The 141,797-nt window shown below is 52.3% G+C and overlaps 3 protein-coding genes across 3 annotated transcripts; 1 reads left to right on the top strand and 2 right to left on the bottom strand.

Annotated features, from left to right (window-relative positions):
• Positions 1 to 83,332: 83,332 nt before the first annotated feature.
• On the bottom strand, positions 83,333 to 102,599 carry LOC144246552 (uncharacterized). Its single transcript, XM_077784462.1, has 5 exons — positions 102,588 to 102,599; positions 101,629 to 102,173; positions 101,443 to 101,544; positions 85,484 to 85,486; positions 83,333 to 84,416 (listed from the first exon to the last, which is right to left on the bottom strand). The coding sequence occupies exons 1-5, from the start codon at positions 102,597 to 102,599 to the stop codon at positions 83,408 to 83,410; spliced, it is 1,671 nt and encodes a 556-aa protein (XP_077640588.1). The 3' UTR covers positions 83,333 to 83,407.
• Positions 91,958 to 95,114, top strand: LOC144246407 (uncharacterized). The gene is given in 4 exon segments (XM_077783805.1): positions 91,958 to 91,969; positions 92,671 to 92,891; positions 92,973 to 93,342; positions 93,402 to 95,114. Coding segments are annotated over 4 exon segments (2,316 nt in total).
• Positions 102,600 to 119,317: 16,718 nt separating the features above from the next.
• Positions 119,318 to 135,968, bottom strand: LOC144246551 (olfactory receptor 14J1-like). Its single transcript, XM_077784461.1, has 3 exons — positions 135,075 to 135,968; positions 129,185 to 129,287; positions 119,318 to 119,388 (listed from the first exon to the last, which is right to left on the bottom strand). The coding sequence occupies exons 1-3, from the start codon at positions 135,966 to 135,968 to the stop codon at positions 119,318 to 119,320; spliced, it is 1,068 nt and encodes a 355-aa protein (XP_077640587.1).
• Positions 135,969 to 141,797: the final 5,829 nt, after the last annotated feature.

The raw sequence follows: 141,797 nt of genomic DNA, 5'->3' as shown, positions 1-141,797 counted from the left end.
TGATAGTATAGGAAAATTAAGTATTAAACCCTTTAAAGTAACTATTAAGAACCCGGAGATACCTGTCAGAATTAGACAATATCCAATATCTAAGGAGGGGAGGCAAGGACTGAAACCAAAAATAGAAAGGCTTTAAAAAAAAAAAAAAAAAAACAAAACAAAACAAAAAAAACCAAGCTTACAGGCGATAGTAGCCACTGCTCTCCTAGTAGAGGAAGCTGAGAAAATAACCTTTAGAAGTAAGCTAAAAATCTTATCTCCCTATAACATTCATGGAGTTTTGCAACAGCAGGCCGACAAATAGATAAGGGATGCCAGATTCTAAAGTATGAAGGCATCCTAGTCTCCTCTCCTAAGTTAAGAAACAATAGGCCTGAAAAACCCAGCCCAGTTTTTTTTTTATATAAAGAACCAATTACAGAACTAACACATGATTACCTCCAACAAATAAAAGAACAAACAAAAATAAAGCCAGATCTTGAAGAAGAAAAACTAAAAGAAGGGACTCAATTATATGTAGACAAGTTCTCTCAAGTTCTGAGAAAAAAAAAAAAAAAAAAAAAAAAAAATCCGGGTATGCTACAATAGATGAGAAAAACATTTAAGACAGTAGAATCTAGTCCCCTTAGCCCCAGCTGGTCGGCCCAAGCATGCAAATTATATGCTGTGCTTAAAGCTCTAAATTTATTGAAAGGAAAAAGTGAGACTATTTTTACTAATTCTAAATATGCCCATAAAGTAGTTCATACTTTTAGTAAAATTTGAGAAGAAAAGAAGACTACAAAAACTGCAATACAGATGGCCAAAAAAGAGTGGACGCAAGCCAGTCGAGTTAAAAGTCCAGCCACCACGGATGACCAGTGGAAAGTAGACAGCCAGCCTGGGAATTTAAAGGTTACCATTAAGAAAAATCGATGAACTCTGTGTACATCATTTAAGTCGATCGCAAAGGAGAACAAAAAGGAATATAATTACCTACTTATTAGTAATTATTTAGTAGTTTATAATAAGGTAAATTATAATTATTATCCTTTTATATGTGTTAGTAATTATTTTAATGATCATTTAATAATTTGTGATAAAGTAAATTGTAATTGTTGTCCTTTTAAGTGCTTTACATGTAAAATTTGCCAAGAACGGTGGCAGGTCCATTGCCAAGGGGGGAAGCCACCAACTGGGGTCTGAACAGAAATTGTGGTAAAATCAAGAAAATTGAAAAATCAGTAGATTTGTTTGGAGTCTGAGGACTGGTAAAAAAAAAAAAAAAAAAAAAAAATATATATATATATATATATATATATATATATATATATATATATATACACACCACAGGAGTGCATCAGGAAACTTTTGTTTCCATATTAACAAACCTACTCCATTTGTTGCCCAAATTCTAAAAAGGTATTGTCAGAGGGAACTAAAGGGGGTCCCATGCCACCCACCCCCGGTCAAAGATAAAAATAGGGAACAGTACAAAGTTAGGCAGGAGCAGGGGAAGGGACACCCAGGCGAGTACCACTGCTGCCGAGAAGATAATTTACCTCGCGGCTCGAAGCAACCAGGTCGGCGAGCGAGGCAGAGGGGAAAAAGCCATGTGCCCCCCCCATGGAATAATGCTGAAATGCTCCAACTATTGCTAACTGAGTACTAAGCTCCCCCAGATGACCGGTCTGATTGCCTCTGAAACACCAGAAAAGCAACAAACCCAAAAAGGGAAAACAGGATGTTATGCCACAAAAACAAGGTCAGGACCCCACCCTTATTGGCAAATTATAAGTATTTTAATGCTTTATATCATACATAAGGGGGAGAGTTCCCCGGCTCTGCACCAGCCCTTTAAGTGGACGCTAACCGGAATAGATAGCAGGGTAATTCAGAGTCAGATAACATCCGGACCCCCTAGTTTTACCCCACAGTTATGTGAACTAGCCCCTGTAGAGCCCTATTTTAATACCGCAAGATTTTACATGTGTCCAGCATCGAACCGAAGAAAGGGGTATTGCAATTACCCTAGAGAATATTTCTGTGGGTACTGGGGGTGTGAAACAATAGCCTCAGACTGGCAAGCAGCAGGAGATAAATTTCTTAAAGTATCATGGGGACCCTATGGGTGTATCCCTCCACAAAAGGATTCTAATGGCGCCTTCTTGGGCGGGTGGAAAGGGAGTTGCCAATTTGTGCATTTAAACATAACTGAGCCCACAGACCCAGGATGGATAGTGGGAAGATCATGGGGCTTTCAGTATTAGGAACCTGGAAAAGACAGAGGGAGCGTATTTACCATAAAGAAAGGGCCTGTACCAGCAGACACACAAGCAGTAGGCCCTAATCCTGTAATAGTTAGGGATTTAACAGCTAGAATCTATCACCCCAACGAATATAGGTATAATGTACAAAACATCACAGAACACCACATACAAAAACGAGAGCCTTTAACCGCACTTACAGTGGCAGTTTTAATGCTTGCAGGGGGAGCAGGTATTAGTACGGGAGTAGCCTCCCTAGTAAAGCAAACAAAGGAGTTTAATTCCCTGAAGATTGCTGTAGACGAAGATTTAGAACGTATAGAACAATCAATATCAGCATTAAAAAAGTCAGTAAGGTCCTTATTAGAAGTAGTTCTGCAGAATAGAAGAGGACTAGATCTTCTATTCTTACAACAGGGAGGACTGTGTGCAGCTCTCCGAGAAAAATGTCGTGTATGCAGATCACACTGGGGTCGTACGAGACACTATGACAAAACTGAAAGCAAGACTTAAGAAAAGGAAAAGGGAAAGAGAGGCCCAGCAAAGCTGGTATGAGACCTGGTTTAATCACTCCCCTTGGTTAACTACCTTGCTATCTACAATTGCGGGTCCTTTAATATTATTAGTGTTAGGATTAACATTTGGCCCATGTATATTCAACAAGGTAATTGAAATAGTAAAACAAAGATTAGAAGCAGCACACCTGATGCTAATCAATGCCAAATATAAAACTCTCCCTAGAGATCCTGAAGTAAAAGAGACTTTAATTCTAGCCCACCAAGAAATAAAACGATTTGATGAACAAAATGATAAAATATGAAATGGGGAACTGTGAGAAACTGCATTGACTTGTTTGTTCATCAAAAGTATGAAATTAGGATAAAAGGGGGGGAAGTCGGGACATGGAATTTGCAAGCTTGACTGGTAACCACAAACAAAGATTGTAAAAGATTTTGCAGGACTGGCTAGAACTGATAACCGCAGTGGAAACCCATGGATAAACTGAAGTAGAAGGAGACACACCACCCCACTTGTGAAATCCTTTGTTTTTAGGACTGATAACCACGGTGGAACGAGACTCACCACCCCCACTCATGCAAGATAAAAAGGGACTGAAGAAAAAGAAAGGTTGTCAGCTTTTGGCGGAGCCAGGCTCCCAGCTGAACCCAGCGCTGTTTTGCTTGCTATCGCTTGCTGTAATTAATAAAATTATTAATTGATCTTAAAAGGCTGAATCAAATTATTCGCCTCAACTTATAACATAGAATATTCTAGGAAAACTGAAACAGCTTTTAAGAAATGAAATGAAAATGGAAAGAAAAAATCCAAGATGTTTTTCTCTGTTTATTTTTATGCTATCCTTTTCTATCTTTCACTACTTCTCCTTCCCACTAATTGCAAATGGATCTCACTTTTATAATCCACGACGTGGCAAGTTTTAGACAAGTTTTGAGGTTGGTTTTTTTTTTTTTTTTTGGAGATCAGTGCTGGGGACTAAGTGCAGTTCTTGGGTCAGGTACAAATTCAGCATTCAGGGAATGTGCTCCAAGAGTGTTTGACCCTCAGCAGGGACAATGCACAGCAGTGACCGAGGGGATTCCTGTGCCCCTGGGCAGGAGTCCAGGCTCTGGGTCTGGGCTGGACACGGCAAAGTTCCCATGTTTGGACAGGCTCAGGAGCTGCCCCGGGGAGCGCAGGGCTGGGCACGGGGGCGAGCGGGCAGCGGACACACGGACACGGGACACACGGACACGGGACAGATGGATACAGGGACACACGGACACGAGGACACACAGACACGGGGACACACAGACACGGGGACACACGGACACGGGGACACACGGACACGGGGACACACGGACATGGGGACACATGGACATGGACACACGGACACGGGGACACAGGGACATCGAGCTTAAGCTGCAGCTGCAGCAGTGGCAGCGAAAGCAGCGAAAGCAGCGAAAGCAGCGAAAGCATCTGGCACTGGGACGAGCTGGTGATGAGCGGGGCCAGCGGCAGAAGCCGGGCCGTGCCGGGCGGGGCTGAGCCGGGGCCCGGCAGGGTGGGAGCTGCCAGGACGCCTGGAGGGAGAGCGGGCGTGGGGCCAGCGCAGGGCGCAGAGCATCCCGGGCTGGCCGAGGGGTTCCCGACCCCCGGCACGGCATCAGCCCCACTGACGGCATCGTGCTCCTCCCGCAGCCCCACGGCACCAGCGCAGCCCTGGAGATCGCGCTGCTGGACAAGGTCTCCTCTGGCTGTGCTGGTGTCATTCAGCTCCTGCAGTGGCTTCAGCTCCCCGACAGCTTTGTGCTGGTGCTGGAGCATCCGGAGCGGTGCCAGGACCTGTCGGGTTTCCTGGCGGAGCGGGGGTTCCTGCGGAGGAGGAGGCGCGGGGGCTGCTCCTCCAGGTGCTGGAGGCCGTGCGGCGCTGCCCCAGCTGCGGGGTCCTGCACAGGGACATCAAACCAGGGAACATCCTGCTCGACCTGGCCACCGGGCAGCTGACACTGATCGACTTTGGCTGTGGCACTCTCCTCCAAGACACAGCCTACACCCAGTTTGCAGGTGATCCCTGCCAGGGGATGCTCCTGGGGGTTTCATGGCCCAGCCGAGGTGCAGCACCGGGGCTTCCCCTATTGCAGCCAGGATGGGATTAATGCTGGAGCCAGGTTGATTTGTGTGGGGTGTGAGGGGGCCAACTCCCATCCCTGCCGACAGCCTTCAGCACCCACTGTGCCCTGGGCTGGGGCTGGAGCTGGGGCAGCCAGCCCGACAAAAACCCCCATGGGGGTAGCAGAGAGGGGGTCTGACCCCATGCCCCAGACAGTTTGGTGTGCAGGCAAGGAAGGGCTTGGACTGCTTTGCTCCCCTTGTTTGCCTTGGCTTATTAACATTTTGTGGGGCCATGCAAGCAGGGAGGAGAGGGGGTTTTCTCCACCACTGGGTGAGTTTCTTTTGTGTGTCATGGTTGTGCCTTCCCAGGGCTTCTACTGCCCTCTTCCAGCACCAGTGGCTTCTTTTCCAGGCCTGAGTCTGTACACAAGTCCCAGGTGCTGGCGAGAGGGCAGCAGTCACACCGTGTGCCACTGGGGCAGCCCCCACATGCCCAGGGGTACTGGGGCCAGGCTCTGGGAGCAGCAGCATCCCCCTGATGAATGTGTCTGTGCTCCACAGGAACCCTCTCCTACAGCCCACCAGAGTGGATCCACCACCAACACTACCATAGCGAGGCAGCGACAATCTGGTCCCTGGGCCTCCTGCTGCACCATGTGGTCATGGGGAAGCTCCCGTTCAGGAGGGGCCAGGAGATATCTGGGGGCAGATCTTGTTCCCAGAATGGCTCTCTCAAGGTGGATCCTCATCTCTGGGCACAGGGGCAAAGCCAGGGTGGGGAGACAGCAGCAGCTCATGCGCATCCTGCTCTGGCAGCTGCTGAGGAGGTGGCACATGTCCTGTTCTCCTGCTCTCCTCCAAACAGAGAATCCATGGGGAAGTTTAGGCCCAGCTCTGGGCACACCCAGCATGGCCTGGGCATGGGAACAGGGGGCAACTTCTCCAAATGACTGGTGATTTCTGGTTTCTCTCCCCAGAGTGCCAGGATGTCATTAAGAGGGGTTTGTCCATGCAGCCCTTGAACATGCCATCCTTAGAAGAGCTTTTCCATGATCCTTGGGTGCAGGGTGTTCCTCTGCCCTAGAAGATGGGAGAGATCCAAGTGCACAGTTGGATCCAGGGGCCTGGCAGGTAACAGCTCCACACATCTCTTGGCACTCAGTGGCAAAGACAACCAGACAGATTTTGTCCTGCCTGTAGCTCTGAGCAGGGGTCAGCAGAAGGGAAGACGCAGCTCATGGGCTGGAGCTGAGCTGGAGACCTGGTGTGGCAAGCACTGTGGGCCCACCATCCCCCCATGGTTTTGCTTGCCATGGTTCATGGATGGCTGGGGCCCTGGGCAGAGCCCTGACAGCCTGGTCTGGCCCAGGGAAGGAGAAGGAGCCCCTCGAGAAGCTGTTCCAGGTGGGGCTGCTGCTGCTGGGGACAGCGAGGATGAAGTCAAGGATGACAACCTCTTGCTCCACCTGGTGTCTGTCAGGCTGAAGATGGTGGACTTTGATTCTGACACCTTCTCCAAAGCCAGGTCCACAGGGAATTTGCAGATGAGTCCACACACAGAGGGATGCTCCCAGATTTGGGCATTGCGCAGCCTGTCTGGGAACCAAAGGTTCCCCCTTTGCTGGGGCGGATGCAGCTGATCCTTCAGTCGGCTGCCAGGCTGCTTTTGGCAGGGCTGGGGACATGGGCTGGGGTGGGTACGAAATGGGAGTGGGCTCCTGGCCCTGCCAACAGCCCCCAGCACCCACCGTGCCCCGGGCTGGGGCTGGGCTGGGGCAGCCAGCCTGACACAAACAAACCCCCATGGTGGGAGCAGAGGTGGGACTCCAGACCCTGTGCAGGGGCTGCTTTGCTTTGCAGGCAAAGGAGGGCTTGGGCTGCTCCACTGCCCTTGTTTGCTTTGGAATCACCATGGGGGCCGTGCAAGGGAAGGGAGAAAGCCTGGGATTCCCTCACCCATGGTGGGTTTTTCCCTGGCACGCAGGGGTTGGGCCTTCCTTAAGGCCCTGACAGAGGTAAGATTTTTGACCTTTTTTCTTGTTCCCCTTTCTGTCTGTAACCTATTTTCCATAATTTGATATTTGTTTTTCTAGAGGAAGTGTTCCAGGTGGGGCCCAGTCTGGATCAGGACGTGCTTGGGAGCAGCTGCGGCGTGGATGGGCCGTGCCCTTGGAGAAGGCTGAGGGCATCGTTTGGGAGCAGCTTTTCTTCCAGCGGGGGATGGCGTGAGGTGGGTCCTGTCTGCTGGGGATGGTGGGATCAGAGCTCTGGGGAGATGGCAGCGAGCACAGGAGCGTCCTGCTCTGGGCAGCTGCTGAGGGCTGGAGGTGCCGTGGCTGGCTGCAGGCTGGGCACATGTCCTGCCCTCCTGCTCTGCTCCCAAAGGCAGCAGTGATGGGCAGCTCTGGGCACAGCTCTGGCACGGCCAGCATGGCCTGGGCACCACAGGCGGCTGGGGCAAGGGGACAGGAGCCTTCAGCTGACGGGGCTTTCTGGTTTCTCTCCTTGCAGCCGGGCTCTGTGGGTGCTGAGGCTGCTCTGGGCTCTGCCAGGGCCCTGCTGGAGCTCAGCACTGGGCTGCAATCAGCCAAAGGAGAAATGGGGTGCCCTGCAGCACAGACTGGCTTGAGTATTTCAGCAACACAGCTCAAGAAAACATGCAGCCACCCAAAAAATAAACTTGTTCAATAACTTCTGAAATGAAATCAATCTGGGATGACCCCAAATGACTTTTTGCAGCTTGCTCAAGCAGTACCTCAGCCCTTCTCTGAACTCTTCTCTCCCCCACCTGCCTTTTACTTCCCAGTTGCTCCTTCTTTTTCCCCAGTGAGTTCCCAGCCCATTCCAGTCTCCATCACACTGTTGCGTTCCTTGTTGCCCCTCACCATGAGGAAGGCTGAGCCCCAGGCTTAGGAACTCATCCTGTCACTGGCTGAGGAGCAGCAATGTCTCAAAAGGTCTGGTGGGATTTTAGTGTCATTCAGAGCTGCTCTCAAGCCCCCAGCTCTCCTCACTGCTGAGTTCCCGCTCCCTTTTCCTCGTCCTTGCAGCAGGATGAGCTCTGTGAATCCCCTTGAGCCTCCCCAATCTTCCCAGCCCATGCACCCACCTCAGTTAGGCTGAAGCAGCAGCTTCTCTGTCTCCTCTGGCACACCAGTGCAGTCCCCTGTGCAGGGAGCCCCAGCCCCAGAGCACAGCACTCAGCAGTGCAGTCGGGGCTGGAGCAGCTGCCCTGCAGCCCTGCCTTGGCTCTTTGTGGCAGGGAATGCTCCCTGTTTGCAGCTGTCCCTGCAGGATGGCCCCAGGGCAGAGCCCAGCCGGGCTCCCACTGCAGCCCCTGAAGCTTGGGGCAGACAGTGGTCCCAGAGCTGAGGTTTACGGGGAGCTCCCTGAGCTGTGCCTCGCACTCTGTTGCCGTGTGTCACCGTGCAGGCTGGCTTGTACGGGGTGAATGTACCAGCCCTGGTTTGACTGACAGGGGCCGGGCCCATCACATCTCTCCCAAGGCTGCAGGCATTGCCCAGGCCAGAATCTGAAGGGGCACAGAGATCAGACCAGTGAAATCATCCAGACTGGGTTTTCAAAGGCCCTTTAGGAGGAAGGGCTTGAGAATAAACTGTGCTCTGTTTGCCACACAAACATCAGGGTGAGTGGTCTCTTTGGCTCCAACCCACTTTCCTCCCCGAGCCAACGTTACCCTCTCCCTCACACGTCCCCCTCGTGCCTTCCCACTGCTTTGTCCTGTCAGGGCTCCCGCAGCCCCTCATCCCTTTGTGGCCCCGTCCCCTCAGGGTCTCCCCAGCCCGGCCAACCTGCCCGGCAGCAGCGCCGCAGCCCCACAGGAGCTCCAGAGGAGCCCCACCAAGAGGCACCTGGGAGCCCTCAGCAATCCAGCCAGCAACACACGGGCAGGAGGACACGGATGGCGCTTCCTGCCTGGGACAGGGCTTGTGGCCATCTCCAGGCACCGCTCTCACAGAGATCCCCACAGCTCCAGCCCCTGCCCATCTGCTCTGTGGGCAGCACAGAGGCTTCGGCAGAACCACCAAAGGCCAAGGGGCTTCTGGCCATTTTCCCTGCAACCCTGCAAGCCTTGGCAGCTTGCTGAGCCCAGGAACCCTTTTCTCCCTCTTCCCCTCAGCCCTGCAGAGCCTGGGCAGCCAAAGAAAGATCCTGGGATTCTGTCTATAGCAACACATCCTATATTAACATGCTAAAGAAAAACAAAAAGAAAGAAAAGAACAATCTTAAAGAAACAAAACATTCCTGCTGGCTCAGGTGTCCCCAGCAGACAGAGCCTCTGGAATTAGCTCTGTGCAGAGCTCCAGCAGCGCAGCCAGCCGAGCCCCGACAGACGAGGCCGTCTCCCCCATGCCCTGCAGAGCCGATCACGCAGGTTGTCAAAGATGGAATATGGAGCTCTCTCTGCTTCCTGGACGATGTACGGTGTTTGAACTGCCAGGCTTCCGACGGCGTCACTGATGTCATTGGTCAGGCCTTCAAGGGCTGAAAGAGAGAGGAACAGAGCCATGGTCAGTTCCCACATCTGAGGGGACCTGAGGGGACTCTGTGCCAGGGCCATCCCAGCCGGCTCTGGCCATGGCCAGCAGGGAGCAGGGACCAGCCGGATCAGCCCGAAGCTGCTGGCCACGAATCCCCCAGGTGCCCTGAAAGCTCTGTGTGCTCTGCCCACGCCGGCCCTGGTCCGCACAGGGAGCAGAGCCCTCCGCAGCCGGGGCAGGGCTCGCAGCTCCCCCGGCAGCCCCCGCTGGCAGCCCGCTGCCCTCACTCACCCTCAGAGAGGAGCTGGAGCTCTTCCTTCCTCCCCCTCAGGTACCGCCCGGCCGTCCCTGGGAACACAGAGCCTGTCAGGCCCAGGGCACAGCTCCCTGCCAGCGGCGCCGCCAGCCCTGTGCCCACACGCCCTCCTGGCCCGGCTCGTGGCTCACCCATGAACCTGACGGCCGCCTCTCGCAGGGGCTCCTGTGGGCTCTGCAGGTAGGGCAGGGCCCGGCGCAGGTGCTCGGCCGCGCTGCTGCTGTCCTCTGCCAGCTGGAGAGAGAGGCAGGAGGGAAGGGTTGGCCCCGCAGCCCCCCGGGCCGGGGCTCCATGGGCACCCGGCTGGGGCCGCAGGAGCCTGGAGCAGAGCCCGCGCGACCTCGGGCTGCAGCAGCGGGCAGGGGCACAGCTGCCAGCCCGCACACCGAGCACCGCGCTCAGGGGCTGCTCCAGGCTGGGGCTGCGGCTTCCCGGCCCTCCTTACCAGGCACTCGGGGAACTGCCACAGCTTCTGGTTTCTCACCAGCTGTCCAAGGTCCCTCCTCTTGAGGAACTCAGCTGCAGCAAGCAGCGTTTCCTGAGAAGCCTGGAGAGCAGCAGAGATGCGGAGATGGCCCCACAGCCCAGGGCGCAGGACCCCGTCCCTGTGCCAAGGCCAGCAGGAGCTGCAGCCTGCGAGGCGCCAGGGCAGGGCCAGCCCAGCCCCTGCCAGGGGCCAGCGGCAGCTGCCGAGTCCTCACCTCTGCCACTCGCTGGTTCTCATCATGGCAGTGCATGGAGAGTGGCAGCAGGCTCTGGCGCACGTGTGCATTCAGGGTCTTCTTTTCCTCTTCTGGAAAAAAATCCAGCATCTCCTTGAAGATAAACATGGAGCACAACTGCACCTGGCTGTCCTCCTGTAGGAAAGGAAGGAAGAAAAGCCTCAGCATCAGCTGCTTCAGGCCCACCTGGGCACAGCCTGTGAGTGCACAGGGCACAAAGTGTGCGGGCAGCACCCGCTGGCCGTGGCTGGAGGCGCAGAGCCTTACGTTGTCAAAGAGTGGCAGGAGCGCCTCAGCCAGCTGCAGGGCGAGGGCGCTGGTTATTGGGGCACCATTGCAGAAAAATAAAGCTCTGAGGAGAACTGTGGTCATCCTGAGGATGACACTGTCATCTTCCTTCAGGAGCTCCACGAGTCTTTCATGCAGGCTCCACATCCTTATGGCCATCTATTTGTGGAACATAAGTATGTGAAACACCATCCTGCTGCCACAGGGCCCAGGGGCCAAAGGCCTGTGCCAAAGCCCTGGGGCAGCTGCAGCAGGAGGCAGGAGAGCTGGCAGCAGCTGCCCCAGTGCCCCAAGGCCAGCCAAGCCCCAGGGACTGCCTTCCCCAGCCCCACGCTGGCAGCACGGCTTCAGCCCCTGCGCTCTTCTCACCGAGACACTGGTGGTGCCGAGCGCCACGAGGCCTCGGAGTGCCAAGCGACGCCTCCCCCTGCACTCGCTCTGCAGGTGCTTGGACAGGAACTGCAGGACGCTGTCCCGGCACTCACTCAAGTTCAGGTGCTCCAGGATCTGAAAGGCACAGGCCGGTGATGGGGGAGCGGCCGGCGGGAGCCCAGAACTGCCCAGGGCCGGGCCCAGGCAGCAGCACAGGGCGCGGGCACCGTCCCAGGCACTGCGGCCAAGAGAGGGCAGAGAGCCGGGAGGCAGCTCAGCGAGGCAGCGCCGGCCTTCAGGCTCACCTCCACAAGGAACGCCAGGGCAGCCAAATCCCGGCACGGAGTGTCCTTGCTGAGCAGCCCGAGCAGGTGGAATGCAATCCTGGAACACGTGGCTTCGGATGCACGGAGCATTTCTCTGACAGGAGGAAACACGAGTCAAAGCCCTCAGCCAGCAGCGGCAAACCTCTCCCAGGACTGCCCCACAGAGCTCTGGCCTTTCTCCACCACCCTGCAAGGGGCAGCTGAGCCCTCTGGGAGGTTGCTGCTCCTGGGCACACTCCTCTCCCAGCCTTTTGCAGCCTCCTTGGCCATCCCTTGGTGACAAGGCCTTCTGGCCCACAGCCACGGTGACTGTGTGGGGCACCTCGGGCACAGGGCACACATGCTGGGGACAGCTGGGGAGCAGGGGGTCTCACCTGGCCAGCACACCCACAGCACAGTGGTGGGTGTCAGCACAGAGCAGTGTGTCCCAGCCACGCTTGTCTTCCATGGCCACCACCACATCCTCATAGTGAAGTTGGCAGAGCAGGGCCTTGAGGGTCTGCTCTGCAAAGCTGTGCACAGAGCAAAGCTGAGGTTACACTGGGAGCACTGGCCCCTGCCCTGGGCACATGGCAGGGACAGGAGGACTGGCATGGAGCACCTGCTGGGGCTGGTGGCAAGACCGTGTTGCTGCTGGCATCCCTTCCAGAAGGTATTGACCTCCTCTGGCACATCCAGAGTGCTGAAGAGCACTTGGAAGAGCAGATGCACAAAGAGGCCGGGGAAATGCACGGTGACTACATGTGGCACACAGGGCAGCTGGAGGATCTTCCACATCACCACGGTTGCCTGCAAAGGACAGAGCAGCCCGAGACAGCGCTCAGTGCCGAGGTGTCCGTGTGGCAGGGCCCGAGCACGGGAGGGAGATGCCCGGAGAGACACAGGGGGAGCACCGGGCCTGGTGGCCCTGGAGCTGCCCCGAGGCCAGGTTTCAGCCCAGCGCCTGAGGCAGGGAGACGCCGTGGGAGAGGGAGGATGGAGAGCTGCTGGAGAGGTGGCCTTGGGGCCAGCAAAGGCAGAAACTCACAGCCAGGGCAAGGACAGCCGTGTGGTCCCCATCGGAGGTGCACGTGCTGTGCTCTGGCCAGCTCCCCAGCACATCGAGGAGCACGAGCATGGCCGGCTCTGCAGTCCTCAGCGAGCACATGATGTTCTTTCACATGGCCAGAGCAGCTCTGTGGGGTCAGAGCTCTGTCTCAGAGGAGTCTGGGACACAGCAGCGTGGCCTGGGCGGCAGCAGGAAACTGAGCTGCTCTGCCAGCCCTGCCTCTGCCCACTGCCCCTCACTGGCAGCACGCAGGCAGCCCAGCCCTGTGGGGACTGGCCCCTGAGGGGCAGGGGGGAAGCATGGCAGCACGCTGGGGGGCTGGCAGGGGCCAGGGCTGGCAAAGGGAGCAGCCAGAGGGCCCTGGAATTCTCTGTGTCAGACACCTGGGACAGGCTGCACAGGGGGAAGGGCTGCTGAGCCCTGAGCCCTCTGGGCAGGTGGGCCCCGTACCTGTCACACAATGGGGCCACACGCAGGAGAGCCATCACCACGTCAGAGGGCTGTGCCTCTGTCAGATCCAGAAGGGGCCTGTACAGATTGTACTCAGGAAACTCATTGGCCATGAGCCACTGGTGGATGAACCTCACCATGGCGGGCACCTGGAGAAGGCACAGGGAGACTTGGAAAGCTGCAGGAGGAAGGAATGTGCCCAGCTGCCCCAGAGAAGTGCTTCCCTTGCCTCCACACTGCCATAGCCTCAAAGGCTCCCAGGGAGCTGCAGGCGTGGCTTGGGAGGCCAAGCAATTGCTGGGAGAAGAATAGCCAGGCCACAGGCTGCTTACTTGCTTTGGGCTGGAAGGACCCTCCTCCACAAGCATATCCAGCAGGGCAGCGCTGCTCTTGGTTTTGAAGATGGGAGAGTAGACTCTGAACACGGTGCCCATGGCGCTGCTCTCTTCCTCCCGAATCCTCTTCATGAATTTGCAAACCATCTGCAGCAGAGAGGCAAGTAGCCTGGGATGCTGCATGGAGTGCTCCAAGCACAGTGCTGGGCTGAGCAGTGCCAGCAGGCCCAGCCCAGGTGGGGATGGCTGCAGGTACCTGCGCTGTTCTGCGGAAGCGGCCACGGGTGCGTTCCTGCTCTCGTGTGTGCTGCACGGCTGCACCTGGCAAAGAGCGAGCGCAGCCCGAGCTGAGGGGCTGCGGGAGAGGCCGGAGAACACAGCCCAGCCCTGTGCTGCCCAGGCAGGGACAGCCCCGCGACGGCCCAGGGCACGGAGCACGGCTGTGGGGTGTCTGCCCGGCCCCTATTCCATCCTGTCCATGGGCATGGCCCCAGGGGATGGAATGGGATGGGATGGGATGGGATGGGATGGGATGGGATGGGATGGGATGGGATGGGATGGGATGGGATGGCATGGCATGGCATGGCATGGCATGGCATGGCATGGCATGGGGCCAAGCTGGCTGCAGGTACCAGCCCTGTGGCCCAGCTCTGCCACTCACCCTTCTGCCGTGGCTGGAACTGCTCCACCTCTTCAGGCTGCTGTGCTGGGGCAGCTCCAGGGCCTTCTTTCTCCTCCTTCCCCCAGGCCAGCTTGGGCACGTTCGCAGGTCTGTGCTCTATGACACTGCCTGGATTCATGGCTGCTTGCAGAAGGTGAAAAGGAAAAGGTTACAGGACAGCAAGTCCTGCACTCACCTCTTGGGGCTCCAGCCACAAGGACAGGAGACTCCCGTCAAGGACGGTGCACAGCAAATGCCACGGTCTGCCCTCGAGGGCATCTGCAGAAGAGATGCCTCGGGAAGGCCAGGGGTCACCAAGTGCTCTGGTCTGGCCACGAGCTCACCTGCAGGAGTAATACCTCGGGAAAGCTCTGGGTCAGCAAGGAACGAGTGGCTGTGCGAGGGCTCCTCGCAGCACCGCTCTCTCGCGTCCTCTCTCGTCGTGTGCACCGAGCACTGTGGAGTGTAACTGTAACTTGTAACTGCCAACACCTCTGCCAGAGCGTGTCACCAAGGGCCCTTGGAATCCCTGTCCCGTTCCATTCCACGGTGACCATGCTGCACCGTGTCACCAAGGGCCCTTGGAATCCCTGTCCCGTTCCATTCCATGGTGACCATGCTGCACCGTGTCACCAAGGGCCCTTGGATCCCCTGTCCCGTTCCATTCCACGGTGACCATGCTGCACCGTGTCACCAAGGGCCCTTGGAATCCCTGTCCCGTTCCATTCCACGGTGACCATGCTGCACCGTGTCACCAAGGGCCCTTGCACGCACTGCCACCTGCCCTGGGGCCACCCCCAGCCCCCCAGAGTGGCCCAGGGTGGAAGGAATGCCTTGCCCCAGGTGTGTCAGACAGCCCAACAGGATCTTTAGGAAGGGCTCAGCCCATCAGCAAACGCTGCCCTGCTCTGCGGGCTCAGAGCAGCAGGAGCCCCCGCAGCTGCCGACGCAGCCGCGCTGGGAAGGGCACGGGGCCTCCACAGAAGCTGGCACGGCCTCCTCGGGACACGTCCCACATGGTGGCCATTCTGAGCACGGCCGTGGGACACAGACCAGGAACGTGTGGGCCAGGGCAGGAATGCTGCTCTGAGCCCTGGGGCCCGGGCAGCGCTGACAGCAGCAGGTGAGGCACAGTCCCCGCCCAAGCAGAGTTCCCCCGAGCCCTGGCAGCACCGGTGCCCGTCTCCTGCCCCAGAAACCTGTGCCTCAAAAGGGCTTCTCTGCCCGAGGGCAGCCAAAGCTGGTGTGCACTGGGGGCTGTGCTCCATCCTACAGGGTCTGTGGGGAGCAGCACTTGGAGCAACTGGGGGCAACATTTGGTGCGTGTCAGATGTTGTTGCTCCTTCTCAGAATGATTTTTTCATGGAAGGGATTAGCAGCAGCACAGAAACACCAACAGCTACTGAACTTCACAGGACAAAGAAACTCCACCAAAACACTGCCGTGTTTCCTTGTGCTTTTGTGTCTTTCTTGCACTCTGAAAGTAAAAGAATTGGCCCAAGCCCTGCTATTCAAATCTCCAGCTGCTGTGTGTCTTCCTGTGGCAGCTCACTGCAAACACAACTGGCTGCCTGCTCAGCTGGGCAATGGACGGCCACAAACAGGGAGGGCCCTGGTGAACATCTCTTTGGTCTCGTGGGGCAGCGAGGGCACAGGAGACAAAGACTGCTCCTCCCGAATTCATGGGGCAACAGAGAGATTTTATTTCCCAAGCCCCCCCTTACACAGGGCATTTGAAAGACCAGGCCTGGAAGCTCTCATTGGTTTGAGCTCCACGCCCCTTCAGGTTCTGGCCCGTGAGGTGCCTGCAGTTTTGGGAGATATTTGATTGGTCAAGACCCCTGTCAATCATGGGAACACCTCACCCTCCTTTTCTTTATAAAATTCTGTGTATTGTTCTCTGTCACCCATCTGCAAGGGCCCTTTGCAAACATGGGGACAGAGGAGAGCGTGCATCTAATTTACACTGGAGCTGCAGCATTCCCCTCCAAGAACTGTTAGGGGAGAACTCAGGCCACAGGCATAATGCTTCTTTGTTACAAATTGAACTTATCTCTAAAAGCAGAAAGCTATTTAACCCTGAGCCCATTTAACACTTGGAGAAAAACCCAATTTTAAAAAACAACCTTTAAGCACTTGATCCCTTGGGGAAAAACCAAACTTCCAGAAAACAATGTGTAAACAGAAAAACTGTTTGCAAACTTGAGAAATAATTTGTAAACAAATCAAATCCATCTATGAACTGTCCATGAGGGAGGTGATCATTTGTAATGCTGTCTGTGGTTTCCAGTGTCCATATTTTAGGCAGCTGTATTGTACTGTTGTAGGATTTATTGTAAAACATGAGAACAGACTCAGAGGGGAGGAGGGTGTACCCTCAATCCAACCCCTTTCCCCTTTTTCTTTGTATAAAAATAATAATAGGAACAGAACATAGATTTTGAATACTATTAACTTATGCAACGTTTCATCCACATTTACTGATAATATTTGTCTTTATCAGCCAGGTTCAGGGCGAAGAACTTGATTGGGAGATGTTTTGATCAGGGCAAGGAACTTGGTTGGGAGACATTTTCTGTATTTATATTTTATCTAGTGCAAACCATATACTTTTTTCCCTTTGTTAGAAGTTAGAAATTTTGTTGTTGACTTTAATAGCTGACTTTTCACTTTTAAAATGATGACAAGTGGCAGAATGTCAGTGAAAATATCTGCAACTGCAATTTGCTTATGATAAATCGATGTTCTATGTGTACCTCAGTGGATATTCTTTGAATCATACCAGTTTATCTTGAAACAATGCAACAATAATTATTAGAATATTAAGAAAAGGCATGTTAATGCACATACTAGGACTTCTTTAGGACAATGATTTACTAAAATATGAATATCAATCTAATATCGATATCCAACTGAGATGGACAAAAACTCTCTACGGGTTTAAAGTTAGAAAGTGTATGTTTATTGAGACAGCCAGGCAGTACCTGGGATAATTCCCTAATGCACACTGCAAAAATCACAGGTATTACAAAGCTTTTATATTTACAGAAGTCTTGAATACACAAAATATGAATGCATATTCATATCCCTGTCACTTCCTCTGATCCGCTTCATGTGGTAATTGGCAAAAAGGCAATTAAGCATGTGTAGTTCTGTTCCCTGAAATGAGTCAGGGGTCCTTTTTGGGGAGGGGTCTCCAAAATGAGGAAGTAAAATAAGTCTTCCTCGTTCTGACCTTTCTGCCTTTCCCATGCATACGTGACAAATGAATCCTTGCCGTTTTCCTGTGCTTAATGGATTCCTAAAGTATGGGAAGTCTGCAACTGTTTTTGTGTCCCTGAAATCTGTTTATCACATTCTGTTTCACATGATAAGCACAGCTACCCAAGCATAAAGCTGGCAAGCAATGAGTTAATAGATCCTGGATATCTTATCTAAGATCCAGCTACTGTTAACTATGAACAAAGCCCATTTATCTACTTCCAATAAGTCAGCAACATCCAATTTAACTATCATCTTAACTTTCCTAAAATTCTTAATTCTTCAAAATTAATGTCTCACTGGGATTGGGGACAGGGAATGGGAATGGGGACAGGGAATGGGAGTGGTGACAGAGACAGGGAATGGGGACAGGGACCAGGAATGGGGACAGGGAATAGGACTGGGACAGGGACAGGGACAGGGAATACGGTACAAGGATCAAGAATGGGGTCCGGATTGGGATGGGAGCAGGATGGGAACGGGACAGGGGGGACACGGGAACAGGCAAGGGCAAGGGGAGTATGGAAGGGGAGTAAGGAGTTGGGTAGCCGCTGCAGGTGGACGAGGCGTTGGGATGGGGGCACATGGGGACAGTTCCAGGGCAGGGGGTCCTTGACCAGCTGCCCAGAACCTCCACCAGGGTCTCCCAGGGCAACTGGAGCCGCTCAGCCTGGGGTGCCCAAAGCCCTGAGCAACTCCCAGGTCCCTCCCAGGAACCCCCAAGTCCCTCAAACCCAGCATCCCCCACATCCCCTGCAAGACCCCCCCATGTCCCCATCCTTGTCTTAGCTCAACATCTTTATTTTTACCTGCTTTTAAGAGTTTTGAAAGGGCAAAGAGAAATGAAAAGAAAATCCAGGCCACGGGGAGCCAGGAGGATGTGGATCCCCCCAGCCGGGTGTCTTCCCAACATGGATCAGCAGCACCACGGGTCACCAGGACTCTGCCCACCGGGGCTCACTGGGGATCATCCAGCACGGATCCTCCCATGGGGGAGGGAGCTGGAGCAGTGCACGGAGCTCCTCCCACACTGGGGCACTCGCAGGGCTGCCCTTTGTGGTGCCTCTGCTGGTTTGGGGTCAAGGTTGAGCTGTGTGATGAGCTTTTCCCACACCTGGGACACTCGTAGGGCCTGGGACATCACCAGGAGCGGGGCTGGGATGTGCCCTGGTGCCTGGGACATCACCAGGAGCGGGGCTGGGATGTGCTCTGGTGCCTGGGACATCACCAGGAGCGGGGCTGGCTCTGATGCTCTCCGGTGCCTGGGACATGACAAGGGGCGGTGCTGGCTGGGGTTTGTTTGGTGCCTGTGCAATCCCAAGGGCAGTGTCACAGCGGGGCAGCTCTCAGTGTCCCCAGCAGGTCACAGTGTCCAGGGCAGCCCGTGCCAGTGGTCACTGCGCACACGGGGCACGCTGGGCTGGACAGGGGACAGGGCAGAAACGCTGCCCCGGGACTGGGGTCTCCCCCTGCCTCTGGGGCCCAGCCCCTGCTGGGAGCACCTTGGGCAGGGCACGGGGCTGCTGCTGGGCCAGGGGGACAGGCTGTGCCCCCTGTCCCCTGCTGCTGGGCCAGGGGGACAGGCCGTGCCCCCTGTCCCCTGCTGCTGGGCCAGGGTGTTACGGACAAATTCAATTGGGGAGGCTAATTTTAGATAAATCAATTAACAAGAATTTATTAAGCAAGCGGTATTAAGCAAAAGAACAGGTCTGGGTGGCCAGGGAGCCTCTGCTCTGCCACGGCGTACCTTCCCTATTTGACCTTTTTGTTTTTATAGTCCCTTTTTTTTTCCGGGTGACGTATTTTCTCTCTATGCACTCTGTGCCGGTGCAATTGGTTGCTAGGGGGTCTTTTTTTCTGCCCTTGGTGGTCGTAGGAATGAATGCTCCTCATCTTCCTTGCAGATTGTCCTTGGCCTAAAAGTTAACTTGTATATAATTACACAGTCTTCTATGCTAGTTGCATTCCCTACTCAGTTCAAATTCTCATCTCCTTTAATGCTCATTTTGATGAACAAAGACCTTTTTATTTATTACAATGTCCCCTTTTCCTCTTTACCAATTTGTTCATTAAAATGCTTAAACTCTTGGTAGTTTAAGAACAGGGTTTCATCTACTTCTAAGTCCCTGGGCAATGTTTCCAACCTATCTCTATTAAGCATTAGATGAGCTGCCTCTAGTCTTCCTTTTACAATGTCTATGATTTTATTAAAAATGTAAGGTTTGAAAGTTAAACTTAGTAACAACAATATTACGGGATCTGCAATCTCCCTTATACAGAATTCTCCTTTAGTGCCATACCCCGGAGTTTTGCACCCCTCAGGGTACCATGAGACCTTTAAACATTTATCTGGATGGGTGACTGCCCAGGCGGTTGCTATGGTTTCACAGCCCCAATACCCACACAGATATTCCCCGGGATAATGACAATATCCCCTCTCAGGATTGGAACTAGGACACCAATAGGTAGCCTGGAGTTCAGGTTTACTCCATCCCCAGACAGAGTTTATCAAGTCTTTGTTAGTAACAAAAAAAATGGGAGCTACAGTGGTGGCATTATGCTTAACAACTTTCCCTTGGTCTGTTTTGGTCAGAGTCCAATTAAATGGCTGGTGTGCATAGTCCCCTTGACCAGGCCAGGTACAACATATAACTAATATGCACAGGATTTGTCAGCAAGGGTGGAGTCCAAACCGCCCCAGGGTTTGATTATCATTATCTCCCCATTCCCAGTGTTTGTTTTGACATGTTATTGCCGGGCTCACCTTTACCCTTGGGAGATCAGTATTCTTGAGGCAGTTCTTGAAATACCTTTGAATTGTCCCAGTCTGAGGGCTCTTTCCTCCACCGCTTCTTATCCCTCTGCCTCGCTCGCCGACTTGGTTGCTCCAAGCCGCGAGGCGCACCATCTTCTCGGAGCAAGGATATTCTTCAGGAGGACCCTTACTCTGTTTTTGTTGCCTCTCTTTGAATGATTCCAAATTTTTATCCTTCACTTGTGGTGAGTCACACTGAATCCCAGGTAAAGTTTTCCAGCAATTCCCTTTTCTAATTTGGAGTTCATTGGAGTGGAAACAAAAATTTTCAGGCCTAGCCCCCTTAGTAAACACCTCCCACTACTCTTGGGATTCCCTTGGTAGGGTCCCGTTCTCTACTCCAATCCTTAGGACTGACTCTGTCAGTTCTCTTTCTAACTGATAACACCTTTACAAATACCCCTAGGAGGAGTGCCTCTGTAACTATGGACCCACCACTGTTCCGGCAAATTTTACAAATGTGGCATACAAAAGGGTAAAAATCACAATCCTTATTTGTACAATATACTCTAAAATCATTCGTTATAGGATATCCATAGTCCAATATCTCACTCTACCAGCTGGTTCGTACAATTCTTACTGAGTCCACTCAGTCCATTTAAATGTGACCTTAAGGTCCCCGGGCTGGCTGGTTATTCTCCAGGGCTCTTCGGCAGCAGCAGGAATCGCTCCCTTTATTCGGCTCGCATGTGTCCACCCCTTCTCAGCGGTTCTGACTGCAGTTTCTGTAGTGAGTAAAACAACATAGGGGCCTTCCCAGTTTGGGGTTAGTGAGGTTTCTTTCTAGGTTTCTTATTAACACCTTATCACCTGGATTTATATTGTGGATTGCTAGGTCTAAAGGAGGTTGTTGCACTAGTAACCCAGCTCTTCTAAGCCCTTCCCGAGCCTTCATAAGTTGCATGACATATTGGTTAATTTGTTGATTACTTATTTCAGGTTGATCTATAGGAGAATCCATGTCATAAGGCACCCCATAAAGCATTTCAAATGGAGAAATTCCAATATCAGTTCTGGGCAGAATTCTTATATTTAACAAGGCTAAAGGTAAACATTTTACCCAAGATAACTGTGTTTTATACATCAATTTAGTTAGTTGTTTCTTAATTTTCCCATTTACCCTTTTCACTTTACCTGAGCTTTGTGGATGTCAGGGAGTATGATATTGCCACTTTGTTCCTAGAGCTGTAACTACTTCTTTGATTATTCTGAAGGCAAAGTGTGGCCCTCTGTCAGAGTCTATTACTTCTGCTAGTCTGTAGCAAGGGATTATCTCTTCTAATAGTATTTTTACTACTGTTTGTGTAGTTGTCCTGGAGGTAGGGAATGTCTCTACAAAGTGAGTCAAGTGATCTATTATCACCAATAAGTGTTGATACCTTCCTACTTTAGGCAAATCATTAAAATCGATTTGAATGTGGGAAAACAGTCTATGTGCCAATTCCCGTCTCCCCCATTTCCCACACCACTCAGGATTTCTCACACATGGGTCTACTCCTGGGTCAGGGGTCTCTTCAGCCCCTCTAGAAATCTCAGCCCTCATTCTAGAGAGACTGCAGACTGTGTAGAGAAAGTTACCAGATTAAACACCAGGAAGATGGTCTCTTTAACAGTCAGGGGAAACGGAACATTCTCTAATAGGGAGCTAAGAGATTCAGAGGAGAAGAAGGAAAGCAAAGGCTGAAAAGCCTCATCCCCTGCTTTCCCTCTAACAAACTGGCTGCACAACCATGACCATGAGCCATGCATTCCTGGAACAGACTTCAGCACCTTCATAAATCCCTGAAAGCCATGACACCCAAGCCCAGCCCAATGGATATTCTGGTCAGTGCCCTTCTACTGCAAAAACTACGTATTAGGGACAATACCAGAGCTATTCCTGGATAAAAAAATAAACATAGGGACCATAGAGGGATTAAGATCTCAAAAAAACCCCTAGGGACCAGGAACACATACAGGCCTCCACTCTAAAAGACACTACGAATTCAAACAACAAAGCCAGTAACTGCTCCATACTAACACAAAGTAATTGGAACCAAAATATGATTACAACAGGGTTTGTTTTTTCACTCTCTCCAGCCACGAGATGGGCAGCAAAATATTTGTCCTAGTTTAGGGCAAATCTGGGAGAAAAACCTCTGGAAGGAGCCCCCAGAAAACAATCCCCCACAGCCCCTCCCCACCCACCTGATTCGGGAAGAATTTTCTCTGAGAGAAGTGGAAAAGAACCTGTTTATTTAACAAACAAAACCCTTCCCAGCAGTAAAAAAATGAACAACACCAGATGACAACAAAACTCTTTCACCACTCTGCAGAGATGACAAATCCAGAAAGTCTCTCCTGGGGGTGGTTGCCCAGGTCTGGGCGCTGGGGATTGCTCTGGGCACTGGGGATGGCTGCTGCGGATCACAGAGCACAGGCTCTGGATACTCCTCGGTGTTTAGAGGGTCCCAGTCCAGAGCAGGTTGGATGGTATTCAGGAAAGGGAAAGGGAAAAGAAACAGTCCAGGGAAAGAATTGGACTGCTTAGCTAAACTAATTTAAAAAGCAAAGGCAAAAGCAAAAGCAAGCAAAAAAGCAAAACAAAGCAAGCAAAAGCCAACAAGCAAAAGAAAGCAAGTCAGTCAACACTGGCCTCTTCTAGACAACAGACCATGGGGGAGGTGAGCCAGCTGGTAACAAGGCAAAACAAACTTTCACTTTCTGAGTCAGTTCTGAAAGCACAGAACAGAATATCAAACATGAACAGAACACACGATTGGAGATACAAACACCATAACGTCAGCCTTGGACATTCCACCCCTTATCTCCATATCTTCAACATCATCTAAAAACTCCATCAAGTAAAAACTTCCATCTTTCACTTACTCATACACATTTCCTTCCATCTCATTTACTCAAACCTTTGACACTTACACATTTCTTTCTGTCTCATGTCTGTGTGTTTTCGTGTACAGACACTGGCAGTAACACGCAGCAAACAGTGATATTTGCACATGAGTCTCACCCCACAATCAGATCTCCCTGAGGTACACATCGTGTTTCTCCATCTCTCTGCATTATCCACCATGTACAACCTGGTCCCTGAGCAAAGACAATCCCACAAATGGGTTTGTCTGTACTCGAGGCAGAATTGATCCACACTGATTTCCCTAACAAACCTCTGGCATGTGCCACTGGGACTTTATCTCCATCTACTATATTCTGGGGCTCAGACTGGGCAGGACCTGCTCGATTGGTGGAACCTCGGCTGTTAACTAACCAGGTGGCCTTTGTTAAATGCTGCTCCTAATTTTTGAAAGATCTCCCACCCAATGCTTTTAAGGTGATTTTTAACAGTCCATTGTGCCTCTCCACTTTGCCTGCAGCTGGTGCATGGTAGGGGATGTGGCACACCCACTCAGTGCCATGTTCCCTAGCCCAGGTGTTGATAAGGCTGTTCTTGAAATGAGTCCCATTTTCTGACTCAATCCTCTCAGGGGTACCATGCCTCCAAAGGACCTGCTTCTCAAGGCCCAGGATGGTGTTACGGGCTGTAGCATGAGACACAGGGTAGCTTTCCAACCATCCAGTGGTGGCTTTTACCATGGTCAGCACGTAGCACTTGCCTTGGCGTGTCTGGGGCAGTGTGATGTGGTCAATCTGCCAGGCCTCCCCATACTTGTACTTGGACCACCGCCCACCATACCAGAGGGACTTCACCCGCTTGGCCTGTTTGATGGCAGCACACGTCTCACAGTCATGGATCACCTGAGAAATATTGTCTGTGGTTAGATCCACCCCTCGGTCTCGTGCCCACTTGCAGGTGGCATCTCTGCCCTGATGACCTGAGGCATCTTGAGCCCATCGAGCCAGGAACAACTCCCCCTTATGGTGCCAATCTAAGTCTATCTTTGACACCTCTATTTTTGCTGCCTGATCTACCTGCTCGTTGTTTCGGTGCTCCTCATTAGCCCGACTTTTGGGGACATGGGCATCTACATGATGGACTTTCACCGTTAGTTTCTCCACCCAAGAGGCAATGTCTTTCCATATATCAGCAGCCCAGATTGGTTTTCCTCTACGTTGCCAGCTGGCCTTCTTCCACCTTCCCAGCCAGCCCCACAGAGCATTGGCTACCATCCATGAATTGGTATAAAGGTAGAGCTTTGGCCACTTCTCCCTTTCAGCAATGTCCAGAGCCAGCTGAACGGCCTTGAGTTCAGCGAGTTGGCTTGATCCACCTTCTCCTTCAGTAGCTTGTGCAACTTGTCGTGTGGGGCTCCATACGGCTGCTTTCCACTTCCAGTTCATCCCTACAATGCGACAGAAACCGTCAGTGAAGAGTGTAGCGTATTTCCTCTGCTGATAGTTGGTTGTATGGTGGAGCTTCTTCAGCCTGTGTCACTTCTCCCTGCTCTTTTTTGTTAGTGAGGCCAAAGTTTTCACTTTCCGTCCAGTCTGTAATTATCTCCAAAATCCCAGGGCGATTCGGGTTTCCAATACGGCATGCTGTGTGATGAGAGCAATCCACTCGATCCATGTGGTGTCAGTGGCATGGTGGGTGGAGGGAACCTTTCCTTTGAACATCCACCCCAGCACCGGCAGTCGGGGTGCCAGGAGGAGTTGTGCTTCTGTGCCAATTACCTCCTAGGCAGCTTGAACTCCTTCATAGGAAGCCAAGATTCCCTTCTCTGTTGGGATGTAGCTGGCTTCAGACCATCTGTAACTTCGGCTCCAGAATCCCAGTGGTTGGCCTCGAATCTGCCCAGGCACCTTCTGCCAAAGGCTCCAGGACAAGCCATTGTTCCCAGCTGCAGAGTAGAGCACATTCTTGACCTCTGGTCCCGTCCTGACTGGGCCAAGGGCTACAGCATGAGCGATCTCCTGCTTGATCTGGGTGAAGGCTTGTTGCTGCTCCAGGCCCCAGTGGAAATCGTTCTTCTTTTGGGTACCCAGGTAGAGAGAGCTCACAGTCTATCTATACTTGGGAATGGGCATTCTCCAAAAACAATGACGCCTAGGAAAGCTTGTGTTTCCTTTTTGCTGGTTGGTGGGGACATAGCTGTGATCTTGTTGATGACCTCAGTGGGAATCTGGTGCCATCCGTCATGCCATTTCAGTCCCAGGAACTGGATCTCTTCAGCAGGTCCATTGACTTTGCTTTTCTTGATGGCGAAGCTTCTAGTAGTATCTGGATGATCCTTTCACCTCTCTCAAACACTTCCATTGCCGTGTTCCCCCACACAATGATGCCATTGATGTACTGCAGGTGTTCTGGAGCCTCACCCTTTTCCAGTGCAGCCTGGATCAGTCCATGGCAGATGGTGGGGCTGTGCTTCCACACCTGGGGCAGTTGGTTCCAGGTGTACTGCACACCCCTCCAGGTGAAAGGAAACTGAGGCCTGCATTCTGCTGCCAGAGGTATGGAGAAAAACGCGTTAGCAATGTCAGCAGGGGTGTACCACTTTGCTGCCTTGGACTCCAGCTCGTACTGGAGTTCCAGCATGTCCGGCACAGCAGCGCTCAGCGGTGGAGTCACTTCATTCAAGCCACAATAGTCCACAGTCAATCTCCATTCTCCTTCAGACATGTGCACAGACCAGATGGGGCTGTGGAAGGGTGAGTGGGCCTTACTGACCATCCCTTGGCTCTCCAGCTCACGGATCATTCTGTGGATGGGGATCAAAGCACCTTGATTTGTCTGATACTGCCGGTTGTGCACTGTCGAGGTGGCAATTGGTACTTGTTGCTCTTCCACCCTCAGGAGTCCTACTGCAGATGGGTTCTCTGACAGTCCAGGCAAGGTGTTCAATTGCTTAATGTCCTCTGCCTCTGCAGCAGCTATGCCAAAAGCCCACCTGAGTCCCTTTGGGTCTCTGTAACATCCGTTCTGGAGGAAGTCTATGCCCAGAACACACGGGGCCTCTGAGCCGGCCACAATGGATGTTTCTGCCGCTCCTTCCCAGCCAGGCTCACCTCGGCTCCCAACAGGGTCAATTGCTGCGATCCCCCCGTCACCCCGGCAATGGAAACAGGTTATGCCCCCACATGTCCCAATGGCATTGGGGTACACTGTGCATGAGTATCAGCTAAGGCTTCATATTTCTGTGACTCTGACATGCCAGGCCATCGGATCCATACCATCCAGAAGATCCAGTTTTCCAGTGCTTCTCCCTGGCTAGAGACAGGGCCCCTCTAACCCTGGTTATTATTTCTTTCCTAGGCATACATGGTAGAGGTATTTTAAAGGTGATCTGACAAATCATACTTGACAGCTCAATCATGGGAGGCTGAGGCTGCCTTCACTTCACTGGAATTCCCTCGGTCAGTGCTTCCCTCCTTGAGCTGACACACCCACGCTGCCAGGACAGAAATGGGTTTCCCATCCCACCCTCCCATGTCTTCCCCATGGTCACGCAGAAAGAACCCCAGGCCAGCCCGTGGGGTGTACCCTCTCTCTCTGGCTGGGGAACGTTGGGCTCTGACTTTGGGGCCTGTGACTCGCACTGGGGCAATGTGGGAACTGTTCCTCCTCACCTCCTCCCTCATCTCCCTCAACTCCTCTTTGAGTTCCTTGCCCACAGCAGAGCCACGAGCCTGCACTGGGCCATGGATCATACTCTCACAATTTCTCAGCTGCTGGCAGCAGAGCCCACTGTCTCTCGGCTGTTATTGGCATTAATCGTGGCAATGAAGGTGGTGTACTGAGATGGCCCCAGCCTTGCCAGACTCCACAGCATTTACCCTGTGCCCCTGACCTTGTCGGGGTCATTATCATGCTGTCCATCCCTCCCAAAGAGTACCTCCAATGCTGCCACTTCCCTCAGCTGTTGGTCCCTTCCTCAAGGGTTTTCCAGCACATTCTATGCTGGTGCTCCTGCATTCTCTCCCTGTGGACAAACCTCTCTCTGACACTCATTAAAAGCCGCTCCCAGAGGGAAAGGGACCCTGGCTCCCTTACAAAAATCTGATTCATACCTGAGTCTTGGGTTAAGAGTCCCAAATTCCTTGCCTCACCACCATCCAGCTGGACACCTGTACCCATGAGGTCTCAGACTTGAAGCAGTCAGGTTGTATAAGCCTCACGTCTCCGTCGTTCAATGTCCTTGTGCAGCTTACGGAGACTTTTGTACGTCAGGGACTCGGTGATGATCACAACCTCTGGTTCCCCTGTGGGTTGTAAGGGCCTTCCCTTATCTGGGTGCTCTGATTCCATCTTAGACCTCCTTGTTTCTACAGGGGCGACTGCTGCTGGCTGTGGCTGCCTTTGTGGCTCAGCTGGAGCCTGGACAGTTGTAACATCTGTGGGTTCCACTGCTGCCCCATCAGACTCTCCTTTTTCGAGGCAGGGGGAGGGCTTCTCACCAGCTGGGGAAATGCACTCCTTCAGCATCTCCTGCATCTCCCTCAGCAGACCCCCACCCAGTCTGGGTGGTTCATATCTGGGCTGGCTGTGGGGCAGGGTCAGGCTCTGGGGCAGCAGCATCCCTGGTCTCTGGGGCCGTGTCAGGTTCTGGGCTGGGTGTCAGGGTGGTTTTCCAGGTTAATCTTCCCTCGTCTCTCAGTGCCAAATAGAACAGGGCTAACAGCAACACAGCCCCTGTATGATATCATTGGTATTTGGAGTGGATCTGAGCCCTTCACAAACTGGTGGGGCAAACCCAAAGAGATGGTTAAAGGCTTGGGAGAAAATTTCCCCCAGTGTCATTTCCTCACAGTAGGTGCCATTATTAAAGTAACCCCAAAAGCACAGAGTCAGTGTGTGACAGCTGTGAATCCATGTGCCTGCTTCCCAGAGGAAGTTAAAGATCCATGAATTCTTCCCCTTATTCACCCGTAAAACAAACCGGAGAACAGCCACAGCAGCCTTGGCTGTAGGAGCCGTGTTTAGATCAGGGCCTGCAAATGGAGAAATGCAGCCACGGTTCCGTGTCACCCAAACCAGGGCAGGCTGGAGCACAGGGTGCCGCTTAACGAGGTTTCTGTAGCAGCACACAAAAATCAAAAATTGGATTACTCAAGAACTGTTATTCCCTTTTTTGTTTCTTTGCCTTCGAGCTGCACATTGGGTGCCAAAATCTGTCTTGGTTTGCAAAGACAGGAGTCTGCTAAGGAAGGCAGGACCCTCCCTGAAATGGGGAAAAAAATAAATGTAGACCCCCTCCCTGTAAACTGCTATAAAATTAAGGGGGCTCTCAGGCAAAAATATGGGAGCAGGAATAACAGTTCTTTATTAGGGAAGAAAATTAAAAGATAAAATAAACAATGCAGTGAACCAAACTAACAGATGGCAATTGAATACATCTTGCCTTGCAATCTAGGACACAACTTATTCAGCATGAATCACATCCATTTAACACATGCTCCTTACCCACAAATATTGCCCAACTGAGACTGACATGTCAAAACATTTTTTTAAAATTATGCATTTTTCTTCATAAATAAAATTTAATTAAATTTTAATAAATTATTTCAATTAATTAATTTTAGCTTAATAACAATTAAAATATTATTTTCCTTATGCATAAAAATATTATTCGATATTTTATTATTTCATTTTAATGCTTGTATAAAAAAATCTCTATATGTGTTTTGTAACCAAAAACTTGGATCTAAGTAACACAATTCCCTTCATTAATTCATTGAGCACTATTGGCTATTGATTGGGCACTCGGGGGGCTCGGGCGGGGCTCGCTGGGGCGCGGGGGCTGATGGGAGTTGTAGGCGCGGGTACAATGCGCTGTAACGGGGCCGCGGAGCATCACGGAAGTTCCAGGCACAGCGGCAGCGGCACTCGGTGGGGCGCGGGGCATGACGGGAGATGAAGTCCCGGCTGGAACAGCGCTGGCCGTGCGCCGCAGAGCATGATGGGAGCTGTAGTCCCGGGAGTGGCTCGGACGCGGCGTTTGGAGCCCGAGAAGGCCTCGGGGGACACTTTTGCATCCGAGCCGCGACTTGAGCTCCTTGGGGGCTCTGGAGCACTCGGGGGGAGCTTAGGCAGATTTAACCGGGTTCCTTAGGGCGCAGGGCGCGGCAGGAATTTTAGGCGCGGAACTGTGTTCTGAAGGGCTCTGGGGCCGCGGGGGATGAGAGGAGAGGAATTCCCAGAAGTGGCTGTACCGGGCATCTGTGGGGCTGGGAGCACTCAGGGGATCCGAGAACGCTTTTGGGGGGTCTCGATTGGGCGCTGAGGAGCACTTAGGGATTCCGGAGGGTCTGGGGGACTCTGATGGCACAGATGGGGGCGCATACTGGGGGGGGGGGGGGGGGGGGGGGGTGTCTGTGGAGTGCGGGGCATGACGGGCGTTGTAGTCCCGGCCCCAATGGGGCTCTATTGGGCTGCGGGGCATGATGGGAGTTGTAGGCAAAAAGAAAAGATGGCGCAGACTCCAGGCACCGCTCCCAAAGCCATGATACCTGGCGCTGATTGGTTGGGGGCTGTGATGGGCGGGAGCCTCGGCCAATGGGAGGCAGCGGAGGCGGGAACTGCCATTCAACCCCTCCAGTCCCTCCCAGCACAGCCCAGTTCATCCCCAGTACAGCCCCAGTGCCCCTCCAGTCCCTCCCAGCACAGCCCAGTTCATCCCCTGTACAGCCCAGTACAACCCCAGTTCCCCTCCAGTCCCTCCCAACCCAGCTCAGTTCATTCCCAGGCCCTCCCAGTTCCTCCCAATATCATCCACAGTATGCCGCAGTATTGTCCAGTCTTCCCCACAATGTCCCTAGTTTGTCCCCGTATCCCCCAGTTTCACTCCGAGTTTCACTCCCAGTGTGTCCCAGTGTCTCCCACAGCATTCCCAGTGTTCCCCAGTATGTCCCAGTCCTCCCCAGTGTTTCCAAGGACAGTTTAATTTCTCAGGGCTGCCGTGGCAGCCAAACCCAGCAGTGGGGTCAGTGCAGTGCCCATGGCCACAGCCCCTTGCAGTGCCCAGTGCAGCTGGGGCTGATGATCCACCCTCACAGCTGGCCCAGGGCCAGGCTGGAGTGGTTTTGGTGGCACCTTGGGCTGGCACACACCTGAGGAGGGTGTCTGTTTTCATGGGGAAACTCAGGGGTTTTAGATTGCTCCAAACATAGAAAAAGGGAAAGCCCCTCTTAGGCTGGGTGCAGCCAGCTCTGCAGGCACAGCAGGTCCCAGGTGAGTGAGGACAGAGAGGATGGGCTGGGGCAATGTGGAGCAAGGTTGTCCACGCTGGGCCAGAGCTCAGGGCACAGCTTCTCCGAGCAGGCCAGAGCTCCTGAGGGGAGACCCTGGCTCAATATCAATCACAGAATGCTGCAATCACCTCTGATCCAAAGAGAAATGTAATAAAATGCACCCTTTAAAATAGGAATGTGTATTTCTTACAAGCACTTTGAAATCTTTCTCCACAACTGGAATAAGAAAACTTTAATGACCCCCTCAGGGCTTTTGTGTTATTTACATCAGACTCAGCCACTGAGAGTCTTCAAAAAAACTTCTCAAGAACTCAAAGTTAAATTAAAACACCAAAGTTTCTTGAAGTTTTAATGGGTCCCACTGAGGACACGACTGAGAAAGTGTCCCAAGGTTCCAGTCAGAGCAGAACACTGGAGGCACTGATGAGAGCTGGGGACAAGCAAGGGAAAGGTGTCTCTGGTGCTGGGCAAACCTGGATGTGTTTCAGGAATGCAAAGGGCCCAGGCCTGAGCCCCAGCCCCTGGCAAGGCAGATCCTGTCCCTCCCTCATTGCTCAGGGCTCTTCCCGGGATGGGCACTGGCATGTGGAGATGTGCAGTGCCAAGGGCAGGACCATGGGGCGGCCCCTGCCAGGCTGCTGAGCAGGGACAAGGAGGCACTGAGGCCCCAGGGCTGCAAGGGTCACTTGTCCCCTCGTGGCCTCAGGCCCAGGGCCAGCAGCCATGGCCAAAGGGCTGCACAGGTTGGCTCTGTCAGGGCCTTGCAGCTGCTGCACATCCCTGAGCCCTCTGCAGCCCAGGCTGTCCCACGGTGTCCCTGCCCTGCGCCTCTGTCCCTGCAGGCTGTCGTCACCCCCGGCTGCCCCACCTCGCTGGCCCTTCCTTTGCTGGCAGCTCTGCCTCCTGCTGCCCCTGCCTGGCCACACAAAGCCTTGGGCTGCTCCAGGCTCCTGCTGGGGACGTGCTGCACCACAGCCCTGCCCTGGGAGGGAAATTCCTTTCTCCTCCTGTGTCCAGTCTGTCCTTCCCCAGCTGCATTTGGGGCATAATTTTTCTCTCTGGCTGTTTCCCACTATGGAGAAAAGCTCCACCATTTCGGAGTCCACCTTTCAAGCCCTTCCAGGCCACTCCTGATCTGTCCTCAGTCTCTTCACAGCTGAGCCCAGGCACATCAGCCTCCATACATGGGTTATGTTCCTGAGGCCTGCAAAACCCAGCTCAGGAGATCTCTGGGCCCTCTCCAAGGTGTTTGCAAAGGAAAACATTCTGCTCATATCACCAGAGGCCAAGGCCAGGCAGAACTGTCTGTCCTGGCAGCTTTTGTCTGGGAGCAATCCTAGGATAGATGGAGTTTTGGTGGCCAAATTCCAGTTCCTGCCGTGGCCCCTGGACAAGAGGGTCAGTTCTTTTCTGCAGGAAGGAAGGCACAGAGCCCCAGTGCTTCTGAGGCAACTGAGATGCGACCATCAGAGGCCAAGGCCAGCCAGAGCTGGCAGGTCTTTTTCTGGCAGATACCCTTGCATACAGGAAATTTTTTAGGGGAAGTACCAATTTTGGCCATGGGTGTCTGAAAAGAGTGACAGTTCTTTTCCATAGCAAGGAAAGCACAGAGCCCCAGTGGTTCATGGGCAAATGAGAAGCAGCCCTTGACATTCCAAGATCAGCCAGACCTGTCAGGTGGTCCCTGGGAGGCCAAACCTGCCAGACCTGTTCCCTGTTCCCCTCATTCCATGGAGCCCCACAGTGTCCCAATGGTCCCTTGTTTCCAGGAGGCCCTAAGATGTCACAATGCCCCCTTGGTGACATGAAACCCTGAAGGGTTGGAATGGTCTCCATGGTTCCACAAGGCCCCACAGAGTCATGGTGGTCTCTGGGTCCCATGGAGCCCCGCGGTGTCACCATGGCCCCAAAGTCCCAATGGACTCCATGGTTCCACCAGGTCCTCACCGTGCCACCATGGTCTCCACAGGAAGGGAACAACCCAGCCCCAGTGCTGCAGGGGCAGATGAGCCACAGCCAGCAGAGGCCAAGGGCAGCCAGATCAGGTGGTGCTGGCAGATTTTGTCCTTGGATATAGGGAATTTTAGAGGTGGAATGCCAGTTTCAGACCTGGCTGCCTGGAGGAGAAGGACGGTTCTTTTCCATAGGAAGGCAAGGACGGAACACCGGTGTTTCAGGGGCAGATGAAAGGTGACCATCAGAGGCCAAGGGCAGCCAGACCTCTCTGATGTGGTATTTTTTTGTCTGAAAGCAACCATTGCATATAGGGAATTTGAAGGTGGAACCCCAATTTCGGCCATTTCTGCATTGTTAAGAAGGACGGTTCTTTTCCATAGGAAGGAAAGCCCAGAGCCCCAGTGTTGCAGGGGCAGAAGCAGAGAGAGAAGGCTCCTGGGAGGCCGGGCCATTCAGACCTGTTTGTCCTGGCAGCTTTTGTCACTGAGAAATCCTTGGACCTAGGGAATTCTGGAGGAGGATTCCAAACTTTGGCCATGGGCATCTGGTCAAGATGGATGGTTTTTCCCATAGGAAAGAAAAGCGTGGAACCCAGGTGTTTTGGAAGGAGATGAGAGGTGGTCACCATAGGCCAAGAGAGCCAGACCTGTCTCTCCTGGCACCTTTCATCTGGTGGAAATCCTTGGATATTCAGAATTTTGAAGGTGGAATCTCAGTTCTGGCCATGGGCACCTGGGCAGGAAGAAGAGTTCTTTTCATCAGAAAGGAAAGCACAAAGCCCCAGTGTTTCAAAGGCAGATAAAAATCATCTCTTTGGAGACCAAGGCCAGCCAGACTTGTCTCTCCTGGAAGCTTTCACCTGGGAGAAATCCCTGGACATAGGGAATCCTGGAGGCGGATTCCCAACTTTGGCCATGGGTGCCTGTATGCGAAATGTGCTTTTTTCCTATACGAAAGAAAAGCACAGGGTCCCAGTGTTTCACAGGAAGATGAGAGGTGGCCCCTGGGTGGCCAAGCCAGCCGGACCTGTCTGTCCTGGCAGATTTCATCTGGGAACAATCTTTGCATAGAAGCAAACTAAGAAGAGGAATCCAGATTTTGGCCATCGCCACCTGGAGGAGAAGGACAGTTCTTTCCAAAGGAAGGAGAGCACCGAGCCCCAGTGCTCCAGGGGCAGATGAGCAGCAGCCCTGGACATGCCAAGGTCAGCTGGACCTGTCAGGTGGCCCCCAGGTGGCCCAGCCAGCCAGGCCTTGATGCCTTGAGAGGCCACCTAGAGCAGAGGCTGGACAGTGTTACAGGAGTAAAGTGGGGATTTATTAAAAAGGCCTTCAAAGGATTCACCTGGGCAGCACAAGGGCCTGGCTGAGGGTACATCCAGGATGGACGCCAGGTCACACGTTTTCACAATTTTGTAAGATTTGGTTCATTTCCATATTGAGGTTAATTGTCCAATTACACCTTCAGATTATGCAGCCCCACCCTCCCAGTCTGCTCTCCTCAATTTGCTGTTGTTTTCACTTTTTGGGCCTGAAGCTGCAGCGGTGTCTTTGGTTCTCGGGCAGGAAAAGGATTGTTTTGTCTGACTACACTGTAAGAAAACTTGCTGACACTCTGCATGAAGTTTAGAGTTACAGATACAGGACAGAACTGGGAAAATATGGAAGCTAAAACTTAAGGCATCAGCCTGTCCCATGTTCCCTTGGTTCCATGGGGACCCACATTGTCACAATGGCTCCTCTGTGACACTCTGGGCTGCACAGTGTCACCCTGGGCCCTTGGATCCATGGGAGCTTCCCAATGGTCCCCTCTGATTCCACGAGGTCCCCAAAGTGTCACAACTGACCCATGGCTCCATGAGGTTCCCCAGTGTCACCAGGGTGTCCTTGGACCTGCCTTGTCACAACTGACCCATGGCTCCATGAGGCTCCATGAGGTTCCCCAGTGTCACCGTGGTCGCTGTCAGAGGCTGGATGAGATCAATGTCCCCAGACACCTTGGGCTGAGCTGTCAATCAGTCACACAGATGGGACAGCGCTCACCCAGCTCTGAACACCTGAGATATCAGAAGTCCCAACTGGGGGGAGGCCCACGAAGGCCCAGGGGCTTAAAACCAAGGAGCACAAGGTCAGCCCCTGGTATGGACTCTGCCTTCTCCTGGGGTTTGTGTCTCACCCACACTGGAGCCCCGGGAGCTGGGAGCCACATGTGTGTCTTTCTGTGGAGCTTCTGTCTTCCTGTCTCTCTCTCTCTCTTTCCTCCCCTTCTAATGCTCTTTATATGGAACATTTGTGGGTACCTGAACAACTTCAGTGTTTAGGGCTTTCCAGGCTAAATGGGCTGACGGAATGAAGTTACAGCTGTGACAAGTGATTTAAGTTGGATTGGATTTGTATTAAACGCTTTTCCAAAGTTCCTTGTTCTTTTGTACTTTGCCAGTAAAATTTTGGGGGTCCCGAATGGGCACTGAGGGGCACTTGGGGGTCCCGGAGGGTCTGGGGGACACTGATGGGACAGATGGGGGCAGTACCGGGGTTCTGTGGAGCGCGGAGCATGACGGGCGTTGTAGTCCCGGCTTTACTGGGGCTCTATGGGGCCGCAGAGCATGACGGGAGTTGTAGGCAAAAGAGAAGATGGCGCAGACTCCAGGCACCGCCCCCAAAGCCATGATTCCTGACGCTGATTGGTTGGAGCCGTGATAGGCAGGAGCCTCAGCCAATGGGAGGCAGTGGCGGCGGGAACAGCCCATTCAACCCCTCCAGTCCCTCCCAGTACAGCTCAGTCCCTCCCAATACACCTGAGTTCATTCCCAGGCCCTCTCAGTCCCCCCAGTGCCATCCATATCCCGCTCCAGTGTCCCCCAGCCTTCCCCACAGCGTTCCCGCCCATTGCGGGGCAGCGGCGCAGATGGAATGTCCTGCGGCCCTCCTCCTCTCCAAGCAGAGCACAAATTCCAGCTCGGAGGAGGCTTCCCCAGAGAGGGCTCCGGCTCCTGTCTCAGCCCGAGTGTCCCTGCAGAGGAACAGGGCATTTTTCAGGCACTTCCACAAGCTCAGGGTTCCCATTTCATGGGGAATCTGGGATGAAAATGGCCTTTTTCAGAAAGACAAATGCAGAGGAGATGGATTAGAAATTATTTGGAAAAAGTGACCCTTCTTCCAGACAAAGTTCACCAAGTCATTGCCTGCATTTCTCCTTTTCAGGTTCTTACAGTCATCTCCTGAAAGGTCCAGATTGTTCTGGTGCTTTTCATGAACTGATTGAACTCTTGATATATATCAGTGCATGAGATGTGGAAGCTTCTAAACTGAACACAGAAACAAACTCCCTCTGTCAGCCCATTTCCATCTTCTACATCACTTTCAGCTGTCCATGGGGATGTTGGAATGATTATCACACAGCTCCCCATTTCTGGCTGCAGGCTCTGGAGATTCTTTCTCTGCATTCAGTCAGGCTTGCATTCCCTGACAATTCCTGGTAGCCCATCATGGTTTCTTAGGGTAGAACAATAACAGTGAAAATCTCACCAATGGCCCAACTGCCCAGCCCACAAGATAAAGAAAGAACAAATTGTAAAGTTCTTCAACTATTTGTCCCACTTTTCTGCAAGAGTCAAGCTGCACACATGGTGTGGAAAGGCAAGAAAAGCTGTAGCTGGTGGCACATCTTGTGACAAAAGCTGCTCAAAGCTTCCTCGTCTTCCAGCAAAGGTTCTTGGAAAACTGAAACAGCTTTTAAGAAATGAAATGAAAATGGAAAGAAACAATCCAACATGTATTTCTCTGTTTATTTTTATGCTACCCTTTTCTATCTTTCACTACTTTTCCTTCCCACTAATTGCAAGTGGATCTCACTTTTATGATCCACGACGTGGCAAGTTTTAGACAGTGTAAAATATCATGAGCTACACACAGTTTGCCTTCCCCTGTTTTGTTTTGTTTTTTGGTGGTTTTTTTTTGGAAATCAGTGCTGGGGACTAAGTGCAGTTCTTGGGTCAGGTACAAATTCAGCACTGAGGGAATGTGCTCCAAGAGTGTTTGACCCTCAGCAGGGACAATGCACAGCAGTGACCGAGGGGATTCCTGTGCTCCTGGGCAGGAGTCCAGACTCTGGGTCTGGGCTGGACACGGCAAAGTTCCCGTGTTTGGACAGGCTCAGGAGCTGCCCCGGGGAGCGCGGGGCTGGGCGCGGGGGCGAGCGGGCAGCGGACACACGGACACGGGACACACGGACACGGGACACACGGACACAGGGACACACGGATATGGACACACGGACACGGGGAAACACGGACATGGACACACGGACACGGGGACACACGGACACGGGGACACACGGATACGGAGCTTCAGCTGCAGCGGCAGCAGCGGCAGCGAAAGCAGCGAAAGCAGCGAAAGCATCCGGCACTGGGACGAGCTGGTGATGAGCGGGGCCAGCGGCAGAAGCCGGGCCGTGCCGGGCGGGGCTGAGCCGGGGCCCGGCAGGGTGGGAGCTGCCAGGACGCCTGGAGGGAGAGCGGGCGTGGGGCCAGCGCAGGGCGCAGAGCATCCCGGGCTGGCCGAGGGGTTCCCGACCCCCGGCACGGCATCAGCCCCACTGACGGCATCGTGCTCCTCCCGCAGCCCCACGGCACCAGCGCAGCCCTGGAGATCGCGCTGCTGGACAAGGTCTCCTCTGGCTGTGCTGGTGTCATTCAGCTCCTGCAGTGGCTTCAGCTCCCCGACAGCTTTGTGCTGGTGCTGGGGCATCCGGAGCGGTGCCAGGACCTGTCGGGTTTCCTGGCGGAGCGGGGGTTCCTGCCGGAGGAGGAGGCGCGGGGGCTGCTCCTCCAGGTGCTGGAGGCTGCAGCATCCCCCTGATGAACTGTGTCTGTGTTCCACAGGAACCCTGTCCTACAGCCCACCAGAGTAGATCCACCAGCAATGCTACCACGGCGAGGCAGCGACGATCTGGTCCCTGGGCCTCCTGCTGCACCACCTGGTCATGGGGAAGCTCCCATTCAGGAGGGGCCAGGAGATATCTGGGGAAAGATCTTGTTCCCACGACGGCTCTCTCAAGGTGGATCCTCATCTGTGGGCACAGGGGGAATACCAGTGCTGGGAGACAGCAGCAACTTGTGGGCGTCCTGCTCTGGCAGCTGCTGAGGAGGTGGCACATGTCCTGCTCTCCTGCTCTCCTCCAAACAGAGAATCCATGGGGAAGTTTAGGCCCAGCTCTGGGCACACCCAGCATGGCCTGGGGACAGGAACAGGGGGCAACTTCTCCAGCTGACTGGTGATTGCTGGTTTCTCTCCCCAGGGTGCCAGGATGTCATTAAGAGGTGTTTGTCCATGCAGCCCTTGGATAGGCCATCCTTAGGAGAGATTTTCCGTGATCCTTGGGTGCAGGGTGTTCCTCTGCCCTAGAAGATGGGAGAGATCCAAGTGCACAGTTGGATCCAGGGGCCTGGCAGGTAACAGCTCCACACATCTCTTGGCACTCAGTGACAAAGCCAACCAGACAGGTTTTGTCCTGCCTGTAGCTCTGAGCAGGGGTCAGCAGAAGGGAACACGCAGCTCATGGGCTGGAGCTGAGCTGGAGACCTGGTGTGGAAAGCACTGTGGGCCACCATCCCCCTGGTTTTGCTTGCCATGGTTCGTGGATGGCTGGGGCCCTGGGCAGAGCCCTGACAGCCTGGTCTGGCCCAGGGAAGGAGAAGGAGCCCCTGGAGAAGCTGTTCCAGGTGGGGCTGCTGCTGCTGGGGACAGCGAGGATGACGTCAAGGATGACAACCTCTTGCTCCACCTGACCACCGGCAGGCTGAAGATGGTGGACTTTGATTCTGACACCTCCTCCAAAGCCAGGTTCCACAGGGAGTTTGCAGATGAGTCCACACACAGGGGAATGCTCCCAGATTTGGGCATTGCACAGCCTGGCCGGGAACCAAAGGTTCCCCCTTTGCTGGGGCGGATGCAGCTGATCCTTCAGTCAGCTGCCAGGCTACTTCTGGCAGGGCCGGGGGCATGGGCTGGGGTGGGTACGAAATGGGAGTGGGCTCCTGGCCCTGCCAACAGCCCCCAGCACCCACCGTGCCCCGGGCTGGGGCTGGGCTGGGGCAGCCAGCCTGACACAAACAAACCCCCATGGTGGGAGCAGAGGTGGGACTCCAGACCCTGTGCAGGGGCTGCTTTGCTTTGCAGGCAAGGAAGGGCTTGGGCTGCTCCACTGCCCTTGTTTCCTTTGGGATCACCATGGGGGCCGTGCAAGGGAAGGGAGAAAGCCTGGGATTCCCTCCCCCATGGTGGGTTTTTCCCTGGCACGCAGGGGTTGGGCATTCCTTAGGGCCCTGACAGAGATAAGATTTTTGACCTTTTTTCTTGTTCCCCTTTTTGTCTGTAATCTATTTTCAATAATTTGATGTTTGTTTTTCTAGAGGAAGCATTCCAGGTGGAGATCCGGTCTGGATCAGGACGTGCTTGGGAGCAGCTGCGGCGTGGATGGGCCGTGCCCTTGGAGAAGGCTGAGGGCATCGTTTGGGAGCAGCTTTTCTTCCAGCGGGGGATGGCGTGAGGTGGGTCCTGTCTGCTGGGGATGGTGGGATCAGAGCTCTGGGGAGATGGCAGCGAGCACAGGAGCGTCCTGCTCTGGGCAGCTGCTGAGGGCTGGAGGTGCCGTGGCTGGCTGCAGGCTGGGCACATGTCCTGCCTTCCTGCTCTGCTCCCAAAGGCAGCAGTGATGGGCAGCTCTGGGCACAGCTCTGGCACGGCCAGCATGGCCTGGGCACCGCGGGCGGCTGGGACAAGGGGACAGGAGCCTTCAGCTGACGGGGCTTTCTGGTTTCTCTCCTTGCAGCCGGGCTCTGCGGGTGCTGAGGCTGCTCTGGGCTCTGCCAGGGCTTGAGAATAAATGTGCTCTGTTTGCCACACGAACATCGAGGTGAGTGGTCTCTTTGGCTCCAACCCACTTTCCTCCCCGAGCCAACGTTACCCACTCCCTCACACGTTCCCCCCGTGCCTTCCCACTGCCTTGTCCTGTCAGGGCTCCCACAGCCCCTCATCCCTTCGTGGGCCCGTCCCCTCAGGGTCTCCCCAGCCCAGCCAACCTTCCCGGCAGCAGCGCCGCAGCCCCACAGGAGCTCCAGAGGAGCCCCACCAAGAGGCACCTGGGAGCCCTCAGCAATCCAGCCAGCAACACACGGGCAGGAGGACACGGATGGCGCTTCCTGCCTGGGACAGGGCTTGTGGCCGTCTCCAGGCACCGCTCTCACAGAGATCTCCACAGCTCCAGCCTCTGCCCATCTGCTCTGTGGGCAGCACAGAGGCTTCAGCAGAACCACCAAAGGCCAAGGGGCTTCTGGCCATTTTCCCTGCAACCCTGCAAGCCTGGGCATCTTGCTGAGCCCAGGAACCATTTTCTCCCTCTTCCCCTAGGCCCTGCAGAGCCTGGGCAGCAAAAGAAAGATGCTGGGAGTCTGTCTATTACAACACATCCTATATTAACATGCTAAAGAGAAACAAAAGAAGAAAAGAACAATGTTAAAGAAATAAAACATTCCTGCTGGCTCAGGTGGCCCCAGCAGACAGAGCCTCTGGAATCAGCTCTCTGCAGAGCTCCAGCAGCGCAGCCAGCCGAGCCCCGACAGACGAGGCCGTCTCCTCCATGCCCTGCAGAGCCGATCATGCAGGTTATTGAAGATGGAATATGGAGCTCTCTCTGCTTCCTGGAGGATGTACAGTGTCTGAACTGCCAGGCTTCCGACGGCGTCACTGATGTCATTGGTCAGGCCTTCAAGGGCTGAAAGAGAGAGGAACAGAGCCATGGTCAGTTCCCACATCTGAGGGGACCCGAGGGGACTCTGTGCCAGGGCCATCCCAGCCGGCTCTGGCCATGGCCAGCAGGGAGCAGGGACCAGCTGGATCAGCCCGAAACTGCTGGCCACGAATCCCCCAGGTGCCCTGAAAGCTCTGTGTGCTCTGCCCACGCCGGCCCTGGTCCGCACAGGGAGCAGAGCCCTCCGCAGCCGGGGCAGGGCTCGCAGCTCCCCCGGCAGCCCCCGCTGGCAGCCCGCTGCCCTCACTCACCCTCAGAGAGGAGCTGGAGCTCTTCCTTCCTCCCCCTCAGGTGCCGCCCGGCCGTCCCTGGGAACACAGAGCCTGTCAGGCCCAGGGCACAGCTCCCTGCCAGCGGCGCCGCCAGCCCTGTGCCCACACGCCCTCCTGGCCCGGCTCGTGGCTCACCCATGAACCTGACGGCCGCCTCTCGCAGGGGCTCCTGTGGGCTCTGCAGGTAGGGCAGGGCCTGGCGCAGGTGCTCGGCCACGCTGCTGCTGTCCTCTGCCAGCTGGAGAGAGCGACAGGAGGGAAGGGTTGGCCCCGCAGCCCCCCGGGCCGGGGCTCCATGGGCACCCGGCTGGGGCCGCAGGAGCCTGGAGCAGAGCCCGCGCGGCCTCGGGCTGCAGCAGCGGGCAGGGGCACAGCTGCCAGCCCGCACACCGAGCACCGCGCTCAGGGGCTGCTCCAGGCTGGGGCTGCGGCTTCCCGGCCCTCCTTACCAGGATCTCAATGAACTTCCACAGCTTCTCCTTCTTTACAGATTTTTCAAGATGTCTCCTGTTCAGGAATTTGGCCACACAAAGGAGGGTTTCCTGAGAAGCCTGGAGAGCAGTAGAGACACGGAAATCGCCCTACAGCCCAGGATCAGCATCCCTGTGCCAGGGCCAGGAGGAGGATCCAGCCTACTAGGTGCCAGGGCAGGAGGCAGCCAAGCCCTCTCCCAGGGGAACAGCAGCAGCCCGCGAGTCCTCACCTCTGCCACACTCTGATTCTCATCATGGCAGTGGAAGAAGAGTGGGAGCAGGCTGTGACACACTTGTGTCATCAGGAGCTTTTTTCCTTCCTCTTCTGCAGTAGACAGCAAGGTTCGAAATACAAACATGGAGATCCACTGCACATGCCTGTCATCCTGTGTAACAGGAAGGAAACAAGACCTTGGCATCAGCTGATTCTGGCCCACGTTGGTGCAGGCCTGCATCTCCACAGGGCACCAAGTGTCTGGGCAGCAGCCAGTGGCCGTGGCTGAGGGCACAGAGCCTTACGTGTTCAAAGAGTGGCAGGAGCACCTTAGCCAGCTGCAGGGCGATGGGGATGGGTATTGGGGCGTCATTATCCAGGAACAAATCACTAACTAGAACAATGGCCATCCTGACCACATCACTATCATTTTCCTGCAGGAGCTCCCCGAGGCTTTCGGTCAGGCTCCACATTCTTTTGGCCTGTGCGGAGCAAAGGTGTGTGAAAGGCCACCCTGCTGCCACAGGGCCCAGAGGCCAAAGGCCTGTCCCACAGCCCTCGGGCAGCTGAAGTGGGAGGCAGGAGAGCTGGGAGCGGCTGCCCCAGTGCCTGAAGCCCAGCCAAGTTCCAGCGACTGCGTTCCCCAGCCCCACGCTGCCTGCACGGCTTCAGCTGCTGCCCCTCCTTACCAGCGAGGGATTATCCCTGAGCAAGAGGAGGGCCCTCAGAACCTGGCGGCGCATCTCTGTGCACTCACTCAGCAAGTGTGTCGACAAGAGATCCATGATGCTGTCACCACATGCACCCAAGTCCAGGCAATGCAGGACCTGAAAGGCACAGGGCAGTGACAGGGGACCCGGCCGGCAGGAGCCCAGAACCGCACAGGGCGGGGACCAGGCAGCAGCGCAGGGCGTGGGCACCATCCCAGGCAGCTGCGGCTACGAGAGGGCAGAGAGCTGGGAGGCAGCGCCGGCCTTCAGACTCACCTCCACAAAGAATGCCATGGCAGGGAAGTTCCAGTATGGCATCTCTGTGCTGAGCAATTCAAGGAGACAGCCTGAGATGCTTTTACACAAATCGATGGATTCATTGTGCATCTCCCTGGAAGGTGGAAAATGGCACTAAGATGTGGCAGCAGCTCTCTGGCCTCAGAGAGAAACAGACAACCTTCCCAGGCATCGCCTGAGAAAGTCTGAGAAGATCAGAGGAAAGAATGAAAAAACATTCTTATCTTAACATGCTGCACCTGGTATTGTGAACATCTGAATATGTTACGGAGATTTGTCTACCTAAGCGTGATTTTTTAATTAACTAATGGTGATAATGTTTAGACTTGAAAACCCATTAAATCAATCTATATCATAACTATCTATAAGAACACTGGGTTTCTTAATAATAATTATTATTGATTGGACCTCTGAAATATATGGAGTCAGTGATAATGATTACCCAGCTGGGGGCCTGCTCCTATGACACTAAGACCCTGAGCTGGGGGGGAAGCCCCTCCCAGGACAGACTGATGCAGTTCTTGTCTTTACCCCCCACCCTGCAGGGGGACCTGGGCCCTTTGAGATGTGGCTGCTACTGGGCACCCTCCTCTCCCAGCCTTTCCCAGTCTGCTTGGCCGTCCCTCGTGCCTCTGGCCCACAGCCACAGGGACTGAGTGGGATACCCCAGACACAGAACACAAATGCCGGGAGCAATGGGGAGAAGGGGGTCTCACCTGGCCAGCAGACCCACGGCATAAATGTGGGTGTCAGCACAGAGCAGCGTGTCCCAGCCACGCTTGCGTTCCATTGACAACACCACATCCTCATAGTCCATTTGGCACAGCAGGGACTTCAGGGTCCTCACTGCAAACCTGAGTGCAGAGCAAAGCCCGGGTCACACTCGGAGCACTGGCTCCTGCCCTGGCCGTGTGGCAGGGACAGAAGGACTGGGATAGAGCACCTGCTGGGGCTGGTGGCAAGGCCATGTTCTTCCTGGCATCCCTTCCAGAAGGTATCCACCTCCTCTGGCATCTCTTTGGTGCTGAAGAACACTTGGAAGAGCAGATGCACAAATAACTGCGGGAAATGCTCATCCACTATATCTGGGACACAGCGCTCCTGGAGGATCTTCCATATTACCACAGTTGCCTGCAAAGGACAAAGCCCCCCAATACAGCGCTCAGTGCCGAGGTGTTCGTGTGACAGGGCCCGAGCGTGGCAGGGAGAGGCCCAGAGAGACACAGGGGGAGCAGCGGGCCTGGTGGCCCTGCAGCTGTCCCTAGGCCAGCTTTCAGGCCCTGAGGCAGGGAGATGCAGTGGGGGAAGGAGGATGGAGAGCTGCTGGACAGGTGACCTTGGGGCCAGCAAAGGCCACTGGCAGAAACTCACAGCCAGGACAAAGACACCCGTTTTGTCCCCATCGGAGGTGCACGTGCTGTGCTCTGGCCAGCTCCCCAGCACATCCAGGAGTATCTGCTGTGCCAGCTCTGCAGTCCAGGGCGTGCACATGATGGTCTTCCACATGGCCATGGCAGCTCTGTGGGGTTAGAGATCTGTTTCAGGGGATCTCAGACACAGCACCGTGGCCTGGGCATCTCTAGGGGCCTGGGTTGACCGACGGCTCTGCCTTTACCCACTGCCCCTCTCCAGAAGCAGCCAGGCAGCCCAGCCCTGTGGGGACAGGCCCCTGTGGGGCAGCGAGGGAGAATGGCAGCAGGCTCGGGGGCTGACGTGCCAGGGCTGGCAGAGGGAGCAGCCAGAGGGCCCTGGGACTCTCTGTGGGTCAGACACCTGGCACAGGCTGTACAGGGCGATGGGTTGGGGTGAGCCCTGAGCCCTCTGGGCAGGTGGGCCCCATACCTGTCACAGGATGGGGACACACGCAGAAGTGTCATTACTGCGTCATTTGGCTGCGCTTCTGTGAGATACAGCAGGGCGTTGTCCAGCCTGTGCTCTGCAGAATCATTGGCCATGAGCCACTGGTGGATGTACCTCACCATGGCAGGCACCTGGAGAAGGCACAGGGAGACTTGGAAAGCAGCCAGAGGGACCAGTGTTCCCAGTGTCCCCAGAGAAGTGTTTCCCTTCCCACCACAATGTGATGGCCTCAAAGGCTCACAGGGCCCAGCACTGTGGCTTGGGAAGCCGTGTGACTCATGGGGGAATTGAAGCCTGGCCACAGCTGCCTACTTGCTCTGCTCTGGAAACACCCCTCTGCACAAGCAAATCCAGCAGGGCGGCACTGGTCTCATGTCCGAAGAGCTCTGAGTAGGCTCTGAGCCCAGGGCCCATGGCGCTGGTCTCTTCCTGCCGAATTCTCTTGATGAATTTGCAAACGAGCTGTAGGAGAAGGGCAAGAAGCCAAGGAGTGCTGCAGGCGTGCTGCTGGGCTGAGCAGTGCCAGCAGGCCCAGCCCAGGTGGGGATGGCTGCAGGTACCTGCGCTGTTCTGCGGAAGCGGCCACGGGTGCGTTCCTGCTCTCGTGTGCGCTGCACGGCTGCACCTGGCAAAGAGCGAGCGCAGCCCGAGCTGAGGGGCTGCGGGAGAGGCCGGAGAACACAGCCCAGCCCTGCACTGCCCAGGCAGGGACAGCCCCGTGACGGCCCAGGGCACGGAGCACGGCTGTGGGTGTCTGCCCGGCCCCTATTCCATCCTGTCCATGGGCATGGCCCCAGAAGCTGGGATGGGATGGCATGGCATGGCATGGCATGGCATGGCATGGCATGGCATGGCATGGGGCCAAGCTGGCTGCAGGCACCAGCCCTGTGGCCCAGCTCTGCCACTCACCCTTCTGCCGTGGCTGGAACTGCTCCACCTCTTCAGGCTGCAGTGCTGGGGCAGCTCCAGGGCCTTCTTTCTCCTCCTTCCCCCAGGCCAGCTTGGGCACGCTCGCAGGTCTGTGCTCTACGACACTGCCTGGATTCATGGCTGCTTGCAGAAGGTGAAAAGGAAAAGGTCCGAGTCAGCAAGTGCTGCAGTCGTACCTTGAGGGCACCTGCAAGAGTGAAGTCTTGGCAAGGGTACAGGACAGCAAGTCCTGCACTCTGGTCCTGGGGGCTCCAGCCACAAGGAAAGGAGACTCCTGTCAAGGATGGTGCAAATGCCACGGTCTGCCCTCGAGGGCAGCTGCAGAAGAGATGCCTCGGGAAGGCCAGGGGTCACCAAGTGCTCTGGTCTGGCCACAAGCTCACCTGCAGGAGTAATACCTCGGGAAAGCTCCGGGTCAGCAAGGAACAAGTGGCTGTGCGAGGGCTCCTCACAGCACCGCTCTCTCACGTCCTCTCTCGTCGTGTGCACCGAGCACTGTGGAGTGTAACTGTAACTTGTAACTGCCAACACCTCTGCCAGAGCGTGTCACCAAGGGCCCTTGGAATCCCTGTCCCGTTCCATTCCACGGTGACCATGCTGCACCGTGTCACCAAGGGCCCTTGGAATCCCTGTCCCGTTCCATTCCACGGTGACCATGCTGCACCGTGTCACCAAGGGCCCTTGGATCCCCTGTCCCGTTCCATTCCACGGTGACCATGCTGCACCGTGTCACAAAGGGCCCTTGCATGCACTGCCACCTGCCCTGGGGCCACCCCCAGCCCCCCAGAGTGGCCCAGGGTGGAAGGAATGCCTTGCCCCAGGTGTGTCAGACAGCCCAACAGGATCTTTAGGAAGGGCTCAGCCCATCAGCAAACGCTGCCCTGCTCTGCGGGCTCAGAGCAGCAGGAGCCCCCGCAGCTGCCGACGCACCCGCGGCGGGAAGGGCACGGGGCCTCCACAGAAGCTGGCACGGCCTCCTCGGGACACGTCCCACATGGTGGCCATCCTGAGCACGGCCGTGGGACACAGACCGGGAACGTGTGGGCCAGGGCAGGAATGCTGCTCTGAGCCCTGGGGCCCGGGCAGCGCTGACAGCAGCAGGTGAGGCACAGTCCATGCCCAAGCAGAGTTCCCCCGAGCCCTGGCAGCACCGGTGCCCGTCTCCTGCCCCAGAAACCTGTGCCCCAAAAGGGCTTCTCTGCCAGAGGGCAGCCAAAGCTGGTGTGCACTGGGGGCTGTGCTCCGTCCTACAGGGTCTGTGGGGAGCAGCACCTGGAGCAACTGGGGGCAACACTTGGCGCGTGTCAGATGTTGTTGCTCCTTCCTGGAATAATATTTTCATGGAAGGGATTAGCAGCAGCACAGAAACACCAACAGCTACTGAACTTCACAGGACAAAGAGACTCCACCGAAACACTGCCATGTTTCCTTGTGCTTTTGTGTCTTTCTTGCACTCTGAAAGTAAAAGAATTGGCCAAGCCCTGCTATTCAAATCTCCAGCTGCTGTGTGTCTTCCTGTGGCAGCTCACTGCAAACACAACTGGCTGTCTGCTCAGCTGGGCAATGGACGGCCACAAACAGGGAGGGCCCTGGTGAACATCTCTTTGGTCTCGTGGGGCAGCGAGGGCACAGGAGACAAAGACTGCTCCTCCCGAGTTGATGGGGCAACAGAGAGATTTTATTTCCCAAGCCCCCCCTTACACAGGGCATTTGAAAGACCAGGCCTGGAAGCTCTCATTGGTTTGAGCTCCACGCCCCTTCAGGTTCTGGCCCGTGAGGTGCCTGCAGTTTTGGGAGATATTTGATTGGTCAAGACCCCTGTCAATCATGGGAACACCTCACCCTCCTTTTCTTTATAAAATTCTGTGTATTGTTCTCTGTCACCCATCTGCAAGGGCCCTTTGCCAACATGGGGACAGAGGAGAGCGTGCATCTAATTTACACTGGAGCTGCAGCATTCCCCTCCAAGAACTGTTAGGGGAGAACTCAGGCCACAGGCATAATGCTTCTTTGTTACAAATTGAACTTATCTCTAAAAGCAGAAAGCCATTTAACCCTGAGCCCATTTAACCCTTAGAGAAAAACCCAATTTTAAAAAACAACCTTTCAGCACTTGATCCCTTGGAAAAAAACCAAACTCCCAGAAAACAATCTGTAAACAGAAAAACTGTTTGCAAACTTGAGAAATAATTTGTAAACAAATCAAATCCATCTATGAACTGTCCATGAGGCAGGTGATCATTTGTAATGCTGTCTGTGGTTTCCAGTGTCCATATTTTAGGCAGCTGTATTGTACTGTTGTAGGATTTATTGTAAAACATGAGAACAGACTCAGAGGGGAGGAGGGTGTACCCTCAATCCAACCCCTTTCCCCTTTTTTCTTTGTATAAAAATAATAATAGGAACAGAACATGGACTTTGAATACTATTAACTTATGCAACGTTTCATCCACATTTACTGATAATAGTTGTCTTTATCAGCCAGGTTCAGGGCGAAGAACTTGATTGGGAGATGTTTTGATCAGGGCAAGGAACTTGGTTGGGAGACATTTTCTGTATTTATATTTTATCTAGTGCAAACCATATACTTTTTTCCCTTTGTTAGAAGCTAGAAATTTTGTTGTTGACTTTAATAGCTGACTTTTCACTTTTAAAATGATGACAAGTGGCAGAATGTCAGTGAAAATCTCTGCAACTGCAATTTGCTTATGATAAATCAATGTTCTATGTGTACCTCAGTGGATATTCTTTGAATCATACCAGTTTATCTTGAAGCAATGCAAGAATAATTACTCGAATATTAAGAAAAGACATGTTAATGCACATACTAGGACTTCTTTAGGACAATGATTTACTAAAATATGAATATCAATCTAATATCGATATCCAACTGAGATGGACAAAAACTCTCTACGGGTTTAAAGTTAGAAAGTGTATGTTTATTGAGACAGCTGGGCAGTACCTGGGATAATTCCCTAATGCACACTGCAAAAATCACAGGTATTACAAAGCTTTTATATTTACAGAAGTCTTGAATACACAAAATATGAATGCATATTCATATCCCTGTCACTTCCTCTGATCCGCTTCACATGCTAATTGGCAAAAAGGCAATTAAGCATGTGTAGTTCTGTTCCCTGAAATGAGTCAGGGGTCCTTTTTGGGGAGGGGTCTCCAAAATGAGGAAGTAAAATAAGTCTTCCTCGTTCTGACCTTTCTGCCTTTCCCATGCACACGTGACAAATGAATCCTTGCCGTTTTCCTGTGCTTAATGGATTCCTAAAGTATGGGAAGTCTGCAACTGTTTTTGTGTCCCTGAAATCTGTTTATCACATTCTGTTTCACATGATAAGCACAGCTACCCAAGCATAAAGCTGGCAAGCAATGAGTTAATAGATCCTGGATATCTTATCTAAGATCCAGCTACTGTTAACTATGAACAAAGCCCATTTATCTACTTCCGATAAGTCAGCAACATCTAATTTAACTATCATCTTAACTTTCCTAAAATTCTTAATTCTTCAAAATTAATGTCTCACTGGGATTGGGGACAGGGAATGGGAATGGGGACAGGGAATGGGAATGGGGACAGGGAATGGGGAATGGGAATGGAGACAGGGACTGGGAGTGGTGACAGAGACAGGGAATGGGGACAGGGACCAGGAATGGGGACAGGGAATAGGACTGGGACAGGGACAGGGACAGGGAATATGGTACAAGGATCAAGAATGGGGTCCAGATTGGGATGGGAGCAGGATGGGAACGGGACAGGGGGGACACGGGAACAGGCAGGGGCCAGGGGAGTATGGAAGGGGAGTAAGGAATGGGGCAGCCGCTGCAGGTGGACGAGGCGTTGGGATGGGGGCACATGGGGACAGTTCCAGGGCAGGGGGTCCTTGACCAGCTGCCCAGAACCTCCACCAGGGTCTCCCAGGGCAACTGGAGCCGCTCAGCCTGGGGTGCCCAAAGCCCTGAGAAACTCCCAGGTCCCTCCCAGGAACCCCCAAGTCCCTCAAACCCAGCATCCCCCACATCCCTTGCAAGACCCCCCCATGTCCCCATCCTTGTCTTAGCTCAACATCTTTATTTTTACCTGCTTTTAAGAGTTTTGAAAGGGCAAAGAGAAATGAAAAGAAAATCCAGGCCACGGGAAGCCAGGAGGATGTGGATCCCCCCAGCCGGGTGTCTTCCCAACATGGATCAGCAGCACCACAGGTCACCAGGGCTCTGCCCACCGGGGCTCACTGGGGATCATCCAGCACAGATCCTCCCGTGGGGCATGGAGCTGGAGCAGCGCACGGAGCTCTTCCCACACTGGGGCACTCACAGGGCTGCCCTTCGTGGTGCCTCTGCTGGTTTGGGGTCAAGGCTGAGCTGTGTGATGAGTTCTTCCCACACCTGGGACACTTGTGGGGCCTGGGACATCACCAGGAGCGGGGCTGGGATGTGCCCTGGTGCCTGGGACATCACCAGGAGCGGGGCTGGGATGTGCTCTGGTGCCTGGGACATCACCAGGAGCGGGGCTGGCTCTGATGCTCTCCGGTGCCTGGGACATGACACGGGGCGGTGCTGGCTGGGGTTTGTTTGGTGCCTGTGCAATCCCAAGGGCAGTGTCACAGCGGGGCAGCTCTCAGTGTCCCCAGCAGGTCACAGTGTCCAGGGCAGCCCGTGCCAGCGGTCACTGCGCACACAGGGCAGGCTGGGCTGGACAGGGGACGGGGCAGAAACGCTGCCCTGGGACTGGGGTCTCCCCCTGCCTCTGGGGCCCAGCCCCTGCTGGGAGCGCCTTGGGCAGGGCACGGGGCTGCTGCTGGGCCAGGGGGACAGGCTGTGCCCCCTGTCCCCTGCTGCTGGGCCAGGGGACAGGCCGTGCCCCCTGTCCCCTGCTGCTGGGCCAGGGGACAGGCCGTGCCCCCTGCCAGCTGCCCAGGCCCCTCTGATGCCTGTCCCATGTCCCTGTGGCTCCTGTCTCCACCATTCCCCACCACCTTCACTCCCTCCGTCAAAGCCCCACTCAACCCCTTCACAGTGACCTCTGGAAAGAAAGAATGAATGAAGGAAAGGAAGTGTTGTCTGTTCACCCTGGCTGGATGTCAGGCACCCACCAAAGCTGCTCTCTCACTCCCCTCCAGAGATGGACAGGAGGGAGAAAACAGAATGAAGGCTTCATGGGTAGAGCTAAGGACTGCGACAGATCACTCAGCAAATGCGATCATGGGCAAAAAATTTTCAAAATTGGAGATATTAATGGAATTTTTGCTATCTGGATCAGGGCAGGATAGTGAGAAGTAAAACAAAGCTTTAAAAACACCTTCTGCCCTTTCCTCCCTCCTTCCCATCTCTACCTCCCCCCGCAGTGGGTGCAAGGAGACAGGGAATGGGGGCTCTGGTCAGTTCATCCCCTGTTGTTTCTCCTGCTGCTCGGGGGGAGGAGTCATTGCCCTGCTGTGCCAGGGGTCCCTTCTGGAGACACTTCTCCATGAACTTCTCCACGGTGAGTTCATCCCACGGACAGCAGTTCTCCACAAGCTGCTGCAGCGTGTCTCGCTCCTCCATGGGCTCACAAGTCCTGGCAGGGCCCTGCTCCAGCGTGGGCTCCTCTCCAGGGGTTTGCAGGTCCCTGCCAGGTCCCTGCTCCAGCACAGGTTTCTCATGGGGTCACAGCCTCCGCTCAGGCATCCCCCTGCTCCCGCACGGGCTCCTCCAGGCGCTGCAGGTGCATCTCTGCCCTCCGTGCCCTCCATGGGCTGCAGGGCCCAGCTGCCTCCCCAGGGACTGACCAGGGAATCTCAGGGCAATCAGCTCCAGCAGCTGGAGCAGCTCCTGCCCCTCCTGCCCTGCCCTGCCCTGGGGATGTGCAGAGCTGTTCCTCTCACAGGTCCTCACCCTGCTCCTCCCTGCTCACAGTCACAACTCCAGCATCACCCATTTTCTTTTTCTTAAATCTCTTATCCCAAAGGCGTTACCACCATTTCTAACAGGGCCAGCCTTGTCCAGCAGCCAGTCTGTCCTGGAGCAAGCTGGAATTGACTCTGTGGGACATGGAGGAGCAGCTGCTCTCACAGAAGCTGCTCCTAGATGCCCTGCCTTACCAAAACCTGGCCATGCAAACCTGGTATAAGTATAGTAGAGTTTTTATTACCACTATTAACTCTTATCATTTCTATTACCTCTATTTTTGCTATTAATGGTACAGTTGTTATTATTATTACTAGTATTTTTAGTCTTTTGGACTCTATATTAATAGTGGCTAGATTAGAACTGGAAACAAAGGTACTTCATTGCAAGTAGCGGTTAGAGTTTTGTCAGCCTCTTGCCCTGCCCTGTTCTGTGTCATTGCTGTGTCTGTGTGTGAAGCTGCTGCTGCCAGGCCTCCCTATTTCTCTGGTTTGGGAAATTCCATGGCATTGCTCACATGTCAGAAAGAGAAAGCTCATTCCATTCAAACGCATGCCCTTAGCTCTTTGAGTCCCATTGTTGGAAGCTTGTTTTCTAACATTGTTGACTTTCTCAGCTTCTGTTAATATTTGTGATTTTGTAACAAAATGTTCTTGGATGTGATTGTGCAAGATTCTCTAATCAGCTTCCAGTTTGCTCTTGGGTTTCTTACCGGTGTGTCCAAGCTGAAGGCAGCATTTTGGGTGGGAGGCTTCAGTGGGAGGTGGGATTGCCTCGGCAGCAGCTGGTTTTGCAATGTGAGCAGCGCTGACAGGGATTCCGTGCGCTGAATATTCCGCCTGGTTGGAGCCGCAGTGCCCGGCTGGAGGGAGCCGCGCCGGGCGCTGCGGGTTGTGCCGGGCCGGGCAGCGGCCGCAGCCCCGGCAGGGCCCGGCCGTGGACACGGAGCCTTTGCTGGGCAGGGCTCGGCCCTGCGGCGCCGGGCGGGCGGTGCCGCTCCCGCCGGGAGCCTGCGGGAGCCGGGACAGCGAGAGAGCCCGGGCCGAGCATCAGCCCCGGGGCACGGCCCGGGAGGGGGCACAGCCCGGGGGTCCCGCAGAGCCTCCCTGCTCCAGAGCCGCGCCTGCCGCAGCGGGGCAGCTGCGGCACCTGCGGGGCACGGAGGAGCCGCAGGCGGCGTTCCGAGCGCTCCTTCGGGGCAGGATTTTGTCCCGCTGCGGGGAATTCCCGCGGGCCGGGCGGGCCGGGGCCGCTGCCGAGCGCCGCCGCCTTTCCCGGGAGCCGCCGGGCAGAGCTCTCTGCTCGGGGCTGGGAAAAACACCTTCACTGCCCTGGGAACATTTAAAAAGTTTCATACAGGACAAGAGGAGACAAGGGCCATAGAGCAAAGGTTGTTAGGGCCGGGTGCATCTCGACACTGAGCCAAGAGCACACGGTTATCTCCGGAGATACCCCTTGAATACCTTTTCCCTTACACCAGCCGGTTGCATATTCATAGTCCCTTATGCATAGTAAACTTTTTCCCAAGCTAGTTTACATATTCCAAGAACTGTTTAGCATGGCTCCTCCTCGGTTCCACCTTTTTAGGGCATGTGTATTCCTTGGTTGTGGTTTTGGTCCTTTTTTATCATCATCTTCAGTTTTGGCCCCAGCCCACACTGCCTTCAGACGGTGAGTGCTGATGGTCAGCAGATCTGTACAGGTGTCCTCATCCTGTGCTCACTGGATGTTATCCCATCCAAGCAGGCATTTTAACACAAGCATGCTTCTATCAGCTATGGCACTACTATGTCTGAGCGTAATCAATGAACAACAGAAATAAAAACTATATAACAAAGTTATTGTAACACCACACATATAAAATCCAATGGAATATTTGCAAAAAGCCAATATTATAATATGTATCTATAACAGGGCCAAGGGCCGGGTGCCCGCTCGGTGGCCCCGGGACAGCAGAATTTTGGGGTCCCGGTGCTGGCTGCCGGCAGAGCCCCGGCGCTGGGCCGGGGATGCGTGGGACCCTCCCGCGGTGGGGTTGGGCTGCCCGGGGCAGGCGCTGCATCGTCAGCCCGGAGCCACCGGGGATCGCCCGGTACCGGCGGGGCGGGGCTGGGGAGCGGAGAAGGGCGGCACCGGAGCGGGGGGACCCTCTGCAGCCTGCGGGGTCGTACATACCGATAAGGGGGTCCCCGGGAGCCTGGAACGTTGTGAAAAACGCCAATCACTTGGTTTTTAAAATTTTAAACATTTAATAATAATAAAATGGTTATAAAAATAGTAACACAATTAGAGTAATCAAATTTAGAGTTAGGACAATTACAAGACAATAAAAAGCAAAAAATTATAGATGTCCAGATGCTCTCGGACACTTAAGCCAGGACAAGCATGCCTTGTGAACAAAGGAATAACCTTAAAAGCAATAGCCTATTGCATATTCATGTATCTCATACATTATGCATAAATTCCTTGCAAATTAGGAACTTTTCTGGATTTTGTCAACTTCTTTCCCTTAATCCTGGTGCTTCCATAAAGATGGAGACAAGATGGAAGAATGTTTGTCTTTTCTGATAAGGAGGTTGTAACTCTTTATGTGCCCCAAGTCACCGCCATCCCTGTGTGAAGAGTTTATTGATTATCTCATCTCTTGCTTGGGCAAGTAAAAAAATCCTACATCGCAGAGTTTCTATTTTAATATTATGTTGTTACCTAAAACTCTATTTAACACACTACTTAAGAGAATGAATACAGCATAACTTTCTAACATTACACATATAATATTCATTGTAACATTTGAGAAAAGCCAATCATAAAATAAGCATTCTACACAGAAAGTGTTGAAATGGTAAAACCAGTCAAAACCCCTTAGGAATTGGAAGGAAAACCAGAGGCAGTGGCAGCTAACACCTCAGAAACCCGTGGCTTTTGCTCCTCTCTTCGACCTGAGAGCTTCCTGGGCAGGGGCGACTCTTCCAATTGCACCAGCGTGGCCATGGCTGGGAAGGGCAGCGAGCAGATGGGTTGAGCTTCTCCTGCCAGCCCCTGAAGTGCCAGCTGTCATTTGTGTGCGCTGAGGATTCCCTTCAGGCTCGGAGCTGGCGCAGCTGCTCCTGGGCGCTGCTCGCCCGCGGGCGCAGCGGTGCTGCAGCCGCTGTCCCGCACACAGGGAGGGCTCTGGAGCCTCCCAGGGCACCAAGGAGCAGAGCAGGGAACGTGCCGGGATCTGCTGCAGGACCGTGGGGCTGTGGGGGATCCTTCGGTCTCTTGGATGGGGCAGGGAGGGGGCAAATGGAATCAAGGTGAGACAGGGATCAGGCAGCCCCACGCCAGGCAGCGTTTTCTCCTCTGAGAGCTCCTCTGAGCTGAGCGAGCTGGTGAATCCTGCGGAGCAAATGAGACCCGGGAGCGAGGGAAAGGCTGGCTGGGAAGGAGTCAGATAAACCCAGTGGGTATTTCCCTTTCCAAGGGGCTCCTGGGGAGACAGAGGAGACAAGAAGGATTCCCCATCTCATGACATTCCTTTTTTTCCTTCAGTAGCCCTATTGCAGTCACTGCATACAAGAGTTTAGTTGATCCCTTTGATGCCAGGGAGCACCCAGAACTTGAACCTCGCTGGATCCAGCCCTGTCTGCCTATCACTGAGCAGAGGGAAAAGATAAAGAACCTGGGTGGGGGTTGAGCCAAAATGGCATTTTGCCACTTCTGATCTGCTCCCAGCTTTTGCAGCAGGGCAACAACCCCATCGCTGCAAACCACTCCCTTTTGCAAGGCACACGTGGACCTCGCTGGTAGCTCAGGGCTCCTGAAGGGGCTGCTGCAGTTGGCAACTGGAGCTGTTGTTGAACTTTTCACATTGCTTACCCCCCCCCCATCCAAATGCCATCAACTGTCTGAGGAAGGACACAAAAATATTACCCTGGAGGGGCCAAAAACTTGGAAAAGGATGAAAGAAATATTCTGATGATGACAATGACAAAAAAACACAATTTATTTTTGACAGCAAATGAGTTACACAGCCCTCCAGCCCTCCCAGACTGGCAGGCCGAGTGGGGCCGTTTCCATGGCATGAGGAGCTGGCAGCCTGCAGAGAGAAACCAGAGAGCCACGGTCAGTCACAGAAGGCTCCTGTGCCCCTGTCCCACCACGGCCTGTGCCTGGGCCAGGCTCCTGTGAGCTCAGAGCCCAAACCTCCTGACCCATTATCCGTTTTTAGAGAAGGACAGAGTGGTAAGCCACATTCCATCTCCTCTGCTGAAGCACAGTCCAGCAGCCTCCTCAGCAGCTGGAAGGGCGGGGTGCCCGTGTGCCTGGTTTCCTGGCTCCCCGGCAGACCAGGGGTTAAACGTTGGGTGTCTCCTGGATTGTCCCCGGAAAGAGCCCATCTCTGCACCCAGCTACCTTTTTTCATTTGTAAATTAGGTCTTTCTTTCTCTTCCAGCTGTGGTTTCTCCAGCCCCGGCTGCAGCCACTGGCCATATAGAACTTTAAGAATCTTTTTCTACAAGCACAACTGACTTGATGTATATTTTACATAAGCACAAATTATTCCATAACATATATTACAATGGGGATGCGGAGATCCCCCTGCAGATCCATGGGGATGCAGAGATCCCCCTGCAGATCCATGGGGCTGCAGAGATCCCCTGCAGATCCATGGGGATGCAGAGATCCCCTGCAGGTCCATGGGGATGCAGAGATCCCCCTGCAGGTCCATGGGGATGCAGAGATCCCCTGCAGCCCCTGGAGGAGCCGGGCTGGAGCTCGGCGATGCCTGAGAGGAGCTGTGAGCCCGCGGGCAGAGGGGCCCCGCTGGAGCAGCCTGTCCTGGCAGGACTGAGCCCGTGGCACAGTGACCCACGCTGCAGCACTCGGAGGGGGCTGTGCCCAGGGGATGGACTCCGCTCCGAGAAGTTCCTGGAGAAGTCTCGGCCGGGAGAGAGCGCAGGGTGCAGCAGGGAACGACTCCTGTCCCTGAGCAGAGGGAGAAGCCCCGGGGGATGAGCTGAGCATGGCCCCATTCCCTGTCTCCTGCCCTGCCGGGGGAGGAGGTGCAGCTGGGAGCAGGGAGCCGTGGGGAAAGCTGCATTTAAGGCTCTGCACTGACTTCTCCTGCTCCTGCTCCGAGTCTTTGGAGTTTTCTGACAGAAATCTCTCCCCTGCCCCACCCACCCACAGGGCTTGGGGCAGGTTTCCCTTTTCGGGGGAAATCAAAGCGAAGCACTGATGCGCTAACGAGGGGCAGGAGAAGTGAGGCTCCTGGGCTTCCCGCAGAGGCGGAGGCACGGGAGGCGCAGGGCCGGGAAAGCCGTGGCGGGAGGCGCGGAGAAGTTTGTTTGTGTGGGCAGCTCAATCCCGGCTCGGCCCGGGCCCGTGCCGGGGCTGTTCCTCATCTCCGGCTTTCCCCTCACGCAGCCCGGGGGCGCCGAGAGCGCGGGGCGAGGCGGGGCCGTGCGCAGAGCCCGCCCCGAGCTCGCTGCCATTGGCCGCCGGTGCCGTCAGTCGCGGTTGCGGCGCGCTGATTGGTGGGAGCGGGGCGCGGCGCGGCCCCGGCGGCGGGCTGAGGGCGGCCGTGGCCGCGCAGCGCCGCCATTGGCCGAGCGGCTGCGCGGGCCCGGCAGCGGCGGCAGCGGCCGGAGCGCGGTGAGGCGGCGGCGGCGGAGCTCGGAGGCGGCCCCGGCGCAGGTGGGAGCCGCGCTGGGCTCTGCGGGGGCTCGGGGCCGGCTGCGGGCGGAGGGGGCGGCAGGGGGCTCCGGCGGCTCGCCGGTGCCGTGTCCGGCCCGTGCCGGCCCCGGGCCGAGGGCGCTGCGGGAGCGGCTGCCCGCGGTCTCCTTCCCGCCGGGGCCGGGCAGGAGCCGCTGCCGGAGCAGCGCTGGCTCGGCCCGGCTGCTGTGGGTAGGACAGAGGGGCTGCCCCGCGGCCGGGAGCGGGCGGGGAAATTCCCGTCGCCGGAGGTTCGTGTGCCCGGGGGAGAGCGAGGAGTCCTGTCAAAGTGACTTTATTGCCGAGCAGGGGCAGAGGCCGTGGGGCATTTGCCGTGCGCTCTCTGCCGTGGCTGTAGTCCGCAGCCTCCTTTTTATCCTCATTTTCCCGGCCGCATCTCCCTCTGCCTTTGCCCACTGGCTGAGTTCCTTGGAAGGTTCCGACTTCCCGATGCGCCTGGAGCCTGTCCTCGTTAATGTGCACCCTCCTTTTGTAGAACAGCCGATATTCATGGCTCTGTTAAGTCTTTGTTCTTCTCCTCCAAGTTCAGGAATGTAGCAGGACTTTGAGCAGCTGTCTGGGTCAATTTGTAACATTTATTGGAACTGATGGTTTCTCCCCTTATCTACAAGTGCCCGGCCCTATCTCCAGGCAGATTCACTCCTTGACTCTGTTTTGTTCTTCCCGGGTCCTCTTTGGTTTTGGGATTATTCTCGGTGCCCTCATTCCCTGTCCTTTTGTAGCCGTTTGTGGATCAGGAGGCCTGGCTGCCACCTGCATGCCCTGGCTCAGCTGCTGGATGAGCTGCACTGCCAAGGTGTGGAGCATGGTAAAAAGATGAGAGTTGCTGCAGCACAGAAGAGAAGAAGCAGCATTCGTTTGACCCCTGGTGTGCCAGGGAGCCATGAAACTGTGTCCTATATCCATCCTTTCCATGTTTGACCAATACATAAACTGCTCTCCTATTTCCTTTGTTAGCTTTTTTACCACTTTTCCCTTGTCATCTCTTTACCAGCAGCAGTTTGAGTCATTTAGTTTTCCACAAACTCCTGTTTTTTCTGCTCACAGATAATCTGATCCCATCCCCTGGTGAAATGTTGTGTTTCTCATTTCAGTGGATTGGTCAGCAGGAATGTCAGGAGCTGGAGCTGTCTGGTTGGTTCTTATTCGGAGGACAGCTTGTAATCTAATGATGCCATTGTAATGATAAATGGGTTCTCTGACTCCTGATATGAATTGGTGTGGGTTCTCAGGGGCTGATCCATGGTGTTGTAGGATTTGTTTTGGTGGCCATTCATCTTTTCCCCATTTTTGGGTGCTCCCTTCAGCTGGGGCTCCATCAATTGACCGCTTTTTTCTAATTACATCATCAAATACTTGAATTCCAACTGATTTCCCTGAACTTGTTCTAGGAAAAGCCCCAGTGCTGTGATACACCCTGTACAGCACAGACAGTGACAGCAGATGTTGGAGTGGGCAGAGGGATGATCCCCCCCATATTTTAGTGAAGTTTTCACAACATTCTCCATTTGCTGTTTCCCTTTGCAGCTTCAGCCATTTCTGTTGCAGAGTCAGAGATCCTCAGCATGGGCTCTGCCTTCAGCTGTGCAGATTCCATCTGTGCAAGCAGGCAGAGCTTGGGGTGAGGGGCAGAGGGAATCAGCCAATTCCTGCCCCAGGCAAGAAGAGCCAGGTACATTGTCCCCAGTTTGCCCCAGCAGTCTTAATTTGCATGTCTAAAGCTCCTGTCCAGGCTACCTGTTTAAACATTAAGGGCTCACTTTAAATCTCTTCTAGTCATGCAGCCTAAAAGTGAACTTCGAGAAACCCAGATCAAAATTTTGGTGTATTTTACTGCTATGCAAAAACATAGACAAAAAATCCCAAGGTGATTCAGTTTTTTTTTACTTCCCCTCGGAAGAAAAACTCATTCTCACATTCTTTACCCAAACCTAACCAGCTACATAGAAGTATGAGTAATAAAAAAATACTCTAATGCTCTAAACTTTGCATTGAAACTTCAGGAAAAAGAAAAACTTCACTAATCTTTTTAGTGTTAAAGGCATTCCTTGATTCTTGCCAGGATATGCAACAAAAATCTTTCCATTCCCACATCGCCCAGGTGTGCAGAGAAAATAGTTCCATTACATGTGGGTTTTACTCGATTTTCCCCAAATTTGTGCAGTCTGAAGCAATCTAAATCCACTGGTTTAATATTCTGTAGTTTCAAGTTGTGCAGTTTTATTATTTGGTTTCCTATTGGACTCGGATTTCTTTGCTTGTGCTGTTAATGAGGTGGGAAGTGCTGGATTTCCTTCTCAGGCTTTTGCAGACCAGGTGTCTGCAGCCCTGCCGGGGGCAGTGTCTGGGGTAGGTGTTGGTTGCTGTTTGCTGCTGGGGTTGATGTTTTGCTGCTGGTCGTTGTCTTTGTGGGTCTCTTTTGGGCCATTCCCAGTGTGTTGAGATGTTAAACTCATCTCCACTGAGTGGTGTAACATCGCTTAACAAAACCTTTAACATTTCTTTCCCTAAGGCCAAGGCAAAGCAAGCCTGAGTAGAGAAATCAAAGGTTAACAATGTTCAAGTCTATGAGCTGGTCTATTTTCCATGGATGCACTGGCAGGCAGGGCAGTGTGTGAGTGTGAGTGTAAGTGAGTGGAATTGTCCCGGTGTGTCCCCAGCAGCTGTGGCAGTGCAGGCCCAGCGAGCACTGAAGCTGCAGCAGTGGCAGCAAGGGCTGGCCCCGGTGGCTGGAGCTGCCCAAGGAGGGTGGCCAGGCCGAGGATTTCAGCAGAGGAGGTGTGGGCAGGCCCAGGGCCTTGCCCCGCTGTGGAGCCCTGGCTGCTGCTGCGCTGCCTTCAGTGCAGGCTCAGGGGGGCCTCCCATCCTCCTGCTGCAGGCGGGAAGTGCAAATCTCCGGGGCTGCAGAGACCTGGAGCCCAGGCTGAGGGGTCCCCCCGTGTTCAGCTGTGCTGGCGGCTGTTTCTGGCCTCGGGGCCCCTTGGCATGGGCCACGCCACTTGGCCACCAGTGGTGCTGCTTTGCACTCCTTAGGCAGAGCCCATGTCCTGCTTGGATGTTGGCAACAGCAGAGTGCCAAGGCAGGCTCTGTGCCAGCCCAGCTTCCTGGGGGAGAGATTGCACCAGAGACAGGATTCTGGCCACAGACTGCTTTAAATGTGCATCCCTTATCTCCACCCTGCACTAGGTGGAGAATTCCCAGGGTAAGGAATTCCCGAGATCAATTGCAAGGGGAAATAATTGAATATCTGCTCTGGCTCTGGCTCTTCTTCTTGCCCAATCCAGTGGCAAAAGCCGTACCCATGGCATCTTGGTTTCTATCCCCAGCTTCCAAAGGTGTTTCTTTCTTTCCCCATTCATTCTTTGTACCCAGCCTGAGCTCTGGGGGTGCCAGGGGTATGGAGGTCCCATTGTATTCCTAAAGCTGCCATAACTCCCTGGAGGATCTTTCCTTTGAAATTAGTTCTGCTCTCTGAGTCTGTTGCTTCCACAATCCCTTTTGTTGGAATTATGTCTTTTAGAAATACCTTAATAAGTGATCCAGTGGTTGCTGAGCAATCAGAATTGCTTTTGCCCCCCTGTTAGGTGAGATGGTGTCACCAGAAGATATTGAAGCCTTCCTGCTCAGGGCATTTCAGTGCCAGGCTCTTACAAGCACACACAGCTGTGCTGGTTGAGCTGACCATGGGGGTAACCTGCGCTTTGTCTGATTCCCTTTCCTCAATAACAGCGTGTTTTGGAACTCTTTTCCATTCTGCTGCCCTTGAAGAGCCATCCACCAAGACATTTTCTGCCTCAGGCCAGGCAATGTCTCCTGAATCTCCCCCAGGCTGGGTCTGGAGCTGTGTCACTTGAATGCAGTGCTGGGTTTCTTCCCAGCCCCTCTGTGGGCTGTTCAAACAGGAGGCTGGGTTAAACCCTTCCCCTGTGCTCAGTTCTGAATCCTCCTGTGCCACTGAACAAGTTTCACACTGTAATAACCGAGCACTGCTCATCCACTGCGAGGTTCTTTTGGTTACCAAAGCTTGAACTTGATGGCAGACTGGAACAGTTGGAGATCCTGTTGTCATTAGGTTTTGGGCCTCGGTTCCCATTGAAGCTGTGGCTGCACAATTTTGCAGCCAATGAGGCCACTCTGGCCACTGGGTGAAACATTTTGGCCCAAAAATTCCTTTGGCATGGCCCTGTTGAACATTCACCTACAATTCCAATTTCTTTTCTGAGTCTGGAAGAGCCAGAGCTGAGGCATCAATAGTTTTGGTTGTTCATTTTCTCAAGTTTTGCTCACTTTCTCCTGTCCATACCACAGCATGGAGGCTGTCTGGGGTTAAAAAGTCCTACAATGTTCTGGCTGGAACATAGAATCCTCAATCCACGTTGTGTATTTGTGTTTTAATTCTCAGAATTGTTGCAGCTCGTTTTGGTCTTTTCCTTATTTTAGTTTACTTCTTTACATCTGAAATTGCCTAGACTCTCTCTGGGTCAATCCTTCAGTCAAATTATGTCCCATATATTTAACCTTTTTCTCCACCATTTGCAATTTTTTTTCAAATACTCAAGATATGACTTTTAGCCAGAAAATTCAGCCATTTCAGAGGGGCTTTGTCTAGCACTTGTTCTTGTCCTCCTCATTGGAGCCATCTGATTCCTTGAGTGCAGGATAGGAGTGCTGCAGGGAGACATCCCTGGCTCCAAAAGCACTGCCTTTAGCAGGGACTCCATACCAGGCTGTGAGCCCTTCCTTCCCTCCCCTGGAACAGGGTGTTGCTTTTAGACACCACTTGTCCTGGTTGCTTCCAAGTAATTTGGAGAGACTTCATATCAAATTTTCCCTTTGGGTCTGCCCACACCTCTGGGTTCACTTTGATTTATTGAAAAATTATGGATATTGATCTAGTACCGATATCCAACTGTGACGGGCAAAAACTCTCTAACAGTTTAAAGTTAGAAAGTGTGTGTTTATTCAATGCCGGGCATCGTGCGGGATCGCTCCCAAATACACACCGCACCTTGCAGGTGATTACAGCGTCTTTTTATCCATACAAGTACTGAATACACAAAATACAAATACATATTCATATTTTTGGTACATCCCATTCCCCGCTTCGTATGCTAATCACTCCAAAAGCTATTAAGCATGCGTAGTTTGTCCCTTGAAATGGGTCGGTGGTCCCTTTCATGGGGAGGGGTCCCAAAATGAGGAAGTAAATGAAGTCTTCCTCCTTCTGACCTTTCTACCTTTTCAATGCAAATATGACAAATGAACTCTTGGTAGAACTCCCATTCCTTGTCTTCAATTGGTTTCAGAATAGAGGAGGCCCACAATTGTCTTATGTTCCTAAAAGCTATTTGTCAGTTTCTATATTCTTCATTATTAAAACCAGCTAGCTAAACATTGTGCTGACAAGCAATCAATTATTAGTTAACTACTAACTCCTAACTTCATCAAGTCTACTCATTTATTATTATTATTTTAATTAATGCTAGTAAAGATTATTTCTAACTAAAACCTTAGCTCCTTTAAAATCTCTAAATTCCTTAAAGTTTACATTTCAACTTCAGCATAGGCCTTGCCAGACATTTGACACAAAGGTACAGCAGCAATAGCCTCTGTATCACCTTTTACAATACTACAATGCCACCATCAAATTCCTTCCTAGTTAATTACAATCAGAGTAGGAAGAAAAAGAATTTAGTTTATTTCAAACCTATCCCCCACAGCTCCTAATAGTGATTGAACAAATGACACCAGCTCAGCTTTCCCATTTATTCCCTTAATAATGAAAACATTCCTTTACAGTTTTCCCCCCTTAGGTGTAAGATTCAGAGTGGATGGAGAGGCCCCTGTGTCCATCAGGAGAGGCCTCCTCTGGATGCAGACGCAGCCTGAATGTTCTCCAGGGCTCCAGTGTGGTGGGTCCCCGGTGGGATGGGAGCTCAGAGAGCCCTGACAATCCATGTCCATGCAGGGGTGGACTTGCTCCTGCTGAGGGTGCTGCTGTCTGTGCTTGCAGTGTCCTTGTGGGCTGCAGCTGGAGCCCTGACTCCTTCCCAGGGGCTGTTTGGGTGGGCTCTGCCCTGGCCAGGAGGGCAATGCCTCTGCCAGGTGCTTGTGGCCGACCCCGTCATCCCCTGGGTGCTGGGGCCCCCTTGGGCCCTGGGGTTGATCCCTCAGGGGCTGTGGGAACTCTGCCGTGGCCTTTGCCTTCAGCTTGGCCTTTTGCTCATCCCTTCTTGCCTTCAGCTGCTGTGCCCTTGTGCCCAAGTGCTGCAGGGCTTCTTGTGCCACTCCTGCAGCCCCGGTCACTGCCTGTGGGTGCTCATCCTCTGAGAGCTGCTGAGCTTTCTGCAAAACCTTTCCTTTCTGCAGGGACCCAAACCAAATCCTGAACAGCAAATCCTGATCCTTCCATGTGCACTCTGCATTTCCCAGCTGTTCCTTTGTGTTCCCCCTTGTGCTCAGGGTCCCTGCCCAGCCCGTGCGGCAGAGCCGGTGCCTGTCCTGCCGCAGTGTCCAAAGGCGGCCCCCCCGGCGGGCAGGGCCGGCAGCTCCCCGGGGCCGGGCAGCGGCCGGGGCGTCCCGCAGCCTCCTGGGGGCCGGGGGCCACTGCCGGCCCTGCCCGGGGCTGGTGGGGTCAGGCAGCGCCCGGCGCTGAGCCCCGGCTGCCCCACAGCCCCGGCCCGGCCCCGCAGCTCCCCACAGGCCCCAGCCCGTGCTCCCGGTGCCGCACCTCTGCGCCCGGTGCTGCCGCTGCCAGCGCAGAGAAACCCCTGGCATCCTGACCTCCTGCTTTTCCTCTCCTGGAAACCGGGGATGGAAGGATCTGGATCAGCTGGCAAATTTCGAGAATAAGACCCTGCTGAAAATCATCCCAATCCTGAGTATTTTTCTCCTTCTCCTCTTTTCCGTCATCCTTTTTCTTACCACATAGATTCCTCCTGCTGCCTCTTGCTGTAATGATATTGCTGCACACTCCCCTTCACCTGATCCCTTCCCAGCACACCAACACCCTCCATTCCCTTGTTTTCCAAATGCCTTCTCAATTTCCCTTATTTCCTCCCTGGGTGTCCATGTCCTTAATTACCTCTGGGGAAATGTGCAAACTACCTCAGCATTCTCCCAAGGGACCCTTCAGAGACATTTTGGGATCATCATCCCTTTGGCCAGGACCCTCCCTGGCTTTCCCTTTTCTCCCCTCCATGGGTGCCCTGCCATGTTCACTCCCCGAGGATCCCAGGGCACTCACTGATGAGATTTTCAGTGCTCTCTCCCTGCTGACTCTTCACAGACCCCCTGATGTGTCACTCGTCTGTCTCCTGGTCACTCCCGGGTCCCCAATCAATCCCCGGTGCCGCCACCAGCCAAGGGAGCCGATCACCCAAAGTGGGTGAGGCACCTTCAGCTGCATTCCCTGCCCGCTGCCCCGGACGGTGGAAGGAATTCGGGATAAGCCCCAGGGTGTGCGGGAAAATTGACATTGCCAGAGGTTTCTGTCCACAAAGCAGACAGAGGAGTCCTATGAAACTAATTTCATTCTAAAAATGGGAGAGGCCATGGGACATTCCCCATCGGCTCTCTCTAAGTATTAGAGGACAGAGCCTCCTTTTCATCCTAATTTTCCCGGCTGCATCTCCCTTTCCCTTTCTGTGTTGGCTGAAGTACTTGAGAGGTACAGATATCCCAATCCGCCTACTATATACCCCCATTAATATGCACCCCACTATTGTACAGCAGATGATATTCATGGCTCTGTTAAGGCTTTGTTGTTTTTCTGGAAGTTCATGAATTGAGCAGGACCTTGGCTGAGCAGCAGTGTCTGTCATCAATTAATAACATTTTCTGAAACTGATGGCTTCTCCTGTCACTTCCTTATGTACAGGTCCCTGGCCCTATCTCCGAGCAGCTTTAGAGCATCTGTTTGTAAAGACACTTTCCTGTGGTTCCTTCCATGGGGTCCCCCGTTTGTGGGACATCCCCCCTGGAGCAGGGTGTCCCCTCTGTGCTGCAGCCCCAGGGCTCGGGCAGAGCTCAGCCAATCAGAGCCCGCGGCGCTGATGACTCACCAGTTGCCAGGCAGACTCGCAGCTCCCCGCGTTCCCCACCTGGACCCACCTGCGCCCCCCCTCGGCCCCATGGCCCCGCGAGGGGAATTTGGGGAGGTGGGAGTGGGGCAGCGCCAAGGCCGGGCCCCCCCGCGCTGTCCTGGCGGGAGCGGCTGCAGTGGGGACCGAGTGCGGGCGGGAGCGGCCGAGAGCCCAGCGCTGCCCCAGCCCGACCTGCCCCAGCTCCATCCCTGCCCCTGCGCTGGGATGCTGTGGGGCTGGGGGGAAGAGGGAGCCGGCAGTGGGTGCTGGGCCTGGGGGCAGGAGGAGAAGGGAAGGAGAAGCAGGCTTGAGGAACAAAATGGTCAAACGGTGCAGGTGGCAGGGGAGGGTGGGATTGTGCCAGAGAAGGAGGAATGGCAGGAGGAAGAGGAGTGTGAGGAAGAGCAGAGACACAGGAGGAGGAGGAGGAGGAGCAGAAAGAGGAAGCAGCAGAAGGTTCCACCCCTCCCTGTGTCTGCAGCCTCCCCCCAGCCCCAGGAGCGCTGCTCCCCCCACATGCAGCAGGTGACTGTGGAGGGGGATCCACAATTTTCACGGGGTGAATCTTCTTGTTTCTGAGCTTTCTTGGGCTAAATGTTGGTGCTTTGGTTTTATGTGGCAGCTGAATCTTCCTGTTTTGGAGGAGGTTTTTGCTGACTTGTGATGTTTGGGGAGTTTTTGATCTGTGTCTTGAAGTTTGTGGGATTTTTGGGCTGAATCTTGGTGTTTTGGAGGTTCTTAGAGACACAAGATTCCCAATGACTTCCTGGGATGAACTTGGGCAAGGAGGAACCTCCAGTCCAAGGTGCTCTTCTCTTGTTTTTTCCCCAAACCAGGAGTTTTCATTTCCAGGCCGTGGCTGGATGGAGGAGGAGGAAAAGTCCCGGAGATGCTGCAGGAGGAGGAGCTGCAAACCCAGCCCAGGGAGTTGCGGGGAGGAAAGAGCCCCCCTGAGCCAGGAAGGCGGGCAGAGGTCCAGCCAGAGCTCGGAGCTGGTGGAGAAGCCTCATGGCAGGGAGAAGCCCCACAAGTGCTTGGAATGTGGGAAGGGTTTCAGCCGGAGCTCCCACCTGATCCAGCACCAGAGGATCCACACTGGGGAGAGGCCCTACGAGTGTCCCCAGTGTGGGAAGAGGTTTCGGACCAGCTCTGCTGTCCTCATACATGAGAGGATTCACACCGGGGAGAGGCCCTTCCGCTGCCCTGACTGCGGGAAGGCCTTCAAGCACAACTCCAATCTCACTGTGCACCGGCGCATCCACACCGGGGAGAGGCCCTACGAGTGTGGGAAGTGTGGGAAGGGCTTCTCACAGAGATCAGCCTTGATCAAACACCAATGGAGGCACCACTAAGGGAAGCCCTGTGAGTGCCCCGAGTGAGGAAAGAGCTTTGAGTGAGGGAAGAGGGTCAGGGAAGAGCTTGGTGCACTGTTGCAGCTCCATTCCCCATGGGAGGATCCGGGCTGGATGATCCCCAGTGACCCCCGTTGGGCAGAGCCCTGGTGCCCCCGTATGGGGAATAAAACAGAGAGTAAAGCAATGGAGCTGATAAAGGGGCCCGATATCTGAGGCCTGACTGAGCAGAAACTGTGGGAGACAGAGACACAGTTTAAGTCTCCATGGGCAAGAAGAGGGGACAGTGGGGGCTGGCAGGGGTGTGACAGAGGGGATGAGGGGGTGACAAAGGGACAGAGGGGACAGCAGAGCCCTCCAGGGAGGGGACAAAGGGGACCCTGGGAGGGCACTGGTGCCACCGCAGGAGGCCACAAGTGCCAGCAGGTCTGTGACACCTCCCCTGTCTCCTCCCCAGGTGTCCCCATATCAGCTGGAGTCACTGGTGAATGTGGTGGCCACCCTGGGTGAGGTGGCAGCCACCGTGACCGGGTTACAGAGGGACGAGCAGCAGCTCATGTCCCCAGAGTCCCTGCACGGGAACCTGAGGAACTTCACCTGGAGTCTTGGTGAGACCCTGGAGCAGGGCGGTGTCACCTCCCTGGGCCACCGTGGTGTCCCCTCCCTGGGCCAGGCCCTGGCCGTGCTTGGGGCCACCCCAGGGGCCACCTGGGCCGATGTGAGAGCTGCGGCCTGGGCCTGGCAGGAGTTGGTGGTCAGGCTCGAGGACAGCCGGGCCCTGCTGGCCTGGGATGCCACCGAGCTCCATGACACCCGCTGGGACGCAGCCATCGCTGCCATCCGGGCCGGGGACCTGCAGAACGTGGCCACCCGCAGGAGGACAGCTGGGAGCAGCCTGGTGGCCACAGCCCAGCAGCTGAAGGTGGCCCTGGGCAGGGAAAAGAGGGCCTCGGCAGGGCCACGCACAAGGCCCAGGTGGCTGCGGCCACCAACGAGGCCGTGGGAGAGGCCGTGGTGGCCAGCAGCCGAGCCATGGTGGCCACCAGAAGGGGACATTGGGCACAGGTGGCCCTGGGGCCGCTGGAGCGCTTGGTGGAAGAGTGTGAAGGAGGCAGGTGGTTCCCCGAGGAGCTGCAGCGCCAGCTCGGGGACATCGAGGCCATCCTGGAGGGGACAAAGAAGGCGTCCCCCGATGTCCCTGAGGCCTTGGTGGCCAAAGTGGCCGAGTTTGAGCAGCCGTGGGATGCCAGTGCCTGCCTGGGCAAGGATCACGTGCTGGGGACACTTGGGGACATCCACGACCTCCTCTTGAGTCCCTGTGGTGGCTCCGGCGGCCCCGGTGGCCCCAGCAGGCGTGCCCTGGCCCAGCGGTGCCAAAAAGCCATGGAGGATCTCCCCAGGCTGCTGCAGCGATGGCACCGCTCTGATGCCATCAGGGACAGTGACATCCTGGTAGACAGCACTGGCGTCACCAGTCCCCTCCTCGCGCGGGATTTGAGACCAATTCGGAGAATTTTCTGGGAATTTTCATGGGCATTGTCCCACATGCTGATGGGAGTTTCTGGGATGACGTTACCAGCCGCACCTGGGGCCATTCTGAGAGCACTCAGAAGGCTTTTGCATTCCCCTGTTGCCTTTTGCATTTTTCTGCTTTTTCTGTTGGGTTTGGCATTTCTCTGTTGCCTTTTGCAGGTTCCTATTGACCCCCAGCATTTTGCTCAGGTGCTCATACTGATATTGATTATTGATAATTCCTTGCAGCTGCTCGCTGGCACAATAAAATCTCAGAGTTTGCATGGACAAGTCCAAGGCAGTGTGAGCTTTCTGCCAGGATTTGGGAATCCTTTACGAATCCAATTCTCACATCCCTGGGTTCCCCCGGTCCCGGCGCTGTTCCCGGGGGTCCCGCGGCTCTGGGGGGTCAAAGGGGAGGGGGCGGAACCCCCGTGATGGGTGGGGGGCACAAAGGGGGGTCCGGGCCCGGTGCTCGGGGGGGTCGGGGGCACTGAAGGGGTGCGGGTGCGGTTTTTGGGGGGTCCCGGTGCTCAGTGAGGGGGGGTCAGTGCTCAGCAGCGGGGGCTGTCCAGGGACCCCCCCGGCCCCCCCAAATCCCAGCCGGGTGAGAAAAACAAAGTTCACTAAGGGATTACTAAACAAAGTTTAATCAGGGATAAAAAAGGGTTTTGGGGCTCGGCCAAAGAACTCGCCCTCAACTTAACCCTTCGTTCTCCGGATCCGGTTCCACTGCAGGGCCAGGAACACACTCCTGAGTTTTGACATTATTCAAACACTCCCGGGAGGTTTGTGTGTCCCAGGAATTCATGTTTGGGTCTCACCTCTGACTTGTCTGCAGGACATTCTGTAGATTAAGTTGATATTTTTGATTTCTTCTCATGGTTCCACCCTGTTGTTTCAGGCCCCCTGATAAATTCATAAATTCTTCTGAGCTTTGTGTCACTGGTATCACCTGGTGAGGCTGGTCCACAGATGTGGGAAACAACTGAATTGTTTTACACCTGAGTCAGTCACACAAAAGCATTTTAACATTACATAGTCTCTATTCCAGTATTTATTATTGATCTATTTAATGTTTATCTATTTTTAATATATTAAGGCCTATGATATAATATCTGTTTATTACTCTAGCAGTAAATTTGTTATATGCTGCACACATAAACGGATTGATTTTATTGTACCAGCGAGCAGCTGCAAGGAATTATCAGTAATCAATATCAATACCAAGTACCACAGCAAAATCCTCGTGCTCAATAACAACGTGCAGAAGGCAATACAGAATTTCAAAAGCTGATTATTCTATTGTCATTTATAACCCGGCTCTGCTGCAAGGCACCGAGGGGCTCATTCAGCCCCTGACCCACCGCCACCCCCATCAGTGTCCCCAGAGCGTCCTCAGAATGTCCCCAAGTGTCCCCAGTGACGTCACCCCAGGAATTCCCATCAGCATTTGGGACAATTGCAATGAAAATTCCCAGAAAATTCCCCGAATTCATCTCAAATCCAGTGTGGTTTGGGGAGGGGGGAGAAGTGACAGCAGCGATGTCCCTGATGATGTCACCGTCCCCAACGACGTCACAGCGGTGACATCGCTGTCCCTGCAGCAGCCTCGGGATGTCCTCTGTGAAAAATGCATATTTTATGGTTGGCTTTTGCAAGTATTATATTGAATAGGATTTATATTATGTTACATTGATTAGTAGTGCTGTATTAACATTTTAATGGTAGGGTAAATGTAGATTTGTGGTTAAAATGGAGCTTTTGTGGTTAAAATAGAAACTCTGTGAGTGGGAAGAAAGGAATGAGGTACTTGCACTGGGACAGCAGCCAAGGACACCGAAATCTTCCAGAGAAAAAGAATTTACAGCTTATTGTAAATGTAGGCGAGCCGGGGGGAAGAAATGACGATGCCTGACTCCAGCTCAGAAGGATGAATGGTTTCTTTATTAGAGCTATACTAATATACATTAATATACTGTTTAAATGAGATACTAAAACTACAAACCCACTTTTTCTATTAATATACTATTTAAAGGAGATACTAAATTACAAACCCACTTTTCCTATTAATATACTGTTTAAAGGAGACACTAAAACTACAAACTGCTTTTTCTAACTCCCAAATGTAACTCCTCACAACTCGTGACCCTCTCTGAGATTCCAGCCCCAGGTGGGTTGGATTGGCCCCAGGCTCAAACGATCCTCACCAGAACCCAACCCAGCAACCACCCCACAACAATTTGGGTAACAAATTGTTAAACAATTCTCCAAACACGTTCCACATGCTAAAACAAGGAGCAGAAACAGAAATTGTTTTCTCTTTCGTTTCCCTCTGTGCTCCTCTGTGGAAAATGCTGGGAGGCAGAGCAATGTGCTGCCACAAGGGCTCCCTGATTAAAGGAAATTCACTCTCCGTGCCCCGCTCAGCCCTGCGGGCGCCGCGGGATTGAGAAGAGGCTGCCACTGCTCCGGGTTCTGTGGCTGGACAGGATTTATGCATCATGCATGAGATCGATGAATATGCAACAGGCTGCTGCTTTTAGGGTTATTCCTTGTTCAAGGCATGGCTTTGGCAGCTCAGTGCCCGAACCATCCGGACGTCCGTAATCCCTCGCTTTTTATTGTCTTGTCACTGTCCTGACCTCATTGTCCATATTGTTATTGCTCTGATTTAATTGCTGGTTTTTAATAACTGTTTTATTACTAATAAACTTTTACAATTTTAAAAACCAACTGACTGGTGTTTTCCACAGTGCCCAAAAACATCCAGATGTCCAAAATTCTTCACTTTTTATTGTCTTGTCACCGTCCTGACCTTCATTGTCCAGATTCTTATTGCTCCGATTTCATTGCTATTTTTATAACTATTTTGATACTAATTAACTTTTTGAATTTGTAAATTTTTAAATTTCAAAAACCAGTGAGTGGTGCTTTTCACAGTGCCCAAGAACTCCTGGATGTCCAAAATTCATTTTTTATCATCTTGTGGTGTTCTCATCCTCATTGTCCACATTTTTATTACTCTGATTTTATTTACTATTTTTTTTTACTCACTATTTTATTACTAATAAACTTTTAAAATTTAAAAAACAACTGATTGTTATTTACCACAGTGCCCAAAAACTCCTGGATGTCTGAAATTCTTAATTTTTTATTGTCTCATGGTGCCTGACCCTCGCTATCCACATTTTATTACTCTGATTTTATTTTTAAATTTTATTTTATTTTATTTCTTATTATTTTATTTTTATTTTTATATGTCTTAATAATTGTTTTATTACTAAGAAACTTTTAAAATTTCAGAAACAACTGATCTGTGTTTTCACAGTGCCCAAAAGCTCCTGGATGTCCAAAATTCTTCATTTTTTATCATCTCGTGGTGCTTTGACCCTCATTGTCCAAATTTTTATTGCTCCTATTTATTGCTATTTTTATAACTATTCTATTACTAATTAACTTGTTTGAATCAGTAATTTTAAAAATATTTTAAAGAACCAGAACTGGCATTTTTCACGGTGCCCAAAAACATCTGGGCATCTGAAATTATTTTCTTTTTATCGCCTTGTGGTGGCCTAAATGTCATTGTCCAGATTTTGATAACTCTGATTTTATTTTGTATTTTAATTTTATTATTTTCATTATTTTAATTTTTTATTTCATATTTTAATAACTATTTTATTATTAATAAACTTTTAACATTTCAAGAACAACTGATCGGTGTTTTCACAGTGCCCAAGAACTCCTGGGTGTCCAAAATTCTTCATTTTTTATCATCTTGTGGTGTCCTGACCCTCATTGTCCACGTTTTTATTGCTCCGATTTTATCGCTATTATAATTATTATTTCATTACTAATTAACTTGTTTAGTTATTTATTACTAACTAACTTGTGTAATAATTAGTTTATTATTAATTAACTTGTGTAATTAGTGATTAGTTTGTGATTTTACAGACCCGCGATCAGCACTTTCAGAGCTCGCGGCGAGCGGGAAACGTTACACGGGAACGAGCTTTGGATCGATTCCTGTGTGATACTGATCAATAATCAATAATCAGTAACTAATGCTGGATCGATTCCTGTGGATTGCTCAATAATCAATAATTAATAAGTAATACTGGAACTATTAATTTGTGATATTGATTAATTAATAATAAATAATTGACATTGGATTGATTCCACTGTAGCATTGATTAATAATAAATAATAATAAAGAGTGGATAAAAGTTTCTGTAATATCGAGTGATTAATAATTAATAATTACTAATATCGAATAACATAGGTTGATTCCTTTGTGATACTGATTAATAATTTATAATTTATATTGGATTATTTTATTTTTAACATTGATTAACACTATTGGATTTGTTACTTTGTAATATTAATAATAATTAATAATATAGGATTGATTTCCTTGTAATATTGATTAATAATAAATAACTAATAACAGTATTAATTTATGTGTAATATTGATTCTTAATAATCAATAATTAATAATTAATATTGGATAGATTTCTTTGTAATATTGATTAATTAATCCTTAATAATTAATAATAGATCAACTTCTTTTTAGTGTTGATTAATTAATAATCAATAGTTGATATTGGGTCTATTTCTTTGCAATGCTGGTAATAATAAAGAATTCATAATTACTACTGAATTTATTTCTCTTAAATATTGATTAATTAATAATCAATAGTTGATATTGGATAAATTTATTTGTTATGGTTAATAATTAATAATCAATTATCAATAATCAATGATCAATAATCTTGGATTGATTTCTTTGTAATTTGTGAAAAATGCCGATTGAATGATGCGCTGCTATTGATTATTGATAACTCCCTGCTATTGATTATTGATAACACCCTGCTATTGATTATTGATAATCTGCTATCGATTATTGACAACTCACTGCTATTGATTATTGATAACTCACTGCTATTGATTATTGATAATCTTCTATTATTGATAATTCCCTGCTATTGATTATTGATAACACCCTGCTATTGATTATTGATAATCTGCTATCGATTATTGACAACTCACTGCTATTGATTATTGATAACTCACTGCTATTGATTATTGATAATCTTCTATTATTGATAACTCCCTGCTATTGATAATTGATAACTCCCTGCTATTGATTATTGATAATCTGCTATTGATTTTTTATAACTCACTGCTATTGATTATTGATAATCTGCTATTGATTATTGATAACTCACTATTGATTATTGATAACTCCCTACTATTGATCATTGCTAACTCTCTGCTATTGATTTGGATGTGTGGAGATGAAGGAACAATGGGAATGGAAATCTCCTTTTTTCCCTTTTTTCCCCATTTTTTTCTCCTTTTTTTGCCCTTCTCTCTCCCGTGACAAAAGCGAAGATTTGATGAAAAATCAATAAAATGGGAAACGGAACTTTTCTAAAATTGCTTTTTAAAAAAAATCAGTGAACAATTGGAGCTGGGTAATTGGTTCTCTAATGACTTTAAATTCGTGCTTTGGGTTTTTTAATCAATGCTTTAAAAAAGAACCTTAAAATCCAAACTGGAACAAACTCCTCCAGTGCCACCAACCCCACCGGTGTCCCCAATGTCCCCAAACTCCCCAAATGTTCCCAAACCTCCCCAAATGTCCCCAAACTCTCCAAATATCCCCAAATATCCCCAAACCTCTCCAAATGTCCCCAAACATCCCCACATGTCCCCAGATGTCCCCAAACCTCCCCAGACCTCCCCAAATGTCCACCAGGCCCATCCCTGCCATGTTCTCCACGCTGGGCCTGGTGGCACCTGTGGGGACATTGGGGACACGTCACTGACACACCCGGGTGGCACCGACACCCCCGGGTGGCACCGAGCCCATCCTGGTGGCACCGGCCACCCCCCGATGTCCCCAGCTCTGCTCCTGATGTCCCTTAGGAGATCCCAGTCCTGTCCCCAGTGTCCCAAACCCTATCCCCGGTGTCCCCAACCCCGTCCCAGCTGTCCCCAGCCGTATCCCAGCTGTCCCCAACCCCATTCCTGATGTCCCCAACCCTGTCCCCAGTGTCCCCAGGCATCTCTGCTGTCCCAAGACCCTCCAAACCCCATTCCCGATGTCCCCAGCTGTCCCCAACCCCACTCTTGATGTACCCAACTCCGTCCTGGTGTCCCCAGCTCTATCTTCAATGTCCCAAACCCCATCCCAGGTGTCCCCAGCTCCAGTCCTGGTGTCCCAAGACCATCCACACCCCATCCCTGATGTCCCCAGGTGTCCCCAACCCCATCCCTGATGTTCTCAAGTGTCCCAAACTCCGTTCCTGATGTCCCCAGCTGTGGCCAAACCCTGTCCCTGATGTCCCCAGGTTTCCCAAGCTCCATCCCTGATGTCCCCAGTTGTCCCCAAACCCCATCCCTGATGTCCCCATGTGTCCCTCACCCGCCACCACCACAGTGACCTGGTGTGGCACGTCCCAGCCGGGCCCCAGGGTGGTCACCAAGGTGTCCCCCTCGGTGTCCCCCTCAGTGTCCCCCAAGCGTGGCCTGGGGTGTCCGTGGGCGCGGTGCTCCCAGCGGATCTCCACGTGCAGCAGGAAGAAGCCGACGGCGTCGCAGCACAGCTCGGCCGGGAGCCCCGGGGACAGCCGGGACGGCAGCAGGGACACCTGGGGAGGGGCTGGTACACGGGACAGTGAGCTGGGGATACTGGGAGGGACTGGGAGGGTCTGGGACATACTGGGAGGGACTGGGACATACTGGGAGGGAACTGGGAGGGACTGGGATGGACTGGGAGGGACTGGGACATACTGGGAGCAGACTGGGACATACTGGGAGCCCCGGCCCCGCCCATTCCCGGCACTGACCAATCACGTGCAGCCGCAGCACCTGCTGCACCTGCCCTGGGCGCGCTCACGGAGCAGACGAAGGCGCCGTCGTCCGACCCCGAGAGCGGCGGCAGCTGCAGCGACACCACCCTGGCGCCCCCCGGCGGCTGGGAGGACCGAGGAAACGTTCGGCCTCAGTGGTGCCCCCTGGCAGCTGGGAGGACCACGGCCATTCTGTGCCCAAAATCACACCAGAACACCCCCAAAATACCCCAAAAATGCTCCCAAAAACCCCATGAAAATCACCCACTAAACCCTCCCAGAAACACACAAAAAAAGTCCCCAGAAATCACCCACAAAACTCCCCCAGAAAACCCCAAAAAATGTCCCAAAACCCCCGCCCCACAAACCCCCCAAAAATCACCCACCAAACCCCCCAGGACTTCCCAAAAAGCCACAAAATATGCTCCCAAAACCGTCAAAAAATTGTTCAATGCCCACAGCGCCCCCTGGTGGCCGGGAGGACCAAGGCTGTTCCCGTGCCAGTGGGGCCCCCTGGTGGCCGGGAGGGCCAAAACCACCCACTGCCAGTGGCGCCCCCTAGCGGCTGGGAGGACCAAAGCAGTTCCATGCCTGCAGCGCCCCCTGGTGGCCAGGAGGACCACGGCTGTCCATTGGCGCCTCCCAGTGGCCAGGAGGACTGAGGCCGCCCACTCCCAGCAGCGCCCCCTGGCGGCCGGGAGGACCCGACACCCCCCCCGCTCGGTGGCGCCCCCCGCTGTCCCCGCAGGGCTCCGCAGCCCCTCCCCTCCCCTCCCCTGCGCGGTGCCGGGGGGGCTCCCGTGGCCCCCCAGGAACAGCAGCACCCCCGGCGCGGCCTCGCTGCGGCGGGCGGCGGCCGAGTCGAAGGCCAGCAGGCGCCGCGTGGCGCCGTGGCGGTGCCGCAGCCACTGCAGCGTGAAGGGCTCGGCCGGGGGCGCGAAGGCGCAGTGCAGCCGCCCCGGCGCCCCCAGCAGTGCCCGTGTCTGCGGCGTCCGCGTGGACACTAACAGGGACACTGAGGGGTGGGACAGGGCGTCAGGGGTGTGGGGACATCAGGGACAACAGGGGGACAGTTGGGATGTGGGGACATCAGGGATGTGGGGGGACACTGGGGACATCAGGGACAATGGGGATGTGGGGGGACATCAGGGATGTGGGAACATCAGGGACATCAGGGATGTGGGGACAACGGAGAGACACTCGGGACATGGGGACAGTGCAGGGGCATAGGAGACATTGGGGGACATGGGGACAATGTGGGGACATTGGAGACATTGAGATATTTGGGCCAATGGGGAGGGGACACTGGGGACATCAGAGACATCGGGGATAATGGGTGGACACTGAGGACATGGGGACAATGCAGGAGCATAAGGGACAATAGGGGGACATCAGGGATATGGGGACATTTGGGGGGACATCAGGGATAACGGGTGGACATTGGGGACATCAGAGACATCGGGGACATTGGGGACATCGGGACAGTGGGGGGACACTGGGGACAATGGGGACAATGGGGATGTGGGGTGTCCTGGCTTGTAAGATCAGCATGTATTCTATTTGCCATCTGTTGGAGCTTGGGCAGTTTTCTTATCTCTTCCAAGAACAATGTCTCCCTCTGGGGAGATATCTTCTGTTCATGGACCATTGAATGACTCACTGCATGACCGGTAAAGTTACATCATCCCATTGTGAGATGCTCCACCTAGAGGGAGGAGCCAAGCATTCCTACCTGCATAAAATCAGCACTTTTTGAGACACTGGCAGCCACTTTGCTGGATTCCCAGAGAAGCAGCTTCTTCTCTGCTGGATTCCCAGAGGAAGACCAGGCCCAGCTACTACCAGACCTTCAGAGAAAACTCCACCCTTCTAGAGATCACCGCTTCAGCAGCATTTCATCAGGCACTCCAGGAGGAGCAGCCACCATTTAACTGGACTATTACCAACACCCTGACTCCTCAGGGTGTCAGGTTTCTGACTCTATCACTAGTTTTGTTTGTACTAACTGCATTTTTTTTAATTTAATTTTTTTCCTAGTAAAGAACTGTTATTCCCATTCCCATATCTTTGCTTGAGAGCCTTTTAATTTTGAAATTGTGGTAATTCGGAGGGAGGGGGGTTTACATTTTCGATTTCACAGGAGGGTCTTGCCTTGCTACACAGACTCCTGTCTTTTCAAACCAAGACATTGCATCAGCCCATTCAGGGAAAACGGCTAAAGATGTCTCTAGAACTTCACTGCTGCTTTTGTAACTCTGGGTATACCACCTGAAGTAAAGGCAATGGCCCAGCTTATACTTCCTGCTGAGTTGCTACCTTTTTTGCCTTTGGGGAATTATGCACAAAACAGGTATTCCTCATTCCTCAAAAGGCCAATCTGTCACTGAATGGGCTCATGGCTCCCTCAAGCGTCTCCTGGTACAATAGAAAGGGGGGGCCAGAGAGGACAACCCTTCCGAGAGACTGCAGAAAGCCTTTTATGTGTTCAACTTCTTGAAATGATCTTTGATGGACTCCAACCCCTGATTGTTTGACATTTTAATTGTAATTCACAATTGCAACAAAAGGAAAAATCCCTTGCCTTAGTGAAGGATCCAGGATCTGGTAAGATATTGGGGCTTTATCCTTAGGTCACCTGATGTCACCTGGTGTCACCACTGAGTCAGGAACAAGAGTCAGGCGACACATAAAATCTAACTCTCTCCAGGAGACTAATACTAATTTTTTTAGGAACCCATTTCTTTTTATACACTGCTCCAACACCGACCTGACTGGTCCTTTAATCAACACACCTCACATGATTGGCTAATTAAGGAAACACCCTTTAGTAAACATCTTATAAGAAAACAACTGTTCAAAACACCAGCTGCAAGATTGCTTTAATTCTTTCTCTCAGCCTTCTCAAAACTCCCCAGAACAATTCCTAGGAAAGTTTACCTGGCTTTCTCTCTGACCAGGCTGGGGTAGAGGTTTTGCTTGCATGTCCACAGAGAATGGTTCCAAGTGGATTCCAGCAAACAATGTGAAGGTGTTTTGAGATTCTTTGACTGCATCACTTGAAGATTCACCTTGAACATCAACATTGGAGGAGAACCCTTGTGAACAGGACCTCGCCACCACATCAGCACCTGTTTAACCTCTAGCAGACTTATGCCCTTGGGAAAATGGTTATGATTACCCAGTGGTATCAGGGCTTACAGGGCTAGATCAGCTTCTGGGGGATTGGAGACTTGGTGGATGGATAAGAAATTTAGTTAAAATAGGCTTATATGTATTAGGATTATATTATGTATTGTTATGCTTATTCCTTGTATTTTATATTGTGTGAAAAAATTAATAGACAAATCACTTAAGAATGTATTTTTGTTTGAACAGATAGGGGGAGGTATGGGGAACAAACCAGAGAGTACAGTGGAACTGATAAAGGGGCCTGATATCTTCTTCTTCTGCCTGATTGAGCAGAAACCATGGGAGAGACAGACACAGATAAAGTCTCCCTGGGCAAGAAGTGACCAAGAAACATATTGTGAGACATAGTGATAAAATAATGTTACCAGGTCATGTGATGTCATAAAGAAGTGTAACCAATGGGAAACTGTTACCAAAAACAGAGCCCTATATAAGCACCATACAAGTGAAATTCTATATAAACACCTGATACACTCAATAAAATTGGCTTCTGATCCCAACTCAGATGCCCCCGACTCTCCATCATTGATAACCCCTGGTCTGGGTGATCCCTGTTGGGTGGGGGAAGGTGTTGGAGAGATTTCTTTCCCTTCTCCTGCTGTGATTTGGATGGTAATAAATTCCCTCCCTGTGCCCGGGCTGGGACTGTTTTGCCAGTGCTGGTGCTCGGGGCGGGATCTCTCCCGATCCTTTTCCTACTCCCGCCTTCCCTCAGCCAATCAGAGACAGCGCGGCTGATGACTCACCAGTTGCTGGGCAGACCCGCAGCGACCAGCGGTCCCGGCCGGACCCGCCCCGCCACGGCCCAAATCCTCCCCAATCCTCCCAAATCCTCCCCAATCCTCCCAAATCCTCCCAAATCCTCCCCAAATCCTCCCCAATCCTCCCGAATCCTCCCCAAATCCTCCCAAATCCTCCCCGAATCCTCCCAAACCCTCCCGAATCCTCCCCGAATCCTCCCCAATCCTCCCAAATCCTCCCCAAACCCTCCCAAACCCTCCCGAATCCTCCCGAATCCTCCCTGCCCCATCTCAGGGGGTCCTGTGCAAGGCCACGGGGAGCGGCTGCGGCCGCCGCTGGCTCAGGAGCTCTGTGGGCAGGAAAGGGGGTGACACTGGGACTGGGGGTGCTCGCAGGGCTTCCCTTAATGGTGCCTCCTTTGGTGTTGGGTCAAGCGAGAGCTTCTGGAGAATCTCTCCCCACACACAGGACACTCACCGGGCCTCTCCCCGGTGTGGATGTGCCTGTGGGTGACGAGGCTGGAGCTGTGCTTGAAGCCCTTCCCGCACTCAGGGCAGCAGAAGGGCCTCTCCTGTGTGTGAATCCACTGATGCACTGAAGCATGGACAGACGGCTCCTCAACTAATTAAAGCTGGAAAGAAGGGTATTTTATTGCAGTGCTGGACACATGTGGAATCATTTCCAAGTACATGTGCAAGGAGTTGCAGACTCCTGCTTTCTATTTATACAGAAAAGGTTTTACATATCCAAGCTGTTTCTAAGGACACATAATACATAATCATTACCTGCCCACTTTGTATTATAATCAGCTGAATATCCATTACGGCTGTGCAATCGTGTTTCCTTAACTGGGTCTTTGGGATTTTGAAATAAGGGAGTGGGTGTAAGGGAGGAAGAAAGCTGTCTGCCTCAAGGTAAACTCTTCACCCATGGCCAGTTTGCAGGACTTTTTGATCTGCTGGTCACGGTAGCCTCTCCTAACTGCTGATTATTCTTAAGGCAAGATATTTCTATGGTCTCAGCTCCTTCACAATTCCTACATCTATCCCTGTCACTCCTAGCTTTACTTTTCTAATATATTTGCTACTCTTTAACTAAGGCATGTGATTTTTGCTAGCAACTTGGCTTCTTAACTAATTTTAAAATCTTAACTAAAATATGTAATCTTCTACTATCTCAGTTATATTCCCAGCTGTCCCCTTGACTCATCCACAGTTTTCATTTATCCTAAATACTTTTCCAGCTGACCCCTTGGCTCATTACGATGAGATTGGAGCTTCTCAGAAACCACTTCCTACACTTGGGACACTCATAGGGCCTCTCCCTGGTGTGAATCTTGTGGTGCTGATGAACTTGGAGATCCACCCAAAGCCCTTCCCACACTCCCCACACTTGTAGGGCTGATTGATTCCCCATCTGGATCACCTGGTGCCAGATCAGGTCTGATCTCCGGAGCTCCAGCTGAAGCCCTTCCCACGTTCCAAGCGCTTGTGGAGCTTCTGACCGCCATGAGTCATCTCCACCATCTCTGAGTGCCAAATGGATCTCTGGCTGCCTTCTAGGCACAGAGGGGCTCTTACCTCCTCACAACTCCCGGGGCTGGGTTTGCAGCCCCTCCTTGTGTGGGATCTCCAGGGCTTTTCCTCCCCATTGGGTTCCCATGCTGTGGAGCTGCTCAAAACAGCCTCAAAACAGAGGTTCTGAGCAGCGATTTGTCCTCCCAGGTCTCTGTCTGCAGCTCAGTGCCTGGGGTAAGGAAAGAAAAGAAGAGGAAGGAATGTGGAAGGAAGAAGGATAGAATGAGAAGAGGAAGGAGGGTGGACAAGGAGAGGATGGGATTTGCCTCCATGCCAGAGGGAAGGGGAAGGAGATCCCACCAATTCGTCCCTGGCAGGACAGCGTTGGCAGCAGCGCTGTCCTGCAGCCAGGGGCAATGTTGGGCTGATAGGTGGAGCAGAGGAGAGGGGGAAAGGGGCAGTGACTTACTCCTCACCTGCCTCAGTGTTCCATGCTATCTTCCTTTTCCTCACAGCCTCCACCAGCTCCACCTGCACAAAGGTTGGGATGGACAAATCCCGGCTTGGGGGAAAAACAAAGGGTGAGCACCTTGGTCCTGCTGCCCAAGTCCAGCTCGAGAAGTCACCACCCTGTTCACAGTTGGATGGGCCCAGACTCTGCTCATCTCCAGAGTCCCCCACTCCTCCAGGCTGCTGGGATCCCCCAGCTCCAGGATTGGCCATTGCTGCTCTCCCCACTCCGATGCCAATTGGAACCCCAAAACCAATGTCCCCCCCAAACTGTTACCACTGCCCCAGCCAGTACAGAGATCGCTACAGGAACCCTTCACAAGTCTCCAAAGGGGCATCTGCGTCTCACCTTTGGGGCAATGCAAGATCCAAATATCCCTTTCCCTGCAAAAAAAACTGCCAGAAACTCCCCAATAGATTTGGGGTGAGCTCCACCTCCCCACTTACCTGCAGGATCTGGGGGAGTAAATGCTGCCATGACCAGGGGAGCTGCAGACTCGGCAGAAGGGCAGGCAAACCGTGTGGATCTGCTGCGGTTCCTCCTCTTCCTCCTCCTGTTCCTGTTCCTTCTTTTCCCTAACCTCCTCCTCATCTCTCTCTCCTCTTCCTACTGCTCCTCCTCCCTGACCACCCCAGATCCCCCTTTCCTACCCACCTCTCCCCCATGGCTGCAGCACCAGCGTTTGGGTAGAGGGAACCTCCCATGAGCCCCCCAGGTATGGGCAGGGGGCTTGGGGACCCACCCAGTGCAGATCCATTCCCCCCTCCCAGAGCCTCACGGAAATCACTCCAGGGATCAAGCGATGGGGACACTAAGGGATCCCCATGGAACCACCCATTTTTGATCCCATCCCCACCCTTCCCTCCCCACTCCCATTGTTCCCCCAACCCAAAGACCCCTCCCAACTCAATCTGAGGGTCCCATTCCTCTCCTGGTCGGAATCCTCTTTTCCCCTGCTCTCCCACCCCTTCCCCATTGTGCCTCCAGCTCTACCTCTCACCCCTGGGCTTGGATTTGGGGATCCAGGCCCCTCCTGTTCAGTTTGGGGATCACATCCCCCCTTTCCCTCAATTCAGGCAGCTCCTGGAAGCTTTTTCCTGGGAGGAATCCCTGAGTTTTGGGACTTTTAGGATGTAGCTTAGGAGGAGAACAGCTCTGTCGGGCTTTCCCCTCCCTGTTGTGGCCCCTCAGCTGTTCCCGACACCCTGGGGGTGTTGGGATTTCCCTCCTAGGGACAAGGACGTTCATCCCTTTCCAGGAGCCCAGTGCCCAGCTGGGGCTCCAGGTCAGGGGTCCTTGAGCAGCTGCCCCAGAACCTCCACCAGGTTCTCCCAGCGCAACCGGAGCCGCTCGGCCTGGGCTCCCCAAAGGCCTCAGCAAGGTCCAAGTCCTGCCCAGGAACCCTCAACTCCTTCAAACCCAGCATCCCACTCATCCCCTACAAGTTCCTCCCATGGCACCGGCCATGGCCATGTCCCCACTTGTCACTGGCCATGTCCCACCATGTCCTCACCCATGGCTGTCTCCCCACCATGTTTCCATCCCTGTCACTGTCCCCCATGTCTCCATCCATGCCTGTGTCTCCCCATGTCCCTAGGGATGGCCCTGTCCCCCTCCATGTCCATTCGTGCCCATGTCACTCTCCATGTCTAATGCTTTTTCTCTTTTTGAGCCTGGTCTTATAAGCTCTCAGAGATAAGCATTATACCCTTGATAGCTCAGCTACCTCAGGTGGCATAAAACAAGCAGGATGGCTCATGTGACAGTGTTGGGAATAAAAAGTTTTAATAAAAGGCAAAAATAAAAAAGCTTTTTACAGAGAAAAGCCAAGTCAGGGCAAGAGGTTCTTGCTCTTGCTAAAACACTTCACAAAAGCAATTAACTTCTTTTGTTCTCTTCTTTTCTAGGGAATTGCTTAGGTGGGACTTTTTTGCTCCTGTCCAATTAGCTACCCTTAAGTTTGAGGTGAAGTCCCCAAGGTCCTATGAGGTGTCTTTCAACCAAATTGAGGAGAGAAACACCTGGCCTTTTGTCCTTTTTAAGGGAACAAAAGGTTAACTTGTTTACTCTGTCAACAGAGGGCACATTCTTACACGTGTCCCACCATGTCTGTGTCCTACCATGACCACATCCACTAACTTAGTTCAATGTCTATTTTTACTTCAATATTGGATATTTTAAAGGGATAAAGAGAAATGAAAACAAAATCAAGGCCAAAAGAAAAAGACTTCCATGTCCATGCCGGCTGAGGATCCACGTGATTGGGTGGAGGGAAGAACCTTTTTGGTGGAGTTTCTAACCCACTGTCTCCAAAATCTTGGTCTTTTCCCCAGTTTTTCCACCATCTGGCTGCAGAAGACACCCTTGGGCAAAAGGAAATCAAAATCGTGGAATCCCTGAAGTTGGAAAAGACCTTGTCCTGGTTCAGAGCAAATTTGGGAGAGAACCTCCAAAGGGATTCCTCTGGAAAGCAGATTCAATTGGCTCCTCCCCCAGCCAGTTTGGGAAAAGTATCTCCTTGGAGAACAGTGGAAAAAACTGTTTTTTAAAGAATAAAACCTAAACAATATTAAACAATAAAACCTCTTGCTGCTCTAAAAGAGAGACAAACTCAGGAAGTCCCTCCGTGGGTTGTAGCTCAGCTCACTCAGTCTCTTATCAGTCCCTCCGGTGCTGGAAATGCCACAGTCCAGGCCTGGCCCGCTGGGCCACAGGTGTGAGCTGCCAGTGCTCTTCTGGGTGTTCAGGCCAGAGCAGGTTTAAACAGGTCCAAAGAAAAGAGAAAAGCAGCCACAGTCCAGGGAACTTCTCTGCCACAGCTAGCTAAAACTAATTAACAGCAAAGGAGAGATCTGTACCTCTGTCTGTCCATCTGCAGACAACCTGGCCCAGGAGCAGGAATGTGGAGGAGTGAGTGCAGTTTCTGAAAACAAACTCTGCCCTTCTCTCCCTCCTTTGCTCTCGGAACAAGTCTTAAAGGTGCAAAAATTATAATTCACTATAAACAGAACAGACAACTGGAGATACAAACATCATATAGTCAACCTAGGACATACCTCCAAGACCATTCAGTATTCCTTGAGGCCACCAGAAGATAGGATTGAATGCAAAAGGTTTTATGGAGTTGGAAGTCATTAAATCTGCTCTCCCCAAGGAATTCTCATTGTTGGTCTGTGCCCCAATGGATGTTCCTGCCACTGGGTTTATCTAGGTGCCCACAGGGAACGAGGAAGATGTGGAGCCTCCCAGTCAAGAGTCTTCCCAACACAGATAACCAGGCCCATAGATCACCAAGACTGCCCAATGAAGGTCACTGAGGATCATCCAACGTGGATCCTCCCATAGGGAATGGAGCTGGGAGGAGCATAAGAAGCTCTTCCCACCCTTGGGGAGCTCACAGGGCTTCCCCCCTTAGTGGCGCCTCCTTTGGTGTTTGATCAAGGCTGATCTCTGTGAGAAGCTCTTCCCACACTTCCCACACTCGTAGGGCCTCTCTCCAGTGTGGATGCGCCGGTGCACAGTGAGATTGGAGTTGTGCTTGAAGCCCTTCCCACAGTCGGGGCAGCGGTAGGGCCTCTCCTCGGTGTGACTCCGCTGATGTACGAGGAGACTGGAGCTGATCTGAAACCTCTTCCCACACTGGGAACACTCGTAGGGCTTCTCCCCGCTGTGGATGCGCTGGTGCTTTCTCAGGTCTGAGTGCCACCCATAGCTCTTCCCACATTCCAAGCAGGTGTAGGGCCGTTCCCCAGTGTGGATCACCTGGTGCCGAATCAGGGCTGAGCTTTCTCTGAAACTCTTCCCACATTCCCCACACTTGTAGGGCTTTTCCCCAGTATGGATCTTTTTGTGTTCTGTAAGCTGGGAGTTGAGGCTGAAACTCATCCCACACACCCCACACTCGTAGGGCTTTTCTCCAGTGTGGATCCTCTCGTGTCTCCTCAGGCCAGAGCTGTGCCTGAAGCTCTTCCCACATTCCCCACACTCATAGGGTTTTTCCCCAGTGTGGATCCTCTGGTGTTGCATCAGGTGGCCCTTCTGGCTGAAGCTCATCCCACATTTCCCACACTCAAAGGGCTTTTCCCCAGTGTGGATTACCGAGTGCTGCATCAGGCTGCTCCTCTGGCTGAAGCTCTTCCCACATTCCCCACACTCAAAGGGCTTTTCCCCAGTGTGGATCCTCTGATGTTGGATCAGAATGGAGTTCTTGCTGAAGCTCCTCCCACACTCCCCACACTCAAAGGGCCTCTCCCCGGTGTGGAATCTCTGGTGAAGTCTCAGGCTGGAGCTCCAGCGGAAACGCTTCCCACATTCCTCACACTCGTAGGGCCGTTCCCCAGTGTGGATCCTCTGGTGCTCGATCAGGTGGGAGCTCCGGCTGAAACCCTTCCCACATTCCAAGCACTTGTGGGGCTTCTCCCTGCCACGAGGTTTCTCCACCAGCTCTGAGCTCTGGCTGGATCTCTGCCCGCCTTCCTGGCTCAGGGGGGCTCTTTCCTCCCTGCAGCTCCCTGGGCTGGGTTTGCTGCCACTCCTTGTGCGGGATCTCCAGGGCTTTTCCTCCTCCTCCATTTCCTCCATTTTCATTCCTCCCCGGGAATGAAAAATCCTGGTCTGGGGGAAAAAAAAAGAACAGAGCATCTTGGACTGGGAGTTCCTCCTGTCCCCACTTCATCTCACAAAGTCATTGGGCATCGTGTGTCTATAAGAACCTCCAAAACACCAAGGTTCAGCATAAAAATCCTCCAAACTTTTAAGACACAGATCAAAACCTCCCCAAACATCAAGATTCAGCAAAAAATTCCTCCAAAACATAAAGATTCAGCCCCTAAAAAAAAATAAAGCACCAACATTCAGCCCTGGGGCTGCAGCACAGAGGGGACACCCTGCTCCAGGGGGGATGTCCCACAAACGGGGGACCCCATGGAAGGAACCACAGGAAAGTGTCTTTACAAACAGATGCTCTGAAGCTGCTCAGAGATAGGGCCAGGCAACTTTTTTATGTAAGGAAGTGACAGGAGAAGACATCGGTTTCAGAAAATTTTATTAATTGATGACACAGACTGCTGCTCAGCCAAGGTCCTGCTCTATTCATGAACTTCCAGAAGACCAACAAAGACTTAACAGAGCCATTAATATCATTTGCTATACAAAAGTGGGGAGCATATTAATGGTGTATGTAGTAGGTGGACTGGGATATCGGTAGCTCTCAAGTACTTCAGCCAATGAGGAAAGAGAGAGTGAGATGTGGCCAGGAGAATTAGGATGAAAAGGAGGGCTGTGTCCTTCAACAATTGGAGAGATCCCATGGGAAATGTCCCATGGCCTCTCCCAGTTTTAGAAATGAAATTAGTTTTACAGTACTCCTCTGTATTCTTTGTGGACAGAATCGTCTGGTGATGTCAATTTTCCTGCAAACCCTGGGGTTCATCCCAAATTCCTTCCACCCTCCGGGGCGGGCAGGGAGTGCAGCTGAAGGAGCCTCACCCACTTTGGGTGATCGGCTCCCTTGGCTGGCGGCAGCACCGGGGATTGATTGGGGACCCGGGAGTGACCAGGAGACAGGCGAGTGACACATCAGGGGGTCTGTGAAGAGTCAGCAGGGAGAGAGCACTGAAAATCTCATCAGTGAGTGCCCTGGGATCTTTGGGGACTGAACATGGCAGGGCACCCATGGAGGGGAGAAAAGGGAAAGCCAGGGAGGGGTCCTGGCCAAAGGGATGATTATCGCAAAATGTCTCTGAAGGGTCCCCTGGGAGAATGCTGAGGTAGTTTGCATATTCCCCCAGAGGTAATTAAGGACATGAACACCCAGGGGGGTAATAAGGGAAGGGGAGAAGGGATTTGGACAACAGGGGATGGATGGGGTTGGTGTGCTGGGAAGGGATCGGGTGAAGAGGAGTGTGCAGGAATATGGTTCAGGCAAGAAGCAGCAGGAGGAATCTGTGGTAAGAAAAAGGATGATGGAAAAGAGGAGAAAGAGAAAAATACAGAGGACTGAGATGTTTTCCAGCAGGGTCTTATCCTCACATTTGCCAGCTGATCCAGATCCTTTCCATCCCCGGTTTCCCAGACAGGAAAAGCAGGAGGTCAGGATGCCAGGGGTTTCTCTGCAGTGGCAGTGGCAGCACCGGGCGCAGAGGTGCGGCACCGGGAGCACGGGCTGGGGCCTGTGGGGAGCTGCGGGGCCGGGCCGGGGCTGTGGGGCAGCCGGGGCTCAGCGCCGGGCGCTGCCTGACCCCACCAGCCCCGGGCAGGGCCGGCAGTGGCCCCCGGCCCCCAGGAGGCTGCGGGACGCCCCGGCCGCTGCCCGGCCCCGGGGAGCTGCCGGCCCTGCCCGCCGGGGGGGCCGCCTTTGGACACTGCGGCAGGACAGGCACCGGCTCTGCCACACGGGCTGGGCAGGGACCCTGAGCACAACGGGGAACACAAAGGAACAGCTGGGAAATGCAGAGTGCACATGAAGGATCAGGATTTGCTGTTCAGGATTTGCTTTGGGTCCCTGCAGAAAGGAAAGGTTTTGCAGAAAGCTCAGCAGCTCTCAGAGGATGAGCACCCACAGGCAGTGACCGGGGCTGCAGGAGTGGCACAAGAAGCCCTGCAGCACTTGGGCACAAGGGCACAGCAGCTGAAGGCAAGAAGGGATGAGCAAAAGGCCAAGCTGAAGGCAAAGGCCACGGCAGAGTTCCCACAGCCCCTGAGGGATCAACCCCAGGGCCCAAGGGGGCCCCAGCACCCAGGGCATGACGGGGTCGGCCACAAGCACCTGGCAGAGGCATTGCCCTCCTGGCCAGGGCAGAGCCCACCCAAACAGCCCCTGGGAAGGAGTCAGGGCTCCAGCTGCAGCCCACAAGGACACTGCAAGCACAGACAGCAGCACCCTCAGCAGGAGCAAGTCCACCCCTGCATGGACATGGATTGGCAGGGCGCTCTGAGCTCCCATCCCACCGGGGACCCACCACACTGGAGCCCTGGAGAACATTCAGGCTGGGTCTGCATCCAGAGGAGGCCTCTCCTGATGGACACAGGGGCCTCTCCATCCACTTGGAATCTTACACCTAAGGGGGGAAAATTGTAAAGGAATGTTTTCATTATTAAGGGAATAAATGGCAAAGCTGAACTGGTATCAATCACTTGTTCAATCACTGTTAGGAGCTGTGGGGGGTAGGTTTGAAATAAACTAATTTCTTTTTCTTCCTACTCTGATTGTAATTGACTAGGAATGAATTTGATGGTGGCATTGTAATATTGTAAAAGGTGATACAGAGGCTATTGCTGCTGTACCTTTGTGTCAAATGTCTGGGAAGGCCTGTGCTGAAGGGAACCCAGAGGTGTGGGCAGCCCCAGGGGGAAAATTTGATGTGGAGCCTCTCCAAATTACTTGGAAGCAACCAGGACAAGTGGTGTCTAAAAGCAACACCCTGTTCCAGGGGAGGGAAGGAAGGGCTCACAGCCTGGTATGGAGTCCCTGCTAAAGGCAGTGCTTTTGGAGCCAGGGATGTCTCCCTACAGCACTCCTATCCTGCCAGTCAGGGAATCAGATGGCTCCAATGAGGAGGACAAGAACAAGTGGTAGACAAAGCCCCAGTGAAATGGCTGAATTTCCTGGCTAAAAATATCTTTTGAGTGTTGGGGAAAAAAAAAAAACAAATGGTAAATGGTGGAGAAAAAGGTTAAATATTTGGGAAATACTGGGACTGAAGATTCCTGGTGAATTGACCCAGAGAGGCACTGGGCAATCTCAGAAGTAACATTTCCCTGGACCAAAAAGGAGCTGAGACAATTTTGAGGATAAATAGGGAATTACACAGCCTGGATTGAGGATTCTCTGTTCCAGCCAGAACACTGTAGGACTTTTTAACCTCAGACAGCCTCCATGCTGTGGTATGGACAGGAGAAAGAGAGCAAAACTTGAGAAAATGAACAACCAAAAATACTGATGCCTCAGCTCTGTCTCTTCCAGACTCAGAAAAGAAATTGGAATTGTAGGTGAATGTTAAACAGGGCCATGCCAAAGGAATTCTTGGGCCAAAATGTTTCACCCAGTGGCCAGAGTGGCCTCATTGCCTGCAGAATTGTGCAGCCACAGCTTCAGCGGGGACCCAGGACCAAAACCTGATGACAACAGGATCTCCAACTGTTCCAGTCTGCCATCAAGTTCAAGCTTTGATAACCAAAAGAACCTCGCAGTGGATGAGCAGTGCTCGGTTATTACAGTGTGAAACTTGTTCAGTGGCACAGGAGGGTTCAGAACTGAGGACAGGGGAAGGGTTTAACCCAGCCTCCTGTTTGAACAGCCCACAGAGGGGCTGGGAAGACACCCAGCACTGCATTCAAGTGACACAGCTCCAGACCCAGCCTGGGGGAGATTCAGGAGACATTGCCTGGCCTGAGGCAGAAAATGTGTTTCTGGATGGCTCTTCAAGGGCAGCAGAAGGGAAAAGAGTTCCAAGACACGCTGTTATTGAGGAAAGGGTATCAGACAAAGCGCAGGTTACCCCCATGGTCAGCTCAACCGGCACAGCTGTGTGTGCTTGTAAGAGCCTGGCACTGAAATGCCCTGAGCAGGAAGGCTTCAATATCTTCTGGTGACACCATCTCACATAACAGGGGGGCAAAAGCAATTCTGACTGCTCAGCAACCACTGGATCACTTACTAAGGCATTTCTAAAAGACATCATTCCAATAAAAGGGACTGTGGAAGCCATAGACTCAGAGAGCAGAACTAATTTTGCAGGAGAGTTCCTCCAGGGGGTTATGGCAGCTTTAGGAATACAAATGGGACCTCCAGAACCCCTGGCACCCCCAGAGCTCAGGCTGGGTACAAAGAATGAATGGGGATAAAAAGAAACACCTTTAGAAGCTGGGGATTAGATAGTAATAGTTTCAGCAAGTTTTAGAATGGATTTTCTCAGTGAAGATGGAGTCTCCAGCACCCTAACTTTTGGCTATTTATGGAGAAGGCACTGCACATAACAGCTGAGGCTTCCAAAGTGGCTCAAAGTGCAGATGTCTGTTTAGAATGGTGAAGGACATAGGTATGATTCACTAGTAACTTTCAAATACCTGCTCTAAAGCTGGAGTTACTCAAAGAAGAGAGAACTACTTCAACACTTGTAAAGAAGCACCATTTTTTCCAAATCTAATTTTCACATGTAGCTGAATTTTTCAAGAATTGTGTTTTTTATCATACTATGAGTGCAAAACAATCTATAAGAAGTGTTTAAAAACAGATTGTTAACAGGAAAAAGTGATCAAAAGATCTATTTCCTCTTGTATTAACAACTGAAATATGACTGAAGAAGGGATCATCTCTGCAGTCCCCTGAACCAAACTCACAACTTCTTTAACAGCATGCTCAAAGTTTTCTATACTTCAAGCTTTTCTAGAAAATTCACTTTCTTAATTTCTGCTGTTTCTGTAGCCCCAGACCCTGTATAGTTTATACCAGCTGCATTCTACAGAAGGGATACCCAACTGAGGATACAAATTGCCTGCTGAATGGCCTTCTCTGACTCCATGCTGTTACTTTTGGCCTCAGATGGCACAGAAAATGCTCTCCAGTTGACTTGCTTCCAAATGCCAAAAAACCCCAACCCCCAAACTTTTAAACATAAAACAGAAGGAAAGCTTAATTATTTGAGTTAAAATAGCACTGCAAAACAGTTATTCACAAATATAGCAATAAAAGTGTTATAAAAGATGTGCCTCCTGATACATAAAGATATCCTGAAGAATGATTTTGTATTGTTTATATACATTCAAAATTAGTTTTCATCTTTTTTACTGAAAACTGCGTTTTCATAGACAAACAGAAATTTTTCCTATAACTGGATATCTGCCTGGCAGACATAAATGTTTCTGTCAAATTCACCATTCTGCCATGGATATCAGAAGACATCTTGGAGTGACAGGGACAGGGTTTTGCTTCCTTTATTAATGTTTCCATTCTTTGGTTCTCACGTGACCTGTGTCATTTCTTTATTTAAATTCAGAAGCTCTTGCCAGAATACACTTTCAACTTTGTTTGTAGTCGCAATGCAAGAGGTCTTCAACTCTTGCTTTAATTTGGGACAGGATTTATTTCTTCTTGTAACTGAAGACTAATGACAGACATCACCTTCCTCATTTCTCCTGAAGTAATGCCTCAATTCTCTGTCTGGGTTAGCTGGCTAAATTATTTCCTTTCTAAATAGTCAGGTTCTGCTGTGTATAGAGAACTGTGACTTTCAGTGCTTAATATAAGCAAGCACTGAGAGGAGGGATGTACTGAGAAGACGATTTTCTGCGAGATACATATAATACCCTTTCTGCTCCATGTGTTCCTGCTGCAGCCTCAGTTGAGCTGCAGGTCCAGATTTTGATAAGGATTTAAAAAATGTTTGGCACCACTTAGGATCGATTAGACTAGCAATGTCCAGAGGTTTAGAAATTGCATCCTGTAGAAAAGGAGTTTTTCCTCAAAAGCCTGTAAAATGTACAGGGTCACATAGACCAGAAACCTGATCTTTCCCTTATGTCAAAATGGCTCCTAGCTAAATTTCTGGGACCCTCTATGTTAAAATAAGAGAGGTTTGTCAAAGTAAAGCTAATAGTGGCAAAATTCCTTAGCCCAACAAATCAATTGAAATGTCAAGTGCAAATTAAGGATCAGAAAGGAGAGAAAGAAAATAAGAGGTAAAAATAGTCTAACAGAGGCTCCTGACTTAATCATATCAACAGCTGAAGTTAAAAGGTTAGCAGAGGTTGATCTGACTGTTAATGTTTTCTCATCATTTTGTTTATGAGAAAGAAGAAGGGAAGAAGCCTTCCATCCCTGGTATCAGGTTAAGTTCCTCTGCTTGAGTGGAACAACTCAGTACTCCAAATATAAAAGCTCCAAAGAAGCTCACACAAGGATGTTTGTCTCGAACTGTAATTGGAGTAGATCCATTTGTTTGTGTAATTGCCACCATGGTGGAAATCTGTGCTTCTCTATTTGTGCAACTGCAAATATTTTCTAGGAATGAACCATCTGAATTTTAATATCCCATAGATTCAGTGCAATACAGCATATTACAATATCTTGACCTTTTCAGTGTTCCATAAATTGATTGTCTGGTTGTTCCTGTCCCCCCTCGTTTACAGGCCTGGAAACCTTAGAAGAAGAGGTAACATGGCTATCTCTGAGTCGTATCTTTTATATTTATCAGCATTTCCAGAATCACACTTCTAGTGTCTTGAAGGCTTGACAGAAGTTACATACTGTGTGCCTGAGGTGCAGTAGCATATAAAATCATGCCAGAAAAGGCAGGGATGAGTGCCACAGGCGGGCTCACAAGGTTCACCACAGGTGGTCCTGTTGAAGGTCACATTGGTTGACCAGCATTGTTATAAAATTGTGATCTCTCCAGTGAGTTATTCTGACAGCCAGATAAACCTCCAGCTAAATAAATATCATGGGCAACCTTCAACAAACCAAATGTAACTGTTTAATTAATGTGCTTTTCCTAAGTAAATTAAAAAGCAGAGGGAAAAGGCTTCTGGTCTTTAAAGGATGCATAAAGCAGAAAATGAAAGATCTGAATATGAAAGGGAGAGAATCCTCTTAAAGCTGAGGATACAGTGGTAAGAAAAATTATTATTCATTTGCAGACATCACCTCAAACTGATGGACTAGTGAAAAGAAGATACAAATTTTAATAACAGCAAATGTTGGAGTAAGATGCAGAGAAAGAGCAATTGCCACTTTTTCATTACTTGTCTTCCATCAAAGAAGGGAGAGGGGAAATTCACATTTGGTAGTGTTTATTACAATTATTATGCCCTCAAAAAAAAGAAAAAAAAAAAAAGCCGCCAACCCCAAAATTATAGAACAAAACAGAAATGCTCTGAGGTGGCTCAAATTCTTCCTCTGAGACTAAACGCAGATATTTTTTCTCAAGATGCTTTTTCACTTCCAGATGTGCCTTCAGGTCCAACATGTGCCTTGAGGTAAATTCCTCTGCCTAGTGAGTGTGCAGCTGAAGAGGCTATTACTGTTTTGGTAGCTTCCTACAAGCATAGCTCAAGCCATCTCATCTGCCCCTTCCAGCAGCAGCAGAAAGAGGTGTTGAGGTGTTTTGTCTCAAGCGCTGAACAGAACAGGATGCAGATTACATGCATCACCTTTTGAAGTCTCACATCCAGTCTGGGGTAGGGGGAGTGCTGTGTGGCTGTGAGACAAACTACATAAGAGAGCCTGAAACACAAAAAAAGACTTCAGTTCCTTTCTTCTCTGCATCGGGGCCATGATGAGTTCCATGACCGGGCTGGGACGGCGGGCGGGGCTGGCCTGTGATGCGCTCTGGGCTCTGTGACAGCACAGGGGCCGTGTCACAATGGGGGCAACTATAAAAGGCCCCAGGCCGGTGCCGCTGCCCCAGTAGAGCCTCGGCAAGCGGTGAGTACACAGCAGAGGGGAGAGGGGGCTGGAGGAGGGCTGGGACAGGAGCGCCGGTCCCCGGGGCTGCCCCGTCTCCAGGGCCCAGCGCCGGGCGCAGCGCCTTGCTGGGGGCGCGGGGCGTGCGGGGCAGCGGTGCAGCCTTGCCAGCTGCCGGGGGCCCTTTCCTTCCTGCCACCACATCCCTGCTGCTCCTGCCCCTCACTGTCTCCATTCCGGCCCCACTGAGCCCCTCCTGTGTGTCCTCCTGCAGACCATGGCTTTACTGTCACTGCTGTTTGTGCTTGTGCAAAGCCTGATCCAGTACCCCCAGCCAGCTGGGGATGGGCTGGATGAGGCCACGCACCAGAGAATGCGGGAGCGTCAGGAGCTGCTGGACCGTGAGATGGCCCGGCTGATGCAGGAGCTGGAGCAGGGGCCCCTGCAGCAGCAGGATGAGGGCTGGGGAGCCATGCTCTTTGGTGCCCTGCAGCAGTGGCCATTCTGGGTTCTTGCTGGCATCCTGCTCCTCTTGGGCCTGTGGCTGGGCTGCAGGAGAAGGAGCTGTGAGGCCAGCAGCAGCAGCAAGGACCAGAGCTCCCGCAAGACCTTGGGAGATGAGAGAATAACTGAACAGGAAGAAGACACCGCTGATCCAGAGGAAGGTGAAGAAGACAGAGATATGACTCTGGAGGCAGAAAACAGCGGCACTGAAGATGACAGAGAAGGCAGTCCTGTGGCTGCAGATGATGGCAACAAGGATGATGCCACTGAAGACAATTATGATGTGAAGATGAAGGAGGACAGCGATGTCAACAGTGGCAATTATGATGTGAAGGAAGACAGCGATGTCGACAATGGCTATCACTTAAAGAAAGAAGGACAGAGTGATGGGGATATGCCAGGAGACACTACCACTGAAGGAAATGAAGAAGAACCTGGCAATGTTGCTGGAAATAAAGAAGATCTAGAGAGGCAAATGAAGAAAAAACCAAGGATGTACAGGTGGACCAAGACAAGGACACTGGAAAGGAAGAAGGAGAAGGAAATGAAGAAAAAAACAATAGTGTTACTATAAAGGCAGGCAAAAACACTGATGTAAATGAAGGTGAAGACAATGTAGATGGAACAGAAGAATACATGGATGTGAAGGTGCAGGAAAGCAGATGTGCCAATGACCAAAGAAGTAAAGACTGGACTGGGCAGGAAGATAGCAATCAATGTGGGAATGAAATTGCCCATAGTGGTTTTCCTGCACCTGAGGAAGTAAATAAGGATGTGATAGCAGAAGATGGCAATGACAGAAACAAGGATGAATAACAGGCTGATGTGAATGTGGAGGGAAACAAGAATAATGATAGACAAGAAGAGGAACAAGGTAATGTGGCTGCCAGTGAAAAAGGTGGCAGTGATGGTGGCAGGGAAGAAAATGCCAGTGGTGGAATTGAAAACAGAGAAGACACCCAAGATGCTGGGAATGAGAAGGACATCCTTTTAGTGGATGGTGTAGAGTGGCCTGTGGAGGACCTGGAGAGAGGCTGCTCAGTGACAGCTGAGCTGATGGAGAGCTTCACACGTGTCTTTGTGTACAGCGTGAGCAATAGCTTTGATCTGGTGCCTCAAGTAGCCATCGGGGTGGGCAGTGCCTTTGAGGGCTGGAGCCCCCATGAGTGGGATGGGGTGTACCGTGTGCTGGTCCCACTGAATCCCCCGCCAGGACACACCTTCCACCTAGAGCCAAGCAGTGCAGGGCAGACGGCAGCAAGGACCTTCAGCGTCCGTGTGGAGCTGGTGTGCACGTGTGAGAGCGAGCAGCTGGGCAAGAAGCTGTTGTGCCTCCTGCACCACTCGCAGGAGGAGCTGCGGCGGAAGCAGCAGCGCAGCCTCCTGGAGACACTCTGCACCGGCTCCTACCTGGATGTGGAGAAAACCTCCCGCTGGTTCTTCCAGATGGTGAGATGCTCGTGGCTGCATGTGCCTCAGTCATACTCATGGCACTTGTTGTTTCAGCCCTGCAGCCGGTCCTGCCAATTCCAGCTGAGCAGAGGCAAGAGGACCCTGTCGGTGGAGATGCTTTTTGGGGTGTGCCAAGGGGACTATGACATCTTTGTGGTCAACCAGCCCTTAGAGGCCCAGAAAGGCAACTCCGGTAACCTTGTGAGCAGTCAGCCCGCCAAGGCCAACATCCTCACAAGAACAGCATGGCCTGAGACATTCGCTGTGGCGGAGGCAAAATTCTTCCAGCACATTGCCAGGCAGATACTATGTAAGAGGTTGCACCTGAAATACCTGCAGCTCTTCACATGCATGTTGAGCGGCACAGGTTTTTCCACCTCTAACTGGAAGACTCTGGTCATGCATGTGTTAAACATCTTACCACCGGTCTACTGGCGCAGGAAGGAATTTCCACTGCGGCTGTGGGACATCATGGCATACATGCAGCTCTGCCTGAAATGGAAACACCTGGACCATTTTGTTCTAGGCAACGAGAAGCTTCCTGCAGAGATCAGCTTGCCGCCAGCAATGCAAAAGGTTGAGCCACTCAACCTCTTTGAGTACCTGGCCCGAGATCCGGATGCCCACAGAAAGGCAATGGAGGCTTATGCTCAGCTGCACTTTCGCCTCTGGATGATGCTCTCCAACACTGAGAAGAATTCCCTGCACAAAGCTCTGATGGAGAAGTTCACAGCCGATTGCTGCAACGTCGACTCTTTGTGATTGTTGTATTTGTCCGTGGCAATCCTGAAGCTGCTTTCCTGCTCCTGTGAAAGGAAGATGGTGCAGCACATGGTTTCGTTGTGCAGACACTTCCGTGAGTGGCCTTGCCCTTCACCTTCCATTTGCAACAGTGCTGTTGCCTAAGTCAAGGAGGCAGAAACTGGCTCCACCTGCACATCCTCGCAGAAGAACAGTGAAGCTGATGGAGGTTGCTTGGAATACCTCAAAGACAACAACCTAGCCTATTAGGGACTTAATGTAGTTATTTAGTGAGTTGTAGTTTTAATTAGACTTGTTTCTTAGCATTCATTCCAGAGGCCCTTTAGTGTTGGCAGTATATAACTATTTTGCAAAACTACCCTTAGTGTAGAGAAATAGAGTTTAGACTAGATTAGTTTAAACCCTTAGTTTAGAGAATTACCCTTAGTTTAGAGAATTCCCCCAGTTGCTTGTCTGCTTTTAAATAATACTTGAATATCTATGTTTGAGAAACTAATAAAAGAAGTTAAGTTTCTCAAATTGCCTGAAATGTGTCATTCTTTGTACGTAACCCTCTGTATCTTTGAGAATGTCCTTCCTATACCTCTATCTGAAATAGACTCTTTGCAAACAGAGATGTTGGATATATTAAGTATGCTGTCTCTTGAGCATTTCCATAGAAATGCTTGAAGTTTGAAGTGAAAATGCCCTGAAATGCCTGAAATTTTGCAGCAGAGTACTCCTGAATTTTTTAGCAATCTTTGGAGAGATTGCTAAAGTTTTCTTTACACAGTCACTTTTACAACTCCTAGGGAACAATTTAGTCCTAAAAGATTGAGCTACCCTTCAGTAATAGCTGCCCTTCAGCAATATCTACATATATATGTGTGAAGAAATAATAAAAGAAGAAAAATTTCTCAAATTGCCTGAAATCTGTCCTTCTTTTTATTTGACCCACCATTTATAGCAGAAAACAAAACAGGTCCTGATAGATGCAGCTAATTAAAGGAAGAAGAAGAAGCTTCAACTTCTGAGTAAAAAACTACAAATGAACACAGTGATAGTTACAGCATGGTCACACTGTCTAGGTGTGCTCTAACCCTTGAGCTGTAGTGTAGCAAATTTGAGTAAAGTAGCAGTGTCTTCCAAAAAACAATCTATTTTCCCTCCATATCCAAACTAAAGCTGTCAATGTACCTGCCATTAAAGCAGTTAGTCACTTACATGGGGCTGCAGGGTAAAACATTGCTTGATCTGCTCAAGTCCCCCAACTTTTTTCTGTGGCATTTAAATCCTGAGAAGATATAAGTAACCTATCTTTATCAATTTGGCTGATATTTAGCTTTGAACAGCATACTAATTCATAGTAAGGAGCAAAGTGCAAGAAAAAACACTACAAACAGTAGAAATGAAAATAATATGCAGGAAAAGAAAGGCCAGTCATGAAGCAGGTGAGAGCAGCCACCCCACAGTTTCCTAAAGCCCACAGAGATTTGCTCTAGGTGGCCAATCAAGATTTTTGGTTCTTTGGCATATCTCAATTCTTCCTTTCTTCAGGTACTCTGTACTTCTCACCTCCTTCCACCAAGGCAGAAATAGGCTGTAATAAGTACTTCAATCCAAATCCTCTCAGTCCCCAAGTATTAGTTAATTACTATCCAAAATAAAAAGGCTGCTTTAACCTCCAGCTTGCTCAATGACAGTGCCTTCAGTCTAAGGAGCAAGGTACACCCAGGAGGATTCACAGCAATGACACAAGGTTCAAATGTCGTCATGGGCAGTCAATCTTCGCTTTGTGCTCTGTGAAGCATGGCCAGTGGGCAGCGATTTAATCTCTTGAGTCACCCCTGGTTAAAAGTGCACTTGTTTCCTCTTCTTTTTTTTGCCTTTCAAGGTCTTCCAAGCCAGAAGCAAGGCAGAAGCTCACAGAAATCTTGAGGTAAGAAGCAGTGTCCTTCCAAGGATTCTGACCTTGCTATGGCTCACATAGGAAGCAAATCAGCCCTGCAAAATAGGACTTCTCTGCATTTTCCATGTGGATCAGAATATTCGAAAATAACTGGAAAGCTTGCTCTTTCAGAGCCATGCAGGGCTTAGGCAATTTTTTCCATTAATGTATATTGACACTACTTACCATTTCATTATCTGTTCTCCTTGTAAAATAAGTTGTGTAGCTCTGAATTTGATTTCTACTGTTTATGCTTATTATGGCAGCATGGTTATGTCACAGTGTTTCCAAGAGAAGAGATAATTGTAGAGAAAAATTTATGAGAACGATAGAAACTCCTAGGATGGACAAGCTCTCAGGCTCTGTTTCTTCAGTTCTGGAAATATTTATTATGATTACAGTGCATTAAAGACACAGAATTGTATGAGTATAGGGGAAAATACCCATAAGTACTTTTGTCACCATCTTTAAAAAGCATTTAAAGTCATCACCATTCAACTCAAACTCTTTAAAATGCTGGTTTACGTATTTTAATTGTTGCTGGCAAGGAAAGTTTAGTGCTCATGATTTTTCTGTAAGGCTGCATCCTGACCACAGCTCATATAATCAATTTTCAGGCTCCTCATAATGTTTTCCTGAAGTATCCAAAGAAAAGAAATGCACCTCATACAGAAATGATGTGAAATACAATCTGACATCAAAATGACCTGAGGTACTGTTGTTCCCTAGAAATGAAATAAAATTTAAAGCAACATAAAATACTTAAAGTATAGAAATGTTTCTGTATCTGGCAGGGCAAAGTAGCACAACCATCCCAGGAGCTTTGTTCTCATTTTCATTATCACTACTGTATAGTCCACACTTCAGAAAAAATAGCTCTGTAAATTTTGGTTTTGTAGTTTTTAGCTTTAAACAATTCCAGAAAAATTGCGGGACAAAGTGGGGAATGTTTATTTTTTATTCAGTCTTTTCAGTGGTTATTTTTTTCAGTCCATTATCCTACTGTGGCTACATTATGTTCTTATGCTCAACTTTCCAGATTTGACTACATGTATTTAAAAACAACAGCAGAGGATTTTTTTATTAAAAGCATTACAAACAACCACTTGAACCATGAGCCATTTTACCCAGCTCTGATACTGAATTTCTTTCCTTTGTCAGCTCTATACATATGTCAGAGATTGAGGATTTTTGTTTTTATGCACAAACTCTGTACAGTAATTGCATCTTCTATGGAACATCAAATCTTTTGGCAAAAAGACCATTGTACTGAAGGAATACTTGGTTATATAACTGGGAGATATAATCCAGAATAAGTGCTTGGCCCATGCAATAGTGACTGATATCTCAACATGTCAGAGTAAATGATGGAATTTAATTGTTAAACTTTTTCAACATGGAAAAAAATCCCACTGACAGTGATTGCTGTTGGTTTGATCTGTATCTTGGCAAACCCCCAGATTTTTAGTCAAGCAAAAACAAGAACAAAAAATTTAGTTTCCCCTGCAAATATTTAAGGATTTTTACTGCTCACAGAATACTGGAAAGTGACAACAAAAAAAAAGAGAGAAAAAGAAAAAAAAGTGAGAGACACCTGCTTCTGTTAGTGTCTCCTGCTTGCAAGTTTGTTACTCACACCATTGGAGGCAGGAGAGAATGAGCACCTGTCCCCAGGCTGAGGAACTTGTATGGCACTGCACAGTCCCTATCTCTGCACAGTGAGAAGGATGGCTGGGGCTGAAAAAAGCCCCATTCTATCTTTTTGAGGAAGAAAGGAAGGCAGCTGCAATAGTTTTAGGAGTGGGTGACAGCTGAAAGTATCTCTTGTGAAGACGCTCTTTGATGAATGTACAGCATACGTGGAGGAAAAATAAGAGTTTGCCAAGTGCAGACATCTTCTATTCTCTTATAGCTAAAGCTGCTTTGATCTCAACCTGACAAGCGATGTGTATATTATACCACTGAAACCACTTTAGTCTTTTCAACTCAAAAAACAAATAGCCCAGGGACCTAAATGCGGGATGACCACACTCCAGCACGGTGTGGGTGGAGGGAGGCAGAGATCTCTGAAGGTTGCTCTTGGGGAAAAAGGTTTATTGGGGGTGTAGGAAGGTCCGAGCCTCGTGCTCTCAGGCGTAGCATGTGGCCGGGTTTAAGAGGGTGGGGGAGTGGAGAGACAAAAGGAGGGTTTAGGAGAGGGGAAGCCCCAGGGGGGGAGGGAGAGGTTCTAAGAGGGGAGGAAGTTCTAAGAGAGGGGAGAGGTTCCAAGAGCGGGAAGAGGTTCCAAGTGGCCGCATGGCTTCTCGGAGCCCCCTTTTCAGGGGCTCCTAGGTGGGCTGGGATAAGGCATGGGCCAATAGGGTTACAGATGCTGATGTTTTAGGGGCAGGTACAGAGGTGTGGGATGAGCCACACATCTTCTGGGGGGTGAGATGGAACAGTCCATTTCACTCCAGGATTCATCCAAGGACAGAAGTGACATCCGGCTAGCTGGGAGAACTTTTCTCATCCTAGCTGTATTATTTATGAACAATCATATCTATCTATCATCTGCAACACTCTGAGTTGGATGCACTAGAGCAATACTATCAAGAGTTTCTCAGGAGCTCTAAGCAACAAAGCAGCCTTTACTGGGAAATTTAGAAAATCAGTAAAACTTTGGCAAATGTTTTAATATGGCATTCAATCAACAAAAAAAACTTCTCAAAGCATTGACTTGGCCCATTCAACTTCACAAACTCCGAGCCTGTTCAATTTTAAGTTAATCAATATTGGCAAGAGTACAGAAATAGAAGAGGTAGATACAAAAAGAGAGAACAATAAGATACAGAGAAGCACACACTCAGCTACCAACTCCTGGATTTCAGCAATGTCCAGATGGAAATTCCAAGAGGAGGTAGGGTCAAGATGTGTGCTTGCCTTGTGGTCAGCCTTTAATACTCCTTGGTCTTCCTGGGCCTTCCCCCAGGTGGGACTTGGGGTCATTTGGTCACTCAGGAGCTGGGCTGGGGTTCCAGAGGTGGCTGTGGAGCATTGCCTGTGCTGTGCCAGGGACTGGCAGACACTGCTGGGCTGGGATAGAGGCTCTGGGGGGATTGGGGTTCCAGGGCAGGGCAGTGCTGGGGTTCCAGGGCAGGGCAAGGCTGGACCTGCCCCTTCCTCCCTCACACATGAAATGTTTCCAGCCAGCAATCTCCTCCAGTCTGTCACAACAGTCAACATTGGAGGTGAAATCCCAATATGGCCATTGCTATGGTCAGTTTCCATGGCAACCATCCCCAGTCCCAGTTGCTATGGTCAGTTCCCATGGCAACCATCCCCAGCCCCTGTTGCTATGGTCAGTCCCTGGGCAGCTCCATGGAGACCCCATGCCAGGGGTGGTTGCCATGGACACCAGCTCAGGCCTGGAGCCAGAATCTGTTTCCATGGCAACCATTGGCACTCCCATCCCCAGGCTCATGGGATCCCAGAACCACAGAATTGGCTGAGCTGGGAGGGACCCATCAGGATCCTCGAGTCCAAGTGCTGGCCCTGCACAGGACACCCCAACACTGCCAGCCTGGGCCTGGCAGCGCTGTCCAAACTCTGCTGGAGCTCAGAGAGCCCTGGAGCTGTGACCCTTCTCTGGGGAGCCTGGGCAGTGCCCCAGCAGCCTCTGGGCAAAAACCTTTTCCTGAGATCCAACCTCAGCCTGCCCCGACTCAGCTGCAGCCGCTCCCTCCACTCCTGTCCCTGGGCACCAGAGTGAAGAGGTTCCCTCAGCCCCAGCCAGGGACGCGCTCCCAAGGCTGCTGCCATGGCCACCAGGGCTGGCACCAGCTGGGATGCTCAGTTTCCACAGGCCGGGGTTCAGGAATGGCATGTCTCTATTTCCTGCTCCCGCTAAAACCCTACTAGCACTCATTGCCCTCCCACCTTCCATTGAAGGAAAAAAGGGAAAGATCCCTCGCTGGGATAAGAACAATTTACTGGGAACAGCAAAAAGATAAGGAACAAACAGAAACAGAAAAAATATTGACAACAGAAGGGATAAGAAAAACTAGTTACAGGGAAAACTACATCACCATCAATTGCATCTTCCTGGCCACGTATTTCCTCCTGCATGGAAAGGACACCCTTCTCCTCAGGGAAAGAGAGAGAGAGAGTCCCTTTCCAGACCCTGGCAATGACCTGAGGTGGGAGTGAATGTAGTGACAGGGCCATGGCCAGACCCTCATGTCCTTCAATCCCATATCAGGTCATTGGCAGGGGCAGGAAAAGGCACAGGTGTCTTCCCAGCATGGATCACAGGGAACATGGATCACCAGGGCTCTTCCCAACAGGGTCCTCCAATGGGGGATGAAGCTGGAGCAGTGCACAAAGCTCTTCCTGCAGCTGGGGCATTTTCAGGGCCTCCCTTACTGGTGGCTCTGTTGGTGTTTGGTCAAGTGAGATCTCTGGGTGAAGCTCTTCCCACACTGGGGACACTCGTAGGGCCTCTCCCCAGTGTGGATGCGCTGGTGGCTGACAAGGTTGCACTTGTGCTTGAAGCCCTTGCCAGAGTTGGGGCAGAGGAAATGCCTCTCCTCCATGTGAATCTGCTCATGCAGGAGGAGATTTGAGCTGCTTTGAAATATCTTCCCACAAGTGGGGCACATGTAGGGCCTCTCCCCGGTGTGGATGCGCTGGTGCCTGATGAGGTGGGAGTTGTGCTTGAAGCCCTTCCTGCAGTCAGGGCAGCGGAAGGGCCTCTCCTCTGTGTTAATCCGATGGTATACAAGGAGATTGGAGCTGGTCTGAAAACTCTTATGACACTTGGGACACTTGTAGGGCCTCTCCCCAGTGTGGATGCGTTGGTGGATGATCAGGTGGGAGCTCCAGCTGAAGCCCTTCCCACATTCCCCACACTTGTAGGGCCTCTCCCCAGTGTGGATGTGTAAGTACCTGACAAGGTGGGAGTTGCAGCTGAATCCCTTCCCACACTCCCCACACTCGTAGGCCCATTCCACGGTGTGGATCATCAGGTGTCGTTTCAGATTGTTGCTCTGCCTGAAGCTCTTCCCACACTCCAAACACTTGTAGGACTTCTCCCCATCTGGAAGCTTCTCAGGGACCACCAGCTCCGAGCTCTGGCTGAAGCTCTGCCCACCTTCCTGGCCCAGAGTGGGTCTTTCCTCCTCAGAGCATCCTGCACTGGGCTTGCAGCCCGTCCTCCTGTAAGATCTCCAGGGATTTTCCTCCCTGTTGGATTCCTGCACTATGGAGTTGCTCAAAATGGCTTCTTCCATGAGGTTCTGCTGCAGGGATTTGTCTTTCCTGGTCTCCATCCGCAGCTCCTTCTCTGGGGTAGGAAGGACAAGGAGAGGATGGGATTTGCCTCCGTGCCAGAGGGAAGGGCAAGGAGATCCCCCCAGTGCACCCCTGGCAGGAGGGCACCGGCAGCGGGGCTGTCCTGCAGCCGGGGGCTGTGCTGGGCTGGGAGATGGAGCAGGAGAGAGGGAGAAAGGGGCACTGACTTCCTCCTCACCTGCCTCGGTGTCCCAGGGCATCTTCCTCTTCCTTGTAACCTTCTCCTCCATCTGGCGAATGTTTGGGTACGGGAAATCTTGTTTTGGGAGGAAAACAAGGGATGAGCACAGTGAGTTTTGTACTGGCTTCAAAGCAAACCAGGGGGAGAGTCTAAGCCATAATAATTGAATAATAAAATTAAAATGAAGACAATGATACAGAAACACTGGCTTAATCTGACAGAGTCAGGATATAAACTGACAACCCGTTGCTCAGGGTGGTGGCAGTAGTCTGATGAAATGGTGGCTGCAGTCCGGCTGGAGTGATGAATGTGATTTTGTCAAAGCGGTGATCCTGTAGAAGGGTCTGGTCTTCCTCTGAAGATCCAGTGGTGGTTATGGAGCTCTTCTCCTCTGGGAATGCAGTAGGCAAGGTGTTCGCAATGTTGCAAATGGTGAGATTATATCCAGGTAGGAATGCTTGGTTCCTCCCCTGGGCGGAGCATCCCACAATGGGATGATGTAATTTTATCAGTCCTGCAGTGACACTCAGTGGCCCATTAAGAGAAGATGGCCCCTGGAGGGCGTTATCAGGGCTGAGCCATGGAAGAGATAAAGAACACTGCCCCACCTGTTGATAACAGTTTATGGAGATGGGGACTGAAAACACTTTTGGTTACATCTGACATTGTAACCTGAAACAGTGAGGCAATCCCTGCTTGGGGTGGGGGGTGAACACCACCCCCCTTACCCAAACTGGCTCAGGTGTAAAACCCCCACCCTGGGAAGGCCACGCACACAGGGGACAATGTCACACTTGCCCTGTCCCAGGGGAGATCTCTGTCCCTGTCACTCCTTTGCTCTCTCCCCTTTTCTCTTTCTTTCCATCTCTCTCTTAAGTTTGTTAAAATCACTGAAAGAAAGGGAGCAGATGACACCAGTGAGGCTGACATGGATCATTCATGACCTGGTGAGGAACACAAGGCTACTAAAGTCCTACAAGAAGCCCAGCTCAAGTTATTTTACAAATATCTCCTGAATTCACAGTCTTGGAGAAGAAGCATTATTTTCTTGGTCCCTGTCACCTTTGTGACAGCTACACTGACCTTTAACTTCCTTTTAATAATCTGTATTGGGACAAATTTCTGTGTTTCTTTTTTTGGAACCTGCCAGCATCTGAGCTGGAGCTGTGCTTGAACTGATAAAATTTGGAATTGCCATAGAATTGCTTCTGTTTTTGGTTTATTAATGTTTGGGATTTGTTTGCGTTTCAATCACAAGAGACTTGCGGAAAGAGCAAATCTTCCTCAAGGCATTATCTGTAGGGTTAAGTTTAATATCTGCTGAGTTTGTTTTGTTCAGTGCCCAGAGGATGCTCAAGGGGTCTCTGGTTTTGGTTTGGCCCTAATTTTCTTCTGATTTGTCTTTATCACTTAAAAACACCTGAAAAATGACTAAAAATAGTATTGACCAGAGATGTTAAAAGTCCCACCATTTTAGAGGTATTTGAGGTGGAATTTATCCTTTGGGAACATATTCTGGAGGATCTGTTGGTTCTTGGGGGATATCTGGTAGTATTTTCCATATCTTTGCACTCCAAAAGCCAAGGTGGATTTGTCTCTCACCTCAAAATGACTCAATCCCACTCGAAACCCCAAAATCTTACCCCAAAATAGGTGAATCCCACCTCAAAATGGCTGTTTCCCACCTCAGTCCCATGCCAAAATTACTCAATTCCACAGCCTCCAGGTTGATATGGGGTTGCAAGGAGATCAGGAGAAGTGAGATCCAAATTTGAGGTTGTGGGATCAGGATTGTGCGGGGCTGAGTGGGTGTGATTTATTTTGATAGCAAATGAAACTTCCAGAACTATTGATTTCTGTCCCATTCATTTTCTGTCAGTTCTGGTTTTCTTTTCAGAGTGCCGCCTTCTCAGCTGATTTTGTTTGTGTCCTCCTGCCCCAGACTGAAAAGCAAGATGTGTTCTATTTGCCATCTGTATGGCAGTTGTCCTGTGTTAAGTGGGCAGTTTTTCCTTATCTCTTCCACAATCAATCCTCCCTCAGGGGAGACATCTGCTGATAATGGGCTATTGAATGTCACAGCATGACTGATAAGAACTGTAACATCCCATTGTGAGATGCTCTGCCCAGAGGGAGGAGCCAAGCATTCCTACCTGCATCTAGTCTTGAGATTCTGGCCCACCAACACAGCTTTTTCTGGGCTGGATTTCTCAGAGGAACAGCTGCCTCTTCCACTGCCTCTTCAGAAGAAGACTCCCTTTTCTACAGGATCACTTCTCCAACAGAACCACACCTGACACTCCTGGAGGGCTGCAGCTACAATTCCAATTGGACTGCAGCCAACACCCTGTCCAACAGAGTGTCAGGTTGTATTCTGACCCTGTCAGTGTTGTTTTAGTTCACTTCATTGTTTCTTTTATTTTTTTTCCCTAGTAAAAAACTGTTATTCCTGCTTCCATATTTTTACCTGACAGCCGCCCTTAATTTCAAATTTATAACAATTCTTAAAGAAAGAGTCTTCATTTTTCCATTTCAGGGGAGGCCCATGCCTTTCTTAGCAGACACCTGTGTTTCCAAACCAAAACACCTCCTTTCTCTCCTGCCTTCCATTGCCTGCTCTGTTTCTCTCTCATTGCCTCCCTTGACCCAGGGCAGCCCCCACCAATGGCCCTGCCATGATTTAATTCCCAATCCACGAGCTACAACAACCATGGGTGAAGTTATGATGGCTGGCAGTGAAATGTCACTTTAAGATCTTGCTCCACTTGGCTTTTGGCTCTTCCATATGAGCTTTGCCTTCAAGGGCAGGAACATCTTTTCCTGGCTGGGAACTGGAATTCCAGCCCCTGGGAGGGTGTGCCATGGATCCCAGAGGGGCATTCCCGAGGCTCCCAGGGTGCTGCTCCTGCCGTGCCTCCCAAGGAGCTGTGCAGGGCAGGGGACAAGGTGCAGCAGCTGTGTTGGTTCTGCAGTGTCACAACAACCCCTGGTTCCAGGAGTTTCTGCACTGCCAACAGCGGTTCCTGGGTTCCATGATGCCCTGTTGTGTCCCTATTGATATTTGGTGTCATGAAGTTCTTCAGTGCCACAATGGCCACCTCGCTCCATGAGCTTCCACAGTGTCCAAATGGCCTCCTTGGATGGGCAGTGTCACCATGGGCCATTGGCTCCATGCAGCCCCGCTGGGTCACCATGGACTCCTTGGTTCCATGAGATTCTGGGGGTGTCCCTGTGGTCTCCTTGGATCCACAGTGTCACAATGTACCGCTGGATCCACATGGCCCTGCTGTGTCACCATGGCCCCTTGGTTCCATGGGACCCCAGGGTCACAATTGACTCCTGGCTTCCATGACACCCACTCAGTGCCAAAATGGCGCTTTCATTCCATTGGTGACAGAAAAGATTTATAGAAACATTGAGCAAATAGTGCTTAACATATCTGGGAAAATCTGTTTGCATTCCAAAGAGAGGTTAAAGGTGAGGATGGCACCAGCAGCTTCCATCTGCATCAGAGATTCAGGGAAAGGTCAGGAACAGACAATTCAGCTAGGAGACTCAGAGAATGCTTCCAGAGATCATTTCTGGTCACACTGTCTCTTGTAGAAAGGTGACACCATTCCAGGCAGCCTGTACTGAGCAGGTGGTTCCTGAGTGGGGTTTGTTGTTTAGGAAACCTGCTCAGGCTTTTCCATTCTTTCCTTCCCCAGAGAAAAACTTCTCCTGGGCCTGTGTGTAGGCAGAGCCCTGAGGAGAGCAGGTGGGACACGGTGCAATGGGCTGGGACATGGAGCTGCAGAGCTCAGGGACAAGGTTCTGCTGCAGGGCACAGGGATGTCAGTGCCAGGTGGGCGATCCCAGACATGGTGAGGCTGGGGGTGAGGAGCAGCTTGTTCAAACAGGGTCAGTCCTCAAGGGGCTCATTCTTCTGCAAGCCCAGACCTCCTAAGGAGAACTTCAGCATCAAGATCACCTGGGGAATGCTTCTATAAGCTCTTCTCTGAACTGGAAAACAAAAAAATATTGCCTTTATAAAAGAAAAAAATTCAGGAGGTGCACTTGGAAATCTTCCTCCTTACAAGAACTCCAAACTGGCTCCAATCAGCTGCACAAGCCCTGGGGATTTGCAGACCATTGAATGAAGACAAATCTCCCCTGAGGGCTTTCTGTATTTTAATGATCCCTATGGTGGATTTGGGGCTGAGCCCAGGATCCTCAGTCAATGAGAGAAGGCTGAAGAAGCTGCTCAAGGAGTCATAAGCAAAACTCCAAGTCCCTTGGAGCATCACTGGGCCCCACTGAAGACAGGGACTGCCAAAGGCTACCAGGGACTGGAGAGAGCAGATCCTTGAGGCCAGGATTGCAGGGAGCCCAAGGCTCAGAGCAGGGAACTGCAATGCTGAGCAAGGCCTGGGCTGGCTGGGGGAAGCAGAAAGGCCAAGCCCTGAGCCCAGCCTGGCACAGCAGGGCCTGTCCCTCACGGGTGGCTCGGGGCTGTTTGTGTGGCAGGGGGATGTGAGGGGCAGCAAGGACAAATGCCATAAACCTGCAACCCCTGCCATCCTCCTTAGGGAGGGGCAAGGGAGAACCAAAGTGTAGCCCCACCAAGAAAGTTCCTTCTGTGGGGCTTCCAGAGGTGCTGCCTGAGCCTAGGGACAAAGGCCTGGGTGCCTCTGTCCCTGCCCAGCCCTGCCCATCCCTGCCCATCTCTCCTGCAGGCTGTGCCCCCTGTGCGCGCTGCTCCTCTGCCCTGGCCGGCTGCACTCGCCCATCTCGCTGTGCCCCAGCATTTCTCACCCAGCGTTTCTGTGCCCTCCCTGGGCTCCCTGCACTCAGCGCTGCCGGCTCCTGGCACACAGAGCCAGGCCAGGAGCCCACCCTGCCAAGGGCCTTTGGAGCTGGGTGTTGGCTGCGATGGCTTCTGAGCTCAGCAGCTGCTCCTGGGATGGCTCCATGGAGACCCGGCACAGCAAAGCTGCTGTGCATTGTCCTGCTGAGGGTCACACACCGGCGGGGCACATTCCCTGGCTGCAGGATTCGTGCCCGACCCAAGCACTGCTCTTATGGCTCCAGCACTGCTTTCCAGCAGGCACAGGGGAAGGCAAACTGTGTGTAGCTCATGGTATGTTAGAGTGTCTAAAACTTGCTAAGTCACCAGTCTTAGAGGTGACACGCATTTGGAATTTATGAGATGGAGAACAAGATGGAAAAGGGGAGCATAGAAATAAATAGGGGAAAACATTTCAGATTGTTTCTTTTCATTTTCATTTCACTTCTGGAAAGCTGTTTTAGTTTTTCAGGAATCTTCTCCACAGTCCTCTTTGCTCTTCTCAAGAACCCTTCCTGGAAAATGAGGTCGAGCTCCTGTCACAGGATGTGCCACCAACTACAGCTTCTCTTGGCTTTCCACACCCTGTGTGCTGCAGGATTCTTGCAGCAGAGCAGGACAAAGGTTTGGAGAAGTTGACAGCTTGTCCTTTCTTTAACTGGTGGACTGGGGAGTTGTGCTGGGGGTAAGGTTTTCATTGTTACTGTTCAAGGCTAAGAAAATAGGAGGTGTTACCATGAATTGTTAGGAATTACAAACCTGGCTGAATTCAGAGAAATAATCTCCAGAGCGTACAGCCCAAAGTGGAGACTTGTGTAATAATAATAATTCCAGCCTGTCAGTGGACATCTTGAAAATGATCTGGAATGTGAAAATGCTCTGATAGAGGGAGTTTCAGTGTAGATGATTCCACATCTGGTGCATTGATGCATAAATCAAGAGTACAATCAGTTCCTGACAAGCACTAGAACAAGCTGGACCTCTCAGAGTAGCCGACTGAAAGAATCTGAAAAGGAGAAATGCAGGCAATGACTTGGTGAACCTTCCCTGGAAGAAAGGTGTTTTTCTTCTAATAATTACTAGTCCATTCCCATGGCTTTTGGCTTTATTAACAAGCACATTTCCATCCCAGATTCACCATGAAATGAGAAGCCTGAGCTTGTGGAAGTGCCTGAAAGATGCCCAGTTCCTCTGCAGAGACGCTCAGACTGGAGCAGGAGCCGGAGCCCTCTCTGGGGAAGCCTCCTCTGAGCTGGAATTTGTGCCGTGCTGGGAGAGGAGGAGGAGGGGAGAAGGCTGGGTGCTGTGTGGCAGGAGCAGGAGGTTTGGGACGCAGGACATTCCGTCTGCGCCGCTGCCCCGCAATGGGCGGCTGTGCCCGGGGCTCTGGGCCTGGCCCCGCGTGCGCTGAGCTCCCTGGGCTGGGCTCAGGTTCCCGCTGGGACTGGGCACAGGCTGGGCTCTCACTGTGCTCCCCAGCAGGGAAAACACCTCTGGGCATTGACATTTCCTGCTTCTGGGAAGAATCAATGAAGTGAGTCAAGAAGTTCTGGTTTCCGTCTTTCCTGGTGGATTTTTAAATTTAATTGCACACTTCAGATGCAATTTCTGTGATGGTCTCTGTCAGTTGGTTCTATTTAATCAGCACCAGCAACAGGGCTGTGTTTGAGCATTGCAAATGTGGCCTTTGTAGCCTTTCATTCCCCTCACCTTAGTGCTCAGGAACTGGTGGGCATTCCAGTATCTGCTGATCTTTATGCCTGCAACAAAAATACTGACTTTGCTGTCATGAAAGCACTGTGGGTAGCACCAACAGAAAGAGGCACTTACAGTTTTATGGATAAAAGTCAAGTGGCAAGCACAAGAGGGCCAAGAGCATCTGCAATTCCCAAGGCGAAGGCAGCAGCAGCCTCCTGCTGTCAGCTCAGGGTGAGTAAAACAGCGCTGAAAACAGCGCTGGAACCCGATCCTTCCTTCCCCTGGGGGCTGGCTCGGGGCAGCACAGGCGGGCCCTGAGGAGCCAGGGCTGTGTGCGGGTGCCTGTTGCTCTGCTCCAGAGTCCATCTGGAAAAGCCCTCGGCAGCCGAGGCAGGAGCAGGCGGGAAGGGGCCGGCGCTGCTGCTGCTCCTGCCCGGGAGCCCCGGCCGGGCCGGGCCGGCGCCCGCTGCGCTGCGGCTGCTGCTGCTGCCAGAGCCGGGCGGGGTCGGGACAGGGACGGACACGGCACAGCAAAGGCCGGGGCTGCAGGGCTGCTGGTGCTCGGCCAGCGCCGGCACAGAGCTTCAGCCCGCAGCCAGCCCAGAGCGAAAGGCTGGGAAAGGCTCCATTCCAGCCGTTCTTTGCTCGGCACTGGGAAGGGACTGAAATTAAAGGAGAACAGCAGGGCCCGACCCCTTCTCCTTGGGGAGGAGCCCCACGGCTGGGGCTGTGAGGGGCCATGAGGGGCTGTGAGGGGCTGTGAGGGGCTGTGAGGGGCTGTGAGGGGCCATGAGGGGCTGTGAGGGGCTGTGAGGGGCCGTGAGGGGCTGTGAGGGGCCAGGCACCTCATGGAACCAAGGGTCCATTGTGACACTGCAGAACCAAGGAGATCATTGTGACACTACACAACCTCATGGAATCAGGGTGCCCATGTTACGCTACTGAACCTCACAGAAGCAAGGGTCCCTTGTGACACTGGAACAAAGGAGACTGCTGTTGGCAGTACGAAAGCTTGTGGAACCAAAAGTCCATTGCTACACTGTGGGGCCTCATGGAACCATGGAGACCATTATGACACTTCCGGACCCACTGGAGCCAAGGGCCATTGTGACACTGCAGGGCCTTGTATAACCAAGGGGTCATTGTAGCATGGCATGGCCTCATGGAATCAAGGGGATCACAGTTACACTGTGGGACTCCATAAGTGGCTGTGGGTGTCCATGAGACCACGGGGCCATTCTGACTGTGGAACCAATGACATCATTGTTACACCACAGGACATCATGGTACCAAGGAGGCCATTGTGAACCAGTGGGGGAACCTGCTGAGACTATGGTGACACTTCAAGGGCCACTGCAGAACCAATGAGACCATTGGCAGGGTCCCTGGAACCAATGAGACCATTGTGACATGGCCCAGCCTCATGGGAGCAAGGGGCCCTTGTGACACTGTGGGGCCTTGTAGAACTGAGGGGCCATGGTGACCCTGTGTGGCACCATGGAACCCAGGAGAGCTCTGTGACACTGCAGGGCTCCGTGGCACTGAGGACTCGTGTAACAGTGAGGAGCCCAATGGAACCAAGGATCCATTCCGTACTGCAGGGCTTCAGGGAACCAAGGTGCCAGTGTGACACTGCGGAACCAAAAGAGACCATTGTGACACTGTGGGGCTCCATGGAACCAATGAGACCATTCTGACACTCCGAGTCCCCATGGAACCCAGGGGCCATTGTGACACCACAGGGCCTCACAGAACCAAGGCAACCACTGTGACACTGCCAGGTCTCATGGATCAAGCGGACATTGTGACATTGCGGGTCCCCATGGAAGCAAGGGGCCACTGTAACACATCCAGGCCTGGTGGAACCAAGGGGCCATTGTGATCCTGGGGAACCCAACAGAACCAAGGGACCATTTTGAGACTCCGTGACCTCATGGAACCAATGGGCATTGCCCCATGGAAACAAGGAAACCATTTTGACACTGCAAGGCCTCATGGAAGCAAGGGGCCATTGTGCCACTGTGGAGCCAAGGACACCATTGTGATATCACTGGGCCTCATGGGAACAAAGATCTACAAAGCTCTGTTGTGATCCTACAGGGCCTCAAGGAACCAAGGAGCAATTGTGATGCTGCAGGGCACCAAGAATACAAGAGCATGGAACAGGTCTGGCTGGCTGAGCCTCCTGGGGGCCACCTGACTGGTCCAGGTGACCTTTGCATGTTGAGGGTTGTTTCTCATCAGCTCCTGAAACCCTGGAGTTCCATGCTTTCCTTCCTGTGGGAAAGAATTGTCCTTCTCTCCAGGGGTTCATGGCCAAAATTGGGATGACTCCTCCAAATTTGATTATATCCAAGGATTATTCCCATATGAAACTTGCCAGGGCTCACATCTCTGGCTGACCATGACCTCTTGGGAGCCACCTCTCATCTGCCTTCAAAATACTGGGGACTGTGCTTTCCTTGCCATGTAAAAAAACCCATCATTTACATCCTGGCACCCATGGCCAAGATTGAGAATCTGCCTCCAAAATTCCTTATATGCAAGGATTGCTCCCAGACAAAACCTGCCAGGACTGTCCAGGTTCCCTTGGGCCAGCTCTCATCTGCCTTTGAAACACTGGAGCTCTGTACTCTCCTTCCTATGGAAAAGAACTGTCCTTCTCATCCAGATGTCCATAAACAAAAGTGGGGTTTGGCCTCCCAAATTCTGTCTGCCCTAGGATTCTTCCCTGATCTGGCTGGCAGGTCTGGCTGCCTTGCCCTCCTTGGGCTGCCTCTAATCAGCCTTTGAAGCACTGGGACTCCACCCTTTCCTTCCCATGAGAGCTGTCATTCAAGCCCAGGAACCCACAGCTGAAATGGAATTCCACCCCCGAAACTCCCCATCTATCCAAAGGCTGCTTGCAGACAGAAGCTGCAGGTACAGACAGGTCAGACTTGTCTTGGCTTCTGGTGGCAGCTTCTCATCTGCCTTCAAAGCCCTGGGGCTCTGTGGTTTCCTTCCTGTGGAAAAGAACTCTCCCTCTTGTCTGGGTGCTCATGGCCTTGGGCACTTGACAACTCTATATGGACACAGGATCTCTGTGCTCAGTGGGGTGGAGACTGAGGAGAGCAGAGGAGAGCCCTGGGAGGGACTGAAGGGTGATTTCAGAGATGGTGGAGCCTTCTGACATAGAAGACAGCAGCCAGAAAAAGAAAGAATTAATGCCAAGGGCAGCTGGGGAAGTCCAGACTGGACACAAGAGGAGAGGAATTTCCCTCCCAGGGCAGGGCTGTGGTGCAACACGTCCCCAGCAGGAGCCTGGAGCAGCCCAAGGCTTTGTGTGGCCAGGCAGGGGCAGCAGGAGGCAGAGCTGCCAGCAAAGGAAGGGCCAGCGAGGTGGGGCAGCCGGGGGTGACGACAGCCTGCAGGGACAGAGGCGCAGGGCAGGGACACCGTGGGACAGCCTGGGCTGCAGAGGGCTCAGGGATGTGCAGCAGCTGCAAGGCCCTGACAGAGCCAACCTGTGCAGCCCTTTGGCCATGGCTGCTGGCCCTGGGCCTGAGGCCACCAGGGGACAAGTGACCCTTGCAGCCCTGGGGCCTCAGTGCCTCCTTGTCCCTGCTCAGCAGCCTGGCAGGGGCCGCCCCATGGTCCTGCCCTTGGCACTGCACATCCCCACGTGTCAGTGCCCATCCCGGGAAGAGCCCTGAGCAATGAGGGAGGGACAGGATCTGCCTTGCCAGGGGCTGGGGCTCAGGCCTGGGCCCTTTGCATTCCTGAAACACATCCAGGTTTGCTCAGCACCAGAGCCACCTTCCCCTTGTTTGTCCCTTGCTGTCATCTCTGCTCCAGCATTATGCTCTACTTGGGGACACTTTCTCAGTCGTTTCCCTCAGTGGGACCCATTAAAAGTCCAAGAAACTTCAGTGTTTCAATCACACTTTGAGTTCTTGAGAAGTTTTTTGAGCACACTCTCTGGGAATGAGACTAATGAAAACAACAGCAGCCCCTGAGAGGGTCATTAAAGTCCTTGTGCTGTGTCTGTGCTGCTGAGCTGTGCTGGGCTCCTGGCACAGAGGGTGATCCTGGTAACCAAGCAGAGCTTCAAAAGCACATTTCTCTTGCTGAGCAGCTCTTCTTCCAGCCCAGCAGGGCTGGGGCACTGCCTGCAGCCAGCCCGAGCACAGCACAGAGGCACAGAGAGCTTCAATCAGTCAGGGCTGGGAAGGGGCTGAGAAGTGCCTGGGGCAGAATCACTGCCAGCCCTTGGCACAGGAACCTCTGGCTGCAGGACAATGCAGCTGCAGCTCCTGGAGTGATCTCCTAAAGCTGGAACATCCCAATGCCCACAGATCCTGTGAGTACTGAGTATTTCTGGTGCAGGGGAGGTGAAATGCTCATGAAGCTCTGACATATTGAGGGCTTCTGATTAGTCATATAATATTTCCAAGACAAGGATTTTGATAAAAATGTGGAAATTTCCTAAGAATTTGTAGTCAGCTGTCTACTATTGAAGAGTGGCAGGGAAAGAAGGATAAATATTAAAGGTTGATTATGAATATTGACAAGTGCATGAGACGTCTGAACTGTTACTTTTAGAGATCAGTAGGTTCACAGGAGATCCCTAATGTGCTTTCAGCCACTCTGCCCATGGACAGCAGCAGCAGCACCTTTGCTGGAGCCATCAGGCTCAGTCTGAGCTGTCCTTTCTCCAAGCTGCAAACAGAACCTGCCCCCAGCCAGTGCCCTGCAAACAGGCAGGGTTCTGTCAGGCCAAGGAGAGTGCACAGAGATTTAGGGTGTGGGAATGCTGGCAGGGAGAGATGAGGCACAGGGAAACACCTGCAGGAGGAAAATCTCCCGGAAGCAGAGAGAAGATCAGGGAAGGAGAGAAAACAAATCCCAGATATGCTGTGGCAGGGAGAGTTTGGAGATGTCCAGAGGATCCCCTCCAGTGCAGCCCCTCCCTCTGCACAAGCCCCCTCCCTCCTGTGCCCCAGCCAAGCCTCTGCCCTCAGGGCCGGGGCTCCATGGCGTGCAGCCCCTCCTGTGCAGGCAGAGCTGCAGCAGAGCCGTGGGGCAGCTCTGCAGCCCCGGGCCCAGTTCCCTCTGCAGAGCACAGGGCTGGGAGCAGCTGCCCGTCACTGGGGGCTCTGGCAGGGGCACAGCTGGCTCAGGGTGACACAGCTGTCCCCAGTGCCTGGCTCTGGGCAATGCTGGTAGTGCAGCCAGGGAAGGAGCTGCACCTCCCTTCATCCAGTGCCATCAGAGGGACACTTGGAAGTGTCCCTGAGATTTCAGTCCAAGCTGGGAGCTTCAATGCAGGGTGCAAACCTGTCCTAGAGCATCTTTGATTTATAAGATTGATGGGAAAAGGCAGAGGTTTTGTGACACTGAAAATGCTGCTGGGTTGATGAAATGAGCAAGGAGAGTCCTTGGCTACAAAAGTGAAGCTGGGCTGTGGTGGATCCATCTGCTCTCAGCAGTACCTGGTGTTCTTTAAAGAGATCTTGGGAGTGTGAACATCCTCAAATTGAAAAATACTAAAGCCCAGAGAAAATCCAAGGAGAGTGAAGTAACAGACCATCTCCCCTGATTCTCCACTCATTATCTTGCACCAGTGAACTGACTCTGTTCTCCCAGATGGCAACAGAAATGCTGAGGGTTTCTGATATAGAAGCAGAGATATGGGGGAGCTAATAAGCAAGACCACAAACCTCAAAAACACTAGAGACAATGTCCGTGTGTGTTTTGGGAGAGGGGGTATGGGGAATGGCTTTGATTTTGGTAACAGGTATCTCCTCAAACTTTTCACTGTCCTTTCTCCATGAACAGGTGCCCTTGTGCAGCCACAGCAAATGTCCAACAGCAGCTCCATCAGCCACTTCCTCCTGCTGGCACTGGCAGGCACGCGGCAGCTGCAGCTCCTGCACTTCTGCCTCTTCCTGGGCATCTCCCTGGCCGCCCTCCTGGGCAACAGCCTCATCATCAGCGCCGTAGCCTGCGGCCACCACCTGCACACGCCCATGTTCTTCTTCCTGCTCAACCTGGCCCTCAGTGACCTGGGCTCCATCTGCACCACTGTCCCCAAAGCCATGCACAATTCCCTCTGGGACACCAGCACCATCTCCTACAAGGGATGTGCTGCACAGCTCTTTTTTTTTGTTTTTTTTTCATCTCAGCAGAGTATTTCCTGCTGACTATCATGTGCTATGACCGCTACGTGTCCATCTGCAAACCCCTGCACTACGGGACCCTCCTGGGCAGCAGAGCTTGTGCCCACATGGCAGCAGCTGCCTGGGCCAGTGCCTTTCTCACTGCTCTGCTGCTCACAGCCAATACATTTTCCCTGTCCCTGTGCCATGGCAATGCTCTGGGCCAGTTCTTCTGTGAAATCCCACAGATCCTCAAGCTCTCCTGCTCTAAATCCTACCTCAGGGAACTTTGGCTTCTTGTGTTTTCTATTTTTTTATCATTTGGTTGTTTTGTGTTCATTGTTTTTTCCTATGTGCAGATCTTCAGGGCTGTGCTGAGGATCCCCTCTGAGCAGGGACGGCACAAAGCCTTTTCCACCTGCCTCCCTCACCTGGCTGTGGTCTCTCTGTTTATCAGCACTATTATGTTTGCTCACCTGAAGCCTCCCTCCATCTCCTCCCCATCCCTGGATCTGTCAGTGTCAGTTCTGTACTCAGTGGTGCCTCCAGCCCTGAACCCCCTCATCTACAGCCTGAGGAACCAGGAGCTCAAGGCTGCAGTGAGGAGACTGATGACTGGATGCTTCTAGGGACATTAAACTACAGGCCAATTTCTGCCAACCATTTGTAATAAAAGTCATCTTTGATAATTCTTGTTTGCTTCATTTCAGAGGTTCTTTTTTGTTGTTTTATTTTTTTCAGATTGTCCACAAAGAAGTATCATTCCTTGTGCCATTTCTCATTTTGTTTCTCTCCACCTTCCCTATGGCCACAGACTGAGTCAATGAGGGGCTGTGCTCTCAAACCACTCTCAGTGGCTTTAAAGGAACTAAAGAATCTCTCAGCAAAGTTTTCTGCAGAGATGTCCTTTTGTTGCCTTCTCTGGAGCTGCAGCAGCAATGTCTGTGTGCAGAGCTGGGGCAGATCAGTGCTGGCACAGCAGCTCTGCTCCTGCTGGCCACACCATTCCTGATCCAGGCCAGGAGCCATTGGCCTCCTTGGCCACCTGGGCACTCTGCTGGCTCATGTCCAGCCTGCTGTCCATCAGTCCCTGCAGGTCCCTTTCTGCCTGGCTGCTGTCCAGCCCCTCTGTCCCCAGCCTGTAGCGCTGCAGGGGTTGTTGTGGCCAAAGTGCAGGACCTGGCACTTGGACTTGTTAAACCTCACCTTCTTGGATTTGGGCCCTAGATCCAGCCTGTCCAGATCCCTCTGCAAAGCCCTCCTACCCTCCAGCAGATCAACACGCACATCCAGCTTGGTGTCATCTGCAAAATGTCCTTGGTTCCAAGGGGCCCCTCAGTGTCACAATGTCCCTTTGGTTACACCTGGCCCTGCACTGTCACACTGGTCTGCTTGGTTCCATGGGGCCCCAAAATGTGACAATGTTCTCCTTGGTTCCATGGGGCTTCACAGTGTCACAATGTTCTCGTTGGTGCCCCAGTTTCACAGTGGCCCCTTGGTTCCATGGAGCCCCAGGGTGTCACAAAGCCCCCATGGTCACACGAGGTCCCACACTGTCACAATGCTCTCTGTGCTTCCACAAGTCCCCTCAGTGTCACAATGGACTCCTTGTTTCCACGAGCCCACACAGTGTCACAAGGGCCTTCCAGATTCCCTGAGGCCCCAGAGTGTCACAGTGGCCCCTTGGTTACACAAGGTCCTGCAGTGTCACAATGTCCCCTTGGTTCCATGAGGCCCCGCAGTGTCAGAAGGGCCCCTTGGTTCCCCTGGGCCCTGGACTCTCCCAATGCTCTCCTTGGTTTGGCAGTGTCACAGTGGTGAAACCCCTCGGTCACATGCGGCCCCGCAGTGTCACCATGGCCTCTGTGGTTCCACCAGGACCCAGTGTCACGGGGACTCCCTGGTTCCATTGGGCCCCAGAGCACGACAATGGAGCCCTGGTTCTATGGGGCTGCACAGTGTCACCATGGTCCTCTTAGTTCCACGAGGCCCTGCAGGGTCACAATGGCCCCAGAGTGTCCCAATCATCCCAGAATGACAGAATCAAATAGGCTGGAAAAGATCTTCGGGATCACCAAGTCCAACCAATGCCCTAATACCGCCTTGTCACCCAGACATGCCACTGAGTGCCACTGGAGAGGGACAGTGACTCTGCCACCTCCCCCGTGGCCTGCCCATTCCAATGCCCACTCACCCTTTCTGTGAAGAACTTCTTCCTCTTGTCCAGCCTAAACCTCCCCTGGTGCAGCTGAAGGCTCTGTCTTCTTGTCCTGCCCTCCAGCAGATCCACACTCACACCCAGCTTGGTGTCACCTGCAAATTTGGGGATGGTGGGCTCGATCCTCTCACCCAGATCATCGGTGAAGATGTTAAACAGGACTGGGCCCAACACAGATCCCTGGGGACAGCACCAGGGACTGGACACCAGCTGGGTGCAGCACCATCCCCACCCCTCTCTGGGCCCAGCCTCCAGCCAGCTCTTCCATCTCCCAGCCAGGAGGGAACCTGCCCCAGCCGTGGGCTGCAGCTTTTCCAGGGAATGCTGTCAGAGACAGTGTCCAAGGCTCTGCTGAAGTCCAGATGGACACATCCACAGACTTTCCCACATCCACAGGTGGGTCACCTGGTTATAAAAGGAGATCAGGTTGCTCAGGCAGGACCTGCCCCTCTTAAATCCACTCTGGCTGGCTGTGACCCCTCGGCCATCCTGTGGGTGCCCTGTGGTGGCTCTCAAGGTGATCTGTTCCATAACCGTCCCAGACACCGAGGTCAGGCTGACAGGCCTGGAGCTCCCCAGATCCTCCTTCCAGCCCTTTTTGGGGATGGGCTCACACTGGCACCTCCAGTGCTCTGGGACCTCCCCGGTGAGCCAGGACTGATGGTAAATGATGGGGAGCAGCTTGGGGAGCTCATCCACCAGCTCCCTCATCCCCCTAGGATGGATCGCATCCCGTCCCATACACCTGTGAGCATCTGAGTGGTTCAGCAGGTCTCCAACTGCTTCCTCCTGGATTACAGGGGGCTGTTCTGCTCCCTGTGCCCATCTACCAGCTCAGGAGAACTCTTGTCCTGAGGACAACCTGTCCTAATATTGAAAATTGAGACAAGGCGTTAAGTGGTTTGTCCTGTTCCTTATCTTTAGTTACTATATTCTCCACTGCATCAAATAAAGAGTAGAAGTTCTCCTTCCTTTTGCTATAATTTTTTTTTATAAACACATTTTTTATTCTCTTTACAGAAACTGCCAGATTAAGTTCTAACTGAACTTTCACCTCATTCCTTTTTTTCTGAATGACCTAACAACACCCTTAAACACTTGCTAAGTTGACAGTCCTTTTTTCCCCTGAATTACCACAAAAGCTCCATGGGCAGCCAGGACAGTAAATTTCCTTACCAAGTCATCTTTTCCAACACTGGGACAGGCTGCTCCTACGCCCCTAAGATTACTTTCTGGAAATATGTCCATCCTCCCTGGATCCCTTTGCTTTTAAGGGCTGTTTTCCTTAAAAAAAATCAGAACCTAATTTTCTACTCCCCAAATATGCATCCTAAATAGGCCAAAGTCTGCCCTTCCTAATTCCCATGTGGAAGTTTTGTTGCTGCACCTCCTTCCTTTACAGATAATTGAAAACTTGATTATTTCATGGTCCCTGTGCCCCAGGCAGCCTCCGACCCCCACATCTGCCACCAGCCCTTCTCTGTTTGTGAGCAGCAGCAGACAGAGCTTTCCTTGGGAGTGGAGTGTTACCAAAAATTCAGTAAAACAGAAAACTCCTTAACACCAGTGCAGCATTAAGAAGCAGCATTCTTTATTCAAGGGGATGCACGGGGGATAGCTCCTCCCAAAGCCGAGCATGCTGAGTACAGGAAAGTTTCTGTTCATATTCTGTATTTTGCACACATATTCATTGATTGTTGTGGACTAAACACACATCTGATAATCATTTCCCCAGAATCATTAACATATTTCCCCTCCCCTTTACCCATGTGTTCTTCTGTCCTGGGGGTCTCTCTGGTGGTCCCTGGTGGTCATGGACCCAGTGTTCCCATGGGCCTGGCTGAGCTGGCAGGACACTGAGGCTGGTGAACTTCCAGTTCCCCTTCTCACACAATGGGCATTGTGTGGTTTCTATCGGCCTGGGTTTTTGGAGAACAAGCTCCAGGTGTCAGCTCACCTGGGGGAGACAATTTATCATCTGGAAACATGAGGTCACAAAGTGGGCTATGACATCCCATGAGTGATCTATGACAGAATGGTTCATGACATCATAGAGTGGTTTATGTGAGGCTATCAAGGGGTTATGACATCATAGGCCATCCTTGGGACAACTCAGAACAGGGATCTCAAATCCCAGAACAGACTATGAGATCACAGATTTGGCTGTGACATCAGAGACCAGGTATGTGACATTGGAGATTGGGCTGTGACATCTCAGACCAGGCTGTGACACCACAGAGGGGCTGTGTGACATCCCAGGAGGGCTCTGTGAGGTCACTGGGTTGGTCACTCTGCCCCAGCTCCCCCTCACAGTTTCTCCCAACAAGTCCAATGCTGTTCACGCCCAGCAGGGTCCCTGTCCCCCAGTGTCCCCCCGGTCCCCCTGGAGCCACAGCCTCCACCAAAGGATGTTCCACAGGATCCACCCCAGAGCATGACATGGAGAAAAGGGGCCAGGGCTGTGTGACCAGGACATCAAGGACGTGGTTTATCCAGGTGCCTGTGGCATGGGTTGGGATCCCAAGCGCAGGAAATATGTCTGGCAGCTGGAGCAGGGTTAGAGAAGGGCCTCCAAGGTGGACTGAAGCCCTTGGGCTGAGAGCAGAGGCTAAGGGAGATGGGCTTGTCCAGCCTGGAGCAGGGAAGGCTGAGGGGCTCCTCATCCCAGCCTGGCAGTGCCAGCGAGGAGGGGATGGAGAACAAAGAGCCAGGCTCTTCACCAGGGGCCTGGTGGGACACAAAAGCCAGTGGGTGTAAGGGGAAAGAGGGGAGATCAGCCAGGCCAGGAGGAGATGAAATGAGTCAGGCTGGTTTGAGCATTTCCTTAGCACCAAAAGCAGCCTGACCTCCCTTCTCCATCCACCACTGACAGCTTTGCAAATCAGGAATTGTTTGAGCTGTTTTGCCCCCACTCCTGTCTAAAATTAATTTTAGCATGTAAATCACTTGTGAATGGTGGACTCATCAGATGGTGCTGGGACGTTGCACATAGCTCAGGGAAGAGCGTGATTGTTATTAAATTGTGTCCTGTTCTACAATGGTCTGCTGGCCATGAAGAGAAACTTTCTGTGCCTCTGAGTCTCACCAGTTCCTGACCGCAAAGGACACAAACCTGATGAGTTGTGGTTCCCACTCCAGTGGTGGCACTTGGAGCTCCCTCCATCCCCAGAGCAGAGCTCCCTTGTCCCAGAAAGTCCCTGGTAATGCAGGGATGAAGGGAACAGGACAGGCTGTGGGGATCAGGGGCAGGGCACGGCCAGGGATTTGGGGTGGTGGTGAGCCCAGGGCAGGACCCGGTCCTTGGCCTTGGTGAACCTCATCCCATTGTCCTGGGCCCATGCCTGAGGGTGCCCTCGATGGCCTCATCCAGATCAGCAATAAAGAGATTTCACTGACCTGGCCCCAGTCCTGAGCCCTGGGGACACCCCTGGATGTGACTCCATTCCTCAGCTGCTCTGAGTGCCAGGGATTGGATGGGGGAATTGGTGGGGAGGGGTCGGGATAAAGTGTTATTGATTGTCAGCCATGAAGGGTTTTGATTTTCATATATGTTCAGACAGTGTTAAAAGGTGCTGGGGGTCAATATCAATTGGACATTGCTGATATCAGTCTATTAACAGGAAAAGAACAATTCTCTCTGCCCTGTTTTCGATATAGTATATTCACTTTGTATACATTTCTGAAATCTGTCTAATTAACCACAGAAGAATTGAGGACTTGAATTATTCCCATGGGTTTTCCTTGTTTCCACATTTTGAACAAATGTTTATAAGCCTTTCCTCACTGAATTCCTGAACTGAAGAGCTCAAGAATGAAGAGGCATCTGGAGTAGGAAAATTAGCAGCCTCCAAGGGGCTGAGGATGCATCCCCATCAGAGCAGCAATGAGCAGAAATGGGCACAGCTCTGTGGCTGCCCCAGCTCTGGGATGGGCCCTGGGCCTGGAGCAGGAGCAGCTCTGGAGGGCCCCAGGGCCGGGGCTCTTGTGCTGGCCTGGGCAGATGGGATGGCAGGAGGGGCTGCAGAGCTCTCAGCACCTCAGGCAGAGGGGAGCAGGGCAGCCAGGGAGCTCCTTTGGCCTTGGCCAAGCCCCTTCCCCCATGGTGGGGCTGAGTCCTGGCTGAGCTGCAGCTGCTGCTGTGCCCTTGGCAGGGGCTGAGGCCGTGGGGCAGTGCCCAGAGCAGCCTGGGCTGAGCAGAGCTGTGGGGCCAGAGCCGGCTGGGCTGTGCTGGGGAGAGGCCCTTGGTGCTGCCCAGAGCTCAGGGCAGCTGGCAGAGCTGGCAGGGAGCCGGGCTGGGCTGGGAGAGCCTGGCACAGAAACCATCAGTGTCCATCTCAGCCTGGCTGAGCGGGCAGGGGCAGGAAAAGCATCCAAGGTCCACAAGTTCTCTGTGTGGGAGCTGAGCTTGTGACCCACTGAGCCCTCCCAAGTGCTGGGGCTGCACCTCCAGCTCCAGAGGAGATGTGACAGATGGGAGCAGGGACAAATAATTCCTGGTGGACTCTTCCTTGGGTTTGCTTATACGGGTGACCTGGATCTATATGTAGATGAGGTATTTAGTGTCATATAACACTGTGAGAGTGATAAGAATAATATTTTTTAGCTGAAAATTATATTTCACACATAATGCACAATGAGAAAAAAATATACATAGGATCAGAAGAGCATCTGCATTTTTCAGAGAATGAGAGACTCATTGATGCTCCAGCAGCCAAACCTGTTCAAATGCTTTCAAAGGCTTTCAAAGGCTTTCTTGAGATGAGATGTGACCACCAGAGGCCAAGGCCAGCCAGAGCTGTCTGTCCTGGCAGATTTTGGGTGGGATTACTCTTGCATATATGAAAGTTTTCAGGAGGAGTATCCATTTTGGCCATGGGCACCTGGAAAGATGGATGGTTCTTTTCCATAGGAAGGAAAGCACAGAGCCCCAGTTCTCCAGGAGCTGATGAGAGGCAGCCCTCAATATTCCAAGATCAGCTGGACCTGTCAGGTGGCCCCTGGGAGGCCAAGCCAGCCAGACCTGTTCCCTGTTCCCTTGGTTTCATGGAGCTCTGCAGTGTCCCAATGTTCTGCTTGCTTCTGAAGTGTGGCCCCTTCCTTCCATGAGGCCCCGCAGAGTGACAATGGCCCTTGGGTTCCACAAGGCCCCACAGTGTCACAATGGTCTCACAGAAAGGAAACCACAGAGCCCCTGTGTTTCAGGATCTGATGAACTCTGCAGTCACCTGAGGCCAAGGCCAGGCAGACCTGTCTGTCCTGGCAGGTTTGTCTGTGACCAACCCTTGGATATTTGGAATTGTGACTGTAGAATCCCAATTTCAGCCATTTGTGCCTGGAGGAGAAGGCCAGTTCTTTTCCATAGGAAGGGAAGCATGGATCCCCTGTGTTTGGAAGGCAGGTGAGACCCCACCTAAGGATGCCAAGGCCAGCCAGACCTGTCTGTAATGGCAGCTTTTGTGTAGGAGCAATCTTTGACTATAGGGCTTCTGGAGGTGGAATCCAAATTTTGGCCATGGACACCTGGCTGAAAGAAGGAGATGGATGAAGGATGAAGAAGCATGGTTGTTTTTTATAGGAAGGAAAGGGCAGAGCCCCAGTGTTGCAGGGCAGAATAGGGAGACCACCAGAGGCCAAGACAAGCCTGGGCAGTCTGTCCTGGCAGGTTTTGTCTGGGAGAAACCCTTGCATGTAGGGAATTTTGGAGGAAAAATACCCATTCTGGCCATGGTTGCCTGTGCAGGAGGGATGGTTCTTTTCCACAGGCAGAAAAGCACAGAGCCTCAGTGTTTGAAGGCAGGTGAGAGCCAGCTCTCAGGAAGAAAAGGTCAAACACACTTGTTGGTAATAGCAGCTTTTGTTTAGGAGCAACCCCTGAATAGTGGGAATTTTGGAGGGGGAATTCCATTTTGGCCATGGATGTATGAAGGAGAAGGGCAGTTCTTTTCCATTGTAAGGAAAGCCCAGAGCCCCAGGGCTCTGTTTCAGGGGTACATGAGAAGAAACCCTCGATATGCCAAGGTCAGTTGGACCAGTCAGGCCAAGACAACCAGACCTGTGACCTGTTCCCTTGGATCCATGGGGCCCTGCAGTGTCACACCGGCCCCTTGTTTCCATAGGGCCCTGCAGTGTCACACTGGTGGTGTCATATTGGATCCTTGGTTCCATGAGGCCCAGATGTGTCACACTGGCCTCTTGTTTCCATGGGGCTCCATAGTGTCACAATGGTCCCTTGCTTCCATGAGGCCTTGCAGGGTCACAGGGGTCTCCTTGGTGCCACAGGATCACAATGGACCCTTGGTTCCATGGGCACTCACAGTGTCAGAAGGGTCTCCTTGGCTCCATGGGGCCCTGCAGATCCTCTTGATTCAACGAGGCCTCAAAGTGTCAGAATGGCCTCCAGGATTCCAACAGTCCCCACAATGTCACCATGGACCTTTGGTTCCGTGGGGTCCCACACTGTTCCATGAATCCTTAGTTTCATGGGGCCCTGTAGCTCCTTGGTTCCATGGTGCCACTCAGTGTGACAGCTGCCCCTTGGCCTGCCAACACTCCACAGTGTCACAATGGCCCCTCGGTTCAATGGGGCCTTGTGGTGTCACAATGGTTCAGTGAGGCCTTTAGTGTCACAAGAGTGTCCCTGATTCCATGAATGTTGGAACCCTGGATGCTGAGAATGTTAAACTGGCTGTGCTGAAAAGCACAGACTTGCAAGAGAACACTGCATTTGACCTGAGGCTGTGGAGAAGGCTTCCAAAATTGATTAATAGCACTGGGGTTACAGGTGTGCAGTTGGTTAGAGGTGTATACTACCACAGGGTGGGAAAATTAGAGTTTGGGGGTTTAGAACACAGTAATAAATATGAAGCAATATGGAGGTTTTAGGGTGGAGACAGGTTCTTCTCATTTACCTTCTTCTTACCTCCTTCTTCATGGGTTTGGGTGATATTTTGTGATTGGAGAGAAAAGTCTGCACTGCTGGCTTCGAGGGATCAGTTATTGGGTTAAAAGGGAAAATAATTTAGGTGTCATTTCTTGATTAGATAGTTTTAAAAGACCTCTTAACAAGAGATATTTGGTCATTTTATGACTTGCTAATGAAAGACTGCAGAACTCACAGTTGTGAGGTTGCAACACTGATGAGAAACAAGAAGCACCTGAGTCTGAACACGAACTATTGTCTCAAGTATCTTCAATCCTGACCAGGACACAGGTAGAAAAAACAAGCAGAACACCCACACCTAAGGCCTGGCAGTGTGACAACAGACCATTGGTTTCACTGAGCCCCACAGTGTCACGATGGTCCCCTTGGCCCCACGAGGCTCTGCAGTGCCACAGAGGCCCTTTGGTTTCACAAGGCCTCAAAATGTAGGAATGGTCTCCATGCTTCCATGAGGCCCTGCTGGGTCACAATGGACCTTTGGTTCCAGGATGCCCCAGAGTGACACAATGGTGACACAATGGTGACACAATGGTGACACAATGGTTCCATTGGACCCTTCACCCCACGGAGACCCACAGTGTTCACTGCAGTCCCCTTGATTCCATGAGGCCCTGCCTGCTCTCATGGACCCCTGGTTCCAGTGGGTCCCAAAGTGTCAGAACAGTCTCCATTGTTCCATGAGGCCCCACAAAGTCACTGTGCTCCCCCTAGTTACACAGGGCCCCACAGTGTCACAATGGACTCTTGGCTCCATGAGGTGCCACGCTGTGTCCCAATGGCTCATGGTTCCATGAGGCCACACAGTTTAACAATGGTCCCTTGGTTCCATGAGGCCTCGCTGTGTCACAATGGACTTGGGGTTCCATGAGCTTTCCTACTGCCAAAAACAGTCTCCCTGGTTCCACAGTGTCACCATGGTCCCTTTGTTCCATGAGGTTCCATGGTAGAACCTTGGTTCCAGGGCCACCTTGCTTCCGTGTGACCTTGCAGTGTCACAATGGACCTGTGGTTCCACGAGGCCTTGCTGTGTCAGAATGGCCCCTTGGTTCCAAGAGGTTTCTCAGGGTCACAATGGTCTCCTTGGATCCGTGGTGTCACAATGGGCCATTGGTTCAATGTGGCCCCAGTGTGCCAAAATGGATTTTGGTTCCATGGGGTTCCGCTGTGTCACCATGGGCCCTTTGTTCCATGAGTTTGCACAGAGTCACAGCTGACTCCTGGGTTCTGTGAGGCCCCATGGCCACCAAATCTCTGAAATATCAGAACAAGACTCCTTAACACTAATTTGCTATTTAAGAGGGGATCATTTATTCAGGCCTTGGGTCTAGTGAGGGATAACTCCTACCCTTATGTGGACACGTAACTCTACCAGTGTGTTGCTTATACACAGTCACTAAATATGTATTACAATTTACTCATTTCCATAAAACCCACCCCAAGTTCCCAGGTTCAGTCCTTGCTTTTTCTATCACTGCATTCTTGAGCCAGATGTCTTCTACACTTCCAACTGTCCTTGGTGGAAAAGCAGCTCCTGCACGCCTTGTTCCTGTGTTAAAAGTTCCCAGGCACGGTAAAAATGGAATTAACACTTTTGGTATCAGGCCAAGGCTTTGCGTGGCCAGGCAGGGGCAGCAGGAGGCAGAGCTGCCAGCAAAGGAAGGGCCAGCGAGGTGGGGCAGCCGGGGGTGACGACAGCCTGCAGGGACAGAGGCGCAGGGCAGGGACACCGTGGGACAGCCTGGGCTGCAGAGGGCTCAGGGATGTGCAGCAGCTGCAAGGCCCTGACAGAGCCAACCTGTGCAGCCCTTTGGCCATGGCTGCTGGCCCTGGGCCTGAGGCCATGTCCTGGGTTGTAAGATAAGCTTGTATTCCATTTGCCATCTGTTGAAGGCAAACCGGTTGGACAGGTTTTTGTTATCTCTCTCAGAGACAATGGTTTGCCCTGTAGAGGCAATGGTTTGTTTATACACCATTGACTGATCCAATACAGGGCTGGTAAATGTAACACCGTGAGGGGTCCCACCCAGAGGGGGGAAGCCAAGCACTCTATTGTTGTTTAAAGGGGTAGCTTTTTGGGGAGAGGAGGCAGCTCTCTGGGCGGGACTCCGAGAGAAGCAGCTCTCCCTCGCTCTCTTCGTGGGATTCCCGGAGAAGCAGCTCGCAGCTCTCTCTCTCTCTCTTTGGCGGCACTCACAGCAAAGCCGCCGGAGCGCGCTGAGGCGACGGCAGCGGAGCTCAGAGGCAACCCCGGCGCAGAGGAAGACCGGCCCCACTGCCACCAGATCTTCAGAGGAAAACTATACCCTTCTAAAGATCACCACTGCAGCTACAATTCATCAGTCACTGCAAGGGAAGCAATTGTCCCAGCGGAACTGATACTGGCACCCCTCAGGTTCTGGACTTTTTCTTTCACTGGTTTTGTTTGTACCGATTGCATTTGCCTTTTTAAATTGTTGTCTAGTTTTCTCCTAGTAAAGAATTGTTACTCCCACTCCCATATCTTTGCCTGAGAGCCTTTTAATTTAAAGATCCTGGTAATTCAGAGGGAGGGGGGTTTGCCGTTCTCCATTGCACAGGAGGCTTTGCCCTCTTTCACAGGCTCCTGTCTTGTCGAACCAAGACAGGCCACCAGGGGACAAGTGACCCTTGCAGCCCTGGGGCCTCAGTGCCTCCTTGTCCCTGCTCAGCAGCCTGGCAGGGGCCGCCCCATGGTCCTGCCCTTGGCACTGCACATCCCCACATGCCAGTGCCCATCCCGGGAAGAGCCCTGAGCAATGAGGGAGGGACAGGATCTGCCTTGCCAGGGGCTGGGGCTCAGGCCTGGGCCCTTTGCATTCCTGAAACACATCCAGGTTTGCTCAGCACCAGAGACACCTTCCCCTTGCTTGTCCCCAGCTGTCATCAGTGCCTCCAGTGTTCTGCTCTGACTGGAACCTGGGGACACTTTCTCAGATATTTTCCTCACAGGGATCTCTTCAAATTTCAAGAAACTTCAATGTTTCAATGTAACTGAGATCTTGAGGGTTTTGTGACATCATTGAGGGGGTAGTGGCATCACAGAGCTGGCTGTGATGTCACAGAATAGGTTGAGGCCATAGAGGCCTTTGTCATCATAGTGGGTGGGTCTGTGGCATCAGAGAGAGGGTTGTGACATCACCAGGTGGCTGTGTAACATCATAGAGCAGGTTGTGACAGCACAGAACAGACTGTGACTTCACAGGGTGACTTGGTAACATCACAATCTTCTGTGACATCACAGCACTGCTGTATGGCATCACAGGGTGACATCATAGAGTTGGCTCTGTGACATTACAAGGGCTTTGTGACATCACAGAGATGGCTATGTGACATCACAGGGGCTGTGTGAGGTCACTGGGGAGGTCACTCTGCCCCAGTCCCCTCCCAGTTCCCCCAGAGAAGTCCAACGCTGCTCGTGCACAGCGGGGTCCCCTGTCCCCCCAGGTTCCCCCACCCCCGGTGCCGCAGCCTCCCCCAGAGGATGTTCCATGAGATCAACCCCAGAGCCTGACACGGGGACGAGGGCTGGAGCCATGGGGGGTGGGACAGGGGGACAGGGACCCCCCGGCAGCGTCCCCGTGTCCCCCAGGGCCAGAGCCTGGGCCAGGGCTCCTTCACCCTGTGATCAACAAGGGCTTCAGAGCGCTGGGAAAATCCCCAGCAAAAACCAGATTTAATATTAAAGTGACATCAGCACAAAGTTCCTTGGCAAGAGTCCCTCTGCCCCTGACTGGACACTTCAGGCACAGCAAGGAAACAAAGCAACAACAAAACCAAACAAAATCCAGGCAATCAAACCAGAAATGAACCGAGAACTGTGTGTGTGTGTGTGTGTGTGTGTGTGTGTGTGTTTGTGTGACAAAAGGACAAGGAGGGCAAGGCACCATTATGACACTACAGGGCCCCATTAAACCAAGGGAACATGGAACAGGCCTGGCTTGGCCTCCCAGGGGCCACCTGACTGGTCCAGCTGACCTGGGCATGTTGAGGGTCTCTTCATGCTAATTAAACTATGGGACTCCATGTTTTCCTTCCTATGGAAAAGACCTCTGTTTCTCCTCCAAGCACCCATGGACAAAATCGGGATTTTACTTCAAAATTTCCTTATATCCAGGGATTGTTCCCATAGGAATATTGTCTGGACAGGTCTATTTGGCAGTGGTTTCATGAAGGTCACTTTTCATCTGGGGAGGGTCTGTGCTCTTCTTTCTTATGGGTAAGAACTGTTCTGCTTCTCAAGGTGCCCATGAATGAGACTGGCTTCCACCGCCAAAGTTCCCTATCTCCAAAAAGTGCTCCCAGGCAAAATCTGACAATTCTGGCTGGCCTTGGCCTAGTGAGGCTCTCACCTGCCTTCCAAACACTAGGGCTCCATGCTTTCCTTCCTAAGGAACAGAACTGTCCTTCTCCAGGCACCCATGGCCAAATTTCTGGCTCACCTCCAACAGTGCCTATTGTTACAGAACTAGAGGAGATTGTTGGCTGGAAACATTTCATGTGTGGGGAGAAGGGGCAGGTCCAGCCTTGCCCTGCCCTGGAACCCCAACACTGCCCTGCCCTGGAACCCCAATCCCCCCAGAGCCTCTATCCCAGCCCAGCAGTGTCTGCCAATCCCTGGCACAGCACAGGCAATGCTCCACAGCCACCTCTGGAGCCCCAGCCCAGCTCCTGAGTGACCAAATGACCCCAAGTCCCACCTGGGAGAAGGGCCCAGGAAGACCAAGGGGTATTTAAGGCTGACCACAAGGCAAGCACACATCTTGACCCTACCTCCTTTTGGAATTTCCATCTGAACATTGCTGTTGGTAGCTGTATGTGAGCTTCTCTGTATCTATTTTGTCTTTCTCTCTTTCTGTGTCTTCATCTTCTACTTCTCTCCTCTTGAACATTTTGATTAACTTAAAATACAACAGGCTTAAAGTTGGTGAAGATAAATCAAGACCCTTTGTGGCTGACAATCCATCAGACTCTGTCCCTACCCCCACCCCACCATTTCCCCCATCCCAGCCCTGGCACTCAGAGCAGCCTTGTGCAAATCTGAGCTCCCTCCAGCCCAGGCTGCACCTGCAGGTTTCAGCTCCTGGGCTCCAACTCCCACCTGCTTTCTTTGGAGAAGGAGCTGCCCCAGACACAGAGGGATGTTCATTTATTGCCAGCCAACAAAGCCAAGGGAAGGCACAGCTCCATCAAATGCAAAAGTCATTCCTCTGCTGGATATTAAATCCACTGTGCACAGCAGACAGTCTCAGAGCAATGGAAAACACCTTCTGTGCCCAGCACAGATCCCAAGGTCCCCCCAAACCCTCCCTGCCCCGGTTCTGCCCAGATTTGCTCTTTGCACACATGAGTCACGGGCTGAAGGCAGGAGCTGCCTCCATGGCCAAAGGGAGGAAAAGAGGGAAAGTGGATGAAGAGCTCTCCTGTGCACAGACAAGGTCCAAGTGCAGCCCCTGCAGTGGGAACCACAACTCATCAGGTTTGTGTCCTTTGTGCTCAGGGATGGTGACACTCAGAGGCACAGAAAGGTTTCTTGCCAACAAAAACAAGTTGAACCTTTGAACAGTTAAATAACCATCACAGCTCTTCCCTCAGCTCTCTGTGATGTCCCAGCAGCATCTGACATGTCCCCCATCCCCAAGGGATTTCCATGCAGGAACAGCTTCAGATAAAGACATAAGAAAAGGTAGTTCTTTGATAGATATAAGCAGAATAAGGATGTTGACTGATACGATATTTGTATTAACTTCAGAAAGATTGGACAACTCCCTGAAGCTCAAACCATTAAACCAGTCAGTTGAGAGGCACTTGAATGACCAGAAAGCATCTGGTGAAGGAAATCTGGGAGCAGCAGGAAGTACATAGATCCAGCTGGCCTAGTGAAGAGATGTCCTTAGACATGGCAATTTAAACAGGAGAGCTGGAAACACCTGAAGGAAGAGGGGGAGCATGGAATAAACAGAATATTGGTGACACAAGTAGAAGGCAATGACAGTATTTCTCCTCCTGCCATTAGTACACTTACAGGAAATTCTTGTTCCTGGACAGAAAACTTTGGTCTTTCTTAGAAGTACTGAAGTGACCCAGTTAATAAAATTTTGCGTCCATAATATGAAATGTACAAGTATGAAAACCTGTGCCCCTTTCCAGACAGACATCAGCTGTGTGCCCATGGACAGGCAGTGCCACTTGTGCCCTGAGGTGCCCAGCTGGGATTGGATCTCTCAGAGAGGAGCTGAGGGAGAGCAGAGCACCTTGCAAGTTGCAGGTCCCTGCCAGCCCGCAGGGCTCCTGTGCCATCAACATCTGCTCTGCTCCAGTCTGGAACAGGGCCCAGCACGGTGCTGGGATCATCAGAGAGCTGAGGTTTGTGCTGGAATTCCATGCCCTCCCCATGGCACAGCAGCTCTGCATTTCCCTGCTCCAGCCTTGGTCTCCAGCACAGCCATGGAGGCTCTTTGGGCTCCTGAGTGTTCCTGCAGCCCCAAGGGCAGCTGAGCTCTGCCTTGGGCACAGGCAGCCCTGGCCAGTGCAGGCCATGCTCAGCAATTCCTTGTCTGTGCCCGGCCTTGCTGCCAGCCCCGGCAGCGGCTGCGTGGCCCCTCGGTGGCCCTGTGCTGGCCCAGCCATGGTGCCACAGCCCCTGTGCAGCCCAGCCCAGGACAGGAGCATTGCGGCTGGGAACGGCCCCTGTGCCGTGGGGCCCTGGGCAGCCTTGGGGCTCTGTGCCCCATGGCCTCCCTGCTGGGCAGCCTCTGCCAGCTCCTGCCGAGCCCGTGGCACCTGTGGGGCTGCACAGACAGCCCTGCCCGGGCTCTGCCGGCCTCGGGGCCAGCAGAGAGGCGGCCAGGGCTGGCCATGGCCGGGAACAGGCCCTGAGCCCCGCAGGAGGATGGAGCTGGGCCACAGCCAAACTCAGCCCAGGGCAGAGCTGGGCTCAGCAGCCAGGGCTGCCCAGGGCTGGCACAGACAGAGGCTGGCGCTGACAAATGTCCTGGGCCCCTCCCTGCTCTGTCCGTGCCCCAAGGGCACAGAGCAGCCTCCTCTCTCGGGCTCTTGCCTGTTTGCAATGCCTGCCCAGGCGCTGGCCCTGCCCCACAAGGCCTGGGCTGAGTCCTGCCCCTGCCCGCTCAGCCAGGCTGAGATGGACACTGATGGTTTCTGTGCCAGGCTCTCCCAGCCCAGCCCAGCTCCCTGCCAGCTCTGCCAGCTGCCCTGAGCTCTGGGCAGCACCAAGGGCCTCTCCCCAGCACAGCCCAGCCGGCTCTGGCCCCACAGCTCTGCTCAGCCCAGGCTGCTCTGGGCACTGCCCCACGGCCTCAGCCCCTGCCAAGGGCACAGCAGCAGCTGCAGCTCAGCCAGGACTCAGCCCCACCATGGGGGAAGGGGCTTGGCCAAGGCCAAAGGAGCTCCCTGGCTGCCCTGCTCCCCTCTGCCTGAGGTGCTGAGAGCTCTGCAGCCCCTCCTGCCATCCCATCTGCCCAGGCCAGCACAAGAGCCCCGGCCCTGGGGCCCTCCAGAGCTGCTCCTGCTCCAGGCCCAGGGCCCATCCCAGAGCTGGGGCAGCCACAGAGCTGTGCCCATTTCTGCTCATTGCTGCTCTGATGGGGATGGATCCTCAGCCTCCTGGAGGCTGCTGGTGAATTTTAGTACTCCAGAGGCCTCTTCTTTCTTGAGATCTTTATTTCAGGAATTTAGTAAGAAAAGCTCATAAACATTTGTACAAATGCACAAAACAGAGAAACTTGTGGGAATAATTTAAGTCTTCATTCTTCTGTGGTTAATTAGGCAGATTTCAGAAGTGAATATGCGATATTGAAAACAATGCAGAGAGAATTTTTTCTTCTTCTTTCTCTTCCTGTTTTTATATTGATATCAACAATCTCAAATTGATATTTACCCACAGGAGCTTCTAATGTAGTTTGAATATATATGAAAATCAAGACCCTTCACTGACAATCAATAACACTTTGCCCCACTCCCTCCCCACCATTTCCCTCATGCAGCCCTTTGCACTCCTATCAATCAGGAATGGTGTGGCCAGCAGGAGCAGGGCAGTGATTCTTCCCCTGTGCTCATCAGTGTTTGGTCAGCACCTCGAGTGCCGCGTCCAGTTCTGGCCCTCCAATTTAGGAAGGACCTGGAGGGGTTGGAGCTTGTCCAGAGAAGGGCAAGAAGGCTGGGGAGGGGTCTGGAGCACAAGTCCTGTGAGGAGTGGCTGAGGGAGCTGGGATTGTTTATCCTGGAAAAGAAGAGGGTCAGGGGAGACCTCATCACTCTCTACAACTCCCTGACAGGAGGGTGCAGCCAGGTGGGGGTCAGGCTCTTTTCCCAGAAAACAGGGACAGGACAAGAGGACACAGCCTTCAGCTGCACCAGGGGATGTTTAGGCTGGACATCAGGAAATATTCTTCACACAAAGGGGGATTGGGCATTGTAATGGGCTGCCCAAGGAGGTGGGTGAGTCACTGTCCCTGGAAGTGTTTCAGGAAAGATTGGATGTGGCACTCAGTGCCATGGTCTGGGTGACAAGGTGGTCTTGGGTCCCAGGTTGGACTCAATGCTCTCCAAGGTCTTTTCCAGCCTGGTTGATTCTTTGATGATTGTGACACTGCAGGGCCCTGGGGAAGCAATGGGCCATTGTGACACTGCGGGGCCTGGTGGCACTGAGAGGACCATGGTGACACTGTGTCTGACATGGCACCACAGAGCCACGGGGCCATCAGGACACAGTGGGGCTGAATGGAAACAAGGAGTGCATTGTGACAGTCTGGGTCCTGGTGGGACCACAGAGGCCACTGTGACCCTGCAGGGCCTGTGGAACCAAGAGGCCATTGTGACACTGTGGAACCAAGGAGACCCTTGGGAGAGCTTGGGGGCAATGGAATCAAGGGGCCATTGCTGCATTGCAAGGACTCTGGGAACTGAAGGAACAATTGTGACACTGTGGTGCCGCATGGAACTGTGAGTTGTGGTTGTTGATCCTGGAGAAGAAAAGCATCAGAGGAGACAAGGTGGTGTCAGGGCAAAGATTGGACTTGATAATCTCCAAGGTCTTTTCCAACCTTGCTGATTCTGGGATTCTCTGAAACCACCCTTGGAGCAGTTGCAGGAGTAGCCCTGGGCCTCCTCTTCAGAAGTTCCAGCAGCCCAGGTCCCTCAGCTTCTCCTCACAGCCCCAAAGCCCATCCTGTCAGTCCTGCAGAGCCTCTGCAGCTCCTCCTCACTGCCCAGAACAGGGAGCCCCACAGCCACACACAGCAGCCCAGATGTGCCCCCCTGGCCTGGGGTGCCTCTGGCAAGGGAGCAGTACCAGGCACTGCAGGAACCTGCAGGCAATTCCTGCAGCTCTTGTGGGATGATCCTGCTCCCCAAGGGACGTTCCCATGGTGCCAAGTCAGGAACTGCAATGGAGAGTGGGGCCACAGAGGAAAGGGCAAACAGGGATGGGCTGTGTGCAGGGGAGGGAACAGGGGTGGACAACAGGAAGAAATTTGTAGCAGGAAGAGTAAAGAAAGCAAAGGTGAAGCCAAGGAAATGCTCAGGGCAGTTTGGGGGTGGCTGCCAGGCAGCCCTGGCTCTGAGCAGCAGCGTCTGCAGTGGGACAGGAAACTCCCAGCTGATGGGAACAAACTCTCTGGCTGACTGCAGAGGCCAGGACAAAGCTGAGTGGTTTCCCTGGCATCCCCCAGCCCTTCCTGGCTTCAGGGGCTGATGGCATTTGTGCTGCCTCAGGTTCATGTCCAAGTGCACCAGCATGGGGGTGCTCCCGCCTGCTGTGTGCAATGCAAACAGGGGCTGCTGAGCCAGTGCTGCTGTGTCTGTGCCTGCAAGGATGCGGCACCTCTGTGAGCTGGGGGAGAGGCCAGGGCTGCAGAGGTGGGATGTTGTTGGCAGCTCCATGAGGATGCTCTGGGACGCTGCCCTGGGCTGTGCAGCGCACTGGGGATGGATCAGCCCCTGCTCTGCTGCTCCTTCCCGTCTCCCCCAGGGCCCTTGCAGAGCACCAGCCATGCCGTTTGCCCCCAGCCTGCCCACACCCAGCCTGGGGATGCTCACGGGGGTTTTCTGTGCTGAGCATTGGCCTGGCCGTGTTCTTGAGAGAGCCTGGGCAAGGAGCCTGGAGCCCCCAGGCCCTGGCCTGAGGCGTCAGCGCTGCCCCAGCAGTGCCCATGGCCTGTCCCTGCTGCAGCCCCGGCATTGCCACCCCCAGGACTGTGCCCGGCCCCGAGAGCACTCAGGCCCTGCAGCAACACCAGGGCCACCAGGGCAGCGGGGCAGGGCCACGGGAGCAGCACTGGCAGCACCAAGTGCTGCTGCTCCTGGGCACAGCTGCTGTGCCAGCCCTGATCTGCCCCAGCTCTGCACACAGACATTACTGCTGCAGCTCCAGAGAAGGCAACAAAAGGGCATCTCTGCAGAACACTCTGCTGGGAGAGTCTTTAGTTTCTTTAAAGGCCCTGAAAGCACAGCCCCTCATTGACAGCGTCTGAGGCCACCGGGTAGGTGCAGGCAAACAAAATGAGAAATGGCACAAAAAATGATACTTCTTTGTGGAAAATATGAAAAAAGTAAAACAAAGAAAAAGAACCTCTGAAATGAAACCAACAAGAAGTATCAAAGATGACTTTTATTACATGTGATTTACAGCAATTGGCCTGAAAGCATCCAGTCATCAGTCTCCTCACTGCATCCTTGAGTTCCTGGTTCCTCAGGCTGTAGATGAGGGGGTTCAGGGCTGGAGGCACCACTGAGTACAGAACTGACACTGACAAGTCCAGGGATGGGGAGGAGATGGAATGGGGCTTCAGGTGAGCAAACATTATAGTACTGACAAACAGGGAGACCACAGCCAGGGGAGGGAGGCAGGTGGAAAAGGCTTTGTGCCGTCCCTGCTCAGAGGGGATCCTCAGCACAGCCCTGAAGATCTGCACATAGGAGAAAACAATGAACACAAAACACCCAAATACCAAACAGGCACTAACAGAAATGAGCTCAAGTTCACTGAGGTAGGATTTAGAGCAGGAGAGTTTGATGATCTGTGGGATTTCACAGAAGAACTGGCCCAGGGCATTGCCGTGGCACAGGGGCAGGGAAAACGTATTGGCCGTGAGCATGAGAGCATTGAGAAAGGCACTGGCCCAGGCAGCTGCTGCCATGTGGGCACAAGCTCTGCTGCCCAGGAGGGTCCCGTAGTGCAGGGGTTTGCAGATGGACACATAGCGGTCGTAACACATGATGGTCAGGAGAGAAAACTCTGATCCAATGAAGAAGGCAAAAAAAAAAAGCTGTGCAGCACATCCTATGTAGGAGATGTTCCTGGTGTCCCAGAGGGAATTGTGCATGGCTTTGGGGACAGTGGTGCAGATGGAGCCCAGGTCGCTGAGGGCCAGGTTGAGCAGGAAGAAGAACATGGGCGTGTGCAGGTGGTGGCCGCAGGCTACGGCGCTGATGATGAGGCCGTTGCCCAGGAGGGCAGCCAGGGAGATGCCCAGGAAGAGGCAGAAGTGCAGGAGCTGCAGCTGCCGCGTGTCTGCCAGTGCCAGCAGGAGGAAGTGGCTGATGGAGCTGCTGTTGGACATTTGCTGTGGCTGCACATGGGCACCTGTTCATGGAGAAAGGACAGGGACAAGTCAGGAGAGGCTGCTTGGAGCCAAACCTGGGCCATTCCCTGTAGGCTGTCCTGCTGGAACTCACCCTCCCTTGTTCCTGCTCTGGGAAACCTTCACCCAGGTCCCTGCCTGAGCTCCAGTTGTGCTGGCTGAGTGTGCCAGAAGCAGCCAGGCCTGTTCGTGGGGGCTCTCGAGGAGCCATCTCTGCCCTGCTGCCCTGGGTTTGTGGCCCTGTGGCAGAGGGACAAGGCTGGATATTCAGGATTTGTCAGGGGAATCACTTCTAATGCAGAAAGGCTTGGTACCATCTGCATGCTCACTTCTAGGGGAAAAAGATGGCAGGAGTTGGTTTAAGGAATTGTTATTCTACCCATAGATCATTCCTTTCTCTCTGAGGTCAGAAATCCCCAGCATTCCTGCTGCACTCAGAGTTTGCCACTGAGAGTTGAGAGAGGCAAAGGATTCCTTGTGGCTGAGGGAAGGTGAGGGGCTGGATGGGCTTGTTCCCCCAGCACTGCTCTGCTCAGCCCCCTCTGCTTCCCTGAGCATCTCCCTGGGCCTGGACATCCCCTCCTGAGAGGTGCCTTGTCCCTGCCAGCGCTCACAGAGCCCATCCCACCCTGTGTGCCCTCGGCCCGGCCCTACAGAAACCTGCCTGTGTGCAGGACCCTGGCTGGGGCAGGCTCTGTGTGCAGCTGGGCAAGGGCAGCTCAGGAGAGCCCTGCTGGGCCCTGCAGAGGTGATGCTGCTGCTGCCCAGGGCTGAGGAGTGGCTGAAGGCCCTTTGGGAGGCTCCCAGCAGAGACACTGACCACCCAAAACCACAGTTCTGGAGTCTCTGTCCAAACATTCATTGGTGATCCTGTGTTTCCCTTTAAACTCAGAATGTTCTGTCATTCTGGGATTACAATTCCTGTTCTGCTTCTCTCAACCCCCTCTTGTCTATAATTAAACAAGAAAAAAGCCCTTGCAACAGTGTTAGAACAGTAAAGTAAAAACCAGACCTTTACTGGAAGCTTCCAGGTGTCCCAGTGGGGATGAGGCACAACCAGCCCCTGATTTCAACAATTCATTAAGGTTGATTAAGTAGGATAGTTTACAAGGACATTCAAAAGAATATTCACGTGTCCCAGTTACACACCCCTGGCTCAACCCATTGGAGTAGGTCCAAGGACATTTTTCCCCCAGGTTTCGTTATCACTGCTGGCATACAAAAACCAAAATGTTCTTATTGTAGGTCCTCATCCTGTTGAAAAGACTATATAATATTCAAAAATGCATTTATACAGTCAGGTTATTTTTCTAAATTCTAAGAAAAACCATAAGGAAATGTACTAGAGTTAATTAAATATTATAGATATAGAGATATATAATAAAACTTTAATATTGTTCAGTAAGAGTTTAAGAGAGGTAATCAAGAGTTTAATAGCAATAATAAAGGTTTATAGTTTTCTAAGTATATAAGTATAATCCTAGGCTTACCTTCTTTGGGAAGTGTCCTCCGGAGCTGTGCCCAGGCTGGTCTGGAGCTGGGAGCAGCCCTGCCCCAACCAGCCCCTCTCAGCAGCAGCACCTGCCCTGCTCAGGGTGGCTCCTTCCCCCCACAGCTCCTGGCCAGCGCTGGGAGCAGCTCCAGGGCCAGCTGAGAGCTGTCCCTGGCAGGCAGCAGAGTCCCTGGCCCAGCACAGCGCCCTGGGCTGCAGGACCCTGCTCTGCAGGACAGCCCTGGGCACCCCTGGCTGCTCTGCACAGGAGATGAGCAGAGAATGCACTCACAGGGTCAGTGGGCATTGGCATGTTCCAGCTTTAGGAGATCTCTCCAGGAGCTGCAGCTGCATTGTCCTGCAGCCAGAGGTTCCTGTGCCAAGGGCTGGCAGTGATTCTGCCCCAGGCACTTCTCAGCCCCTTCCCAGCCCTGACTGATTGAAGCTCTCTGTGCCTCTGTGCTGTGCCCGGGCTGGCTGCAGGCAGTGCCCCAGCCCTGCTGGGCTGGCAGAAGAGCTGCTCAGCAAGAGAAATGTGCTTTTGAAGCTCTGCTTGGTTACCAGGATCACCCTCTGTGCCAGGAGCCCAGCCCAGCTCAGCAGCACAGACACAGAACAAGGACTTTAATGACCCTCTGCGGCTTTGTGCCCAACCCCTGAACATCAGGCCCTGAGAGGGAGCTGCAGAAACCTCTCCAGAGCTCCAAGCCAGAATCCAACTCCAAAGTTTCTTGGACTTTTAATGGGTCCCACTGAGGGACACGACTGAGAAAGTGTCCCCAGGCCCCAGGCAGAGCAGAGAACTGGAGGCACTGATGCCAGGTGGGGACAAAGAGAAGCCAAGTCTTGGTGCCCTGGGGCACAGCAGGGTCTGTGCCACCAAGGGCTGTGAGGAGACACCTTGTCCTGAGGCCCTGGGGCCTCCTGGCACAGCCCCAGCCAGGCTGGGCACTGTCAGCCCCTGGTCCTGCCTTCAGCATCCCCCCTGGCCCACATCCCAGTGGCCTCAAGGATCTGCTGGAAGGAGTCCCTGGGGAGCCTTGGTCAGGAATGGCCCTGGGGGCTCCTTCATGCTGCCAGGGACTGCAGGTTTTTCAAAGGACTTTGGGTTTGGCTTTTGCCTTGGAGTCTCTGAGAGCTTTCTGAAATTTTGGCCTCCAGTATTCTGCATTAATTATTCTCTGGAGAGGCTTTGTCAGAAACAACACTCTGTGGGGCCCATTACTGTTTCAAGGTACTTCAGTTCTTTTAAAGTACTTGGTGTTTCCTTTTTGCTACAGACTCTGTGAGAGGTTTGTGCAATCATGGCCCCAGTTATCTGCTTTAACCTGTCTGTTGAGAGCTTTGTATTGACACTCACTGGGGCTCATTAATACTTGGAGATTCTTAACTTTTGCAAGGTACTTTGGATTTTCCATTCCACACTGAGAGGTTTTTGTGCCATTTTGAGTCTCTGAGAGGTTTTTGTGCCATCCTGGCCTCCAGTTCTCTCTTCCGAGGAATCCATGAGGAGCCTGTGTTGGGGATGGACCTCAGTGGGTCCCATTAATGTTTTGAGACACTTTGGGTGCTTCCTCTTGTTCTGACTCCTGTAAAGGTTTGTGTAATCTCCTCTCAGGCCCTGAGGTTCCAGGGCTCAGCTCCAAATGCACCACGGGGCTCATTAGGATCAAGGAAGTCCTGAAAAACCATGGCTCTGCCTCAAATTCCATCTTGTATGGGGCAGTACATCAGGAAGTTTCTGTAGTGATTTTGGTTCACCAACTTGAGATTTCTTGGCCAATGCATCAATTAGTGTGGTGGGTTCAGTGCTGACTAATTACCAGTGCACTCACTAGAATATACTTACTCATTTCCTGCTCTGAGATAGGATTAGGAGTAAGGCAAAGTGGGCTCAAACTTTAAAAGGGTATAAAGAAAAGTTTATTAACAATAACTAAATGAAAGAGTAATAAGAATCAGAACAAAACTTTCATAGCACTTTTCCTCTCCCTACAATCTTTTCTTTCTTGACAATGTAAGGAGACAAAACCTAAAATTTTCAGTCACTTTCCCACCTCTAGAATAGTCGTTCTTTAGTTCACTTAGAGAGAGGAGTCTCTCTTTATTGCTATGGAGACTTCTGCACAAGAAAACAATTCTCTTGCGGCTCTCCATTTCCACAAATATCAGCCACTCAGAAAAAGTGAAATAGTGAAATCCCTCCCATTTTCTCATAGCCTTTCTCACAGCTGTGTTTATGGCCCATGCCAACTTATGGGGTATTAGTTTCAGGATGAGCTGTTTAAGGCAAAGGGTCTCTTCATCTCTTTCTCAAATCATCTTTATCTCTGGGAACAGAGGTCTTCTTCTCTCCCTGAGGGCACATCCCTCTGCTCTCTTTGTCTGCTTAAACTTCTCATGGGATCACATCTACTTCAACATTTGCTTACTTTAGCTGAAATAAGTAATCTCTCAATTCTTTTCAATGCCTTACAGGGAAAAAAAGAGTCTAATGTATCAATGACATCTTTCTCCATAGCTTTAGCAGAGGATTACAGCCCCAAGATCAAGGCATCTCCTCATCCCTCCTATCTGGGACTCAACTTGCTTTTCACTGACCTCGGTGTGTCCATGTTGCTCCTCTGTGTGCCTGCCCTGTGTCCTTTTCTCTCACTGGAGGGAGGATGGCAGCACTGGAAGAGTCAATATCTCCCGGGGCTGCAGATGGTTACACGACCCTGGCCAGGCTCGGTGGCCAATTCTAATTTTGGCCATGGTCCCTGAACATGAAGACCAGTTCTTTTCCATCAGAATGATGGAACAGAGCTCCACTGTTTTAGGGGCAGAGGAGAAGTGACCACCAGGAATCAAGGCCAGCCAGAACTGCTAGATTCTGTTCTGAGAGATACCCTTGAATGCAGGAAATTTTTTAGGCAGTGTCAGTTTTGGCAATGGGCGTCTGAAAAGACAGACAGTTCTTTTCCATACAAAGGAAAGCACAGAGCCCCAGTGCTCCAGGAGCTGATGAGAGGCAGTCCTTGACATCCCAATATCAGCCAGACCTGTCAGGTGGCCCCTGGGAGGCCAACCAGACAGACCTGCTCCATGTTCCCTCAGTTCCATGGGGCCCCACAGTGTCCCAATGGTCCCTTGTTTCCAGGAGGCCCTGAGGTGTCACAATGGCCCCTTGGTGACATGAGGCCCTGAAGGGTCCCAATGGTCTCCATGGTTCCATCAGGCCCCACAGAGTCATAATGGTCTCTGGGTCCATGAAGCCCCACGGTGTCACCATGGCCCCTTGGTTCCATGGGCTCCAGTGGTGCCACAATGATCCCCTTGGTTCCATGAGGTGCCCACAGCGTCACAGTGATCTCCATGGGAAGGAAAGCACCGAGCCCCAGTGTGGCAGGGGCAGCCACCAGAGGCCAAGGCTAGCCAGACTTGATGGTACTGGCAGATTTTGTCTGGGAGCAACCCTTGGATATAGAGAATTTGGGAGGCGGAACCCCAGTTTTGGCCATTCCTGCATAGATAAGAAGGACAGTTCTTTTCCATAGCACAGAGCCCAAGCATTTCAATGGCAGAAGAAGAAAGAGGTGGATCCTGGGAGGCTCAACCAAACAGACCCATTCTTCCTGGCCGCTTTTGTCATGGAGGAGTCCTTGGATATGTGGAATTTGTGACGTGGAATCTCCTTTTTGACCACGGACATCTTGAGAAGAAGGACAATTTTTTTCATTGGAAAGAAAGCACCAAGCCCCAGTGTTTCTAAAGCAGATGATAGGTGGCTCCCAAGAGGCCAAGGGCAACCAGACCTGTATGTCCTGGCAGCTTTCACTTGGGAGCAATCCTTGGATGTACAGAGTTTTGGAGGAGGAATCCAAATTTTGGCCATGGCCCATGGAGGAGAAGGAGAGTTCTCTCCCATAGGAAGGGAAGCCCAGAGCCCCAGTGCCTCAGGACAGATGAGAAGCAGCCCTTGACATGCCAAGGTGTCCAGGTGGTCCCCAGGAGGCCCAGCCAGACAGACCTGGTCTGTGCTCCCTTGGTTTGGTGGTGACGCCTTGAGAGGCTGCCTAGAACAGAGCTAGGCAGTGTTAAAGGAATAAAGCAGGTATTTATTAAAGGCCTTCAAGAGATACACCTTGGGCAGTACAAGGGCGTGGCCCTGGCTCCATCCTAGATGGAGTCCAGGTCACGAGTTTTCACTGGGGCAAACAGAGGGATTTGGTCTGGCAGGATGTGTAAAACAATCTCCTGTAATATCTACTTGTTCTCACACAGAGCACTTGGCTGCAGGGACACATTCCCATCGTTCCTGCCCAGGTTTCAGG

The sequence above is a fragment of the Lonchura striata genome, chromosome 6 (genome assembly GCF_046129695.1).
Source record: "Lonchura striata isolate bLonStr1 chromosome 6, bLonStr1.mat, whole genome shotgun sequence".
NCBI classification, from domain to species: Eukaryota; Metazoa; Chordata; class Aves; order Passeriformes; family Estrildidae; genus Lonchura; species Lonchura striata.
The sequence above is the reverse complement of the archived record's forward strand: the minus strand, read 5'-3'. Positions and strand labels throughout refer to the sequence as shown.

Bases quoted from the DNA above. Each gene is read 5' to 3' on its own strand.
- LOC144246552 (XM_077784462.1), bottom strand. The intron at 101,545-101,628 runs GCATGAGCAGAT...CAACCTTGTCAG, and splicing joins AGCAGCTCAAATCTCCTCCT to CCACCAGCGCATCCACACTG.
- LOC144246551 (XM_077784461.1), bottom strand. From the start codon at position 135,968: ATGTCCAACAGCAGCTCCATCAGCCACTTCCTCCTGCTGGCACTGGCA. The intron at 129,288-135,074 runs GTGAGGAGACTG...TTGTATTTTAAG, and splicing joins ACCAGGAACTCAAGGATGCA to TTAATCAAAATGTTCAAGAG. The intron at 119,389-129,184 runs GTTCAGATGGAA...TGTCTCCCCCAG, and splicing joins ATACAGCTACCAACAGCAAT to GTGAGCTGACACCTGGAGCT.